The sequence below is a fragment of the Cottoperca gobio genome, chromosome 5 (genome assembly GCF_900634415.1).
Source record: "Cottoperca gobio chromosome 5, fCotGob3.1, whole genome shotgun sequence".
NCBI classification, from domain to species: Eukaryota; Metazoa; Chordata; class Actinopteri; order Perciformes; family Bovichtidae; genus Cottoperca; species Cottoperca gobio.
Window position 1 is genome coordinate 14,125,558 of NC_041359.1, and position 144,179 is coordinate 14,269,736.

A 144,179-nucleotide genomic window follows, 5' to 3' on the forward strand; every position below is an offset into this window, starting at 1 on the left:
ATGATCAGCTCCACATGAAGAGTACAAGACAGGTGTTGTCTTTGGTATCTGGCCCAAACCCCCTGTACTGACAGACAGGCTTCCACAGGAGTAAAGGCAATTGACACAATATACAAGATGCTAAATTGCATTAGCGATTGTCTGGACCAAGTTTAGAGGTGAAATACTGCCTTTTCAAAGTCTTTGGAGAGGTGTTGGAATTACACATTGAACATTTTAATCACGCACCGTTTTGTGGAATAATTATTTACTTTGCTGAAGTATGTTCGCAATATTTTTACATAATAGTACTGGAACAAGATAATGAAATGATTACAAACTGGGCGGTCACACAGATACAGCACAGGCTCCTGATTCACTAACAATTGCTGCCAAGGTATTTCCAAAGAAAAAAAAACGAAACTACTGTGATTTGACCTAACCCTTCAGAATCAGGTGCAGGGATGTTACTTACTACAAACCTACCGTAAGAGTGGACCAGTCCAAAAATAAAACGGTGAGTATATAATGTGCATATGGCATGGTTAATCGCCACCACATCACAAACGTTAGGAGGTGTATGACCTGGAACCAGGAATAACAAAGGACGGTGATTTAATTTAGAATTACTGTAGCTGTGACTCCAGAGAGACACCATACGTTTGTGGGCAGGCGTCTGAGCAGCTAGCCGATCTGTCATCTTCACAGAATTTGGGAATCTAGAGCAACACTGTCGGTAAGAAGGGAGGGGAGGTGGTTTTAGGAGCGGGTTGAGCAACAGGCAGGGGAGGGAACACTAAAGAGTTTAAAGTCCAGAGAACCTCTGTGTAATACTTGAGCGTGAGAGATGAGGCATGTTTTCCAGGAGGTGAGTTTGCACATGACCATTGCGTTCTGTGTGTTGAACAGATTTTTCAGACAAATTGATCAATTTACTTATTGATGTTTCTTTATGTGCCCAGGACTGAAAACTTCTGATCTGAACCAGATATTTTCCGAGAGGATATTATAGTGTTTGGGAAGCTTCTTAAAAACATGAAAAATATTGTGACGGTTTGCCTTAGGGATGAATTAAATCACTCATCTATATCGAAAGAAGACATGAGCTGGACTGGGTTAGTAACACAACAGGTCTCGTCAGAGGGAGACATGATTTAGCACGTATTCCCAAAGATCGGCAGGCATGTCAAACTCTTATGAGCAGAGCCTGATGAGAATGCATGTTCCTGCCGGTGAATATGTCCTCCCCAGAAGGTTCCTCCATTGTGAGAAGGAGCGTCAAGCAGTGGGACGAGAGAGAAGGAGAGACTAATAAATGCAGGACCAGCGGCCTTCAACAGATCCACGAGGTACAGAAGGCGGTCCGGCGTGCTTCCTATCTTCTGAAAAGGTCAGCCAGATAAGCAGCTGGTCCAGGACTATCGCCTTAACCCGATACGTGTGCAAAGGGCCAGGAGAAGGGAGAGGAAGGGCAGTTGGAGATTTGAGGACTTATGTTTAGACCGTACGTCCCTTCTACTCGAATACCACCTCCGAACTGGATCTAGGTGGCCAGAAAAAGCCAACTGGGGGCCAAAGGCAAGCGTTACAGTCCCACACCAGCCCGCCTGCTGAGGAGAACCTCCTGTCAGCACAGATTCATCAGCAACAATTGCCAAAAGGCTGGCCAAGTATGCAAATATATTTTTATGGTTTTACACAAACACTTCCTCATATGGGTTAGAGTGGAGTACATCAGTATCCTTACAGGAACTTGTACTTTACTGAGTATTAATTTTTTTGAGAGTAATACTTATAACAATAATATAATAAAAAACAATTATTAAACACAGAAACTACTTCTACAATATTAATTTTATGGGTTTTACTTGTGACGTATTCATCATTATTCATTGCTTGTATCGAGGTAATGATGCAATAACTTGCATATATAATTGAGGAAAAATAAGGAGGAAAGGAAAATTAAGAGTTAAATTGTGTGTAAACCACTTGCTGAATATCCTTGTCAATTACAGGCTGAAGGAACATTGTGCATACCCAGGTAATTGCCCATTGCGACGACAAATTGACAGACGGTGCTAATAATGCCGATTTGCACAATGCGGCTTCCCGGGGGTCACGGTCTACATATCCGATCAAAGGTCCATTCAAGAGAACGTCATGCGCAACAGGCCTCAGACATACGGTGGAGTCACCTCCTATGCCCCGAAACCAGCACACACCTGCAGCCATTACGCTTGTGTTAAGTTGAAATGCTAATAAATAATAAACCCTAGATAAGGTTTAGCCAAAACCCCAGCACCAACCAGTCTAAGAGGCAAAAACAAAAAAACATTTGTGTCGTGAGTTCTTTCTAAAAACAGGTTACATCTTTAACTGTTTATGAAAACTTGACATACGCCCTTTACGTACTCCTCAGGGTTGTCTTTTACTGGCATGAGTTGTAAAATCTTAGATGTAACACATCCTTTTAGTCCATACATAGTTAAACCGGGTGCAAAGCATTCAGTGTGTCTGTTCTTTCAAATGATGAATGCTTCTTGATGTTAAGAACGAAAAATGATAAACATCTTTTTTTCTGAATGCAGTATATGAAATTGATGAAACAAGACGTATGAATGAAAACATAAATTAAATTGGCTGTATATTATTGGGGGGAAGGACTAAATATATCAATTATAAAATATTTAAATATGTGGTGGCCATGGCTATACTAAATCTGACAGCACAATCTAGCTATGCTAGGGGTGGGGCTTAGGTTGGCAATGTAGGTGGCAATCCATCACTTTGTCGACTGAAATTATTCTCAAATCTACAAGATGGATTGGCACAAACATTTAGTTACAGACATTCCAGTTTCCCGAGGGATGAATCTTAATGACTTTGTTGAGTTCACTAACCTTTCCCCTTATCACCACCATGAGGTTGGACATTTGTGTTTCTCAAGGAAATGTCTTTGGAGTTAATTGCCAATGAATTGGTTTGCAGACATTGCAACCCCTAAGGATGACATGTTGTCACTTTTGGGATACATTAAATTTTCATCTAGCACATCATCAGCCTGAAATACTTTGATTTATGACAAAATATATTGCAAACTAATGACAGATTACATCAGCCCCCATCTTTACTTGGGGTTTAGTGGCTAGATAGCAAATGTTGCATAGCAACACACTAAAATAAGATGGTGTGAACTGGCAAAGATATCTACTGCTAGTATTAAGTATGTTAGCATCATTCATTCTGTGAACATATTAGCATGCTGATTAGCATTAGCTCAAAAGCACCACTGTGGGCCTAAGTACAGCCTCACAGAGCCCCTAGAATGGATGTAGAATTGGTTTAATAGAAACCTTGTGTAAATATTACACGCCGGGTTTATCTCATTCTGTCACGGATATAAACAACGATTTCATTTCGTTCAATCCACGTTTCAATTAAGTTGTTGTTTGGCAGAACATGCAGGTCCGTTGTTTTGGGGGAAAACGTTGTTCAAGGAAGGGAAGAACGGTGTCGGGGAAATGAAGACCAGTTCCTTCTGTTAGATTTAGAGACAGTGATGATTCATGGCAGCTACAGGTGAGCAGGTCGTGTCTTTTAACTTTTCAAGTTCTTTTCTTTTTTTCTTCTTTTCGAACGAAACCTCATTACATGTGGGACTTAAGGACAAAAGACAGAACATAGGCGTCTCATAATTAAAATACGGACCACCATGTTCCAAACCGCACTAGGCTGGATAATGAACAGTAACCCGGACATAGGGTTAACCTATAAGAATAACTATATAAACGACAATATATGAATAATCAACTAAACGAGGCAAATGAAATCAAATTTTTTGCTAAAATCTTAGTATAAATTTCCATTTGGAATTAAACTCCAAGTTATTTGTAATTCAATTTCCTGAAAGTTCAAGAGGGGGCGAACACCTCAAAAACCTTTATGGATTTTGTTGTGAATATTAATACTACCCACTTTGCTTACAGTTACTTGAATGATTGGTTGAGTGACCAATAGTCCTCAGTGGTCTTCCAGAATTATTTGTATAACTGAATTTATCATTCCCGTATAAGTATCTAGCAAAATGTTACAACTGTCTCTGACTCTCTGCAGCCTCACATGGACAGGACTGCCCACCTGCAACGGCAGTGATCCACTGGTCTAACGGCCCAGTTGTCGACTCATTAGACAGGGAGTCAGGATTCCTTTTTGCTGATGCTTAAATCCCCGTCATGACACAGGGAGGGTTGAAGGTACTCATGTACCAGATGTGTCTCATCGGCTGAAAGATCGCTCAGATCTGTTTATCAAAGACATCACCATTTTGAGCCTGAGCATTACCCAATCCCCATCCCACATGCTGCTTCCCTCCTGGACTGGGAAGCATGGGGGGTTCCGCAGAGTTCAAGAGTTTTCAGTCCTCTTGATCAACATGAGGACATCATGGCCAAGAAATGCCACTGCAGAGCAAATGTGTTTGATTAAAAACTCACCCTTTATGGATGGTTTACTAACAATGGAAACCAATTTGGGGATAAGAAAAGGTACATGGATCATCTTGACTTAAGCCAATATAATAAGTTGGCTTTGGACCAAGCATACAGTATCATATTTTAAACATTGGACTTTGCCATTTACACAAACAACTTTGCTGTGTGCCAATACAGGAATGAACTTTAATGAAAAATGTTCTGTTTCTATAATTCGCAGTAGTAATTTCCACTAGCACAGGATAGTTTTATTATCTTGGTCACATGTTTTGCATGCACTTTAGCTCTCTTTTTTTATGTGCAGGGTTTGTGAACAAACCTCTACAGTGATAAACAACGGCCAGATAATAAATCACCCAATTTTAAGAAGTAGTGTTCAGCAGCTTTGACTATTATAATGATTCAAGAGTATTGGCTCTTTTCTTTTCTCTAATCTTTACCTGGGATCTCGATATTTCTATAGAACAAACCTCTCTCGCCAACAGACACGATAACTCAGAAAGACCTGATTTTTTTTTGAAAAGGTAATTACCCAATGATACAAAACGAAAAACATTGAATAAATTTAGTATTGAAATTATCCTTCAAAAAAATGTTTTTTTTTCGCAGCGTGGAAGACATTAATAAATAAAACTATTCAGGCAAATCTCCAAAGAGAAGAGAAACGATTTAGATGGACAGGACAGAAACAAGACTTGATGATAAAGCAACAGAACCAACACCCACAATATGATCAAACTTCCGTCTCCTATGAGAAGAGATTCCTCAAGGACGGGGGCTATTTTGGAAGAAGAGGACTAGCATAAATAAAAACTAGCGCACCAGGAGAACTACCATCTTCTAGAGTAAGTAACTTGCTATTCTGCCAAAACACTTGGAGCTTAACTTGTGTGAAAAAAAAACTTGAAAATCTGAGATGCTTTTCTCCCCCAGAAAAACTCGCATCTGGGGTGCCCGCATTCTGAGCGCTTCAGCTCTCGAGTGACAGTATGAAGAGGATTCAGCGTCCAGCAGAGCCCATCAGGACAGCTTCAAGATATGATAGGTTCGAAGGCCACTGTGTCAGAAAACTGAGCCACTCCATGATGAACCTGAAAAATACCCAACACGAATGAATAGGAGAAGTCCCAGTGAACGGTTCAAGCCCAGTGTAAGTGTGTGGATTTGTCAGATTCTTATGTATATGCTTGTGAAGAAGAAGTGATTGGCGGAAAGAGATACTTCCTACAAAAAGACGTTTACAGCTCGCACAGATTTTTTACTCTTAGGCAAAGGACACGACTGGCACAAACATAGTTGTTTCATGTACTTGTCATTTGAGAATTTGTACTATTGATTTCCATAACTGTATTCTTTGTAGTGGACAGAAAACATCCAAAATTAGACATTAAGTGTTAGTTGTCTACACTTTGTCTATTTGCCAACTGTAGTTTCTTCCAATTTCACCAAAAGTTCGCATGGAGCTCTTTTGTATATTTAAACATACATTTCAGAGACTTGAAATCCCAAAAGAATATTGGCTTAATTAAATAATAATAAACTGGTGAAGTTTCCATGTTGAGTTAGCTACAGTTTTTTTGTACCCGATTCTCTGTCGTTGTCTGGCAAAATGTATTGCATTTTACAGGTAGTACGTATTTGGAAGGCTTGTTTTTGTTGATTTGGTTCATACTCTGAGCCAGACAACAGTTTTCATTCCTATCTGATATTCTGAAAGGTTTTAACAGGGGGGTTGTTCATGTACATTTCACTGTCTAATTTTTACATATTTTATTCCTAAAACCATGGGGAACATGTCTTCAAAGAGATATCAAAATTATCTATAAAACCTTTGACTCAATATGTCACAAAATGAAACAAGAATTTTGAACCAGTGTTCAGATTTCTGTTCTGGAAATGTATGTAAATGAGCACTAAATTGTAATAAAACCAATAATAGTCTTAATGTAAGTATAACTAGGGACAGTTTCATGGTGCTCTATTGAGTTAAATAGTTTTTACTTATTCTGTATCTTAAATCAAGATTAACCTTTTTCCATTTTGATTTGTGCCCATAAATCTCTGTTTTCTCGGCCAGTGCCTTCGACCGGATCATATGGACACTGCTATTTCCCTGATGAGGAAGAGGAACGATGAGTTGAATCATTATTGAAACAGAACTCCAAAAACATTGTGCCCAGAGAGAGGCTCGCAAGCTCAGTTATACATGTCTGGAGGAGGTTCACTGGCAGAGCCGGAGGGAGAACAGGAACATGAGGAGCAAGGGAGAAAATACATGAGAAATACATTGTGGTGTAATAGGAAACTTCGTCAATGAGGACAGGCAGCTGCCAGCAGGGGATAGTACAACCTCTGCAGTGTTCCTTAAAGGGAATGGAAAGGAGGATTTGAAATCTCTTTTTATCGTCACACATTGTACTACAGCACAGACACAGTGCAATTAGATGTCTGCATTTAACCCATCCAAATATAAAGAGAGGGCATTATTAAATATTATTTATATTAAAAATGTAGTAGAAAAACAGCACTTAACACTATATTTATGTTTTAGGACAATTCTTTTATTTAGTTTATACTGTACATAAGTAGGCCAAAATGTAAATTATGCCTTTATTTATTTTAGTGGGTAGTTTTATCTGCATCTAAGGGAACTGAAACAAAAAGGTCTTGCTTAATAATGTGATTCCCCATTTGTTCTTGAGTCACTCATCACGCTTATTCAGAGCTGTTGCCATTTGACTTAAATGCCTTTTCACAATAGCTTTCTTTGGTTTGAATTAGAGCTGTCACGATATTCGATTTTCACTACGCGATTATCGTGGCCAAAATAATCCACCATAAATTATATTATCGCAATATCTTTCGCAAATGTAAAAAGATAATAATAATTATTCATCATTAACATTGTTTATTGTGTGCTTTGTAGTTTCTTCTGTGTAATGACAGATTGTCATCCTTTATACAGTCGGTATTTATTACTGTAGGATTTAAAAAAAAGTATGTCAGACCGTTGGTAGATTAGCTTCAGATTACATGCTTGTTTACAACGGTTACAGGGAGCTGTATTCTTCAGAGACTGGACCGGCTCTGGACACAGAGGGAACCCCCCCTTGTATGTCTGTCATGCTTGTGGCCTGGTAAATGGGCAGAGATTGTCAGTGCAGATGTTGAGACAGAGGGTCCACTGTTTCTGGCCACTGCCTTTAGAAATATGTGGACCATTTTAAATGACATGGACCATAGAGCTGTTTGGTTCTATGTAGAACCACCAATATTAAAGGTCCCATGTTGTAAAGTGTAAAGTGAGATCTCCCTTTTTTAAAATTATAAAGCAGGTCTAGATGCTGTATAAATACTGTGAAAGTATCAAAGCGCTTAATCCACAGGGAAATGCACATAGCCCGTACTCAGAAATGGTGCCTTTAAAAGTAAACTTGTGATGTCACAACTATACATATACTGTATAGGTAGAACGCGCAGTTTCTGTGCCGTTACAGTCATTCCCCGGCTTCCTGCAATAGAGTGGTGCAGGGATGACGTATCTTTGTAACACAACCAGGAAGTTAGGACTCATTCCTGCATCACTCTCTGACGGTGCAGAGATGCCGAGAGTGCGGATGCAGAAGAACCGAAAACGGGCGCTAAAACATAATGTTTCAGACAAAGGGTGAATACAGGTATATTCAGACGAACAGTATGAGAAAAATAATGTGTTGTTTGAACATTAAAGCAAATAAACATGTTCTACAAGCAGGAACCTGAAAATGAGCATCATATGACTCCTTTAACACAAATGTATTTTACAGACGCAATCCTATAATCATAATAACATCACAAGGTTGTTTGTACACAGAATACCAGACTCTCTCATCTCCAAGCAGCCATGGTCTTCCTGCTCATATTCCTGACCCTGCTGCATTTGGTGACCTTAGCCATGCTATTTATCGCCACTCTGGAGAAGGTGAGACACATGTACACTGATGCCTCAACTCATGCTGTCTCTCCTCTTACAGTAGATGTCACTGTTACTCCCTGTATGATGTGAATAAAACAAACACAACAATGCTGCACATCAACTAATACTAACTGTGGTTTAGTGCCATTCTGAGAAACCTGATCCAAAACTGAGTTCTTTCTTTCTTTCTTTCTTTCTTTCTTTCTTTCTTTCTTTCTTTCTTTCTTTCTTTCTTTCTTTCTTTCTGCAGTCCTGGTGGATATGGGATGATTTAGAAATCACAGACCTCTGGTATAACTGCTTCCATGATAATGCCACAAAGACCTGGTTGTGTGCTGCTACCAATGAAAGCGGTAAATCTTTTCAAAGTTTTGATCTGCGTGCTGGCCTGCATATACTGTATGTGCATGCTGGTTTGTTTATTTACTGGTCAAATTCTTCATTGTATTTTACTTGTGAGTAACTGCCATACACTCATTCTCTGACCTGCTCTCCCAGACTGGCTGCAGTCTGTCCAGGCCCTCATGGTCCTCTCTGTGGTCTTCTCCTCCATCTCCTTCCTGATTTTTCTCGGTCAGATGTTCACCATGTCCAAAGGAGGACTCTTCTACTTAACAGGCTTCTGTCAGGCTTTTGCAGGTACAGTCTCATATACATGAGCCACGTAAATATTGTCATAAAAAACAACAACGTGACAGCTATTTATGTTTTTTACACTTTCAAGGACTGTTAAAGCTATTCATCTCCTGTGACAGTGACAACTTTACTGTGGCTTTTGTTTTTTATAGTTGTTAAGAGAGTGGAATAATTCTGTTGAAACTATATATTTGTGGCCCATTTCTAAAGATTTTGATCTCAGTAGGAACCAATGGGCTTGAGGCTGAGTGCCACAGACATTTTAGGGAAGTCAGAAGGAACGGAGAGGTGGACTTACGCATTGTTGGTTTTGATCTTTTTGTGGCATTTGTTGACAAGAAGAACAATGTAGAACAAGGCCAGTCGTATCCCTTTCGAGCAAAACTTTTTAAAAACGTTTTTTATTTAAAATGTACAAAGGCTTCCCCCTTGCTCCCTGTATAGTACCATATATGCATACCATGAAATGTATGACTGTGATGAGACAATTTGAACTAAAACGTTTTAATGTGTTACTCCTGCAGGTTTCACAACCTTTGCTGCTTGCCTCATCTTCACCTTCCACAGAAAGGAGATCTTAAGTGAATCCAGAGATCTGAGCAAAGGGCGCTTTGGCTACTGTTTCATCCTGGCGTGGCTGTGTGTCCCTCTCCTCATGGTCAGTGGAGTGCTATACACCCACCTGCGAAAAAAGGATTGAGCCACAAACAGAAAAGATGGAAAACCTCTTAATTAGAGTGTAACAGAAAGCGCACATGAAGAAATAAGACAACTGAGAAGGAAATACCTCTTTAAATGATTCTATTCTTTTTTCTTTCTGACCCAATATCCACCCTACCGTGCTACAGGGTATGCAGGGCACTGTGTCATTGTGGTGGCTGTCTGTAATGTGTTACATGAGGGATTCTGTCATATACATATTACTTGCTGTGCTTAATGTATGATTGTGATTATGTTTTTTTTTGTATTATGTATATATCTGTGCTTACTTATTAAAAAAGCAATCCACAGATTGTTGACGTGAACTTTACTGAAGAGCATTCCTGTATTTAACCCTTGTGTTGTCTTAGGGTAAGAAATGACCCCTGTTTAGCAGCAGAGAAAAAACTTGAAATTTGATGACCTTTCCTAAAGTGAGCCCAAAATGAGAAAAAGTGATGTTGTTTATAATTTCATGGGAGCTGTACACCACCAGGGTACACAGGTTGTCTTAGGCTCATTATTGACCCGGCAGTTAAAATTACAGTCACAGTCAGTTATACACCGCAAAAAAACACAGATTTAGACAGACAGACAGAAACACACACACACACACACACACACACACACACACACACACACACACGCACACACACACACACACACACACACACACACACACACACACTCACACACACACACACAAAACAAAAGGATTATTCCTGCCACTGATTGATCTCAGAAAAACAACAACTTATTTGGGAAGGTGCATCATTACCCACTCACGACCTAAGGTTTTAAATTCTTGAAAAACGACTACTTTGCGGTTAAATTGTTATTGTACAGTATATAAGAATTTCACTTCTGTTGTTTCTGTTTGCACATTTCTTTTACTTTCTTAGGCTACATAATTACTATCTAGAAAATGAAATGATAATAATATTCCTCTACTTTAGTAAAGAAAACCATTATAACAAGTTACAATACATTACAGGTCATTTAGCAGACGCTCTTATCCAGAGTGACTTGCAGTGAACTAACTACAGGGACAGTCTCCTGGAGCAACTCAGGGTTAAGTACCTCGCTCAGGGGCACAATGGTTTGGAAGGCGTACCACCAGACCACTAGGCCATCCCCACCCTAGTGTGCTGTCCACTAATAAAATGTAGTCTTTTTGCAATGTGAAAAGGGGCAATCTAAGACATTTTTAAAGTGTGTGGTTAATTACAGGTTGTTTCTTCATGCAAAATAGATTTTGGGTTGAAAATTCAATGAAGCTGCTTTATTTAAGAGGTTTAGTGGAGGCGAGTCATTTTTCATTCTTAGGACAAGGGGAGTATACAGAATGTTAAGACTGCACAAGGGTTAAAGGACTAACTCTGTGTAAAGCCTGTTTTGTTTTGTATTAAGTGCTTTCTGTGTAACACAGCGCCAGTGCACACCTCTGACATTACCCTATGGTTGTAAAAGGGTGTGGCAATTTTTGTCATTCAAATTAAATTAAATGAATTCAAACAATTAACTAACATTATAATCAGAATGTGTAGAGGTAACAGTGCTGATGTCATGTCAAAGACGTCTATGTATTGTGTTATTGTGTTGTGAAATTAGCAGTCTAACTGACTACCTGCGCTTCATCCAGTCCACTCGTTCTCCTCTTGAGGCGACTAGTGAACCCTCAGACCAGAGGGAGAAGAAGTAAATGTGATAGCGAAGACAACATTCATACAGCGCTTTTCCAATCTTTGCAACAACTCAAAGTGCTTTACAACAGATTCACAGACCTTCATTCAGAGTCAGAGGCTACCATACAATACTACACATACTTTTCAGTAGTGATAAACATTCACACACACACTTGACCATGCCATCGTGAGCAATTTGAGGTTCAGTATTTTGCCCAAGGACACTTTGACTGGCAGGGGCCGGGGATCGAACCACCAACCTGTTGACCACAGAATATGTGTGTAATCTTCTAGTTCCTGCCACTTTGGATTTAGGCCAACAAACAAGCTAACATAGTGTTACATGGACGACAGCCCCGGTTAACATTAGTGCCCCAGTAAACACAGATGGATCAGCTCCACATGAAGATTACAAGACAGGTGTGTTCTTTGGTATTCTTGCCCACCGACTGACAGACAGGCATTACACAGGAGTAAATGCAATACACAATATAAAGAATGCTAAATATGCATTAGAGATTGTATGGACCAAGTTTAGAGGTGAAATACTGCCTTTCAAATGTCTTTGGAGCAGGTGGCTTGGAATTACACATTGAACCTTTAATCACGCACCGTTTTGTGGCATTCATTATTTACTTTGCTGAAGTATGTTCGCACTATTTTCTACATAATAGTACTGGAACAAGATAATGAACTGATTACAAACTGGGCGGTCACACAGATCACAGATAACAGGATCATGATTCACTAACACATTTGCTGCCAAAGGTATTTCCAAAGAAAAAAAACGAAACTACTGTGATTTGACCTAACCCCTTCAGAAGTCAGGTGCAGTGTATGTTACTCTTACCTACAAACCTACCTGTCAGGATGGACCAGTCCAAAAAGTAAACTGTGAGTAATAATGTGCATATGGCATGGTTAATCGCCACCAACCTCACAAACGTTTAGGAAGTGTATGACCTGGAACCAGAATACCAAAGACTGTGATTTAATTTAAATACTGTAGCTGTGAATACCAGAGAGACACATTACGTTTGTGGGCATGCGTCTGAGCAGCTAGCCGATCTGTCATCTTCACAGAATTTCTGGAATCTGAGAACACTGTCGGTAAGAAGGAGTGGAGGTTTTAGGAGCGGTGAGACAACATGCAGGGGAGGGAACACTACAGAGTTAAAGCTCCAGAGAACCTCTGTGTAATACTTGAGCTTGAGAGATGAGGCATGTTTTCCAGGAGGTGAGTTTTCACATGATCACATTGATTTCTGTGTGTTGAACAGATTTCTTCAGACATAATGATCACTTCTACTTATTGATGTTTTTTTTATGTGCCCAGGACTGAACTTCTGATCCTGAACAGATATTTTCTCAGAGAGGATATTATATGTGTTCTGGGAAGCTCTTCAAAACATGAAAATATTGTGACTGTTTGCCTTAGGGATGAATTAAATCACTTCATCTATATCGAAGAATGACATGAGCTGGACTGGGTTAGTAACACAACAGGTGTCAGAAGTGGGACCATTGATAGCACGTATTCCCAAAGAATACTGCAGTCATGTCAAACTCTTATGAGCAGAGCCTTGATGAGAATGCAGTGTTCCTGCCGGTGAATGAGTCCTCCCCAGAGTTCCTCCATTGTGAGAAGGAGCGTCAAGCAGTGGAGAGACTAATAAATGCAGGACCAGAGGCCTTCAACAGCTCCATCGAGACAGAGCGGTCCGGCTGCTTCCTCTCTTCTGAAGAGGTCAGCCAGATAAGCAGCTGGTCCCAGGACTATCGCCTTAACCCGATACGTGTGCAAAGACAGGAGAATGGAGAGGAAGGCAGTTTGGAGATGGAGGACTTCTGTTCTACCTACTTCCCTTCCTACTCAGACATACCACCTCCGAACCTGGATCTAGGCTGGCCAGAAAAAAGCCACTGGGGGCCAAAGGCAAGCGTTACAGTCCACACCAGCCCTCCTGCTGAGGGAGAACCTCCTGTCAGACAGATCATCAGACAACACTTGCAAAAGGCTGGCCAAGTATGCAAATATGATTTTTATGGTTTTACACAACACATTTCCTCATATGGGTAGAGATGGAGTACATCAGTACTCCTTACAGGAACTTGTACTTTACTTGAGTATTTAATTTTTTTGAGAGTTAATACTTATAACAATAATATAATAATAATACAATTATAACACAGAAACTACTTCTACAATATTACATTTTATGGGTTTTACTTTTGTGAAGTATTTCATCACTTCTTCCATTGCTGTATCGAGGTTAATGATTCAATAACTTGCATTATATAATTTGAGAAAAATAAGGAGGAAATTAAGAGTTCCATTGTGTGTAAACCACTTTCTGAATAATCCTGTCAATTACAGGCTAAGGAACATTTTTGTGCACTACCCAGGTAATTGCCATTGCGACAGACAAATTGACAGACGGTGCTATAATTGCCGATTTGCACAATGCTGCTTCCCGGGGTGTCCCTGTCTACATCATCCTGAATCAAAGGTCCATTCAAGAGAACTTCATGCTCAACAGGCTCAGACATCCGGTGAGTCACCTCCTGCGAACCAGCACACACCTAGCAGCCATCCGCTTGTGTAAGTTTGACATGCTAATAAATAAACCCTAGATAAGGTTTAGCCAAAACCCAGCACCACCAGTCTAAGAGAGCAACACATTGTGTCGTGAGATTCTTTCTAAACAGGTTACATCTTTAACTGTGTTTATTGAAAACTTGACATACTCCATATTACGTACTCTCAGAGGTGTCCTTTTACTTTGGCATGCTTGTTGTAACATCTTAGGAATGTAACACATACTTTTAGCCATACATAGTTAAACCGGTTGCACAGCATTCAGTGTTGTCTGTTTCTTTCAAATGATGAAATGCTCTGCTTGATGTTAAGAACGAAAAATGATAAACAATCTTTTTTTCTGAATGCAGTATATGAAATTGATGAACATAGACTTATGACTGAACATAACTTAAATGCTGTCTATTATTGGGGGGAAGACTAACTATATCAATTATAAAATATTAAATATGCTGGTGTGCCATGGCTATAATAATCTGACGCACAATTCTTAGCTATGCTAGGGGTGTGGCTCTAGGGTTGGCAATGTAGGTTGGTCAATCCATCACTTTGGTCCAGACTGAAATATCTCAACATCTACAAGATGGATTGGCACAAACTTTAGTACAGACATTCATGTTTTCCAGAGGATGAATCTTAATGACTTTGTTGATTCCCTAACCTTTCCCTCTATCACCACCATGAGGTTGACATTTGTGTTTCTCAAGGAAATGTCTTTGGATTAATTGCCAATGAATTTGGTGCAGACATTGCAACCCCTCAGGATGACATGTTGTCACTTTGGTGATCCATTAACTTTTCATCTAGCACCATCATCAGCTGAAATACTTTGATTTATGACAAAATATCTGCAAAACTAATGACAGATTACATCAGCCCCATCTGTACTTTGGGTTTAGTGCTAGCTAGCAAATGTTAGCATGCTAACACACTAAACTAAGATGGTGAACATGGCAAAGATTATCTACCTGCTATTTATAAGTATGTTAGCATCATCATTGTGAGCATATTAGCATGCTGATGTTAGCATTAGCTCAAAGCACCACTGTGCCTAAGTACAGCCTCACAGAGCCCCTAGCATGGATGTAGACTCTTGTTTACATAGAAACCTTGTGTAACATATTACACGCCGGTTTATCTCATTCTGTCACGGATAAACAACGAATTTCATTTCAGTTCAATCTCAAGTTTCAATTTAAGCTTGTTGTTTGGCAGAACATGCAGGTCCGTGTTCTTGGAGGGAAAACCTTCTGTTCAAGGACGGGAAGAACGGTGGTCGGGGAAATGAAAGACAAGTTCCTTCTGTTAGATTTAGAGACAGTGATTCATGGCAGCTACAGGTGAGCAGTCATGTCTTTTAACTCTTTCAATTTCTTTTCTTTTTTTCTTTCTTTTTCGAAATCCTCATTTACAGTGTGTGACTTAAGGACAAAAGACAGAACATATGCGTCATCATAATAAAATAAGGACACCATGTTCCAACCTCACTAGGCTGATATATGAACAGTAACAGGACATAGGGTAACTATAAGAAACTATATAAAAAGACAATAATATGAATAATAACTAAACGTAGGCAATGAAATCAAATTTTTTGAATAAAATCCTGTAGTATAATTTATCATTTGGATAAACTCAAAGTTATTTCTTAATTCAATCCTGAAATGTTCAAACGATGGGCGAAACCTCAAAACCTTTATGGATTTTGTTTTGATATATTAATACTACCACTTTGGCTTACAGTTTAATTGAATGATTGGTTTGAGTGACAACATAGTCCTCAGTGGTCTTCCAGAATCCTAATTTGAACTGACATTACTCATTCCCTTTATAAGTATCTAGCAATGTTACAAACTGTCTCTGCTCTCTGCAGCCTCACATGGACAGACGCCCACCTGCACCGGCAGCTGATCACTGTTCTAAGCGGCCCAGTTGTCGACTCATTCGACAGGGAGTTCAGGATCCTTTTTGCTGCTTCACTCCCCGTCCCTGACACATGGAGGGTTGAAGGTACTCATGTACCAGATGTGTCTCATCGGCTGAAAGATCGCTCAGATCTCGTTTATCAAAGACATCACCATTTTGAGCCTGAGATTACCAATCCTCCATCACCACCTGCTGATTCCCTCCTGGACTGGGAAGCCATGGGGGTCATCCAGAGTAAAGAGTTCAGTCCTCTTGATCAACATGAGGACATCATGGCCAAGGAAATGCCACTGCAGAGCAAAATGCTGTTTGATAAAAACTCACCCTTTATGGATGGTTTTACTAACAATGGAAACCAATTTGTGGATAAGAAAAGGTACATGGATCATCTTGACTTAATCAATATAAGTTGTCTTTGGACCAAGCATACAGTATGCATATTTAAAATTGACTTTGCCATTTACACAAATACAACTTTGCTGTTTGCAATACAGGAATTGAACTTTCACTGAAAAATGTTTTCTGTTTCTTATCATTCGCAGTAATTTCCACTAGCACAGGATAGTTTTATTATCTTGTGTTACATGTTGTTTGCATGACTTTATAGCTCTCTTTTTTTATGTGACAGGGTGTTTGAAAACACCTCTACAGTGATAAACAACGTGCCAGATAAATCATCCAATTTTAAGTAAGTCTTGTTACAGCCAGCTTTGACATTATACTGATCAAGAGTATTGGCTCTTTTCTTTCTCTGCTAATCTTTCCCTGGGATCTCGATTATTTCTATAGGAACAAACCTCTCTCGCCAACAGACCCGATAACTTCAGAAAGAATGAAAAGGTAATTCCCCAATGATACAAAACGAAACACATTGAATAAATTAGTATTGAAATATCATTACAAAAATGTTTTTTTTCCTGCAGAGTGGAAGACATAATAAATAAAACTATTTCCAGGCAACTCTCCAAAGAGAAGAGAAACTATTTAGATGACAGGACAGAAACAAGACTTGATGATAAAGCAACAGAACCAACACACAATATGATCAAACTTCCGTCTCCTATGAGAAGAGATTCCTCAAGGACGGGGGCTATTTTGGAAGAAGAGACTAGCATAAATAAAACTAGCGCACCAGTGGCGAACATACCATCTTCTAGAGTAAGTAACTTGCTATTCTGCCAAAACACTTGAGTTAAACTTGTGAAAAAACTATGAAATCTGAGATGCATTTCTCTACCCACAGAAACCTATCATCCTGAGGGTGCCGCATTCTGAGAGCTTCAGCTCTCTGAGTGACATTATGAAGAGGATTCAGCGTCAGCAGAGCCCATCAGGACAGCTCAAGATAGGTTCGAAGGCCACTGTGTCAGAACTGAGCCACTCCATGATGAACCTGAAACTACCCAACACGAATGACATAGGAGTCCCAGTGCCAAGGTTCAAGGCCAGTGTAAGTGTGTGGATTTGTCATATTTCTTATGTATATGCTTGTGAAGAAGAAGTGATGGCGGAAGAGATACTTCCTACAAAAAGACGTTTACAGCTCGCAAAGATTTTACTCTTTAAGGCAAGACACTACGTGCACAAACATAGTTGTTTTCATGTACTTGTCAATTTTGAGAATTTGTACTATTTTGCTTCCATAACATGTATTCTTTGTAGTGGACAGAAAACATCCAAAATAGACATTTAAGTGTTTATTTGTCTACACTTTGTCTATTTGCAACTGTAGTTTTCTTTTCCAATTTCACCAAAAGTTAGCATTGAGCCTCTTTTGTATATTTAAACATACATTTCAGAGAACTTGAATCCCAAAAGAATATTTGGCTTAATGTAAATAATCAACTGGTGAAGTTTCATGTTGATGTAGCTACAGTTTTTTTTACCCTATTCTCCTGTCGTGTCTTGCAAAATGTATGACATTTTACAGTACGTATTTTGGAAGGCTGTTTTGTTTTCATACTCTGAGCCATGCAACACGTTTCATTCCTATCTGTATTCTGAAGGTTTTTACAGTGGGGGTTGTTCATGTATCATTCACTGTCTCATTTATTACATATTTTATTCCTAAAAACATGGGGAAAATGTCTTCAAAGAGATATCCAAAATTATCTATAAAACCTTTGACTCTAATATGTCAACAAAATGAAACAAGAATTTTGAACCAGTGTTCAGATTTCTGTTCTGGAAATGTATGTAAATGAGCACTAACTTGTAATACAAACAATAATAGTCTTAATGTAAGTAATTAACTAGGGAAGTTTCATGGTGACATCTATTAGTTAAATAGTTTACTCTATTCTGTAATCTTAAATCACTGATTAACCTTTTTCTCAATTTATTTGGTGCCATAAATCTCTTGTTTTCTCGGCAGTGCTTCGACCCGGATCATATGACACCTGCTATTTCCCTGATGAGGAAGAGGAACGATGAGTTGAAATCATTATTGAACAGAACTCCAAAAAACATTGTGCCCAGAGAGAGGCCTCGCAGCTCAAGTTATACATTCTGGAGGAGGTCACTGGCAGAGCCGGAGGGAGAACAGGAATGAGGAGCAAGGGAGAAAATACATGAGAAATACATTGTGTAATAGCAACTTCTGTCACTGAGGACAGGCAGCTGCCAGCAGTGGATAGTTACAACCTCTGCAGTGTTACTTAAAGGGAATGGAAATGGAGGATTTGAAATCTTCTTTTTATCGTCACACATGTACACAGCACAGCACACAGTGAAATTTAGAGTCTGCATTTAACCCATCCAAATATTAAGAGCAGTGGGCAGCTATTAAATATCTATTATATATACAACGCCCAAGGAGCAGTGTGCCGGTGCCTTGCTCAAGGGCAACTCGGCAGTGCCCATGAGGCAAACTGACACCTCTCCAGGTACCAGTCCACAATACGTACTTAGTCCATACGGGGATTTGAACCGGCTACGACTCTGAGAATAAAGCCATTGTTACTGTATGTATATATATATATGTATATCAATTGTATCTGTTAATTTGATTTGATGTCCTTGCTCTGTTAATTATGCTCACCATGAATAGTATCAACTGTTTTAACCACTGGACGACTGTCACAGAAAAAAAAATAAGGACCTTTTGATTGAAATTTAGAATAACTATGATTTTATTAAACCTCCAACAAGTGGCAACACATGTACATTTGTGTTGGATACAGGCTTAATGCAATATTATACAGTATATCATGACAAAGAATATGATAAATATAATAAATGGTTTTAAAGGAAAACGTTGAGCATGTGATGATGTTTTGGGTTCAATGTAGAAAGAAACAACAGGCCTTTAGCTAACAGTGAAGACACAGAGTTCATGTCCTCAGTATTGTATTTCTGGGATTTGTTGGACTTGAAGTACAGTTTACACCTTTTGATTTAAAAGTGAGTTATTATAAAAGCCAATACCAATACGTTTTAGACACATAGTCTCTGAAGTGAAATATTGCACATAGAAACACACAGATGAATAAATACAACAATTGCAGATGTTAATTCCAATCCTAGGAAGAGCGGATAAAAAAATCTTTCAAATCATAATACAGACAAAATCTAGGACAAACAACTAATGTGGAAAAAGTGGAAAATAAAGAAATACAGCAGCTCTTTTAATTGTATCTTTAACATTATTTGCAGGGTTTGAATGTCTGCTTAAACCTCTGACCTCAGTATTCTAAGAAATGTGAGAGACAGACGGGGTAGTAGAAATGACAAGGGACTGGAGTATTGAGGGAGATAGGAAGCAATCAATGGGAGTAAAATAGGAGATTATGATTACATATATATATTTTTATCTTCATTGTTATTAGCGTGTAATTGGTTTGATTTTAACTTAACAAACCTAACTTAACAATCATTTAAAACTCAAACTCTACTAAATAAAAATGATGCTTGACCCTCCAGTACAGTAGGAGGCGGTATGCACATTTCACGCTGTGTAGACCGCCATCTAAAGTAAAGTAGAAGAAGAAATCACGGAAGCACATGGTAACCAGAGTGGAGATGTGTCGATACATCTCAACTGGATATTTATTACAGTTTTCTTTAGTGTTAATCTCCAGATATCAGCACTGACGTTGAAACGTGTTGTTTAGTTATCATTTTAACATCCAGTTTTGTTTGCTAACGTGTAGCAAACAAGTAAAAATTCACCATGGTTCGAGAAAAAAGGTGAGTTTGGCTAAAGTTAGCTAAAATCAGAGTCTGCTCGTTTGCATGTTTTAATGTTACTGTTATGCTGCTAACGTTGAATTTAGCCTCATACACTGTTTTGTGTATGGTCATTAACAGATAGCTGTTACAATACCTACAGGAACTTATTCCGTTTATATATATCGTTTAACATTTTCTGAATCGCGATGAAAACTAATTTGTATAGGTTAGCCATTTTTAAAATAAATAATCTCTGTTTTCCTTTGTTTATTTTGGTTGTGTGCGTTAATTGTTGTCTATGTATCATGCATATGTGTATGTATATGTGTATACATATCATGCATATGTGTATGTATATGTGTATACATACATACATACATACATACATACATACATACATACATACATGTATTTTTTACCTGTGTATTTGATATGTGAGTAAAGCACTTTGTAACTGTTTTTAAAAATGCTTTATAATAAATAAATGTATTATTATTATTTAATCTCTGTCTCTGTTTCTTTTACCACTTAGGAAAATAAAGATGCCAAAGGCAAAGAAGACAGTGCGATATGATGAAGATGACCCTGAAGCCTACAAGAACATGCCTGTCCCTGATAAAGTAAGGGAGCAGGTTTACTACAATATTCTACACCAGAGGAAATGCCCAGGTGTTTATTATTTAATTATGATTAATTTGATAAGGACCGATACAGTAAACATAGACAAACTAAAGACCGCTATAATGCAAGTATCACAGTGGTTATAGCAGATGCTTGTTGACAAAACCTGTCCTATTTTATATATGTCTACAAGAAAGGGAATTTATTTCCCAAAATCCAAGGCTCACTGCTTTGTAAACAGTCAAAAGTCTAAAAAGTTTTTATTATGATGGCTACATGATCTAAAAATACGACAGATTTTTATCGACTACACACTAATCCTTTGTATGGATTTTTGACCTTAGACTTTTATTATTCTGTCTGTGAATCAGAGGCATAACTTTTAGTAATGTTGTTCTTCTTTAATGCCCAGATGTTTTTTCATCAATACTTAAATATCAATAATGTTTTGAGTGTTGGCTCTCATCTACGGTATTAAATCTAAACTAGGTGGCTGGAATGATGTCTAAGAAAGCAATAGTAACGTGGAAATGAAGGCTAAACTGTTAAAAACGGACTAAAAAATTGTTAAAAAATAAAACAACTTTTGTTTAATATTGTTACTTTCTTTTATGTGTCTTATGTGTTTATGCTCTCAACCATCAACAAACTGTCACCACAGCCACTGTTTTTCAACCGTCAGATTTGAATGTCTCCTCTATTCCTTTCAGAAATCGTCACAGTACACGAAGGACAAAATTGATGAGTTTCACGATGATAAGATTGCAGTAAGTTTACCCCTTTAGTAGTTCTGTGCTAAGTGTATGGTGCTGTGTTTATGGTCTCTTAACCTTTATCTTTTGCTGCCGTCTCTTTGCCATAGAAACTTCTCGCCAGCGGTGTTCAAATGGAGAGCGACGAGGAGGAGATGGATGATGAGGTGATGGTTTATGTGTTTGTCTGGATTTACCTTCAGAAAACTAATGTAGTGGAAGAACAAATTCAAGCTCATCTCATTTTCACAGGAGGAAGTAATGGCCCTGGATGATTCGGAGTCAGAGGAGGAGGAGGAGGAGGAGGAGGAGGGGACAGACATGGAGAGTGATCTAGAGGAGAAAAAAGAAGACGGTAAACAAACAAATCATCAGTTTATGTCCAGGATTTGGTTTACTGTCATACGAGCCTCATTTAACTGTAACTTCGTTGTCTTCCTCAGATCTTCCTAATGAAATGGCATGGGGCACCAAGAAGAAGATGTTCTATGACTCCGACTATGTGACGACCAGTAAGCATCTTTTATCTCCAGCAAAATGTAATTCATTACAGTCTTGTCTGTGTGGCTAATGTTCGCTAATGCAACATTTGAATGGTGTTATTACAGAGGGGAAAAAGCAAGACGAGCTGGAAGCTGAGGAACAAGAGGAAGAAGAAGAGGCTATAAATGTCCAAAAACGTTTAGCTGCAAATCTGAGCGAGGAGGATTATGATTTAAACTTCTTTCAGGTATTTTGGTATTGTACGCCTGCAGTTAATTCCACATGTAATGATATAAAGTGTTGCTTTTTGCTTATTTCGGTTGCTTTATGTGTCTAAATGAAGGAATTTGCTGTGGAGGAAAAGGATGAAGGCAAGACTGTGGAAAAAGAAGAGAGGATTGTGAAAGACCTGAAGCAAATGTCCCAAAAGGAAAAAATGAAACTTTTGAAAAAGGAGTCACCAGAGCTGCTTGAACTTATTCAGGACTTCAAGGCAAAGGTAAATCACAGGCATTCAACCAAGAGACGCACGTAAAACAACCTCAGACTTTATAAGCCAAAAGATATATGCTTATTTACTACAGACCAACATTTAATTGATGTGAATTATTTTGTGTGTGTGCAGCTTAATGAACTGAAGGATGAGCTGCAGCCTCTTGTACAGATGGTCAAGGATGGAAAGATCCCACCAGGAAAAGTGAGCACATTTAACTTCCTTTCTAGCTAGAACTGATATTTTTGTACCAAATGAAAATGTGAAAGAGGTCGCTTGTTGTGATGAGCTACAGTCGGACTTCGAGCGTCAGCTACACTGCAGGATTGTGTTGTAAGACAAACCGTGTAGCGCCTTTTAATAAATCAAAGCTAAATTATCATTCCAGTAACCTGCTTAACCAGAGGCAGAGTATTCACAGTGAAATCGTACATGGCTGTGATTAGGGTTCTTAAAAATACTGTAAATGGATTGATATAAATGTAATGGCTATTATATTTAACAAGTAATAATAATAATAATGTGATGTTTGGTGCTGTGTTGTAAGCTCGTAGTGTGGATATGTGTTGGGGAGTACCAAGAAGCATATTAATAATGTTTTGTGGCAATCAAGTGTGAGAATCTAAAAAAAATTATTTCCCAAAGGGTGCCGACTACCTCAAGACAAAACAGCAACTGTATCTCAAGTAAGTTGTAATTAAATTATAAGTACCCGTTGCTAGGTCACGTCACAGTCCTTCAATTAATGGCTGATGATTCTCCCCCGACAGTTACTGCACAAACATCAGTTTCTACTTGGTGCTGAAAGCAAAACGAATCCCCGCTCATAACCATCCTGTGATTGAAAGACTGCTCACCTACAGAAATGTAAGTGTACACATTGACTGTAACACCTGCTGCCAGTGGAACACACAGTATCAGCGATTGTATGGCACCCTGTATGTCGAGAAAACTGTACATTTACTCTTATTTTGGGCGGCAGCATCTCTTCCTTGTGTCATTGTTTGTTGATGCTATTGTTTGATAATGGCAACAATAACTATTTAGGGCGGGACGCCACTTTAGTTACAACCATCTGTCTGACTCTTCAATACCTTCCTGCAGCTCATCAATGAACTAAGTTCAGTAGATGCTCGACTTGCACCTCAGTTTCGCAAGCTGCTAGCTGGGGAGGAGAACGATAAGGCCAGCAGACCAGCAGAGGGCAAGAAGACCAGAGTCTCCAAGAAGAAGGAAACGGTGAGTTTTGTGTTTTTTCAGGATCCCTGCATTCACAAACTTGAAAGGAATTCTCAATTTTAATCAGTTGCTGATGTTTAATATGCAACTTGAATAGTAATGAGTGCACATCGTTTGTTTGCAGGATTCTGCAGAAACGATGCCGGAGGTTGAGGAGGACTCAGACTCTGACCTGGACGAGGAAGCGGCTCTGCGTTTCTATAGAGAGGTGGAGGAGCGGTCAAAATTAAAGAGAAAGGGAAATGACCCAGAAGTTGAAGAGTAAGTATGATTTGTGTCTTCAAAATGGCAGTTGGGATAAAACCAACAGGGGATCTGATAAATTGTGAATTTGTCACAGGTTGGAGCTGAAAGCAGATGTGGAGCAAGATCCAGATGCTAAGAGACGAATCACTTATGAGGTACAGTTTTAATAATCACTCACACACTGAAATATTAGTATCGACGGTCAGAGGCTCTCACCCAGAGGGATTTAATATTCAAGATGAACAGAAAAACATCAGATCTGGTGATCATTAGCCAGCAAGTGAATGGATCCTCCCAGTGATCATTTGGACATAAGTGCTGGGAGTTACATTATAAAAACAGGATTTTATTTTATAGCAGCGTAGCTATTCTGTTTCTGGACTTTCTTAATCCCACATTTTGGAAGACAAATCTCAAAGATGGTGAACTTTTTATATTAAAGTTTGGAAAAGTGAAGGCTCGAGTTAGAGGAAAAGTTATCGATTGCCTATTACTTTAAACATTTCTGAACAGTTCATTCTAATTATGTGTATCTACCAATTCCACAGATGGCCAAGAACAAGGGCCTCACACCAAAGAGGAAGAAGATTGACCGTAATCCCAGAGTCAAGCACAGAGAGAAGTTCAGACGAGCCAAAATCCGCAGAAAGGGCCAGGTTTGTATTCCACACATCGATGAGACCATTTGTAGTACAGTGTTTCAGTTCATCTTAAAGCTTCCGGAGACGCTCTGTAGGCTCATCAGTTTGAATCAAGAGTATATGTTGACACGGTTGTTCATTTTCACCAGGTGCGTGATGTCCGTCGGGAGGAGACTAGATACAGCGGAGAGCTGTCTGGTATTCGTGCTGGTGTCAAGAAGAGCACCAAACTTAAGTAACCGAGAGAGAGTCCAGTACATGCTGTGGAGCCATGGGGTTGAAAAAAAGCCAATGGACTGTACTTGTAAATGTTTATTATAGGTGTGTAGTAAAGCATGTCACTGATTTATTCAACTGTCAGTCTTTGATGTAGAAAAGACATCAACATTATTTTACTGTTCTAGATTATTACGCAATGTGAATAAACATTTAATAAACTTTCTATAGCTTGTACATGGTCCCTGTACAGAGATGCCATTCGAGGCCTGTTTTTAGAGCACATTAAAAGAACAAGGGAAGGCATGATGTGTTTATAGTCATTACTAAGTTTATGCAATCATACAGCATAGTGATTAAACAGTATCTTGTCGGTATAACAGGCAAGCATTAATTTAAACCAAGCTCAGACGCAACAACTAATCGCTGCGTCATTGATTCAACCGTGCAGTGTAGAGGATGGCCGTCAGCCCCCTTGTTGAGTTATGAACTTGTTGTGTGCGGATGTTAGGTTGCTCACTATCCTCTCTTCTATCTCCACCTCATTCTGCACATCCTCCTCTGTGAGGATCAGCTCAGCCTGAGTCTCGGGGGTCACCACCACCACATAGCCCCGTCTAGAGTCCAACACGTTGGCCACCACCACCTGGTGCCTGTAGGTGTCCAGAGCCCGCCGAGCCTTGTCCAACAGGATGGCTCCGTCTGTCTCCAGCTTAAAAGATATGACAAAAGCCTGAGGTGCCCAGTCTTTCACCAGCGGGGACAGTATCTTGGGCACCATGTTCATGCTGAGCTGAATTGGAGAGGGGGGGGGGGAAAAGTCATTAAAAACAACATGCACAATGCCTCCACGGTGAACGGAGAATCAAAAAAAGGAGCCGGGTTTAACAACAGCAAAACTATATCAAAATACAGTTTACAAACTCGCACAACTCGTGCAGTATAATGTAAGTATACTTTATCCAGTCGTATGCTCTACTGCCCAATGCATTCTTTTCCCTCTTCTCTATAAAACACTTCTGCAATAACGGTCTCATCCTTGCGCAGGTGTGCTACATGTCTGAAGTGTATTAAATAGTAAGGTTCAGCGAAAAATGCATGTGTTTGGGAAGTAGTGAGTATATGACTTGTAAACAGATGTTTGAATAGAATTTTACTGTTTTAAAACGTGACGCCCATTTACTTCAATCCATTTGATATATAAATGGTCATTTTGTGGGTGAAGTATTCCTTTAAGAGTCTACAGCTATGCGTGCAGCTCTTTGAGGCTGCCCTCAGGCACAGCGGTGCTTGGAGCTAAATGCACAGACTGACATTGTTGTGCTGCTTGTGAGGCTAAAAAACTATTTTGCATGTACATTTGTTTTTTTACTCACTTGAAGAGGTCCATTGGAAGACTGGATTTTGTGTTCAGGCATCTCCGAGGCTGGGATATAGAAATCAGACACCGCTGCAGCCAAGTAAAACATGGCCTTGGATCCTACGTACAGAATAAGGGGTTATGAACAATATGCTGAATAATAGCCACAACTTCAACCTGTAAATAGTTTGTAATCTGTACCTATTGTGCTGAGTGACTGTGCTGCTGCTTTGAGTAGATGCAGATACTCTGACAGAGAGCTGAACTCAATGGGCAGAAGGAGTTGGCCTTCTTTCATTTCCTGGTATCGCTTCAGCGCTTTGGAAATGTTGGGAAGCACCTGCTGGTTAACCAGCACTTCACCAGAGTCTCCGCCTCTGAACTTCAGGGCATCCAGCATGTTGATGGTTGAGAACATCCGTGTGTAGGGGTAGAGGGAGCGATGCCTGTGTAGGAAGATGACAGCGTAGCCCGAGTCTATGAAATACTCTGCTGAGGAGGCTCCTCGTCTGCCGCTGCTGAAGTTATCGAGGAAGCGCACAGTGCGGGACTCGAGGGGAACTTTGGTGCCTCCCGATGTGATGAGAACCACCCTGTGACCCGCTGCAGCATGACGAATGGCGAAAGCAGTCATCTTCTCTTTGACCTCATCGACATGGGAAGGAACAGCAAATTCTTCTGCTAACTTCCCATCAATGGAGCATATTTTGGGATTAGCCATCACCTGATGAGAGAGGGAATAATCAGGAAAGAGGATTTAGTGTAGCAGAGTAGTGATGGACTTTAACAGTCAGAATGTAAGGTCTGTTTTATGGGGAACTGTTGCAGATCAACATCAGTTCAGCATGCCTCTTAAACCGGTTATATAATGTATGTTGTGGGTCTGGAGGGAGCTTTCTAAGGTTTGAAAAAATAACCTGATGTAATGAGGTATTTAAAGTAGAAATCATACAGCTGCAGCCAAGTAAAACATAGCATTGAATCCTAAGTGCAAAATACAAATTTGAGAACACATGCTCAGCTTGGGCACATTTAACAGATGCACAATATTGGACTTTTGCTAATATACAATATGCCGATATTTCCCAACTCATTTTGCCGATTGCTGATACTAAAATATGTACATATGTTTTCCACCTAATTGCAGAGAACATCAAGTCTCTCCTGTAGTGGACTAAACATATTATGATGATGACACACGGGTAGATGCAGACATAAAATACAATGATGGTCGAAATGTACACATTCTGTCGGGAAAATAAGAAAACTACTTCAACTTAGATCTAAAACATGACATTTATTTTTATGCAACATATCGGCCATTTCATATCGTAGGAAATGTTAATATCTGGCTGATGCCAATATTTAATTTTAAAGCCTTGATCTGCCGAATCTGATGACGTGCCAGTAGAATTTTTTTATTCAATCTAACATGTTTTCAAACTTTATTAAAAGTGCAATCGTAAATCACTAGAATACTACTTTAATAAAGCCAACTGGGCTAATAGTTTATTCATATGATCTTTTTGTACCCAATGTATATTTTGAAGTAATATTGGAAACACCAGTTTGAACAATAGCTGTAATACTAATAAACTACTAATAAGCCTGCCTTTATACAAACCAGTGGTGAAATGTCAAGTACAGTACACATTTGAGGTACTTGTACTTTACTTGAGTATTTCTATTTTATGCTCTTTCTACTTCAACTCAACTACATTTCAGAGAGAGATCAAATACTTTTTACTCCACTACATTTATCTAACTGCTTAAATCCTCAGATTACAATGTTTCCTACCCTGCATCGTCACAAATCTGTAAACGTTTTTTCTCATGAAAGGTTTAGAGATACTTTCAAAAGGACAGCGACGCCACAAACATTTGATGATGTTGTAATGCAATATGATGCATTTCTGTAGATTAAACTACCCGACAGTATATAGAGGAGTTAAAGCACATAAACATCTACTGCAGTAAAATGCAACATACACATCAAATGCAGCAGTACTATTAATCCAAATAACAGCATATGCATTTTACGGCACACGGAGTACTTTTACTACGCTGAGTGCATTTTGCTGATAATAATTACAAACTTTTACTTCCGTAAGGTTTTCACAGTGGTACTTTTACTGAAGTAAAGGTTCTGCCGTCTCTTCTCACAGTGCATTTAGCAGGTGAACCTCGACCTTAACATTTGGCGTAATAAAATACTCTTTGCTAGTGAGTGATTAACTACAGGACACAAGACCTCTTTTGATAATTGTGTCAAACACAAAAGAAGTTGAATATTTTTCTGAATTTATCTGCAAATGTTCAGTAATGACAGGTGGCGAGTCCTCTTACACACGCTACGTCACGTTACGTTACGTGCTATTCGACAATCATTCCGCCACCGTGACAACAGCCTTAATTAAACAAAAGCAACGCTCGTTTTTTCACAATATCCATAAAGATAAAACTGTGAATCGCCTTACTTTAGAAAATTCCGAGGTTGTCCTCAGTCAGCTTCACAACAACTTCTGCACTTCCTGAAACCACTGAGCTTAATTCTTTGGTCTTAATAAATACAGAAGAAACCCGTCAGCGCCCCCAGTGGCCGTAAACTGCACGACTACCACGCAGGTGAAAAGAACGTCGTGCGTCAAATACCTTTCTCACTTTCATATGAGGTGTCACTTTATGAGCATTAGCATCACCAGTGGCGCACTCAAACTCCCAGGAGGGCAGAGGGGGGATTTCTCTAAAAGGGGATCTTTTAGACAGGACTGTCCCACTAACTCAGCAAGCAACAGCATAAAGTGTTTGGTGCTGCTGATCTGGAGTATTTAGTGCTCATCAGATCTTCTATTTAGTCTCCTTCAACTCTTTTCTTTTTGTCAATAGAAAGTCCTCACTTTCTCAAAAATGCTGGTTGGATCTGGGTGCACGATGCACCATTGTACATCTAATTTATGGTGAGTTTTGAAATATAATTTCCAAAGGGAAAATAATTAGTTGATTAAAATCATCATATCGAGATTCGTATCTAAAAGAGCAGTAACAACAAATGCAGTAGGAGTGTGTTTTCTATTTCCCTGAAACCTCATAGGCCTACAAATAAAGAAATAGCTCATTGGGAATATGGTGTATTATTGTAGACTCATACACGTCTTTTATACATAATAATCAAAGGCCTAGAATTAAGATTTGAAATCAAAATGAAAATGCACCAGGTTGCTAAACATTTATTACGAATTTGACATCCTGCTTTACATCTATTTTTCTTTTCTTTTTTCAATTTATTAGACTTATATTATTTTTTCCTTTTGGATATGACTTGAAAACTTATGATATATGATATAACCTAACAAATGCATCATTTGCCCCCTGCAGAGACTGCAAATAAGGACGAAATGTGTGTTATAATTGAATTTGAAAAAGATAATGTTGTAGTCCTCCGGATCAACCCACAGGAGGCGCTGTTGTCCTGCTGAACAGACAATCACACCACTTCAGCTTCAGCATGGCTGCTTTCTTTAATGCTTAATAATGATGCTTAATGTTTGATTGTGTTGATTCACCTGATTCGTTTAAGACACTGATAGCTAAATAGACATTTTAAGAGTTGTTTCAGGTTTACATGTAAATACTTAATAGGCCTGTACATATAGATAACATATTTAGTTTATAATTAATTTGTAAAATGATAAAAACACAGCAAATGCTGTAAAGGGTTTTATATGCAACTTCTTTGTGCAGGTCCATTGTTTTCCACTAGATTACATGTTTCTGATTGTCTTTATCATGGGCCCACACAAACATGAGACATGTGAGCAGACTGAAAGGACCTATAGTTAGAAAAACATGAAGTCATTTTCGAGGCCTCAACAATAACATGTTTTAACACTTTTTCACAAGAACTCATACAACAATTAGTTGGGGTAAGTGATTCATCCCTTTTACTTTACTGTAACTTAATTCTTTTTATATCAAATATCATAGTTACAATAAAACATGATACAATAACTCAAATATACCCCATTCAAACTCATAACTCTATTATAGGAGGTAAGAAAAGAAAATGAAGACAAGGTCAACACGAGCTCACTAGACTACTGAGGACCAGGCCTGGAGATACCATTGAGGACATTGAGGTCACGTCCTTGGTTGAATAAATAAACAAAAAACAAATCTAGGAATCTTGAGGTTTATTAAGTTACATTAAATACAGTTTACTCTGCACAATGGAGAGTTAGACATGCTGAAATTTAGAAAAGGGAAAAAGGGACTATTTTTAGGCCAAGAAAAAAAAGAATGAGGTCAGTATTTCAAAAAGCATTTAGACCATGGCTTAGGGAACTCCAGGACATACTGCAATGATTTTAAGTTTAGAGAAAAACTGTTGTTTTTGGGGAGGGGTTTCTGCAGTGATCTGCAACTAAAATTGTGCAATAACCTTGTATGCAGTAGCCTATGTAGTATGTCTCTAGTGGAGTCAAAAGCTGTAACAATTAACGTTAAAGATGGCTTATACAAAATGTCAAATATGCCTATGTGCTGTCCATATCCAACTTTTTCTACCAACTATTTTATATCTCTAAAACAAATGCTCCTAAAAGATGCTTATTTGAATCATGGACAATAATCTTTGATTTGTTTTCATCAGTTTCTGTGTTCTTTGTTTTCTTATCAGTACCACTTTAAGATAAGGCCTTATATAAAAAGGTTTGTAAGTTATAACTAATGGCTTAAATCCTTAAGTAATGTTTGATCAGTTATCGTGCATTAATAAGAACAACTTTTAGGATTAACAGTTTGTAAAAAAAACTAAAACTTCCTCAGCTGTTTATCTGCCAGTGGAGAATGTAATCTTTTTTCTTTTTAGCTCCGTAATTGATCAGGAAGACCCTCTAATGCAGTGGTTCTCAATCTTTGTATTGAGGACCCCTAATTTAATAAGATTCTGCTTCAGGGACCTCCATCTGAAAATATTGTGGTTGTTAGATTAAGGCCAGAATTATATTTTTGTCAACTGTACAGCTGAGGAGATAACCATGGAGGAAGGGAAACCTATGATCAGAACCGTCACTATGAGTCAGATTGTGCCCACTTCTAAATGAAATAAAGAAAATAAACTATTCCCCATTTTCCTGTGGACCCCATGGAACTCCTTCAAGGACCCCTGGGGGTCCCCGGACTTCTGGTTGAGAACCCCTGCTCTAATGGACGACTTCCACTTCTGGAAAAACCGGCAGCAAATTTGGACCAAAATCCAAATCCAAACTATTAACAACACATTAACATGTATAACGGCAAACTTAAATTGGGCTAATTAGAAAGTGTGAACCCCACAAGTATGTATTAATAGATGTTCATAATGTAATATTATTATTATGCAATATTGCCAAATAGAAATTATACACACCAGTCAAAGACATTTTTCACAATCTGGCCAAAAGTTATTCTGGCTTGTAACTGAAAATGTAAATGATTTATTAACCTGTAATAAAACCATTAATTATAACATATAAACCTTTTATAAGGGGTGACTTATCAGACATCGACCCCAACGTATACTATCTTCTATTTTTTCTGTGTTTATTCTGTGACCTTGTCTTATTGTGTGTTTTCACTTATTTATTTAATGGGCTATGTCCAAAGCTATAAGGCCCATTGGGTTATGTTCACTTACAACGCTCCCTAAATAAAGCTGATTTTTTAATCAATTAATTGATTGATAGGCAGTGGTGGAATGCAACTAAGTACATTTACTCTGTACTTAAGTAGCCTACGATTTTCTGCCACTTTATACATCTACTCCACTACATATCAGAGGCAAATATTGTACTTCTTACTCCACTCCATCTATTTGATAACTTTAGTTACTTTGATTGATTAATAATACAAAATATAAATCAACTTATAATGTATTATGAATTATTACAGATTTAACCACCCATCAGTATATCAAGTAATACAAAGCTCCACCATTATTAGCTGTAACATTAAAGTGATGAAATAATTTTAATCTAATATTGTAATATGTATTATTCTGAAATGGGCTATCCTGCACAATGAGTACTTATACTTTTGGTATACATTTTGGTTCTAGTACTTTTGTAGGCCTACTTTTCTAAAACTATTTTGAATGCAGGACCATAACAGAGTATCTTTTACACTGTGGTATTACTATTTTTTTCTTAAGTAAAATATCTGAGTACTTCTTCAATTACTTTTGATAGGCAAGCTATTGTTTGGGTGCAGCTGCTGCTATTTCTACTGCGGGCTTATGCGTACACCACGCGCTAGTTTCTGTGGCGGCAGGGGTGGTGAGAGAGAGAGAAAATAAACCTTCATGTGCGTCGTCGTATTTGAAAGTAGTTCCGGGCACTTAACCCAAACGGGGGAGAGTCCCGGATGTTGGCTCGGCCGCCGAGAGAAAGGCGAACGGGAGAAGGCGGAGAGAAGCTGAAGAGGGACACCACGGCACCGCGGGCACACCGGTGAAGCTAAGGCTACAGAGCTTCTTTGCACAGGACGATAACGTCAAGAGCACAGGACACTCCTGGGGAGCCCCTGCTAGCTGAAGAAGAGGAGGTGGAAGGAAGGGGAGGGGGCAGTTACTCTGAAACTACCGTCAGGATTTACAGAGAGAGCCACCGTCACAGCAGCTTTCACCCAGAGTAAGTGAGCTACACGGGCATGGAAGTTGAACTAAGGCCCACGAAATGGACGACTTTAACGGGGAAGAGAGCTGCACTGAAGTTCTGGGGATTGAGCCCGGTGAACAGGCCTTGGCACACAGCTTTCCGCTCGCTGTGGCGGGGCGTGCGGTGCGGGGGACACCTTTTTCTCAGAGAGCCAGTCTGTGTTTCCCTGTGGTCAGTGTTAGTACACCCCGGCCGTGTTGCTGTAACTCTCCAAGTTGACAGCTCTTGCGTTAGCCTGCTGCTAACACCGCCGTGCAACCGGTGACAACTGACAGGGCAACTTTGACAGCTAGCTAGCCAGTTTTGGTAGCCTGCTAACTTTAGCTGAGCGTTGTCGGTGCTTTCTCCTGGGCCAGGACTAGGCGTGTGCGTGTGTGTTTTACTCACATTAGGTGGATATAATGACCTATCCGAGCCCTCCAACAGCTATCGTTAGCTAGCTGTTTGGTATGTGAGACGTTGTGTGTCCTGCATGAAGTGTGTGTGCGTGTAGAAACCCAGTGTCATTTGGCTTTCCTGCATGCACTGATGGTATTTGACTCACAGCTGTTGCAGTGTGTTTTCTCGTCTGTCAATCGTCTGTTTCTCAGACGGCTGGTAAATTCCTCTTGAAAATAATGATCCTAGTGTATAAAACTAGTCGATCTTTTGTAAGAAGGCGCAGGTTTGTCGTGTGGCTGGACAATCAACAAGTGCAAAGCGTGTTTCAGGTGAATTTTATGCGACTGAATATAATCTCCAGACTGCCTTTGCCTCTGGTGGTGGTATACCCTTGTGGATTGCCCTGAGATGGCACAGACTGTGTTGCAGTTAAATATTTGGACCTGCAGTGCAAGACATTTCTCAGGGCATGCCTCTCTTTGCTTTGATGTTTCACCAGTTGGTGTGCGATCACTGATTAGTTAATGCCACGACTTTAAACTAAACAGCTGTGGCATTTGCGTGCAGCTGTATACAAAACGGTGCCCTTGCTTTATCCTAACGGCCTTTTATTAGAGGATGGATGACTGAACTCTTAATTTGCCCCGCTGTCAACTTGTGCAAGTTTTATCAATGAAGTCACGTTGTTATTTTAACGATCGAGGCGCACATTATTAGCTGATAATAATATACTCTAACGCTTTCAAGTTCATCTTGTCATAAAGCCAGCATAAACAGGTTGAATTTATAACTAAAACAAAACATTGTAAATTCCTCCACAATATCCCAACACTGCCAGACCTTCTGCTTCAACTAACAAAATGCCCATAGCGTTAGTCAGCACCCACAATCAAAGGTCAGACCTGGTTTGCTTAATCACCCATCCTTTAAATAGCAGGCCTACAGCGAGCTGTCTGGATCAGGCGATCTGTGCATGCAGCTTTAGAAAGACACATGGTGTTTGAGTCTTGATGTTACTCCATCCAGGTAAGCAGAGCCAGAGTAGCTTCATTTATCCTATTGTCTAGAATTTGGCATGCCACTCTGTCTTATTCTGTGAATTGTCCTACTGCTGTACTTTCCGTTCTCTGAGGCTCCATGTGCAGTTTATGTGAAATGGCATCTTATTCCAGAGTCCCTCGCTCGGTCGAACACTGAAAGACATCTTAACTCCTTCACAGGAAATACTTAAATCCTGCATGCCATTCATGAAATTCAGTTTTATTTTTTATTTCTTTATAGAAAGAGTGTTTTTTCAAGCATTAACTTATGCCAATTGAAACAACTATGTGAAACACAGCAGTGGAATAATTGGCATAGACAGTGGAAGTGACATTTTGCTGTTGTATGCAGGCTGGCTGTTAAAGAATAGACCTGGTGTGCAGCCGATGCTTGCTTTATTACAGATTTCGTGCAGAAATGTGAATCACGGCACAGGCATTGTAGAAATTATTCCTTAGAGCTTTACTGTAGCATCCATCCAACTCTGTTAGTTTATTATCAGTGTGGTGATTCAGTTCCGTTAATGACTCGAGATGTTGTGCAGCCCAGACTTAAAGGCTCCTCTTTATGCAAGATTTTGGTTATATATATATATATATATATATATATATATATATATATATATATATATATATATATATATATATATATATATATGCCTTTTTAGTAGTTATTATTTGCTATTTTACATCAAATTGAGCAGAGTGAGTGACCTTTTTTTAAGGATCCCTTTTTTTAAAACAACCTCAATGTTTTTGATAAATGGATTGAACTGTTGTATAGAGAATTACACATCTGTTTATTCTTAAAGTAACCATTTCAAAAGTGTGAATTGGAGGATGTGATACAGCTTCTCTTTAATGGCGGTTTTAGTCTACAGGTGTATGAGAAATTGCCTAATGGTTTGAAAACACTACACCTACTTCTTCAAGGTCTTCCTGTGTTTTGTGTATGGCGGCAGTTAGCACATTCATCTATCACCTCTGAAGAAAAATGACTTATCATCTGTAAGGTGATACTGTAATTTAATAGATTAAATAGAATAGTGACTTAATATGGTGCTAATTTGGATAGATGTCAAGGGTCAGCAAGCCAGTATAGTAGAGAGACTTCAGAAAAGGTTTCTACTTTTAAATACAAGCTCCTCATTTTGAATTCAGTGTGTGGCCCTGTGCCTAGCCCCGTCTCACTGAGAGGCTTTTTAATTTCTCCCCTTGTTGAAGTGATTATTCAAATGGCCATCCGTGAGATGCAGTTATCAGACTCCTGGTGGTAGTTGAGCCTGTGGCAATATGAACGCCCATCACAGCCCCCCTCTCCACCACCCTGTGTTGTTGGACTGCACCCAACAGGTACTCTCTGTAGCAACCCCTATTAGACCGCCACATCTTACCCCTCAGGCTGAAAACCTATTGTGTTATGCGATTGGCAGATGGCAATTTATTCATGAGGACGTCTGATATTTCTTTTTTGGCATGGTGTAGTGGTCATGCTGTTGTTCAAAATCCTCTGTTTAGTATTTTTACGATGACTTATTTTTGGCCATGTTTCAATTCCTCTCTGCTCTGAAATGTGAAGTTGTATCAGGCTTGAGTTTCTTTCTTTCTTTCTTTTCACTTCCCTGCCCATCATATTGCCCTTCAGTGTGTCTTTTACCTTGGATCGGGCAAAAACACCACTGGACCTTCCTTTTCTTCTTTTCAACATCTGTTAACTCTGCATGGAGGCTAGGTCGTCCTCTGATGAGGCTCAGGCCAAATGACTGTACAGTTTTGTTAGAAATGTCTCCCGTACTCTGCTTATCAATCCAGTGTGAAGTTTTGCTCTCATGGAAGCCGTGTTGGGGAGAAGGGACTGGCTCAGTCTTCATTAGCAACGTCGTGCTTCACTAGAATGCAGATGAGCTATGAAGCCATTCATCTGCTGGAAATGCCTCCCTGATTCCAATTTGAATCTTGTTTGCAGTCACATTGTGTGAGCCCACTTCCCCATGTTAAAGAAGTCTCTTTATGTGAGAGATCAGAGGGGGATAATTGCACTTAAGTGAACCTCATTTAGTGCTGGCCAGAGCAATTACTGTAACTGCAGTTCTAGGCGTTTTTTGGGAGCCTGGAGCAGCTGTCATTGAGTCTCTGTAGCTGAGATATCAAATGGTGAATAGAATGACATTGGCATGGCATCATGGGAATGGCAGATCCTTGGATGGATTTTAATTAGTTTATGCAGGTTTTTGCCCAGCTCCTTTTTTTTTTTTTTTTTACATCCGAAGAAAAGCGTAATTAAAAATGACAATTAGAAATGCATTATTTTTTAGTAATGATTAAAAATAAATTATTCTCAAGGTGCTGTAAGGTGAAAGAAGCCAGTACTCTTTCTTCAGGCAAAACCCCCCCGGGCTTGAGATGTTTTATCATTAATGTTATTCAGGAGCCAAATTTTGAGTTTTGCTCAGCTGGGTGCTTTAATCTATTTTTGCTGTAAATTAATGAATTTTTAAAGAGCCCCTCGCTAGATACGGGTGGATGTGGGAATGCAGCACCGGTTCAGTTTTCAAACAAGCCTCTACTCCACCGTCAACCCCACCCCTTCACCACCCCTTCACCACCCCTTCACCACCCACCCTCCTCACGGGATGGAGAGAGCGAATTTACTGAAGCACTACACTTTCATTTTTTATTCATCCAGCAATACACTGCCTAGTTCTCCTCATCCCACCCCCTTCCCAGTCTATTGAGTTGAATCTGTCAGTGAACTAGTCCTATATGCCCCAATTCTCGTCCTTGGTTGGAATTGGATGTGGACATGAATCAGTGAGGGAAGTATGTGATGTTTAATTCAACTGGTTCGCTGCCTAGAATTATCGGCATATTTGCTCAGAACATGTTTTATCTGAAAGTGTTTAGCCATTTATTTTCCCAGTCTGACTAATCAGGGCCCGTCTTTCTACGGGGGAACTACTATCACTACCTACACCAGAGCTTGCTGTGTAAGTTTCAAAAGTATAGGTGAAAATTGTTGGGGTGGGGGATTTGTGGCTTTTGTAGTGCGTGGTGGTTTCTGTGACTTATTCCAGACTTGTCGTCGCAAAAGACAAACATTTTTTACGGCAAGTCTATTATGAATGTTCGCTTTGATCTTATCTCTGCATGAAGTTCAAGCCTATGAACTGGATGAGGTACATTTTCAGAAATGTCTACATAAAAAGAGAATATGTGCTAGGTTGGACGTCAGAGGAAATCGGCCTCCAACAAAGGGGAGTTAACGTGGTGCTTGATGTAAAACAAAAGATTTTAGAGTAAATGCGCTGCTGTGTCATTTGAGATTTTACTTACTCGGTTTCCAATGAATAACCATGTCCTAAACAAGTAGCACCTGCTTGACTTTTCAGTGCCTTCAAGGATTTGATAATTCATCATATCGCATGCTTTGTCCTTGAGTTTTGATAGGCCCTCAGTATCAGTGTATTTCTCTTAAGCTTTTTTGTTCTTTACTCAGTAGAAGCAATTGATATGCTTATATGATTCACACTCTGAGGAGACTTTCGAGCTGTGTGCAGGAAGAGAAGCTCGCTAAGCTGACACAGCTTAAGTAATAAGAACGGGGCTTTCATCATTGTATTTGGTATCTGTTTTAATCATTACAGCGGCTCCTGTGGCAGATACAAAATTCACTTCCAGGTGAAATGGCAGAATACATACAGACAGTTTTAATATAGAAGAGATGGAGCCTTCTGTTAGTTTTGAACGGGGAATATTTTAAACAAGAAAAGGCAGCACCAACAACTGGTGAAACAATGCAGCTTTGTCTGCAGATCAGCAGCCACAGAGCTGTTATTTATGACAGATCATAGAAATGGGGGTAACGGCCCCTGTACTAAAATCCTGTAGAGAAATAACAATTTAATAACATTATATTCCCCAAATGTTACCCTCTCCTCCATTGTGTGGACAAAATGCATTTCAGGGCAATTTTAGATGTGCTACAATGACAAGTGCACAGTCGTCATAAACCAGATTTGATTGATACTAGGATTATCTGTGAGGCGGTGGTTGGTGCATGCATATGAGCATAGATGAACACTGGAATTTGGGAACAGTTCACCAGAATTATAGATATACTTAGTGACTCTTGATTTAAAGAGATAGAAGGGTTGGCTGGTCAGTCACTTGTTTACAGTCAGTTTTGTTAAACAAAAGCCAAAGTGAGTCAAGGTCTCCTTTTTAATTCACCTGCTGAAGATGGTCATCGATGTTTGGTGGGATAATCTCTTCTTTAGTAGGTACTTGCTTGTTTACTGCAGCAGTATTAGTATTCGTGAAGGAAGAGTGCAACGCAAATTGCAATTATGACAGCCTCATAGATTTATTGGCCTTATGCTGTGTAGTGTGCGTGTTCCATGTGCAGCAATGTAGTAACACTGAAGAATTTCTCACATGTTTGGAAGTCAATCTGCAGACTCGGAGAGGAAAGTCAGACAGGGTCATGTTTAATTAAGTCCACAGTCCGAAGCCTGCCTGGTAGGGTTAAATAGCGCAGTCTTGAAGACTTAGTTTACTCCCACATCACTCAAGTTCCTCCTCTGCTGACAGTAAAGTGGTGGGAGACGGATCATTCATCATGAAGTCACAAGACGGGGCACATTTCAACAGCCGTTTGTCTGTTGATCAGACCTGAAGGCTGTGTGTAGCTTCTCCATTTGTTTTCTGATTTTAGACAATGTTAATGTGGGCCAGTCCAGAAATAGCTTCATGTAGAAGTTGGAGACTGTGTGTGATGTGGTGTGTGAGGCTCATGATCTGTAAGTGCGAGTGCCAAGTTTTGCAGATGTGGTATTGGTTGGGAAGGAGCTGTGTTGGATCTGATTGACCCGATGATTAACATTTCTTTCTTCATACGTCTTTATTTTGCCTCATTGTCCTTTGCATGCTCAGCAGAATTGCACATCATAAACCTTTCTGTTGTCATCATTTGTCACTTTTCTTTGCATGAAACCTGATGGATTAGCCTTAGATGTAGTACTTGGAGTCTCCATCCGTGATTCAGAAAATCCCTAACGGAAGCCAAGGATTCTCTCGGTGGAGTTGGAGGAAATGTTGATCTGTGTGTGTGGACCAGGAAACCCACACAAAAGTTGACTCGCTCTTGCCCTATCATTCCCACCCAATTCCCTCTTTCTTCCTATCGCATGTAGTCGGTCTCTTGATTATTGTTTCATTTAGTGTCCTCACTTCTTTTTCTTTATCTCTCTATGCGCCATACTCTCCTGTGCTCTTCACTTAACAAACAACACGTCTGTAGAGAATTCAGAAGAATGCATCTTGTTACTCAGATGAGTCATACTTCCTCTGGCCTGCATGCCTCTCCCGCAGGGTGGATGAATGAGAGGGCGGAGAGGTTAGCCGGAGGAGGGGCTCAGTGGCTGAGGCAACGTGGTTTGCGCCAGTTGCCCAATGTAATTAAGAAAGTATCGGTGCGTTTGCCACAGGGTCTGAGACGTGCACATCAGTGCCGGCTCAGAATGTGCCTGTCCCTGCGTGGCTGTGTGACTGACTGCTTTGACCAGGCTGAGTCACAGCCTTCAAAAAGTAACTGTTTGGAAATCCCATGCCCAACTCTGACACCACATGTCGGCCACTGTGCCAAGGTGCTGTGGCACTGCAGAGAAACGAGACTGCACCTACAATCTGAGAAATCTGCTTTACTGAAGGAAACTTGTATGGTGGGATGTAAAGACTGTGGAAGAGTTTGCATACAGTTACTAGGAGTAAATGTTCCTCAGAAGGTGTGTGTGTGTGTGTGTGTGTACATTTATGATGCAGTTATGTGTGTAACCCTCCAGTTTTCTGGTTTGAATTCTGCATCCAATTCTGCTTGATATTTCATTGTACCACAAAATGCAAAGAGTTGTAAGTAAAGTTGATTATCTTTTTATAATACTAATGAAATGGTATCTGTAAACCATTAGGCCCCTCCCATACCTGCTCTGCTCTGCTTGGTCCCCTGCCAAAATCTATGACTCACAAGAGACTGAATGACCTACTTTTTAAGTCTTCTAGGAGTGCCAGAAGATCTTTTTTATTTGCAAGACAATACAGTGGGTAAATATAAGTCAATTAAAATGCACTTAATGCATCCATTTTTGGATATAAGCACCTAAAGGCTGTGTCAGCATGGCAGCAACCTCAGAGGAATCCCTTCATTATCACAAGGAAAGAAGATATGTAGTAAACAGTCTCGATCTCATTAGAAGCAAACTGAGTTTAAGGCCACACTGGCTCTCATCAAGCTAATTTAAAAATATAACTCATTTAAGTGCTTTCATAATCCTGCAATATCTGTGTGCTTTTATATTGCACATTCCCAGTTTATCCAGGCTGTCAGAGATTATGGTCTCTACATGTAGACAAAGCATTTATTTACATGAATCAGTGAAAGTCGCCTCAAGGCCTAGTCTAGTTTGTTTTGGTAATGACAGAGTTTTGTCTGTACTGGCAAGGTTTAAGTTTGAACAGTTGCTCTTAAATATTATATGGATTAGAACAGGAGATAAAAATGTTTGGGTACAGAAGCGGTCTCCCTAATGCCTGCTTTATATTTTGTCTATACCTCTGAAAAAAGAAAAAAAAGGATGGGATCAAAAGCCATAGGATCACTCGGATGGTTTCCGCTGGCTGTTGATTGGAAAAAGATGCCGCTTTGCAGTAGATGGAATTTCCACTTTAATCGCTAATTGCCGTTTTTTGGTCGTGTTGTCTCTCATTGAAGCAGAAACAAGCTGTGCAGCTGAATGCGGTGTCTTGGCTGCTCTTTTCCCTTATACAAGTCTTGGCTGCTTTGATATGTCAGTTTTGTTTTAGTCTGCCGCCTTCGTCTTGACACGATTGGCCCCGCTCGCTCCGACCTCCTGGAAACCCCCCGGCATGCCCGCCCCAGGGTGTGTGTTCAGTCATTTATTCGGCTTCCTCTAAAAGACTGCCATGCCTTCACTTCCCTCTAGTTTCCCTCCTCTTATTAAGATGCAGAAGGCAGAGCGTTTGGTCTGAAAGGCTTAGTGCTGGGGGGGTTGCTGGTGTGTACAGTGGGGGGTTAGGGAGGGACTGCGAGCATGGGGACTTTAATGACTTAATGTGCAATGTACAGCCCGGCCACACTCCAGCTAAAGTCTACAGGCAGCTCAGTACTCTGATTTCTGCCTTTTTGTGTGAGTCCAGTCAAGGAAAGTAAAAAATTATGCTCTGACAAAAGTGACTATAATTAGAGAGGAACAAATTATCAAGTCTTTGGTCAATGCTGATTGCTGCTTGGGTTTATGCCCGATAATCCATATTTAGTCATCTAAAATGACAGCCTTTCTACAGTCTTTTTTATATATATATATATATTTTTAAATCTTGTCTTTTCTCGAATGAATTTTGACATATTTTTGATACTTTTTAAGAGGTCCCAGTGGTGAACCACTTTGAACACCACTCTGGCATTTTGATTTCCCTTCTTCTCTTATCAAACATTTTGCTTTCAGTGAAATCCTCCTGGTGACTTTATACAGACCAAGCAGGACATTTCTCAGTACAATACAATACATACTCAATACATTACCTTCATTGTCGTCTATATAACTATACTGTATGTACTCCGTCTGTTACAAAAGCATGTCATTGTATTTGCTGGTCGTGTGGTTTGCTAGAATATTTCTTCTGAGATCAACACTGATGATCCTGGTGCCCGTTTACTTTTTCTGTTATTGGCTCCAGCACAAAATCTGGTCACACCCAAAAACTTTGCTACGGCACCACATATTATTCCCCACAGAACCACACGTATGCTTTTCAGTCAAAGTACATGCAAATCCATTTTAAAGCTGGAACGAGCTGCATCGATGAATTGCATTTCAAGTAGAGGTAACACAGTGCAAACACACAAAGAGACATTAAGTGTCCCTTTGCATTTTGCAAACAAAACAAATACTTTATTTTGACTGAATACAACTTGATACTATAACATATGATATAGTTGCAAATGGCAGTGGCTACTTGTATACCTCTTGATTGTTCAGTTTTTCTTGAAACTTTTACAACAAAAACTGTAAAATACACACAAATCCCAAGAAAACACAAACATTGGATCAAGGATTTGGTAATATTTGAACTAAAATCATATAGACATACAGCAGGTTTATCGTGTGACATTAAATTGAAAAAAGGTTTTGGGTAAATATGTATAGGTTGATAAGAGAATTCAAATTTTTTTTATCCAACATTTCAGAAATGAAGAAAAGGTTTAGCAATTACATGTAAAGTTCCGTTTGAGAGATGAATCTGTTTGATAATTAGCTTTGTGTTGTGGTGGCAGTGGGTTTCTTATGACGCCGTCAATCAACCACCACACTCGCCACCTTTTACGTAGGGACAGTGAAACCCCTGGGAAAAAAATCTTTCAGGGTGGAACACCAAAATGTCATTTCTGAATGGCAGTGAAAACATTTTGAGGTCATTTATTTTATGCGCAGCAGATTGTGGTTTCACAGTCATCTCACCCTGCAGTCAATCATTGTTTTCTTTTGTATTTAGATTAATTTGTGATGCAGTGTGTTTCTAAAAGAGACCATACCCATTGTTGTTATTTCTGCAGGACAGTTCTTTGTCAGAAGATTATCCCACTTCCCATCTCACATTATTTTTTCTACATGGACAGGAACCCCCCTGCGTTGTCTTATTTTTGCAATAATCACTTATTCCCAATTTATTGCATCTTATATGTTCAAATATACTTTACTAGCAGTAATGAAGTTGGTTTCTGTATCTATAAATGTATCTATTCTCATCCTAATGCAGCTCTCTGAAAATATGGATCTGAAAGTCTTGATTCAAGTTCTCATTTTGAATTTCTCTTTATTTTGTTTATCTGCTGAGTATGAGTCAGAGTGGACTGAGTAGGATTTTCCTTGTCAAAAATGAAGACTGTGGATAGCAACAGATGTGTTTGTTTTGTTTCTTTGTTCTATTTCAAGAAGATATGGACAGGATATAAATAAGTTAAACTTTTAAAACATTTCCTTTTTTTCTGAATGACCTTTATACTCCATAGTTTGCAGGTCATCAAGGCTTAGTGGTATTTTACTAAAGTGAGGTCTGTGGTCAATACAGGGAACAATACAGGTCAGGTTAGGAGCTTGTACGGTATACTGTAGGTCTCTCTGCTCTTCTCTTTCTCTGTGACTCATTGCACATGATGCACCACTTTCACCAAGGGAGTCATCCTGCAAAATCTCCTCATTTGAAAACAAAACATGCACTTTTTTTTTGAGTATGTGACATTTAGTCATTGCTGTTTTACCTCACGTGCTGGTCAACAACGCTCTACGTTGCTGTAGTTCATAACAGTTAGACATATTGAGAAATGGAAATCTTTTGTACTTTGTGATGATACGCTGTCTTTGCTCTGCTGTTTTAACTAGGGCTCTTCTTAACATCCTGGCCAGCAATGAGGAGCTTTATTGACTTGTTCGTTGCTCATCATCTAGGCTCCTTTAGCTGTGAGATAGTCTGACTCACCGGATGTAAACTGCGGGTATAAGCCTGCCGATGGCTACATATTTTAATCAGCATTCTCCTCTTCTGCTATCTGCATGTTACCATTTTGCAAGGGCAGCGTCGCTGCTTCCTGTCATTGCACCTAAGACTATTGTGATTGGTTTAAAGAAATGCAAACAAGCAAGAAAGTCCGCCCCCCCCCCCAATACCAGAATGATAATATGTGGAGCCAGACCATTCTCCTGCGTTGTGGAGATAGGGTTAGCTATGCGAGACTAGTTGTGTTGTGGTTATGGACAGCATTTGTATTACAGTATTTAATAAATTGGAGCATTATTTCTAAATATGTCACCATGTTTATTAGCCATTCAAAATATGAAGTTAAACAAATGCTTATCCAATTGGGTTAATATATGCATTATTGTTTTACTAGAACATTATCCTTTAGGGTTGCAATTGCAATTTTATGTTTATTTAAATAGATAATTGTTTAATCTATAAAAAAGTCAGATAGTACTGCAACATGCCCATAACGTTTGACCTGTCTTCATCCTGCTTATTTTTTTTAAACCAACTGGCTACAATCTGAAAATATAAAGTTTACAATGATTTAAAACAGCTGGAACCAGCAAAAAGAAAAATCTTGATAAATACCTTTTTAATCGGTAATCAAAATTGTTGGCAATTGACTATTCGGTTGGTTGACTATCTGTTCCAGCACTAACACAATACCCTGCAACAAGAACAGGTTTTCAAGTATTTAGGATCTGATGCTAAATCAGATTGAGTTAAAACTGGAGTTATTTCATTACGAGAACTTTGTCATAATATCATTATAGATGGTTGTTGGTGTTTTTAAAATGATCACCCAGCTGTAGCTGTCTCACTAACGGACTCTAATAAAATCAAAAGGACCGGTTGAGAAACCATAACATGCACTAAGACAAAGATGGTCATTGGTCTTAGGTGGGAATGGGGACTGATGGCACACAGTACCATAACTCGTGGTCTGGTCGTTCTCAGCTGAGCAGACTTGATTGGTAATGCACAGGGAGGGGAGCAACGTGCTGGAAGGTAGGACTTCTGTTTTTCAATTTATTTCCTGAATATAGATATATTTAAACTGAATACAGTGCAGTAAAAATTCTTTCTGGGGGAGTATCTTTGTGTTTGTTTGTGTGTTGTGTGTGTGTGTGTGTATTTGTGTGCGTGTGTGTATGGCCTGTTTAAGAAGCCTGCATTTGTTTGCTGGCTGTGTCTGGGGCCCAAGGTGGAGCTCTTTCTGTCAGATGAGTGAAGCTCTGCAGAGGCAGCCACTGGGAGTTCTGTTTCATCTCTTCTCATACTGCTGTGGAGCAGACATGCAAATCTGCTGTAATGAGCGTAGCCTGTGTGGTGGTGGTGGTGGTAGCGGGGGGGGTGGCGGCAAGGAGAGGGGGATGAACTCAGGAATTTAAAGTGGAGAAAGGGAAGGTGGGATGGGGGGGAGAGGAGGAGGAGGAGGAGGAAAGGTGAGGCGCCGACAGCCGAGCCAGATAGCAGAGCACGAACATTTTAAGGGATTTAGGAGAGGGTTATGTCAGGAGTGTTGGAAGTGACAGGAAGTCTTCCCTCTCAAATCAAACATTCATTAGCCCGCTGCGGCTGCTCTCTTCCCTTCGCTGTTGAAACATCGAGGTAAAGATGCAAATGGTGCCACGTTAATTAGCCTTATCTTTTACGCCAGCAAAAGACGCGGTGTGAAAAAAAACTGTGCAACATCATCATCACTGTTAGCAAATGTAATGAGGCTTTTGTGTGAATTCTTCTGAAAGTTTAATATCCTAAAATGTTTGTTTATGTATTTCCAGGGTTTGTGAATGTTTTACAGCTTACTACAAAGAGGTAACATGTTATCTTATCACAGCAACAAAACATTTTCAGGTAATATCTTGTGATAAGATACAATCCATGATGATTTAAATAAAAATAAAAATAATTCCTCTATCAAGTTGATTCAGTTTTCCCTATGTAAATTCTTTAACCGTCCATAAACTAGTTCTACTAATGATTTATGCAGATAGTTTAATACAGTGCTGTGGGTGCTTTGATTGCAGCAGGAATATTTCACCTGCCATCCAAACTGCAGTCGGTGAAGTGTGTCATAAACCCCATTAGTCTGTGCTGGGCTGTCCAATAACTGTGCCAATGTGATTTTATTCACTCATAAAGAATTAAATCCCCAGTCAATGTTTGGATGCTTTCGCCTCTGTCTCCATCCAATAATGTAAAGCACTCAAGACTTTTGATGAGCTCTGCAGATCGATCGGAGGTTAACAGCCACTTCACATAAGCTGAGACCTACAATATGTCATTATGGGGTCTTTAAATCTTGATAAGTATTCAGGGGGCATACTCGTAATGCTTTGCTTTTGCCCAAAGAGACAAAGAAACTATAAAAACCAGGATCTAAGAGTCAGAAAAATTAGGATCCTTTAGTGCATTTTCCACCACATTTCAAGAACCATGGAGATTAGAAAAATAAGACTGATAATGGATTAAAAAGCTTTGTCTGAGGCCAACAAAGCTTTTTGATGCACGGAGGTGGAAAGAGACATCCACAATGGAAAATATTAGTTTTGAGTAATATTATATATGTTCCTTTGCTTATTTACTTTTTCCTTAATTTACCGTTTCTGGGTTTTACCTTTTTTGGCACACAATTTATCAATAACTTTAACATGTCCATCTTGATTCTGAGGCTGGTGTTGGACTGGTAAATCATATCCACACCTGTTTTTGGACTATTACTGCAACTAACTATTTTTATTATTGCTTAATCTGACGCTTTTTCTTCTTTTAGATTAATCAATTAATTTTGTGGTGTGAAATATCAGAAAATTGTTTAAGATGATTTCTTCAAATGTCTTATTTTGTCAGTCCAACAGCCAAAGATATTCAGACTAATATGATATAAAACAGAAACAGCAGTTTGAGAGGCTAGAAACAGCATTTCTGCCATTTATTACATGAAAAATGACTTAAACTCAAAAAAAAAAATATAGAATATATATATTAAAATAGTTGCCAATTACTTTTCTGTCGATCAACTAACCGATTAGTTGACTAATTGTTGCAGCTCTATTTTAAACCACCAGAAAGTCGTATTTTAGGAGCAGAGACTTGAGGGAAATCTAAATGAAGTTGGACCTAGGATTTGACTGACTTTACCTTAACAATGTCAAAAGCAAGTTCTTTCACAAGTTGGGGGTGAGCTATTGACCCATCATGGCCAATATGATGCTAGAGAGCAGGAACACATGTCAGCAGCCCACACAGCTTTGAAATTGGACTTCCTCATTGGAAAACACCACAGCCAATTGCACAATAGTAGTACAGTCTCTCCCTCCGCGCTTGCCTCCTGTCTGACAGCACTCTCAGATTGTTGCCTGACTGCTTCTTCACACTGAAGGGAGCTCCAGGATAGTCCAGCACGTCAGGTGCACTGGGTGGGGACGCCGCTGGAGTTTCTCAGAGTGTCTGAGGCGGCTGTGGCATTTATGTGTCACTGACTGACTATCGGGTTGACTATTACTCGTCCTAAATTGATCCGTGCCGAGTGGTTAGCTGACATTAAGGTTTAATCTCGTTCTTTAAAAATAAATTGACAAATATCATGTCGTAATATTGAAATATGGACTGAGCTTGGTGTGTGACATTTGTAGTTGCAAATGCTTTATTTAGCACAGTTCAGTGTTAGGGGTGAGCCGGTTATTAGTTTATTATTCACTTCACTATTTGTTGTAAGGATGCTCAAGGACCTCCATAGTGCTTTGCATGTTGTACCCCAGTGCATTTAATCTTATGATGTGATGCATTTATGTGCTGGTGAGAAAGGTGGCTGCAAAACGACAATCTTCTTCTTTATTAACCCAAGAAGCTACTCGCTTCACATGATCTTTTTCATAATGTCCATGTTTTAATGAATGCATGAAGTTAATTTAATATAATTGTCATGCCATATCATAGCACATCCCTGATGGGATTATAATACAGCTTTACAAAACATCAATAATGCACCACTTGTACAATGATGAGTTGTATTTAATAATTGCTGCCCTACTGATTTTTGACAAGTGCAAAATAAGTGTTATTAGAGCTGCAATAATTGTCGATTAATCAGTTGTTGATTGACAGAGAAATTAATCGTCAAAGTCATTTTTTAATTAAAAAACTTGAATGAGAATCCTCTTCCTGGTCTTAGTAAATTGACACCTTTGAGTTTGGACTGTTGGTCAAATAAAACAATTTAGATGACGCTGCCTTTGGGCAGGAAAATATGCTATGTTGTGTTCTTATTTTCCATTAGGCCACTATTCTATAGCAACGTCGTCTCTTATGAACATAAAAAGCACATTTTCTACATACTGATGAATGAAAATCAAAGTTATTTAAAGAAATGTAATCAAACTTCATAAAGGATATTTATTTCAAGGCTATATTATTATAATGGGCATCAGGTTTTTCTTTGTCTTGGTTTTTCCACTGAATCACCATCAACCACATGTGGTGTTAGCTAATTTGGGATTAGTGGCCAAATAATGCCAGTAGCAAATCCATAATTTACCTAAAAGCCTTCAGAGGCTGAGTGCCACTGTGTTTGAGTTGCCATTAAATCTCGTCTTGTCAGTTTAGTAGTGGAAGCCAAAAACCTTTTGACTGTAGGCCTAACTCGTGTGTCTGTTGTTTATTATGGTAAATCCTCTGGTTGTGTGATGCCCTATTGAAGTAACCTCACAGTGATGAATCCATTTTTTTGGGTAGGCGTTTTTTTGACTGCAAAGCTTAAACCAACAATGACTGCTGCGTACCTCCCACCCCCCCCCCCCCCCCACCCCATATCCACACCCAGATAAATAGCAACATTGTCTCCAGGAAACCAAATTAATTTAAATGATCTGGAACGGTGCAGAGTGAAGAGAACAGGTATAGACAACGACAGATGTCCGTTCCACCTGAAAACAAATTCCTGGTCTGTCATACAGCGCTTCAGATGGCCTGAGCAACATGTTTTATCCACTGCTCTCTTCTTAATCAGCAGTAGACAAAAACCAAGCTGCTTCCAAATTACCATGGAAGTCATCTGGAGAATGGTCAAGGAATTTATTAGCGTGTGTAAACACAGACAACTCCTGGTGACGCAAGACAGCGCTAGTTAAATTCAACAGCTGATTGGTGTGCTGTGCTGTATTCTGCCACACTGCTTCGACTCTCTGTAGTAGATGTCCCCTGAACGTCTCTTCAGGTATGTGATGTATTTTGACCAAGCTGATGATTGATCAGATGGGCTGTATTCAACTGTGTGTGTGTGTGTCCGTCCGTTTTCTCATATGAACTCCAGAGAATCAGGCCAGCACATTGATCGGTGTGTCTCCTTCACACACTCTGGTTTAGGCGAGGGGGTGGTGCCTGGGTAGAGTGTGCAGGAGGCCTGACATGATGCTTAAACACAGCAGTCACGTAGTCTGTTTATAATTTGGTCATAAACAGAGTCTCTTGACATTCCTTAAATTTGTCCGACGAATTCGGCGTCGGCCCTCACTGACAAGAATCCTCATTCTCGTCGTCTCTGCAGTTTAACATTTCCGCTGGCACTTTCTTGTAAATGACCCTTCACCTTTTTGGATGTTTGTTTTCTTCCTGTTTTGCGTCAGCCTCATGGAATTGTCATCAATGCGCCCACTCGCTCCCCGTGAGTTCTCCAAACAGTGAGCGGCTCCATTCACACATTGGCTATATTTGATATTAAGCGGACTTAGTACTAGAGAGCTGACAGTATAAAGTCTGTTAAAGTCCGGTACGAATGATTTGGACATTTGCGTTCTCACGTGTGTGTGTGTGTGTGTGTGTGTGTGTGTGTGTGTGTGACCTGTAAACTGTGCTTGATGGTGTGATTGAGTCTGGGACTTCTGTTTGGCTATACGTGGTTACAATGTCGTAGTAAAGCAGAAGAAAATATGAAACTATTGACCTGTGACTTCTAATCCCTCTAATATTCAACATCACGTGTTGTTGTGCAACTTCCGATTCATCCTGCATTATCGCTCGAGGAAAGGGCATGGATTTATGACAGGTGGCCGCCCCTCAGCAATATGCCATGAATCAACCACCTTGATCATAAATTGCTGCCATTTCCTGTGAAGCTTTTGCATTCAGTTGACTTGTTAAAGCCTTCTATTTGTCACGTACACGTTCACTCATGTAGCTCCAAGTGTTTATGTGTGACATGTTAAAAGCCGGTGAGAGTGGGAGAGTATACAAGCTGCATGTTATCAGTGGGCTGTGTTATTATCTGCAGGTACAGTACGACTCCAGGAGCATTTTAAAGAGCCTGTACGGAGGCGCAGTAAACCAGGGAAATGGGACATGAGCAGTCAAAGAGCAGCGCTTCAACAGCTTAATGATGTAGAGGCATCCAGCTCCGTCAGGCAGTAAACTCTTTAATATGCTGTTAATTATTTCTGAGAGATTGAATATTGATTAAAAAGCGAAATGGTTTTAATTATAACTCCAGCGCCATTCTAAATGAAGATGATTTTTTTTTTTAGGCTTTACGTGAGAGGAACATCTAACAAATCTACCAAACCTCAAGCTATTTCAACTCTGTTTGAATTTTGTTTTTACTTTGTACTTTCTGTGTTTGAAAGTGAGTGTTCTGTCTCGGTGTAACCGGTGTTACAACTCCTTCAGCTTCAGAGCTGCCAATGCTGATCCACTGTCGAAATTTGAAATTCATGACCTGATTCTTGCTCCGTGTAGCACTCAAAACATGCATTGCCCACCCAGGTAATTCCTTTAAATAACGCTTGGGTAATTCTAGCATGGTTTCTTTTATAACACATCTATGTTGCACTTGGAAAGGGGGCTCATTCACTTGTTTCTGAGAGGGATGACATGGATACTTTTTCAGTTCAATAAGAGAACAAAAAATCTTCAAAAGTTCTTTCTTATCTCAAAGTGTACTGTTTTATATTTAAGAGTCACATTATATTGTACAATGCACAATTAGATATGAGGTATTCATTAGACCTAACAATCTTTTGTAATACTCATCACATTAGAAATATGTGACCGTGACCCTGCCTGTCACACATGGCACACGTTCGAATGAAATTAATGATCTTTTGTTGATTACCAATTTCTGACTAAATCACAACTCAAGAGGTAAAGTGTGCTCCCAGGTGGACCAATGCCCTCCTGGCTTTCAGTTTTCTGTGGGACAATGGGCAGCTTTCGTATCCCAGGCAAATGGACCCTCACACCTCACCGCTACGCTCAGAGACTGGCTCAATATTTAACATTAACGTTGAAATGGATCTAGCGAATGCAGATGAGGATAGCCCCTCAAGATTGCCACCAAAACGCTTGGCCTGCCAGTGCCTTAAGTGGTCTATTTGTGATTCAGCAGCAGGACCTTGCTGGCTGCCCGGATGGCGTGAAGTCAATCTCCCAGGGGGTGTGTTTTAATGCGGGCCCCGAGGCCGTGGGACCGGGGTAATTGGGTTCGCATGGTCGATGTCAGGGCACCCCTGCCACCTCCAAAACAAAGGCCACCTCCCAGGCAAGCTGTTAGGGACAGAGAGACCAACCCCTCCTGATCACTGCTCTGATTCACTGCAAAGGCTTATTCAATTACTGGAATGTTCGTTCGTTTTTTTTATTGACCTGCAGATTACACAATGAGCTTAGGGCCTTGTGCTTGTGTGTGTTGAAAAGATATCTGTCTCTACCTTTATCTATATATACATCCAGCCCACCAATCCCATATTCACATGGAAAACTGCTGAGAACATCTCTCTAATATCTTTAATACCTAACGCAGCTGCATGTATTCACATTTCTCTCTTGGATTGACCGTGTCTGTAGTCAAGGGTCACAAACCCTGTTGCTCGCTTTGTGGCCTCTCCAGACCGCCTGGAGCAACTCAGTTGATCCACAGCCAGCTCCTAGATCTTCCAGTACTCAGATCCTCTGTCCCTCTGCATGGTCTGCCTGTTGTCTTGCTGTGTTCCTGCAGCAGCTGGATGCTTTTTCTCTTTACCACAGTTAGAAGACCTCTGTTTGTTAGGCACTGACTAATAAGACAAATGTGTCTCTCTTGCCTTTTTATGGTTCATTGGGTATAAACGAACTCAAGGTTTAGCTTTGCTTTGTTGACAACTCTCTCTCCCCAGCATTTAACTGCCCCACAGCCACAGTTGCGCTCCCGATTGATTGGCAGAATAATTATGAACTTGATTTGTTTAACCACAGGCGAAGTGGGATTCAGGGAGTAGGGGAGCAGAAAGAGCATGTATACCATTTTTCTTTTTTAAGAGCACAGCAGAGGGGTCTGCTCGCCTGCATCTTAAAAGCCAACGTTAACACAACATAGCCCACTGTAAAACATAGACACTCTTGCACATTCTGTTAGCAGCAAGGAGGCCCCGGTTGGCGCCCGGCTCTGCTGTAGGCTGCAATAAGCTGAACAATGTGCTCAGTCGCGTGAGCGGTGAAGCGATAATTGACACATCCTAAAAATGCAAGTAAGGACTGGGTTATTAATGCTTTCTTCCAGGGGTTTAAGCTGAACCATTAAGTCTTTAATTGAGAAGGAAGACTGACATTAAGAGCTGTTGCCTTGATATTGCCCTTATCTGCTTTTTGTTTTTTAATGAAGATGAGGCTTAGGGTAGTTCGCTGCATAATTACAGAGCTCACGTGCAATCACAATACTCAGACGCACTGCTATTTTAGTTTGAGAGATCTCAAAAATAACCTTCTAAGTCCCTTGCCTCCAGGGTTGGAAAAAGTGAGGAGTCTGCCTTTGACTGAAGGGCAGGTGAACAGAGTTCCCACACCTCCCTGTTTATCCCCCTTGCGATCGCTAGGAAAACAAGGTCTTCTCCCACGCTGGATATAAAGCCGTTGATATGGAAGGTATGACCCGGGTTTCGGTCGAGAGTAAAGATGCCAAAGGCTTGTTACCAGGTTACATTACTGTTGTTGTTGTGAGTGCATGTGCCAAATCTTCAGGCATAACGGAGGGAGCACACTTCTCGATTCCCCTCCCATTTGCCAAGTTACCATCACACTACAGGAAGATTCTTGTCATAATAAATTCTCACTCTCTCGTCACGCACCAAAGTTTGGCCAGCATTTAACAATCAGTGGTGTAAATATTTATTGTGGTTTGTTTGAATCCTAGTGACATTGTTATTAATGCAGCATTCATCACGTCTACTGTTCTGAGGCGGCGTGTACTGTATGGCAGAACAGCCATCGCAGGTCTCAATGGTTGTGTCTGTGTAGCTGAGCATGCACATGCTGTTGGAGTGTTACCTGTGATGAATGCATGGCTGCTGTAAAGGGGGATTAATTGCGGAAATTGCAGATAAGTGCAGGAGAGTCTGGTACCTATCAACAGTCTTGTGTCTGCAGGTTGTAGTGAGAATGTGAGCTGAATAGCATACTCTTTTCTCAGAGAGGAAATGATGACAGTAATGCACAGGTATTTGAATGCAAGCTGTTCTAAGTAGGCAGCAAGGTGTTCGAGGTAGAGAATAAATAAAATAGGCTAGCTGTGGTGAAGTGGAGTGTTGGATAATCCCAGGCATAATAATAGAAGAAGCATTTTTGTCCATTTGTGTGCAAGTCTGTCATTTAATTGACAACAAATACAATTGCTTTTTAAAATGTTAAATCTTTGAAAAGAATAGAAGTGCATTTTTGGAAACACTCTTGCCGACCAACAACCACACAATTGCTATAGAACGTAACTCCTACAACCTATTACACAACCACAAATTGTCATTTTTACATTTCTGTTCGGCTTAAACAAACAAGTGTGGAGTGGTTAGCAGGCAGATCTTGTTTTAGCTAGGTTTACCCCCCCTACCTCCAGTCTTTATGCTAAGCTAGGCTACAGACTTGACACACAGACATTAGAGTGCTGTCGGGTTTCTTATTAAACTCTCGGAAAGAAAGCAAATAACTGTATTTCCCAAAATATGGACTATTCCTTTAAATTTCTACAGGATTTCCTTTAACATGTTTACCTTGAAGAGAGGTAAACTTCCACGTTTAGTCATGTATAAGCATGCTTCCACTGAAGAAGAGCAGGGAGAATTATGGCTGAGAGTATGAGGGGAAAAGCTGTTGTGCGTTGTCTTCAGTGATTGCTGTAGTGATCACAGGCACAGCAACAAATGTCCATTTTCACAGGTTGAACAGTGTCAGACCTGCGTAAAACACTTGTCATGAGCCGGGTCATGGACTCCTATCAAGCCATGTTGACTGATCCACACCAATGACAAACATAGATTATTTCCCCCAATACCCATTTTCACGGCAAATTAAGCACAACATCTGATTTGGTCTTTCCTGGCCGTTGGTTTCTTTCATCCCTGAATATTTTGGTCCTAAACACACTCGGTTTACAGGTAAACCGATGTGTGTTCAGTTGCTCAAACACAGTACAGATGAATTTAGCAAGGTCTATTCTTCTAACATTATTAAACAGAAATGGCAGATGAAAACATCAACTGTGCGTGCGGTCTGTTTCAGTTAGGTTTATGCTGCTTATCCTTGACTAACTTTTCCTGTGGGGTGTCTTGTTGTGTCTTTAAATGCTGCTACCTACTGGGAATGCACTGCAAACTGATTGTTTTCTCTTGACAGAGACTTGCACTGTAATTTTAAATAGTAAAACCAGTCTCATTCACATTTTTAGTTTTACTTACTTCCCTATAGTGGGTCTCCTCTACTTCTGCTTCAGATAGTAGTTCCCTCTGGTTTTGCAGAATGGCGTGAAACGAGGTGTTGGTTTCATTCATTAGAGTGAAGATTGCATGCGACAAGAGTGCTGTGATCCTATTATAGTACATTGTATGTTTTATGATTCTGAAATCTTGAAAGCAGTGGTTTGAAATGGTTGCGTATGGGTTTCTAACATTCTAGTGATTTGAGGTATGAAGTATTAACGACTGTTTCACATTGATCTTCATGTCCTGGATGTAAGATGAATTACCTACCTTAGCAGGTGTCGGGTCTTTGCAAGGTGATTTTCATACCGTACTGTAAATGCAGTAAAACACATTCAGCAGTTTAGACCAACCCACTGTATTCTTTGGAAAATGCTCAGCAGTATCATAAAGCGTAACCTTACATCATTCTGTCTTGCAAACTAGTTAAGGTCATAAAAGCTGTATATAGTGCAGGCATATTCTGAGTCCACTCGGCGAACGCTTTTGCAGCAGGAAACAAACAATTTCTGTTATATGGTAAACAAAAAAATCAATTTAAACGTAAATCGGCGGATGTCAGTAAAATAAATAAAGTGAAAACATTGCACCCTAAATCTGTTGCAATAAATATTAACCAGGTTTCCTTTACCATAAATCATCAGACTGTAATCATGCAGATGACACGTTAGGTGCTCATCTTTGATTAAATTACCCGTAATTAAACCAGATACTTCAGACGGGTCCTAAAAGGGTGAGAAGGCTTCAGAGCCTCATCACTGCATTTCTCAGTGTGATTGAAAAGTAATTCAGTCGGTACAAATGCCGCATCTGCGTACTATGTTTAACGAGACCGTTTAGTTGCTGCAGGACAATAGATTATTCACAGTAAAATAATAGATGAAATGTAAAGATGTGGAACAGTATAATTACAGTCAGCCAGGTCCGGGTTGTTGTTGTTGTAAGTTGTAAACTGTCCCACCCCCAACTGTAGGGAAAGCAAATGATATGCGGTCCTTGAAGACACCGTAGCATTTACATGGACGTGGACAACAACATCTAGTGTTACTGTTATTGCTAAGAAGAAAGTGAGTCACCTAGCGAAACACAACATCCCATGTGGACGCTTCACTCTGGTGTATTATTTACAATATATACTAATTAGAATTACATGGTAAGAAGTTGAACTTATCCATTTAGTAATAAATGTTTGCAAAATCCTAGAATTTAGAATTACATTCAAGTAATTAAGATGTTACAATGTGATGATTTCAGGTCAAAATCATGAAACATCCAGACTTTCTTCATTATAATAAAAGAAAAAAGTAGATTGTTGTTATTATATGAAATGTTGAAGAAAAGTAAGTAGCAATATCACACTTAAATATTAATTTCACCCTGGGCCATGCATTGTTAGGCGTACTAAAACATTTAAATAGTTGCTTAAGTGCAGACATAAGTTTTGCAATAGTGGAGATGAAGAACAGTACTGATCTTTATGACGCAGTTGCTAACTTGTCATCTCAGTACGTACTTGCCTGACATGATGAGGTTGACGTAATCTGCTGTGTTGTGTGGAGTAATCCCTGGATGTTATTCAGATTCTTGCCTCATTGGAGATTCTTGAATAAAAGCGGGCCTGCCACATGTATAATAACCATGTTGTCAGTTTGATTGAGCCACTTCAGACTTAGTAGCTGAGACACAAAACACAATCACTGATTTGCTGTCAGTGCTCTGTTGGCTGCAGGAACGTTGATAAATCCTGTCAAGATCTTGGTAAATTACGATGTTTCAAAGACGCTTTAATTTCTCATTCAGAACTAAATCTGCCATTAATCCCAGGAGGACAAAGAAACTTTGAGTGTTGAATAGAGAATGAATTTGATCATCTATTTCTCTCAGCCCTCAAACACTCTCAGAGCTCCATCCATTCTAAAAACAAATTAAAGTTGAGAAAGGGAGAAACAAGTTTTTCCTTTTTCTTTATTTGGCGGTGACAGTGACCGAACCCCATTTTTGTGTGTGTGTGAGACCGAGAGAGAGAGAGAGAGAGAGAGACCGAGAGAGAGACCGAGAGAGAGACCGAGAGAGAGAGAGAGAGAGACCGAGAGAGAGACCGAGAGAGACCGAGAGAGAGACCGAGAGACCGCAAGTCTGTTTCCAGTGGGCTCGTAATCATAGCGCCCATACTCTCAGACCCCCTCGATGCAGACTCTGTTGCCACTTTCTGCTCTCTGCCAGGCCTGATGCCAGCATCGCGGTGCCCTTTACACTCTCCCCTACTGCTTCATGTCCCCTGGCTTTTCGTCTCATCTTTCCCGCCTCCTCAGTACTCCTCAGTTTACCCCCAGACTCGTTGGTGAACATACTCCGACAGTCATCCCTGACGTGGCAGCAGGTTGGGGCTTGTCCCTGCTCTGACTGTCCCACTGCCTGGCAGGGTAATGAAGGCAGCAGGGGGGCCGCCTTACTGCCTGCCTGTGATGCACTTCATCATTCTTGCCACAGCCCAAGGTTCTCTAATTAAGACACCGGCTTGGCCCTGCAGATTATGTAGCAGCTGGATCATTAGCAGCGAGGGTCAAATGGCATTATTTCTTCTTCTTCTTCTTCTTCTTCTTCTTCTTCTTCTTCTTCTTCTTCTTCTTCTTCTTCTTCTTCTTCTTCTTCTTCTTCTTCTTCTTCTTCTTCTTCTTCTTCTTCTTCTTCTTCTTCTTCTTCTTCTTCTTCTTCTTCTTCTTCTTCTTCTTCTTCTTCTTCTTCTTCTTCTTCTTCTTCCTTCTTCCTTCTCCTTCTTCCTTCTCCTCCATGGAAATAGTTAACTCTAATGCAATCCTGACACTCTGTCAGTTGAGTGATTTTTAAGCTATTATTTTCAGTATTGATTAATCTGACATTTTTTCCTGAAAGAGTAGATTAATCGTTTAGTCTACTAAATTCTTAAGAAACGGCAATTAGAGTTGCTCAAAGCCTGAGGAGTATCTTCAAATGTCTTATGTGTTCTAACTTGCGGATTGTCCAAAGATATTCAATTTGTTATAATATAAAAAAGAGAAGAAACTGAAAAGCTGCTTTAAAAATGATTGAAACGATTAATTTTCTCTTGATCGATTAATTGTTTCAGCTCTATTGTATCGCGTTGTATTCAAAGTGGTTGGGGTGGACACAATATACACTAATGATGTATGCTGGCCCCTTGAGTGGTGCTGCAGAAATTCAAATCGATAATATATAGATACATGTTTAAAATCAAATTAGTTTTATATTTCAATAGGATAATAATAATAATAATAATGTATAGCACCTTTCATACAAGAATTGCAGCCCAAAGTGCTTCACAGCAAAAACACAACAATTAGTACAAGATTAGACAGAATAAGAGCATTTACAGTACAATAATCACAGTGTTGATGTAAATGAGTCTGAAGTACCATTATTAAAATAGTATAAAATAGCAGAATTAAAATAGTATAAAATAATATTGGAGTATTGTATACAGGATGCCATTCAATGAGGAAAAGTACTGTCATTAGCAGCTTGTGAGTCACCTTTACTTCAGTTACAGGGCGGTTTGTTTGTCTTTTTGGTGATGAGGAACTCTTCTCCACCATTAGGCTGACTCACCTGTCAGTAGTCATTCAGCAAGTCTGCTCATCTATCAGTCTGCTTATGACTGCAGAGGTTGGGAGAGTTACTTCAAAGTCTTTGGTGTTTTCATCCAGGCCTCCAACCTGTGAACACACTACAACTGCAAATGAAGGAGGAATAAAAAAAAAAAAGCATAGTCAATAACAAGCTCTTTTTCAAGTGAACAGATTAAAGTGAAATTCAAAATCTATCTTTGCGTATAGAAAGGATTGAAAGGCGGCCATAAAACATTTGTTGTGTTCTTCTCATTGAATTAAAAACAGTTGTGGGCAACTTGATTTCAGGTCGTTACATTTATAAAATAAAAAAAAATAAAAAAGTTTAAAAGTATTCATGGTGAAAATAAAGAATCAAAAACAGCCATTAAAACTTCTCAAACCTCCCCTGCAGCATCCTCAATTTTGTTGTTGTTTCATGCTCAGCAAGTCCCAACCACTCACCATTTTGCTAAAATATGGTAAAATCGATCGCCTTTCTCAACGCTTTAAAAAATGGAAAGTAGCTCGGCCATAGTTTGGTGAAAGTGGTGGCATCCATCAGCAGTTTTAAACATGGTGATGGATGCTCTCTAGAACAGTTGTTATCAACCTGGGGGTCGCAAGCTAATTTCTGGGGGTCGCCAGATAGTTAGTTAGTTAAATAGTTAACATATTTTAGACTGGGGAATGACTTTTACATTACATCACCTGTAGCAGTGATATGATTTGAGTGTGTGTGTTAGAGTTTCTGACGGTGGAAATCTGACGGGTAAGGTGGAGATAAAAGTCACTTGACGCTTCCAAAACCCAAAGGCCTTTTTGCGCACATTGGGGGGGGGGGGGGGGGGCGAACACCAACCTGGTTATTACGGGGTCGCTTATTCTGACCTTAGTTATTGCTTTTTTCAATAAAAACTTAATGACATGAATTCAAGGGGATCTGCTTTTCTCCATCACAGCCACCTTTAGATTCTCAATGGATACATTTTAGGTGGAGTATCATTCAAAAAAAATTAAGGCAGGATAATAAATAAAAATGTAAATGCGTTTTTCTCAGAAATACTTGGATTAGAAAACTTTACGGTGCCTGATGAAACCCAACACTGATTATAAGGGACGATTTAAGACCAAAGCGTCACTCCATTAATGATCGCTCCCAACGGGATTTGTTTTTTTTACTTCTCAACGTTCTTGTTTGGATGTATAAAAAAACCGCCTTCATCATCTGGCTCACTGATGGCAACTATTGAATTTGCTGCTGAGCACTAGCTAACCCCCGCTGTGAGAGATCAATTGAAAGGAACAACCACAAACTGCTTGTGACCAACTACCACCGAAGCAGTTTGTCCAATTTAAGAATTTCTTACTATTCCTGCAGCATTTCATATCGACAGCAGATGCCCATAAAATGTTTATTTTTGTTTTTGACTGGCTGATGAAGTAAGATGAAACTAATTTGAGATGTAAATACATAAAAAATATACAACGGCAAACCTTTTTTTTTGTTAGAAACCTATGTTATAATCACGAAAAGGACAACACAATTTGGAGCCAATCTCTTTTTGTTGAATTATTTAGCAAAAAGGTTCATCTCAAAGCATTTGAGTCAGAGTTTGAAAAATTGGGTTAAATGGTAATAATTGGGTATGATTCCTTATACTATTTTTGAATGATACGACATTTGACCTATTGAGTGCCGTCAGGACTATTTATTCCCAGCGTTCCTCAGACACACACACACACTTGTGCGAGCATGCTTAGTCAAGAGAAAAATCCCCCAACTTAGTGAGGATTTCTCATTCTCCCGCGTGTTCTCATTTTTTTTTTTCTCCCCCTCAGTCAGATTGCAGTGTCATCCTGCTCAGGTTTTTTTCTCTCTCCCGCAGATCCCCCGTGTTCACCTACGTTTGTAACTCTAGACTTTTCTACTCTGCCCCTCTATTTTAAGACTGGGAGGGCAGTGTGCCGAGAGGGACTGAGAGACATGCTGTTGTTGCCTGCGCTCTGCACGGCCGGCACGCACAGAGTCGACAACGGTTTGCACGACGACACTGACTGGCTTGTTTACGGCAGAGGCTCCGTTTGGAGGAGGAAGGGTAGGAGGCAGGCAGGCAAGCTGGCAAGCAGGGAAGAAAGGAGAGGGGGTTTACTACCCTCAAGAGAGTCGGAATTCCTCCTGAGCCGTTCCCCCATTTGGCTGGCAGTTGTGAAAACAATTGCCTGGCATTTACTCTCTCTCTGTGTGCAGATGGAGTCCCTATGAGTCAGCTTTGAGAGCAGCAAGTGGTGGAGAAAGTGGTGGGCTTGTGATCTGCTGCACAGCGAATATAAGCATATTTTACAGAGACACTTGGTTTTTGATGGTTTGACTCTTCGGAGTTGCTTCCTCGCTTGCATTTTCGTTCTCTGCAGTATTGCTGATGTGCATAATCATTTATTTCCAATGTCCTGTGCTCCTTTTAACAAAGAACAGCCGACTAATAAGCACGTGTCTGTTTCCTTTTCCTGCAGAGTTGACCTACAGAAGACATCATGCTGATGTCTTGAGCTGAGGGAGACTTCATCCTCAACCTGTCACTCGTCTCTGTTTGTGATTCCACACCTCTCCATCAGGCATCAACAGCAACCACCACCAACTCCACGTTTTCCCCACCCCGCTCCGGCCCAGCCTGCCGTCACCATGACGTCGGAGCTGGAGAGCAGCCTGACCTCCATGGATTGGCTCCCTCAGCTTACCATGCAGGCGGCTATCCGCAAGGCGGACGCCCAGAATGCCCACGGGCCAGGCATGGGCAAGAAGAGTGCCCTACTGGATCCTAACACCACGTTGGACCAGGAGGAGGTGCAGCAGCACAAGGACGGCAAGCCACCCTACAGCTACGCCAGTCTCATCACGTTTGCCATCAACAGCTCGCCAAAGAAGAAGATGACACTGAGCGAGATCTACCAGTGGATCTGTGATAACTTTCCCTACTACAGGGAGGCGGGCAGTGGCTGGAAGGTAAGAAAAGGAGACATTTGGCCTTTTTATCAAGACAATATAGCAGACGTAAAAGTGTAGCGCTATGGTGATGATCGAGTTGTATTCTGGTTAAAGTGGAGCTTCTGACTTTAACAGACACTTTATGTCAAACTAAATGTGACACTTTATTTTTAGTGCTTTTGATATTGGATGACCTTTTGTTTTTCACAATGGCAGATGTACAGTAACTCGTATCAGTTTATTCACTCATGGAAATTCTTCTTTGACCTTACATGTTGTGGTAAGCTGTGGACAGCCTTTGTTGAAGAGTTGAGATTGATATTCCTTGACTTAAATAATTGTTTTGTGGTCGCTGGGCATCTTAAACAAAGTGAGATGCCATTGGTAATCACCATTGTCACTTCTGAGAAAGCTTAAAGAGAAACTACGAGTGCGCCAAATCACACTAAGTGCCTTACTCCTCCGAATGAAAAATGGTGCCGCACTGAGAGAACCAAAGAAGTGTAAAACCCTGGATTAATATTCAGAGAAGTGGCCCCTATCTGTGCGAACACAGACTAAATAGCCCATTCATGGGTGGTATTATTCATTGCAGATGCCTTGATAGGAGAAGGCCATTATGCAGAAGAGAGAGCCAGTGCTGTGTCATCATCTCAAGGAGCCCATGATATACCGAGATGAAGCTATGCTGATTGCCTTTTTAAAGGGCCCAGATGGAAATTGATATTAGAATGAGTTTTCCAATCAGTCGACGTTTATTGGAAATAGAATCTTAGGCACTGCTTTATTGCAGTCAGACAAGATGTATGAAGCCCATTTCCTGGGGCGACAAGATCTGGCGTACAGACTGCATGGAGGTGTGTGTGTGTGTGTGTGTGTGTGTCTCTCTGTGTGTCTCTCTCTCTGTGTGTCTCTCTCTCTGTGTGTCTCTCTCTGTGTGTGTGTGTGTGTGTGTGTGTGTGTGTGTGTGTGTGTGTCTCTTTCTCTCTGTGTGTCTCTCTCTCTGTGTGTGTGTGTGATGAGAAAGCATGTGTTATTATAAATGGATTGATTTTAGCTTTTGTGGCAAGGCCTTTTGTAAGGAAATTAATTGTTTCACTTTGGAACCTTTGTTTCCTCTTTTACCTTTATCATCCCTTATTTAGTTGTCAGCAACGTTATATATGTGCTGTCAGTCTGCATGTATTCCTGCATTGTGTTACAGGCATATTTTCACTGAGGTCGCTCTGTATTTTGTATACTGCACACCTTCTTTAGCATCAAATTAAACCATTCATTGCACACTAACGATTTTCTCTAGAGACATTGGCACAAGTTTGCAATGGTATTTTCCGCTATCCTTGTTGCTGCGTTAAGGCTGATAAAAGTCCAGTTGCAGAGCATGTATCACTCATTGGTCAGTCTGTATCTATTAAGATACTTTAAACTCTTTATTTCTTCGTACGGAGAGAGCAGCTATAAGTTAATCATCATTTATGTGGGTTGAAGTGGACGTTATTGCTTGGAAATATGAGGGTGTGACTGACTAGCACAACTAAAATAACTGCAGATAAGACACAACATTTATTTGACACTTGAATGCATACTGTACACTTCTTATACACTTTAGAGTGGGTGTCCTCAGTGGGAATCAAACTGGCTCTGCTGGCACGGTAGCAGATTTGCTCTACCCACAGTAGTTACAGCAGAAAGGAAAACATTATATTAATTCCTCAAAGCTTTGCTAATGTGTGTGGCTGTTCATGTGCCTTTGGTTCCTTTGCAAAGTGTGGCTTAACATGAAATCAGGTGCTGATTTCAGGATTCCTATTGTCAGGAAACACTTAAGGATGTTCTTAAAGCCTTGTTTTGAATGCCTGCAAATATCACTCAAGATTTGGAAATGTCATGAAATCCTAATAACATTAACATTTTAGATGTGGTTTAAATCTCAACCTTTTGGCTTTTTCTCGGTGCAAGTGTCTGTCTCCAACCTATTTGGGAGCTAACCATCGAATGGCTTCAATCCTCTTTGGGATTTACTGACCAGGGCAAATTTCCAATATTGGAAGTAAGCATGTTGTTTCACCAGTGTCAGATCATGGAAGATGTTTTCTTCAAATGCATTTGTTTTCTTAAATGTTACCCTGTAGAGCAAAACGGACGTTAATGCAGGGTTGTACGTTTTTAGTTCACAGGCATTTATATGGTTGCATCATATGTAATATTACAGTGGTACACTTGTGAAAATGTGGTATGAAGTCTTGCAAAAAGGTTTTGAAATTGAGTGTGGTAATTCACAGTTACTGTAAAAGGATTACTTGCATTAAACTAATTGCACTTTATGTCATTATAGGAAAACACACTCTGTATCAATACTGCTTTCCAGTGAGTCCTGTGTATATAATGCATAATAATCAATATGTTCATGTATGAATACTTCTACCAAGACTCGTTTTTTGGATTCCATGAAATTTGGCCCTGAATCATGGAACAATTTATTTACATTTTATGGGATTTGTATTAATACATTATTGTCTCTTTTTTTGGATCCGCAGATGGTAACACTCACAGAAATATAAAATGTTGAAATGGAAAGCATTTCTTTTCAGTGTTGGGTGTAATGTACATTTGTCGTAACTGGAATAATGCCTCGGGTATTAGAGAAAGTTATAGAATTAGTCAGCATGGGTTGAGATTGACGCTCTTTAATACTCTCTAGTTTAGTAAAGGCTTGCATAGATCAACAGATTTTGACCTTAATGTGGGCTGCAACTGTAGAAATACCTCTCACATTTAAAAGTGTAAAAAAACCACATCACTTTAACCAGGATGCTCAGCACAGGAAATACTGAAAAGCGGTTTGAAGATGTGCTCATACACTACGTACTGCCTGCGTCACATTTCTTTCTCAGTTCTAGTTAATGGGGTGTTTTCCATGCAATAGTTTTTTTTTTTCTGAGAATCTAAACAACTGAATTAATGCGTATAGAGTATTTATAAAATCTTTTCATTGCATAAGACATTTGAATGGAATCCAATAGTGCTGTTTCCATGCCTGGGGCATTTGAGCGAGCTCCAGTAGCCTTAGGTTTGTTCCTAATGTTTTTGTGCTTGGAGAATTTTCACAACCCCATTACACAAAATATATTTTCATATAAGCTTGCGCAAGAGCCTGAGAAAGATTTCCCCTTCCCAATCATCAGGAGGTCACTAGGAGCTTGTACAGTTGTGTGAGTTGTTTTTGACTTTAAAACCTTCAGAGATTCGTCTTTGGAAAAGGAGCATGTACACTTAATTGAAATTGTACAATTCTGCAATATGCATACAGTAGTAATGGTTCCCTGCACTGTGACCATTACTATGGTATGATTCCACCTATAGTGTACATGTTTGCGTGTGTAATTAGTTGGAAGCAAGCATGCCTGGGTGGGGTGAATGTAGGTCGGATGTAGTCATCGCTCCTCTGTTCCCCTGGAGATGTCAGTCGCAGGAATTTGGGAATCAACGCACGCATGCGTCTGTTCTGTATGATAATGCAAGCTGTGCCGGAGAGATGAGACCGGGCTAATCCGGGCACCAGCAGCTCATTTAATAATCTCAATAGAACTCCATTAGCCTGCGCTTTTAAGAAATATCAATAAGTGCTGTCAATAAAAACAGATAATTCATCAAGGTCAAAAAATGTGAACGCTGCCTTCGAGAGTGCAGAATATGTGCTCGGCATCTATGAGCAAGCAATTAGATGGTGATTTTCTTAACACCCTCTCCAGCTCTCTGAGGTACTCTTGATTCATATTTTGCAGGCCAATCTAAGCAGTCCTTTGTACGATTCCACTTGTATACTGTAGACTGAATGGCAAGCGTGGCTTATTGAATATCTGCCAGATTCCTTAAGGATATTTTATATACTAGGATTCTTAAACACATGCTTCTATAAGGGTAGAGGGTTTTGCTTGCAGCAAGTGTCCACAGTATATTGCAGTATACTGCTTCTGTGTGTTCCTGTATATAATTCATATCTTGTTGCTCAGTCCCTTCCATTTCAAAGCCATTACAGGAAATGTAAACTGGCCCAGGTGAAAAGGGTAAATGGGAACAGTCCTGTCCCACGTCAAGGTCAGAAGAACGTCATACTTTGATTTTGTGTCAGTTTCATTATTTAAGAATCCAAAAGAGTTGGAATTTGTATTGACTCTTTTTATTTGATAAATTCAAAGAAAAGATTTTAAAATGGGGATTCTTTGTTTGATTAGCAATTTGAATGAAAGGAATAAAAGCTGAGTTTAGTTTCAAATCTGCTGTCACAACTTCTGAAATCCACTCTCGCTCTCTTCACGGAGACTATTGCGTGTCATGAAAAGCGAATCAGCATTCTCTTACTTTCACTACAACTGTTTGTGGGGCAATTGCTGCATAAATGATTTGCAGACGCGTGGCTTCAAGACACTTCAATGTGGCTGCTGCAGGGGAGGGGGTATTCCCCTTGTCAACCTCCACATGCACGCATGATGATGATGATGGGCAGTAAGGTAGAAGACTAGCGGCACTGAACAAACCATAGAGGTTTTTTGAAGTTAGTGTTTCTTTGACGATCAGTATTAGGGATTTTTTTTGTAGATGCTGATGTCTCTGGTGGATCCAAAAATGATGGGGAACCAGTGTCAAGTGATGACCTGCGTCTGTATTATTTGTTAAAAACATTAATTTGGTGAGTTGATCTCACTGTGTGCAGTCTGGTGAGATAATTTCCCCAACTTTTAACTGACCAAGAAAAACGGTTTAAAAATTAAAGTACTTCCTCTTATGAGAGGGATACAGCTGCATTTTTTTTATTTTGCTTTTTACATAATAAAAGAGCATTATGTGATTTGAAAATCTGAAAGTAAATCCAGAAAATGTGTGAAAACCAAATGTGATGTTTTAAATAACTCAAGATATGTCATGCAGTCACTATAAACAGTAGTATTTGTAGCCAATTAGTAGTGTATATACTACAATAAATACATTTATACAGTTTAACTTATCTTTCATACATTTAAATATTGACTCAATTGGTATCGGCAAATAAATCTACTGTATTACAACAGCATTTAAGCTCTCATGTGTTGCTACAAAAGCACCTTTGTACTTAAGCCAACAGGCCTCCCGAATGGCTCTGCCTTATGGATTTGCATGGATGACCTAACTGTAAGCAGTCATTCTCCCAGCTCCACCTCTGATCAGGCCGTCAGAAAATATAAGACTCCGCTCACCTCAGCCATAGAAGGAGTGACTGTGTGCAATTTCTTTTCTGGGATATTTTCTGTTACAAAAAAAAACTGGTCAGGAGCAGTATTGAGTAGAGACTCCACATATACTCTCAAATGTTGACCTCCATGCTCATCTCAAACCTTCTCCCGGATCCTTGTGGGCTCACTTCAGGCAAAGTGTGTAAATTCCCCTCTGCATTTCTTCCAGGTGAAGAATGCCAAAGAAAATCTGGAGCAATTCTCAACCAGTTTAAAAATGCTTGAAGTGTTTGTTCTTGAACTTTAACTGTTGAGGAGATTGTTGCTACTGGCATGATTTTATTTACTTTTTCATCTTCCACACCTGTGTACAGGAAAGAAAATTAGCTGGAAGAGAATGTGGGCTACTGTTGATTGTCTGACAAACATTGAATCTCCCACTGCATTTTCACTGAGGCCCATAGCTCTTACATGATCTTCTTAAAAGGGAAATGTAGCTTTGGTCTGTAAATCGTCCAGTGTGCAGAGATGGGGAGCAGAGCTGCCTTCTGCAGGGGCCCTGGACCTTGCTTTGATCTCATTATAAAATGCAAATACACAGTACCCTAAACAGATCAAAGGTTCAACTTCCCATTGGATCTGAGGCTTAATAATAGCAGCCTGGAGCAGTTATTTATTTTTTAAGAAGTGATTTGGGTAGCTACTGGTCCTCCAGGACATTATTTACTCTGGAGATAATGTTCCTGCTTCTGACTAGTGACTAGCCACAGCTCAGAAAATCCCTGCTCCTGTTGCTTATTTAAATAAGATTGGTCAGGTATGAGAATGTGTGCTTCCTGCCCCTATCTTCCACCTCAAGCTTAGGTTTGCAGGGCTTGAAATCTGAAAGTGTAAAATTGCTTCGCTGCTAGACTCTCTGATACCTTCATCTACTTTCTCAGCCTGTATCATCATTACAGCGTAAAGCAAGCATTTAAATTTTAAGCACTTTGCTGATACTAAATATTTCAGCAGCACTGATACATATTTAGAGCGCTACTCTGTTCCTTTTGTAACACACACATGCACACGCACACACACACCAACCCCAAGTCAAAAATGATCCTGTCATGAAGTTCATAAATTTGAGTCAAAATTGATCTTGTGTCATATAAACCGTGGCTGAGTGAGATGCAGTCCGATGAGTGATGAGGTGATGCGGTATTATTTTTGTCTCATCCTGAATTCCTTGTTAATTGTAGAGACTGCAAAAGTGGCTGCGTACTGGCCCGGCGCTGACTTTGTCAGGTGGTAGGAGGGGTGGTGATTCACTCGGCAGCCAGTTTGATCCTGCTGTGAGGCGGGTTCCCGTGTCAGGAAGCTCCAGCCTGGCCACCCGCCCACCAGCCTCACCTTGCACCCGCCTACCGGCGCCCCACCGCTCACGCTCTGGCCCTTAGAGTGGGCGGGGAGAGCAGGCTGGCAGGCCTTGGCACGGATTTCATTTTGGCAGGAGCTGCTGTCCCCACACTCCGCTGAGTGAAGTGCTGACTGCAGTGCAGAACATAAAAGGCCTGAGGCTTCTATCGCTTCCTCTTGTGGCCTGCAGGCCTGTGTAGAGATGTTGGCTTCAATTTTACTTGAAACTGTAGCTATCTTTTTGACAGTCATAGCAATGGCCTCTCAGTTCAAACCCTATGCATAAATATATATGGCTTCTGTTATCATTTTAAACAGTCATTAACCCTGAACAGTTCCCTCCCATCTGCTCAGTGAGATGAGATACAGCAGTAGGTTGTAAAAACGCTATTGACCATCGTCATCAATTGATTCAGTGAACTTCCTCCTCTGCGATAATGAGATACCTGACTCACACTCTGGGACACACCACTTGTGCTGCCGTGTTTTTTTTCTTTCTTTCTAATAATCATTTATGATGCAGATAACACTGGACAAGGATGGGCTGGTGATCCCTGCACACATTCTTAGACACTGCTTCAGGCCTTTTTGAAGAAGCACTTATGTTAATCAGTTTGTATAGTTGAGGCATGCTCTTCAGCTGGTAGTTATGGAGAATTATGAGAAGTCATGGCAATAGGATCTCTGTCAGGGCAGCTAGCTGTCCTATTGTCTCCTAGTTTAGGCCTGGTTTTTATCTCTGGCTATAAGAGTTTGGATATGAGAACTATAGGGTAGACTGAAGTATTTAGCTGACTGGCATTAATGAGACCCATACGACTCTTTAATAACTGGAGAAAGTGTCAGGATCTGTATTTCTATGTCTTTTCCAGAGCTGTCCGTGTATGTGGTCACTGAGATCATCACCTCCAGTAGGCCGTCTCATTTCTTTGTCACAAATATGTAGCCTGAAGCACAGTTGGGCATGAAAATCAACCCCAGTGTCACAGTTAAAGTTATGAACTGCAAGGAATTTGAAGCACATTTCAAAACAACTCATAACTGGAAAAATCATTAGCTACTTCTTAGATTCTTCAGAGGGAAAGATGAAGGGCTATGGGGAGCTGCTCAGAAACTCTTTAGTCATCGTTCCGTGGCTAGAAAGATTTAGACAAAAATAGCACTTTGCTTTCCCTGTATTTTAACTTAGTTTTCCCAGCGAGTGGCCTTTTGCCCTCTATCAGTTTTCTACTTGGTTTGCTGTCGCCTTTTGCGTAATGCAGCGTATGTACAGTTAGAGCTTAATATTGCTGAGCATGTCTGTGAATACTGCCACCCCCTCAAAAGAAATTGAAAGAAAGTTTTCATCCTTTTTTTTAAATTAAAAATTAAAAAAAGAGGAAAACAATCCTTTTCATGAGTGTTTGTTTGGGTGAAGATTAAAACCCAAACAGTCATTTTCACCAAATTACAATTAAATCACACGTAGAAGCTTGATTTTTTATTTTATTTTTGATGTAATTTCTGTTTTGAATTTTAATGCCTCAATTGATTTATAATTGTAAAATCAAATCTGTTTTTAGAATTGAATATTAAACTGCAATAATCACAGTGTGAAAACCGGCTGCTAAAAGGGTGCATGACACAAGTGTGGTTGAGCAGCCACAGTCCTTATTGCATCTTAATTGCCTCCACTATGTGTCGTAAGATACTGAACACTTTGACATCTGTCTATATTATAACAGTGACAATTCCACTCTGTTGTGCTAGAACAAGAAAGCAACTCTTGTGTTGTGGAAATATTTAACACTACCTATTATTATTTTCCTGTACCTGGACACATCACCATGTAGGATATTTTAGAAGCAAATTGTCATTGCCAAACATTGTATTTCTATTCTCTCTAAATATTCATATTAACTTACGCTAACTGTACGCAGCCTAACCGAGTCAGAGCCTCCAGTCCGGATGCATTAGTTCAGTGATTGGTTAGAGTAAAATCAAATCCTCCCCTCCAGGAAACTGCTAATAAGAAGCCGATGTCAGACTGAATAATGGAGTTGTACCATAATGGCTATTCAGTCTGATATCAGGCTACCTTTGTTGACATTGGGATCACAGATGGTGCCTTTTAACATCAACTCTTATGTGTGCACTGAATTTTGCCCTGACAAGGAGGCAGAGAAAGGAGAGGCTGATGAATTCTGCGTGCTATAAATAGATCACAGTGCTTTGAATTTGCCTTTAACACTGAATCTGCCCTGTTAGATTCATCTGAGCTGGGTTAGACTGGCTACCGCTGCCAGCTTCATCTGTAGCTTTGGAAAAGTAAACCAGGTGTGATTTTAATTTTCACAAACATCTTTTAGTCTGATTGATTGATTTTTATTTTCTCCTGGTCTTTTTAAAAAATATAATTCATAATATTCATAATTAAGGTAGCCTGCTCTCCCTGAGGAACGATTGCCTCCTGTGAAGCATGCAGCTAATTTATCTGCCAGCACTGTAGCGTGCACGCAGCATTTCCTTTTTGGAAATGAAAGGGAAAGAGGCTGCAGGACTAATTAGCAGAGGCCGGAGAAGGATCTTTTTAAAAACGTCTACAGCAACCTGAGACTGCTGTTAGGGTCAAAGGTCTGTGGCTTGACTGAGGTAAGCCCTCCACTGAATATCCACTTCGAGTGACTCAGCCATGCTGCCTTACATTCAGACTGTAGGTCAGACATATTTGATAGGAATTTGATTGCCATAAAATCTGTATGGCAAGTAATTATCTTGGAAATACGTCTGTCTGATTTTGTTCCATTTCATCTTTTGTTTTAATTCACCTTCTCTCTTCTCTGGCAATTATTAAACCCCTGTCACTTCCTGTGTCAGCCTCCCGCAGCTAATGGCTTCACTCTGCTCTTCACAATCCCAGCAGTTTTTTTTTTTATCAAAGGTGAGCAGCCATGTTTCCCTACATGCCTCTGCTACTGCCTGCCATTAAATGCTGCTTATTGATAAAGATGTCACCATGGCAGAGGATATTTAGGGAAGGGGGGTTTTGTCCTCTGCCTTGTCAGTGAAGCAGGATGGCTGTCTCTTATCCCAGAGAGATATTTGATCATCCTGCCGCTGCGTCCTCAGTGGGGTCAGCAGTCTGTGAGAGGGGGACAGTGACACAGCTGTGGCAGCCAAGTGGAACCAGTGATGGATGACATGCCAGAATGGGCCACGCTGCCTTCCCAGGCGCCTGCGTTGACAGGCACGGCTCTCGCATCTCACATTCAGCATCAGTAGGGCTAATCGCGGGTCATGCCGGCCACAGATGTGACACATGAATATCGCTCCTGTAATTGCTCATTTGTCAACTTCACATTCTCGAAGAGCAGATTTCTGCAGCCACATTATTGAATAAAACCGGCTGTAATGGACAAACATTAAAACTAAAAAAAATTACGAGATTAAATCGCAATCCAGAGCAGTGTAAGCATTTCACACTTTGTCGTCTCATGCAGATTTGCAACAAGGAAGGTCCTCGCAGGATAAAAGCACCGCTATGTGTATAAGCGGCTATAATCAATATTTGTATGTAAACAATTCATCACATGACTACTTGTCTGTGAAAGGGGTTTCTCGGAAATGTAACATTATCACCCAACTCATCGTTTTGGTTTTATCTTGCAGCTTTACTGCTTTGGTTGGTTCACTCTCACCGCTCTCATAGCACCGTTTTAGGCCGCAGCAGGCAGCAGATCTCTAAAAACCAACTGTACATTTCCTGCTCAGCACTAAGCGGCTGACAGACACAGTTAGCAACTAACTAGTGAACATAGTGGAGCTTTTAGCCGCTAAAGCGCCAGATCATTTCTCAGGAGTTGGTGGAAACCCAAAATGGAGCTAAAAGAAGAATGAATGTTGGACTTGCATTCATTCAACACAAACTGTTTGCCAACATGTTTGCCATATCAACTTCAAAGGTTGTAATATGTCAGTGTCTTTTGTTTGTAGCTTATTTTCACTCCCTTTATAAAAACAGGCTGAAACAGAAATGTAGCCAAGAGTCACTTACAAACATTATGACTGAGGATAAATAGGATTATTTAGTGTAAATGCCATTTTATTAATTTTACTTTTTGCTTCTGTTATCCAATATTGAAAGCTACATTCTTTATAACTACAAGTGCATTGGCTCCTTTCTTGTAGTATTTAAATTGTTTTGTGTGTGTGTGTGTGTGTGTGTGTGTGTGTGTGTGTGTGTTCATGTGTGTGCTCACAGTGATTATAATCCGAGCCCTGGCTGTAAGCCCTTCAGCCTGTGCTCCAACAGCCACAAGGCCGCAGCCTCTCCCCACCAGTTAATTGCATCTGAATTAGTCCATTAATGTGGCCGTGTAGAGGGATGAAGGGGTGCACGGAGGTGTCTGGCCTCTTTTGACCACTGCAATGTATTATTAATGGGTCAGCAAGTCTGGCAGCTTTGCATTAACTTGGCTAATGGACTGTAGGGTGGGTCTGTGATTTCCTTTCAGAAATCAAATCTAATACATATTACAAGGGGAAAAAAAGCTTCTATTTGGCCTTTTTCAGAGTGTGTTACTGAGAGCTGAGCGGTGTTTTCAAATGTAGCTTCTTGCGGCTTTGTGGATTTGCTCCCTGCTGACAGGTTACTGTGGGGAGTCCAAGGGTACACTGAGTCATCGCCCTGTGTCTGTCATGGACATGTACCGTAATGTACGTTGCTAATAAAAACCTAAGTTTCAGATCAGATTAATACGGATGACGATGGTAAATGGCTTACTTCTTTCTCTGCGTTTGTAGTAGCCGAGTGTATTCAAGAGCCTGGGGATGACTAGCAAATGTAAGTTGCATGACAAGAAAACAACTGAATAAGAAAATAAGCCCTTTCTCTAGCTGATCTTCACTTTTGCTACTGACAGGCCAACCTTTTTGAGGGATACACAGTATATAGGCAAACACAGGATACACATATCCCTGGGGATTTTGGAAAGGGATAATACCAGGCAAAAGGAGATCTTAGTCACCAGAGTGGTATATATTCAAATCTCATATTTCTTTCTGATGCAAGGGTGTCTTTAACTATATCAACGTAACGGAAGTCTTTGTTTTATCCATCTGCGCAGAAATAATAGTGGTATGTAGCTATGGTCGCTATTTGTTTCTCAACAGTCAGCAGTCACAAGAATATGACGATGCAAAGACAGAAGGTTAAGGAATTCATGTGACTGTTATTTATTCACAGTCTGATGGTAATGTGCATATTGAGCAGCAGCATAAGCTCTATAATGTTTGTGTAGACATGCAGGAAAAATAAAAGGTCAAAACGTCTCAGTTTTTCCTCTGCTCAATATAATGTGTTTTCAGTAGGACTTTTGCATTTTAGCTCCCAAACATCACATTTTACAGTCTTGGTATAAAGATGTAAAATGTGCTCCTTGCTATTTAAGTCTAGAAAGAAAAGAATATACATTGGAGTAGCACACACACAAAAAGCTTTCTGTGCCGTTTCTTAATTTGTCTAACTCTTAAGTGGACAGTTGGCACTACCAGTCACCATTAGTAGCTGCAGTCAGTTCTTCATTGTTAGTAGGCACTGTAGTCAGCAGGCGGCTGTGAGCCATTGTCAGAGGATAGCATCAGAGGCTCTTCTTCTGGCTGATAATTAAGTGGCGTACTGACAAACTGCTTTCATCAGATCCCTCATGTGGAACTGAGAGCATGCGAAGGCTTTCAGGGAGGATAAACCAGAGGACGTCACTTTGCCTCCAATCTTTCATGGCCTTGTGCTGCCTCTGCAGTGGAGGAGGAAGGGAGAGAAAGCACCCTGTGCACTGTAGCACAGGAGAGCAGTGCGAGCCTGCGTCGCTCAGAGAACCAGGCTCAATTTACAGCAGTGTGAAAGGCGGCTTTCTTTGCTAATATTGTCAGTCTGTACTGTAGCAGTTTCCCAGTTGGTCTCGAGTGACCAAGCACACAGTATGTGTTGTGTCTTTTTTCCAATTTGAGTATCTGTCAATTATTTTTGTTTCCTCAAGGCGGATGTAACTTGTGATGACCTTAGGTGCCGAGTGCATGAGAATAGATAGACTGACAGAGTTTGAACCAGAGCGTGCTATTGCGACTATAACCCCCCCTAAAAACCTAAACTGTCCCATCACTACAACCTCCCTGCTGTTCCCAATCCCCCATAAAATCAAGGGCAGGATCAGTGCGGAGGCTGTTTACAGGCTCCTCATTTTAGATTTTATAAGCTGCTGTATAAACATGTATTGTGCGAGTTTGACAAACTGTAACAGAATACTGTTGTCTTTTGAAATATGCATTGCAAACTGGTGTCGGCACGCTCGGCCAAAGATCGTTCGTTTGCTAACGTTAGCTCATTAGCAGCTAAAGTGGAGGCTGAGGAGCTCTTAACAGGATCATTCTGATGATATCCAATGACTTACCAGCAATTACCAGAACTACAAAGCAGTTATGATTAAATATAATTGCACATTTTAATGTATTTAATCATAGCAGTGGAAGCAAGGTCATTTTAAGATTTGCAGTAATGTAGCTGTTATCCCTAAATGTGAGCTACAAGAAGTTGTTTTGGTTTTCTAGACACAGATATGTTTTTAAGGGTAATTTCAAGCAAAAATCACAAAGGGGTGTACTTTCATGATGGTCCTATTTTTCAATCGTATGATAAATAAAATCAAATTTGTTAAATTGAAAACAAAATGAGTTATTTGCCTTATATAATATCTATGTCTATCAATTGTCATGTCATTTTAATATTTATTTTTAGCACCAGTGACCCTCTAGAAAAGTACTAATGGGCTCATTTAATCCCCTCCTAGACAATCCTCTCAAACACGGGGCTGATACTTGATATTCTCCAGTGGATGTTGCACACATGTATTTTATTCTCCTCACTTGATTGTAATCCTACCGTGTCTAGACCTTTTTGTTCCAGCCTAATCTACTGTGTGTGTGTGTGTGTATCGTATTGACTGCTTTACTGTTATCTTTCACTCAATCTTGCCAACTTCCATAGAGGTCTGTGCCCATCATCATTTCTCCTCAATTCTTCTTGGCTCATCGCCAATGACAACCCTGTCGAAGGTCAGAGATGTTCTGAAATAATCCACTTAATGGAATAATGCTGCACTTCTGCACGCTGTACCGTGCAATAGTGTAGAAAGTACAGCAACACCAAAGGTTGTACAAAACTGTTTGACTGTGTGCGGTTTGGCTCCGAGTGAGACGGAGACGGAGAGGGAGAGGCTAAATACCGGCAACAGAGAGAGAGAGACAAAGACGGATAGCTCTCTGAAGGACTGATCAAATAGGCCCTATATGAGTGGCTCAGGGTTTTTGTTGTAGTGTGACCTGCTATTCAGTGTTGCATTTAGTTGCATTTCCCACACAGCTTTTCAAATCTGCAGTGACCGCCTCCCAATTTATAAGGGAAATGCTCAAATTTTAAATGTAGCATTCAAGCCAGGGCTGTAACCCCCGAGTGCACCTAGAAAATAATGCAGAAGTTGTTTTTTTCCTTGAATTTCTGCAGGTCCATTCCAAGGTTGGCCTTACAACAACAAAGCAGGTAGGGAAGGGAATGTGGGTGCATGTGCCTGAGTGAGATTGAGTTCAGAACATTTTATATTGGAGCTTTTGGTCTCTAACCCCACGCTTCCGTTGAAAAGGGAACATCCTTGGTGCAGCATTCATAAACTTATTTTATGCCACTAGAGAACTGTGGGGTTTTTGTTTTCGCTCCATCTATTGTCTGAGCTCTATAGGATGCAGTATCTCTGGATTACCGTCTGCTAAATTATTTGGCAGATAAAGTTGGATTGCTTTGTTTTCTTGGTATCAGAATAGGCTGGTACGAGCAACATCTACTTTGACTTCAGACTTTTTGTTTGGTTCATGTGTGTCTGACGGTGGTTAATACGTAGACGGTTTTGTCTAACTACTAGTCTGTAGTTATCAGAGTCTAGTGTTGCCGTAGACGCCTGTTGGCTTGCTTGTATTTATCTAGAATAAAAGTCTGAGGTGGTTTTCTTCCACTGACTTGCACATGTTGTACCTGCAGCCTCTCCTGTCTGTCCTCTTTGCCTTTCCTGCAGTTTGAATGTATGGAGCTGGCCTCTGGAAACAATACACCTGTGGAGGCTGATGCAAACCATTGACCTCAGTTGTCATCTCATTTGGCGCCCCTGTAGCGGCACGCGAACCTTGACAGCTTTTTTTTGTTGGCTTTGTTCCTTGTATTTATTTTCCTTAATTGTAGCTCTTTAAAACACTGTAATAATAAAGTCCAAGCATCTCACTTCTGCAAATGTTCCGAAAGGTTTTTTTTGTTTGTTACTGCCATCACTGTTCTCACTTCTCCTGATAACAATGTCTTTTTAGTCCACACAACATGTAATTGCTTATCAAGCTAATTTCTTTCTTGCATGTATTGCCCTCATTATATGAGCCTGCCAGTGAAAAATGGGTTTAATTTAGCCAAATGCTCACTGTTAGGGGGAGGGAGAAAAATACAATTTCCCCATAGTGTCATCTCCTTCTGCACAAGTGGCTGTTGAGTTTTAATTACTATAATACCTCAATGTGCAACACCAAATGACCTGCGTCTAGATGGCACAAGTTAGCGATCATTTTGATTTCTTTTTATTTGTCTTTGCATTATGGACATAGACATAGAGCTTTCCTCGCACACAAGAACAGGTAATTATATTTATGACAGATTTCACCTTGGCATGTATTTTTCAGCAGCAGGCATGGAAACTGTTTGTTTTATTAAAACTACATACAAGTCAGTAAAGATCAGAGACTACGAGGTTTAAAACCTAGCATGCCAACATCTTACTACTAGATGCCAAGGGAGGCAGATCAAATGCCTTTGAAGATGGTGAACAAAATCAAGTTGAAAATCGTTATAGTTGACTTAATTTGTGTTTGAGTGTGGGCTTTGGGTCTCTCAATAGCTTTGCTAGATGTGAGAGAGCTTTGCGGTGTGTGTGTGTGTGTGTGTTGGCAGACTTCTTGAGTATGGTGTTGGCGGGGGAGGGGGTCACTGTAGTCAATAAGGTTTAGGTAGCGCTAAATAAAATTATAAATGTCTTTTTAATAGGTGCTTAATGTAATTATTGTTGTCATTGAAGCCCAGGAAAACCCACTTTACCTACTGCTTTTTCATGATTTTCATCTACATGTTTGCAGTAAAACAGGAGGTGACAGTGGTTATAAGTGAAGCATACAGCATCCCGGCACTCCTTTGTCATCACGCAGCAGGTTTTCATCCAGTGAGTCAGAAGAGCCTCTTTCTAATGACCTTAGGGTCACCGCTCTTCTCACAGCTAACAGGATTAAATCATCTGGTGATTGCACCTGGATGAACTTACCTTTCTCTACCTGTGTGGATGTGTGTCCAATAAAACATTTTTTTTTTTTTAAAGCAGTGCTTTACTGAGGCATCCCACATGCCTTCCCACACCCACTACAAATAGACAGCGAAGGTGCTACATTCCGTGGCCTCGGTGCAGATCCCCGAGGCTGAGGAGTATGTTCTGTGTTGGTGGGCATGTCACAGGGTCCGTATAAAATAACAAAGGCCTAAAAATACAGTAATCTACGTTTGTTTGTGTGTTGTTGTGGTGTGTGTGTGTGTGTGTGTGTTACTGTATCTTTACAGATTCACTTCCCGTTTCCTTTATCGTGGGCTCGCTTGCTGCGCTCAGTTCTTACCGCTCCTCACTGTCGCACCTTTCTTTCTGTCATCCTGTCAGCCTCTTGGTGGGAGCTTGGCAGAAATGTTACTCTCAATGAAATGATCAATTGGAGAGCTATACAGATATTGTGGTTCTCAGTACTTAAGTTTAAATGAATGCTTAATATTCCCCAAATCTGTTGCTGCAGATAGGAGAATATTCTGTATGTAGTATATATGTTTAGCTTGTACAATTGTGTCCAGGTAAAACACTAAAAGACTATTTGATTAGTCTGAAACCCAAAGGTATTCGTCAAAAGATATTACTATCGTACAAGGCTAGAAAAATGATGAATCAATAATTATAATATTTGAAAATGTGTTTTCTAATTAAATGAACTACCTCTTTCAGCTGATACCCTCTCACTAACCTTGACATACAGTATTTAACGCACTTTAAACCCATGTAGCAATCTTGTAAAAACGGTCTGTGAATTTCATCTTGTATAATATGTATATGTCTGATAAGTCATGTGTCTAATGTGATGTCACTGACACTGCTGAATCGAGCTTATCCGAAAGCAAATTCCACCAACCTTGGTCGTATGGTTATTAATAAATAATAGATTTTTTTATACTGCATTCTTGTAGCATGCAGTGGGAAATGCCTCGTTTAAACGCATTCCTCCCTTGTATGAAATCATTTTGATGATATTTCGTTATTTCCCTGCTGTCTTTTCATTTGTTTGGCTAGTGTTTCTACCATTCATTCTGTCACCCACTCAATGATCGGCACTTTCTCTCCGTCTCACCATTCATCCATGCAACAGATCTTATTTCCTTATTTTTTTTAAACCGATCCGAGGCATCTCTCTGGGCAGTGCTTCAAGTCTTTTCTATCCCTCCGTCATTCTGACTTGCTGATGGGGAAATTAGAGGTTGAGGTCCTATCGTCCAAGCGATGGCACCAGCAGAAATGTTTGCTTTGGTTCTTCTGATTCGTCAGTCTCCTCTGTACGGACACGCAATACAAGATATTAGATGTGGCAACTCGGGCCTGTATGATATTTTTACATGGCTGTTTTTATTCTAAAAGCTCTGTGGTACATTCTGTCTTCTACTTCATTGTAATTGTGAAAAGACTGTGATCGGGTACACCATGTCATCTAAACTAACTTACTCCTCAGTTCTGCTCTTTATTGAAAATGTAAATTGAACTCAGAAATAAATTGTTGGAACATTTGCCTTTTTGTGAGCAGCGCTTGTTAAGGATGTCATTGTAATGTTTAACCGCTGGTTCCTGACACCGTTCACCGCCGCCTATTTTCCCACAAACTTCAATGCTTGGGAGAACACTTTGTTCACAAAGACTGCAAATCCAGCAGCATTTGGAGTTTAATCTTAACACTTTAAGAGCACCTTTAGGTCATCTCAGACTCTCACTCAGTAATGTTTCAAGTAAACTCACAACTGCCTCTTGTTGCTTTTTGTTAGTTGTGGGAAATATAAGAGTGGGCCGTATGTTGGTTGGTTAAAGCCCCCGCACACTTTGTTTGTCCTTTTTTTTTCATTGTCTTGAGGCATAAATGTTGCAGGAAGATGGTGTGAATGTGGGAAGGCCAGGAACCTACCCATTGATTCATTCACATTGGACCACAGTGTGACTCTTCCGCTCCCTCGGTTGCTGGTGTTCGTCCCTATGTCATAACCGGTATGTGTGCATACGTGTGTCTGTCCCAGCATGCCGAGTTCGCTCCCTTGGGTCCCTGACCGTGTGCACAGGGTGCCTCCTCCTCCCCAGCTGTGAGGAGCAGGGCTCTGACATGGCCTGTCCCTTTAGCTCACTCTGAACGTTTGACACGCTGAGCGCAGAGGTCAGCCTGACCTACTTTCCCCTGGCGGTCCTTCTGTTGAGCTGCAGCGCTCCTCAGCAGGGGGGGGTGGGGGGTGGCAGCGAGGGCGGAGCTGCTTACGCCTCCACTGCTGTCCTGGTGTGTTAAATCACCGCCATTTGTTAGGAGACACGTATCAGTGTGTGTGTGCGGCTTTTTTGAGTGTGTAGGAGGCCTCCCACAGACACGCATACAGGCTTGTGCTGAGGTTGGATATGAAGTGCTCTATGGGGGTTGCAGGTAGATGCTGGGCAGCACTTGGGCAGGACCCCTGCAGTGGGCTCTGTCTGACTCACTTTGTGTATCACGGTTCACACCCTCTGACCTCTTCCACCTACTTCATGTCCCTCTGCACTGTAGATCCATTTAAACCCTCATACTCAATTTACTGTCTTCAAGCAAATACTTTGTACTCACACAGACTTAGATTTTTTAAATCTAAGGAGCTGCTGACATATTATTTATATGTGCAGCAGTAATTGGCCTTAATTTTTCATCAGCCTATCGTTGTCTTACTCTCCCCTTTCCCTCCCACTCAGCAAATCCACTGTGATCTATCAAATGCAGTGACTTTCGCTGTCATCATGTTTTACTTTTTCTTCTTCCCATGCTGCCGTTGTAATATTATAAAGTCCCCTTTTGTTCTGGTTCATCTATTCGCCTGCAAATGAACCACAGCCTGTTAGTTTCACACCACAAATGTGTCTAAAGCGGTGGAAAGAGTTTGTCTGACACAATATGGGATGTTGTGAGCACAGGGCCTGTCAGGAGGAGAAGAGAGCAGGCAGGCAGAGTTCATTAAAAAGTAAACTTCTAATGTAGCGGCAGGCCTTGGCCGCTTGGCTGTATCAATGATTTAGGCCCAGCAGAAGGTCCTTAATGGATAGAGCCACCTCTCTGCAAGTTCAGCTGCTTCTGTCCGCCTGGCATCAAGTGGCAAACACACTCGCAGGCTGTGATGGGAAAATGGTTTTAAGTACTTAAGTGTGTGTATAAGAATTGTACAGCTTGCATCACACACCCTCCCGCTCAGACACTCCCCTGTTGTCATGTCTCAGGGTTTTAAAGTAGCATAGTAGCTGGCTAAATTGAGAGTCTCATATATGTTTGTCACTATTCACTATGCATGATCACATTCGTATTGTTTTATTAATCTGAACTAAAATCAAACTGTGACAAGGCAAGGGACAAAGTGTGGCTAAAAGGACAAGGACTGTGTAATGGTGCTGTCAGTGCAGCCTGCGCAAAGTAGTCATGCCGAGCCCGGGACGAGGAAGAGCATCTGAGCCTGAGAGTGGGCAGGACCTCTAGTCATGTTTACATGTACTAAACGTTGGAGTCAATCACTGAGTCCCTTACTCCGAGGGCCACCAGATCACTAATACTTTGCCTGTCTTATAGCGTTTGGATTCATGTGTGAAGTCTGTGTGACTTTTCACATCTGATTCTACAGATTAGCGATTATTTTGCATCATAGCATTGCACATTCTCATTTGGAGGGAAAGTGGCTATGATGTGGCTGGATTACATTCAGACCACATGGAGTTCTGATCGCAGTGCTAGTCTTGAGTGCTTCTGTATAATAGTTTTGATGATCTGATAGCAGAGTGACAAAACTATACCGTGGTTTGTTTGAATCCTCTACATAAAGACATTCTGGTGAGTAACGGAGGCTGTAATGAATAATGTTTTGTGTGCCTGCGGTTATACTTGAAATAAGGTAAACTAGAGCTAAAATAATTGGTCAATTGATAAGAAAAATTAATGAATTAATAGTCGATTAATTATCGCCTTTTTAATCAATATGAAGACTACGTTTCTGTCTTTTACAGCATTTAGGTTCAGATGACGTCACGTTGGGCTCTCAGAACTTGTGATGGACATTTCTCACCCTTTTTTGTCATGACTAAGACTAAACGAATAATCGGCTAATTGAAGAAAATAAATTGACAGGATTATTGATAGTGAAAGTAATTGCTCGTAAGATAGACCATATGTTTTAAATGTGAGAAGCTTCTTTTTTTGTGTCAATTGTATTTGAAACCTGTGTGTAGTAGGCGTACAATGCCTGCTTCTCGCATAACTTATGAGCATCTGTGTCTCGCATTACCTTGTCTATTGTGTGTTGTGCTGTTGTCCCTGTCTGTTTGGTTGACACTTCCTCAGTTCAGGTATTTGGGTGTTTCCACCCAAAATCTTTTGAGTATCAAAAACTCAGCCTGCAGTCTGAAAGACGGCTTTTAAGATGTAGTATTTTGCTCCTTCAGAAACAACAGGAGCTATGGTTATCTTAAATGTGAGCCAGTTATATTGGATAGTGGTAGTGAGGCCTAAAGTGTCAAAATGTCCTTCAGCAGAGAAGTGGCTTATGAGTCAGGTGTGTTAGTGACATTTTTCTTCCTCCTTGAAAACTTGTAATTACATTTATTTTAAATTCAGAGTCACACTTTTGTCCAAAGCAACTTTACAATAAATAATTTCAAACAGTAAATTCAACCTTGATCAGAGCTAGAGTGAGATATTATTTTAAGTGCAGCCCTTTTTAAACACAACTAAAAGCATGTTCAGTGCTACAGTGCAAGTGGTTTGGACAATAAAGTGAGAACTTGTCTGATAAGCGCAAATCTCCTGTTGTGTTCTGCATGTGTGAACATTCATATGAGAAAGCGGCTAAAGTAAACTACACCATTGTGCTCCTTTCTTTGTGAATGGGCGCGACAGAGTTTAGGTTTGCAGGATCAGTTCCCTTCACTGCCATGCAGGTTAGCAGCAGAGTCTAGAACGGCATGCGAGCTGCAACAGAGAGCCAAGGCCATGAACACATTTTGGTGATCCATTATAACATGAATTGTTCAATGTGAAGGATCAAACTGCATACTTTTTACAATCTTCTTTCAAGCCTACAGGGAGGATTGTTTGATACTCAAGAGATAGATTTCGTATTGAGTTTAATTTTCTGCACAAGAACCAGCTTGTTTTGACTAAGGCGGCAGTTTTTCCCTCTACATGTTCTGTTAGACCTACTCTGGATTGCATTGGCATTTCAGAGTGACTTAACTAGAAAGATTGACAGCATTACAACGAGGCTGTCATTATCATCCCTCCTGTGGTATAATTGCCTATACTGTTGAATAAGCAGCTTCCATCTTTTGCTCTTGGGGGTCTCTGTCTCTCTGTCTCTCTGTCTCTCTGTCTCTCTGTCTCTCTGTCTCTCTGTCTCTCTGTCTCTCTGTCTCTCGCTCTCGCTCTCGCTCTCGCTCGCTCTCTCTCTCTCTCTCTCTCTCTCTCTCGCTCTCGCTCTCGCTCTCGCTCTCGCTCTCTGTCTCTGTCTGTCTCTGTCTGTCTCGCTCTCTCTCTGTCTCTGTCTCTCGCTCTCTCTCTGTCTCTGTCTCTCGCTCTCTCTCTCTCTGTCTCTCGCTCTCTCTCTCTCTCTCTCTCTCTCTCTGTCTCTGTCTCTCTCTCTCTCTCTCTCTCTGTCTCTGTCTCTCTGTGTCTGTCTCTCTCTCTCTCTCTCTCTCTCTGTCTGTCTGTCTGTCTGTCTGTCTCTCTCTCTGTCTCTCTCTCTGTGTCTCTCTGTGTCTGTCTCTGTCTCGCTCTACTTATCTTGTGCATCCGTTAAACTCAACAGAGGATTTAGTGTGGCCATCTGTCAATACTACTCCATAAAGTGGAGTAGAGAAATGTGAGCATTGGCTCTTGTAAGCCCTCAGCTGGCCTACCTCCAGCTGGTTCTGAGGACCTTGCTGTAGCTGGTTAACCCAGGCCTGGAGCATCGCTCTCCAGCCCTTGTGGCTACTTCAGCCCACCTCCCCTCCCCAATCAGGCAGCTGGATGAACCTCCCTCTTCACTGCTGTGGAGTAGCTTGTAACACTGTAATGAGTTAACTTTCAGAATGATCTACATAATTTATTTCCTGCCCCCACAGGAGCTCGCTGAAGCATTAATTAATATCAGGCCCTGGTATCAGCAACCATCCCAGTGTGGGATTCCTTCTGGCTCCTAATTTTGGCACCCGAGGAATTTGATATGTTGTGCAACGAGAATGCAGTTTGTTGGACATTGATGAAAGATATTGCTTCCTGTTGGCTTTGTACACAGACTGAGCTCCTGTATGTGTGTTTGGAGTGAAATCTGGACACAGTTGCAGGCCAGATCTCACGCCACTGAAACGAGCCGACCTCGATGACAGGAGCTGTGACTAAACCTAAATGATGCATGCCAACAAATTGTACGCCCTTGTTGCTATTGGCCGTGATGTTCTCCAACACTCAAGTACTGCACACTTGTTTGTGTAATCTGATTTGTTTACATGTGTTCACTAAACTCGCCGCCTTTCTCTCTCTGTCTGTTTCCCCCCCACAGAACTCAATACGGCACAATCTGTCATTGAACAAGTGTTTTCTCAAAGTGCCTCGCTCCAAAGATGACCCAGGAAAGGTGAGACTTTTAAACATGAATTTAGCTATAAACTGAGAATAATGCATGCAATAAAAAAGATGTTTTTAGTTTAGTTTCTCAGCTGGCATTCACTGCTACAACATGTTTTTGTGGTCGAAAAATGTTACCTTTGAATGACTGCCAGGACTCTGGCAGTCTGGAAATGCATGGCATGCTCGTAATCTATTATGAACCTCGCACCCCCACAAAATTGCATTTCAAATGTAAGGAGAGACTAGTTTGTTGGACCAGCACAGACAGCAGATGTGGGTGATAGAGAAAGAAAAATAGATGAGGCCATAACTGGGTAGAAGTCCGGTCATTTCCAGAATCTTGCGTCCCTGAAGTATTTACTCAAGGTGAACCTGAACCTACTCTGGGAAAAAAAACCAGACCTCATTTGCTCTCTACTCGCCTCCTATTTCTCTTCTCTATAAAAGGATGTACAGTCCAACATGTTAATTTGACATTTGAATCTCAGTGGGACCACCTACAGTTTCTTTTTCTGCCCTATTTTCCTTCACAATCTGCAGCGACATCCACCTGATAAGTAGTGTCCCCTGGGCCACTGAGTAGTTCATGAAGGAGCCTATGGGCCTATATTGAGTATGATGGCATGCATAGGTCTAACCATATGTAGCCTAACCCAGATTTTATCCCATCGCTGTCAGAGCATACGCTACATATGCTTAGGGAACCGCACAAATAATTACACACACACAAACACGTACACACCGACACATGCATGAAGAGCTACGCCTAGCTGTGTAGAGGATGGGGACTGAATGCTAATTTCATGTTTTGCTGTAATCCTCTGATATTGACACTCCTGGGAGCTGCTCCACTAAATACAAAATAATCTATTGCTGTATGGATCCCATTCCAAATGCATGGCCAACATGCTCGCATCCTTAATGTTTAATTTGGAATTTTCCTCACTCCCTTTCCCCCCGAAGACAACTTCAAAGAGGCGCTAGCCGCTCTTGATATGTTGCATCAATATTGTAATGTGGCAGGAATATGAGAACTGCTGGTTGGATGAGATAGGAGAGTCATGTCGTTCTCTGTCTGCCTCTCTCTCTCTGAGATGGTGTAAGAGATGACAGTTGGTAATGTACATACACACACCCCTTACTACCTCGGAGGTAGAAATGCAGCCTGTAAAGGCTCCCGTTAATAATCTGTTTTTCTTTTTTTTAATTGGTCTTCTATCTCTGTCTGTAGTTTCTAGGACCGGTGTACTTGTTGTGTTTGTCCTTCCTTTATTTACACACAAAAGGGGAACTAGATGACAACAGTTATGTTGATGTATGAAAATGAGCTGCGTCATTTTAGGGAAAGAGAGCCGATAGAGTACACCTTGTTATCAGCATCTGTTTTTATTTTTTGGGTTTTTTTAAACAATCTTTACAGCAGCCTTTGTTTTATGGCTGCTGATATTGTGGCTTTGCCCCAGACTCAGCGGGCACACTTCGCTTGGCATTGCTACAGTATATTGCAGTATATTTGTGAATAATTTAATGACTCTTTATATGTTTTTTTCTTTTTTTCCTGCCAACTCTCTTGGGGTGGGTGTAGGGAAATGCAGAAACTCCCCTCCCATGAGGGTTAACTTAATATTTTCCTTCCCCCCCTAATTAAAAGAAATGCCACCAAGCCTGGCTTTGTTTCTGTGACTCCTAATTTTGAAACATCTGCATCAGTACCCCTGCATTTAACCCCATCATCTTAACACCGAGATAGATCACATGTAGAGACGCCTTTTTCTCACCCTTTACATACGTTCTTCAGTGAATCTTGGTGTAAAAACACGGGGTGGGTAATGATGTTTCTGCTCATTTTACTGTAGCCCACATCAACATGAGATGCTTCTTCATCTTTGGTTGATTGTGCTGTGAATTATTCTTCCCTCTGAGGAAAATGTTAATTGACCCCAATGCCTCGCACATAATAAAACTTATAATTTTAACCCCCTGACAAATATAGGCCAACCCTGGCTTTTCTTTTTAACAATTACAGCAGTTGTGTATGCAAGCTGTGAAAATAACAGATTTGCCGGTTTTTAATAAAAGCAGGCCATTTTGCAGCGGTTATTGTACAGATACTTGAGGTACAGCTTGTTCTATGGCCTCTCCTGTTGTTCAGAGAATGGAAATAACAATTATTCTCTCTGCTAAGGAAGTAATTTTAAAGGTCCTGAACTCACTTTCTCTGGACAATTGAGATTTTATCGGAGGTCATATGAAATATAAAAAATTGATTCACAACTTGCAGTGCCCTAGGGTAAAATCTGTACTGTGCGCGTCGTTCCTGTTGGCTTCGAGGAAGAAAACCATTGAAAAAATAAATTAAATAGGGCCGAATGCAAAGATAAATAATGCAGCCTGGTTGTGGAATTGCGAGCTGCAGCCCCAGAGCCAGCCCCAACTTTTCTCTCCTTGATTAGCCTTGCTCAGACCTGAGAAGAAAGCAACACGGCAGGGCTAGTGCTGCCTCAATTCCTGGGCTGAGACTGTGGAGCCTTCATCCTTGGCAACAGCACTCTGACTCAGTACCTGAGGCTGAGGAAGTACAGCTTCAGAAAAGGCTTAGCATTTCACCACCACCAGCTGCCCTTACCAGCCTCTCATTGAGAAGCAGCCGCAGAGGAGGAAAAGCCAAGCCTTTCCTACTAACAAAGCCCACCCACACAAACTCACAGCTCAAATAATATATATACATATATAATACTCCAATAAAGGCTTGGGCTGATAGGACTTTAACGGAGCAGATTAGGCTTCTGATTTCTATATAATATTGCACCTCAGAAAAATGTGATGCCTGTGTGCAGTCCAGTGAAAACATCGTAGGGATGTCACGTGAAACAGACATATGTTGTGGTTTTATCAACTCGCATGTCTTTCTTCTGTCTGTAGGGCTCTTACTGGGCCATCGACACCAACCCAAAGGAGGACGCCTTGCCTACACGGCCGAAGAAGCGGCCGCGGTCTGGAGAGCGGGTGAGTCTGACGACAGAAATTATCATTCTTGCATGTTCCCAAGAAAACACATTTCTCAACATATGCTTTTCCTCTGCTAAAGCTTCTGCCTTCATCTCTACTTGGTTCAGTATTCATCTGTGCCTCTGTGTCTCTACTTCTGCCTCAGTTTTCCTTTTGCCCTCCTTTCTCTCCCACTCTTTCTCTACCACATGCAGACACACACATGCATAAACACACACACACACACACACACACACAGACTCGGTAGGAGTTCATATCCAGACTTTATGTAACTGCCTCTCCATGCTGCTTCGCTAGCCTGTCATGAAGTGGGGTCCTTATTAATAAACTATGCCCGAGGCAGCCATTACATACATTACATTCTGCACTCAATTTTTTTTAACAAACATCAATTAATGCAGAGCTGTGCGCACTGGCTATTCTGAGCGGGAGCTTTTGTCTTTAATTATGGATGAGTTTCGTCCAGCATTACGTACAGCTGTACAGGTTTTAGTGAGCTGCTCAGATTGACCTGGCCCTGGGGCATCCCAACACAGCGAGCTCTTGTCTCCTCCTTCCCCACAATGTGGCTAACCAGAGGCTATGAGGAAGGGAGGATACTGTTAGGCTGGGGAGGCAGACTCATGCGCGCACGCGGCTAACACACGCCGTTGTCTCTACCAGACACGCACAGAGACCAAACAAAACTTAACATGCTGTTCTTGTAGTCACCCTGCAGCATCGAAATACTATCACATTCATTTAACAAACTGCGTCTCTTTTACTTGTGTGAGATTTAATATACAATTAATGTAAAGGTGCAGGGAGAAGAGAAGCACGTTGTTCTTAATATGCTGCTCTGCCAACACTTTCAACTAAAGCTCTCCTGATCTTTCTCTCTGTTCATTTGAGCTTGACACAAAAGAACGCAGCAAGTGAAGAGTGTGCTTTTTCTGTAAGGACACATGTGCTGTGTTCACCCTTCCCCCCCCCCCCCCCCCCCCCCCCCCCCCTCTAGACACTGTCTGCCTGCCTACAAGGCATTCCATTAAGAGTCTCAGACATTGAAATTGAGAGTTTGTGAAATCTCATTTATGTTTATCATGAATTAAAAATGGTATTGTTGGCAGCCAATCCTCTTACAGTAAGCAGTTTTGTGAGACAGGCATGGCAGAGTTATCTCTTGCAACAGTGCGCCTATACAGCGAGACGAAGGCGTGTGTGTGTGTACACTGTATGTGTGCTTGGGTGGGAGGTGAGGGTTGGGATGGGGGGGCTGTCTCCATCGTCTCAGAAAGCACAGTTCAAATGTGACCTAAATAAAGGTGTTGCTCTGCCAAATGACAATAGTTGTGGTTTATTTTATGTATCGTGCAGAGGGATATGTATCTGGTCTAGGGCTGCACAATATATTGGATTTTTATCGTCAACTTCTGCAATAAACACATCGGGAAAGACTGCTGTTATTGCACTCAGGGATTGTTTTGAGTTATTAGAAAACTGCGCTTTTAAATGTAACTATTGTTTTTTATTGGTGCCTTTTGTGTTCAGTTTAATGTTTAATTTGTTCAATAAAATAAATAATTTCCATTTGAATTCAACAAGCAATTTGTTGCATTGTAGCAGTATACTGAAAGCAGCGGAAAGAAAGAACTGAATACACTTAAATCTTAAATATCGGTTTATTTATCGCAAGTAATATTATTATTGCGATATTCAAGCACGTTATTGCACATTTTCCTCATATCGTTCAGCCCTAATCTGGTCTGAGCAGAAGATTTGACCTGCGCAGACATAATGCAGGTCTTTCCTTGAAACCTGCAGTGGGATCTCATGTGTTTGATAATTAGTGTGTTGAATTTTTGTTATTTTTTTATTTTTTTGTCTGCCTCCACACCCCGATCCCAACCCCCACAGGCTTCTACGCCGTACAGCCTGGAGTCGGAGTCTTTGGGGATGGAGTGTATGATCTCTGGAAGTGCCTCTCCAACACTGGCAATCAACACTGTGACTAACAAGGTACTACAGCCAGCCATCCAGCCTCCAGCTCCAACACACACCTGGCTACACGGCTGCACCCTGACCCCACCCACTTCTCCAACCACCTACAGCACTATTCCCCACAGAGAGAGCAGCACTCTGGTGGAGGGGAGATACACGCACACACGCTCATATGCCTAAAGCTTCTCTGTAAAGCATCCCACACCAAAATACACAACTATCTGCACTGCAGCACCTTTTTTTCTCTCTACAACAACAGGCAGCAGGCTCTTGTTATCTTCACCACGGAAATATGATGCTCACACTGATACTTAGCACTTTGCAACCTGATAGACCTTACACAGTCCCGTGCAGACGTGCAATAGGATACACCACACGCCGCATGGGGTTTCTACATTCTCACCTGTAGTGGAGGTTGACGCCTACAGTCGTGTTTCTCATTCTGTGACCACATTACGCTGCCGCACTACAGGTGACCACCCCTGCTGCTGGTTCCTTCTGCTCTCTTTTAGTTTTTATGTATATATATATAATATGTGTAAAAGCTTGGAACCACTTGTACATCAAAGAGCAAAGCTACGGGGACTGTTAGCTGTGAGTGTGCCGCTCACTCTGAAATTTAAATAGGCTTTTTAACCTTAAGCTCTCATCCTCTGGGCCCAGTGGGGGCAGCTCTCAGGTGTACTTTTAAAAAGCCTACAAGAGTCGCTTATTCATTTGCTGCAAGCATTACACAAAAACTGTTTAATATGAACAGGGGTGTTCACAGGAAAGAGGAGTTAGAGAGTGTGTCTGTGTGACAGGGGCTTGAAAGTCTGAACATATGTCGGTGTGTGTTCTAACTTGTTTGTACATGTATGTAGAGTATGTTACAGAGTGTTTCAGCTTGTTTTGACGAGTGTGTCAGTGCCGATACGCTCGGAGCTGTTTCTATAGAGAACATGGAGTTTTTCATGTTTCTGTCGCACACAGAAACATGGGCCTAAGTGTGGGGAAGGATGACCGCTTTTCCCTCTGTGATTGCTACAAACAAGCACTTGCTACTATCACCAGTCTCTCCACCAGTAGTGAGTGCATAATAATGCCCTAATGTAGAACGCTGACAGCTTAGAGTTTGGACTCCTGCCATCAAATGCCTCCAGTCAAATAACTCAGAAGAGCAACAAGCAGCAAACATTAAAACGGCACAAGAGGGATTCCAAGAGCTGATGAAAATAAGTTTTGATTTGTCTCTTTTTGTTCTCTTGATTGTGACAAAAACTCTTACGGTGGTGCAGTGAACAGAAGACAAAGTGGAATAGCAACAGATCTGAGGCCCTAACTCCTCGGAGGGAGCTTGTTTCTCACTGTCTTACAGTGTAAACACACGACAGGCCACGCCTCTTTCGGTGCAGTGTGCCAAGCCACAGGAATTCCCTCTCTGGTTTTCTCTCCCTTTCTATTCCAGTCTCTCTCCCTCATTCCCGCCTTCTCAGATAGACCAATGGGAGACGCTGGCAGGAAGACTACTGAACCAGCAAGAATCTCTTTTCTCTTTCTTTCTCGTCTGTCGGACATTCCTCAAAAGATTGCCCCCCCCCCCCCACTACTTTCTCACATAGACTCAGATTTCTCCCCCCTCCCCCCCCCAAACCCCAAAGGTTGTATTCAGGGGCAGCCACTAAACATTGGTGTGAATGTGATGAAACTCTGGCACTAAAGTGTGATGATGAAGGGAAAGAGAGGATTGTTGAAAGTGTGTTTGCTGATGAATAGTCTGGCTTTTCCCCCCTTCCTTCTCTCTTCCTCTGCCTCTCCCTGTCTGTTCAATCCTGCATGCAGGGATTGTGCTGAACACTAGCTGGCATTGTTGGAGACACCTGGGCCAATCTTGCTTTGATTTCATAATCCGTGTCTCATGCTCCAGATTAGGCCCCCATGTAAAAGACACCTCTGGCTTTTTACTTAATTCACTGCTAAGAATAGATCTCTGACTCGCTTGCCTGCTAGCTAACACCGCACTCAGTATTTACTGTGGAGCGGCTACTGCTTGTATGAGCATGCCTGCCTCTGTCTGAGTGTTTTTGTATGCGTGTGCGTTATCCTACCTTAGTGCACATCTGTAGCTGTAGAAATGCGTGTGTCATATGTTTGTACATGCTTCTACGTATGTGGGTGAGATGCGACTGGGTGCTCTTCTGTGTCGCTCCGTGCTTGAGTGGGTGTCTTCACTCGGGGACTCTGAGGGTCTGCGTAAACCACAGAGCAGTGAGGTTTTGAAATCATCACACTTTATGGGTGAGTAGAGTAAAAATAGATTGCGGTGAGAGACTTAAGGCTAAAAGCCTGTTTTATGACTTCATTACACATAACATTTATATTTCTGTGGCGCGCTGTTTTTGATTAGCATTGTAAGACTGATTTTGTAGACGTGCTTAAGCCTTCAGTCTTAGCTGCTCATCGAGTTCCCCTTCACGCTAATGAACACTGGAGCCAAGCCCACACTGAGTGGAGGAAGGCTAGAGTTGCCTAATGAGCTTCTCTTACTTACCCCCCTATTCTCCTCTCCCTCACCCCTCTTCCTCGTACAGTGTTGCCTGGATTCAGCATTTGCGTTCTGCTTTTTTTGTTGTTGTTGCAGTATTTCATCGTATCTCATTCTACCAGCTCTGGAGCCAATGTCTATGTTAAAAGCTTAATATGATCGGACCCTCTCAACCTGCATGTGTACGTCCTGGAGTTGTGACAGCATGCTAGTGAGTGGGCCAGTCAGTCAGAGGAGAGGCAGTCAGTGTTTCCTAGCCTCCTTGTGGCCTCTGTGGTAGCTCGCTGCGCCTCGGCAGAAAGACAAGAGGCTTCAGTCCACTGCTGTCTCATTGTGCTGAGCACAGAGCCCACTCTATTCCACTCACAGTGATGAGCAGAAGCCACCATGCTGCACTCATGTCATGGACGGACACACACATGCACACACACCAGTCTTCGAATGTCAGACCCTCTTCCACGGCGACACCATCATCAGTACATTACTGCCATTCCTTTCTCACGACGCAAAACTCAACACATGGACTATTCTCTATGGGTATCATTATATTCATTATCTGGATCGTTCTTCTTACTATTGTCATAATTGTCTGACGGCGCACTTTATTTGGGAAGGGTGGGAGGGCTAAACCTTGTTAGACGATAATTAAGATTGTCGTCCTGAAGTGCTTCAGCTAGTTTCGCTGCTATATTGAAAGGTCAGTGTTGTCCCAAACGGAATTGTGCTCGGTGAGCAGATGTGGCTGACATCGGCAGTAGCGTGACCTTTAGTGATAGGAATGTCTCAGTTGTCTCCAGACCCCTTCACACAATCAGCTCGAACCCCTTAGTGACTGTGCTGGGTGTTCAGGACTGCAGCACCCTGCGTCTCCCACACACACTCTCAATAAAGTAAAAAGCAAGTACTCTGACTACTATCATGACATGTTGTTGCATGCAGCACCCACACATGCTCAGGCTTTACATTTCCATAATAAATTACATAGTTTAACTATAGACCAACATTATCTCTGAGGAATGCGGACATGCTGTACCGTCAGCAGGATGAAGATGACATTAGTAACATTAGTGTGTGAGTGTGTAGGGATGGGATATGATATTGGATATTTTGCAGGTTGTGATAATAAAAACACTCACAATAAGTTGATTGTAGTGAATTTCCATTGTCGGGATGATCATGAATACCCTCACATGAGTGATTTGAAAAAGCTGTTTAGCATGCTATCATAGTAGAGTGAGAGAAAAATAGAGCCTGATTTAAAACGAAACAAAAAACAGGAATTATCATGTAGGAGAGAATAGATGCACACATGTTGTTTTTCTAGATGTATGCTTTATTTATGCAGGGCCCAGGGGGACTTTATGATGAACTATTAGTTATTACTAAAAAGGATGTGTGTCCTTCCTGTGATGCAGCGTAAAGGTATTCCAGTATGTTTTAGTGCCATTTTAAGAGTTTTAAGCACATTTTGATGATTGATATTTGGATAATGCAATTATTTATAGCCAGGATAATCGTGACATGAAATGTTCACATCGTGCCATCATGTATGTGTGTGTGTGTATAAACTGATGTGCATGTATGTGTTTCAGGTGGCGTTGTACAACACAGACCAGGAAGGGAGCGATAGTCCAAGAAGCAGCCTTAACAACAGCCTGTCTGATCAGAGTCTGGCCTCCGTCAATCTCAACAGTGTGGGCAGTGTGCACAGCTATACACCGGTAAGACCAACGACTGCTCTTCACTATTCATCTACATTTTTCTGGTACAAAAACGGATAACATCTTGGTTGTCTTTTCCGCGGATATACATTTCTTTAGCACTAAGCGGCGCTCAGGCCAAATGATACATTCTCATGTTATCCACATTCTGCACATCAGCTGTGGGGGGAGCCACTGTCACTAAATGAATGAAAATGAAACACCACCAGACTTAGACAGTGTACTGTATCCCATGTTTTATCTGTTGAGGAAGCCCCAGGAGGTTTTCTTCAGAGGAGCCAGTCGTAGCCAGCAATAGACCGAGGTTCAAGGTGGACATGCGCTAGAGTACAACATCAGGAAGGGGGTTAAGGGAAACAGAGAAAATGTGCACGCTCCTGGAAGCCAGACAAAGAAAAGCGCTTCCTCTGATGTCCTCCCACCAGAGATACCCCCTCTTTGGTGTGGTCCTCCTGCATCCTAGAGTGCTCCCTGCTCCAGGCGCTGGGCATCGATCGGCTCAGCCTGATGGATGTGCTCTCTCTCTCTCTCTCTCTCTCTCTCTCTCTCTCTCTCACTCTCTCTCTCACAGCCAAAGCAGCAGCTCACAGTAAACACTCTGGCTTTATTATCACCTCTTCACTCTTAGCCAAGCCAGACTGTGAGCCGTGCACTTCAGCAGACTGCCTACATCTTGGAAGAGGAAGATGTTGTATGATCAAATATTGGATGTGACCTCTCTTGTAATGCCAGCCCCACAGTTGACACGGTTCAGGTCCTGCTTTTTGAAATAGTGATGGTTTTGCATCAATGCCTTCGCTCTGATGAATCTCGTAGACAAACTCGTTGCTGGAGGGAACGCTGCTTGCTGTCTCACACCTCGGGGCAGTGCATAACATTGACTGCCCACACAAATACATGGATAAAATGGTTGCTTATTTGTACGAGGTATTGCTATTGATTTTGTTTTAAATACATTTTGCTTGGCCACCAGAGTATTGGGTTTGTGTCCATTCGAGTTGGTCTCTTAATGGTATGTGAGCCAAGACGGTTACGCACTGACCTAGATTATTGTGGTCTGTGTGATTGTTCTTTACATGCTGTGTGACTGACACCTCTTCAGACTGAAACAACAACATGAATACACGGCCAATCCTCATATTTGACTTGTGTGTCCGCTGCGTACGTTCCCATAAACCACAAATTGTGCTTTAAATATTCTAGAGGTTTTCTGTTTTCTGTTCTTGCGGCTCCATGACCAGATGAGCATGGCGGGTATCTTTTGAAAAGTATGTATATTGTGGAGTGTATGTTCGAACATTATAGTGCGCTCCTCCTAGCATCAGTAGTCCCTGTAGTCTGTGGTGCAGATGTAGCAGAACTGTATCAATCACAAATTAAACATTAAACATCATTTTATTTTGCACTCAATGTTCCTGTTTTGCTTTTGTAAATCGTCAGCTTTCTTTATTTCCTCATCTCTCCAGGTGACCACTCACCCAGAGCCCGTGTCCCAGTCCATGAGCCTCCAGCAGACCCCCCAGTCCCAGTACAACATGCCAGACAGGGACAAGCAGCTCCTGTTCTCTGAATTTGAAGATCTCAGTGCCTCCTTCCGCAGCCTTTACAAGTCTGTTTTTGAGCAGTCCTTTAGCCAACAAGGTGAGTGGCCCTCACGGGAACATCGAGTGGAAATCTAATAAAGAGCCTAAGCTTTATTTATAAAGGAACAGGATGATTCTCACAACGACTTTCCTAATGTTGGTTTGTTCTTAAGAGCTGGGGCTACAGAGAGTCTTTTGGCACTAATTAGGTTTACAGAGAAGAGAGCAGGTATTCAACAGGCTGAGTAGCCTATAGTGCAAATCTATACGGAGTGTTTTCATGGTCTTTTGCCAGAGTAATGTGGAAAAGTCCTCATTTCATATTCAGAAGCAGAGTCTGAGAGTTCATGTCTTAAATATTTCATTAGAGGATGTAAACAGATGTTACTGCATTCTTTTAATGGTTAAATCAGAATCCATACACCATCCTTCTTGCTTTTATATTTTTCAAATTACATGTTTTTCTGCGTCTTGTTGTCATGTTTGAAATGTCTCCTCATGTAGGCGGCGTCTCATCACAGGAGTGGAGGAGGTTGCGGGAAGCCCAAGTCCTCAGTAAATCTGTTGGATTTGAGGTTCATTTGTCATAATGATGGGGAATTTGTTATGATATTATACATAGTAGTGGATCGAGCACAACTTTCCAAAAGCCTGAGAGTCCCTGCTGAACAAAATGCATTTTTGCTTGTAATCTGATTGACTGATAAACAAAGAGCACTTGACAAGCGGGTTATGAGCAAAGTAGACTGAGCTTTCTGTGTATAACCTACTTTCACAAATCAAATGCATTTCATGCTAATGTTTTCAAAGAGTTCCTCTCCTTTAATCTATCATCTATGTTTCATTAGTTCAAAGTTGTTACCTTTTTTTATGCGCATAAAAGTGAAATCTCTTAGTCAGACAAGCTCGAGCAATTAAAAAGCGTAAATAATCGAGCTAGAGGATTTCACACTCTGCCGCTGTAGACAGTGAGCTAATTCACTGGCTTTGATAATAGGTAATGAGCTCGCATTATTATTCTGGTGCCGCGTTAATTGCTTTCTGTATTTCCCTGGTTGGACAATGGGCTTTCTGTGCCGATAAGAGATGCACCTTTGTCACCCCTGCAGTGAGTGTTACGTGCCGATTGTGGAGGTTCAGGGCTAGAGTCAGCTCTAAAAGCACTCCAGTGAAATAGGTTTACTGTGCCAAAGCTGTGAAGGACAGGGCCTCTTAAGACCACTCCCTGCCACTCAGATGATTGCAGTTGTGTGTGCAGATGTTCATGCTCCAGTCATGTTTGTGGAAGAGCCGTGCAGCAGCACAATGGATTTGTCAAAGACAATCCAGAGCTGTGTAGCTGGAGAGGAGAGGCGACAGCAGCTCGGGCTGGTGAACCTCAGAGACGCAACTGATGCTGAGTCATTCCCTGATACAACAAAATGGCAGCTGGTCTGTCTCATGTGTATAACTATTTAAACACGGGAGGCTCAAATCCCATTATTGTAAGATGTTGAGATATATGTGAGTAGCTGTTTTTACATGTGACGAAAGGGCATTATGGTTCTACACCTCAGTCTGAAACCATGTCACTGACATCTGTGTTGCAACTCGTGCTCTCATTTCATCCAGCTCAAACCAAAGATATTTTTTTATCATCAATTGATTGGTGATTCCAGGAGCCCAAGGTGACGTCTGCAAATTGCTTTTTCTGCAGTGACACAGTCCGAAACTCAAAATATATTCCATTCACAATGAGGAGAATCGGAGAAAAACAGCAAATCCTCACTATTGAGAAGCTGGAACAAATAATCAATTAGTTGATCTGCAGATGATTCATCGGCAACAACTTTATGATAAATTAATTGTTTGAGCCATTTTATAAAATAGCTTGTCCCAGCTTCTTCAGTGTTTCTGTTTTGTAAATTGAATATTTTGGTGGTCGATTAGAGTACACAAGATGTTTAAAGACGTCACCGTGGGCTCTGGGAAAATGCGATGGCCATTTTTCATTATTTTCAGATATTTTATAGACGAAGAAATAATTTCCAAATGAACTAATAATGAAACGTTTGTTAAATAAAACTGTTACCTTTCATAAACATTTATAAACCAATACAGTGGTTAGTATTACCGTTTCAAATATTAATTCTCATTAAAACAGTGTTTGACTGTCCAGCATCAAACAAAGTTAGCAACAGTCTCCCAAACGCAGGGGCAGCATGCAACGTGGGTTTATTTTAGTCAATGAAAACATGGCAGAAGGAAGTGACAGCGCTTCAGACATTTTTCAGCCTTCCAAGAGGAAGTCTGAAGTGTGGTCATGTGCATATGTTTACATATCTGCTAGTGTGTGTGTGTGTGTGTGTGTGTGTGTGTGTGTGTGTATATCAGTATACTTTTCAAACATTTTCAGCACATTTGAACAACACAGCAATAATAATGATGGCCATGATAATTTTGGTCTCTTGATGTCAAATTTTCATACCGCTTCACCGCCAATTTAGTTGCGGAACTACCAATTATGAAGAGTGTTGATAATATACATGATTTCCTGTTTGCGACAGCATTATTACAAGCTGTGTGTTGGTGTGCTTTGTTTCCCAGGTCTGATGGGCATACAGTCAGATTCCTCCCAGCAGACCCACACCTCCTGCTCCTATCAGCACTCCCCCAGTGGCAACATTAGCACTCAGAACAGCCTCTCAAACAACCAGCCCAACAACCACCCCAACAGCCACTCTGCCAACAGTGGCCAGGTGCCCCTATCCCATCCTGCCCAAGCCCACCCTGGCCACGGCTCGCCCCACGCACAGCACCTCCCGCAGCACGGCGGCCCCCACAACCAACACAGCCAACACACCCAGCACAGCCAACACAGTCAGCTCCCACAGCACCCCCAGCACGCTGCGCACTCCCAGCACGGGCAGCACCCATCGCAGCACCCGTCCCACGGCCAGCACCCACAGCAACACACGCCACACCCCTCCCAACACACGCAGCACAGCCAGCACCCTTCTCAACACGGACAGCAGCATCAGAGCCTCGCTCACCAGCCCCATCCTACCCAGCAACAGATGGCCTGCAACCCAGGTAAGACCCTCTGTCCGTCATCGTCTCCGCCGTGTCGTTTTCTCCTCATCATGTTCATCACACAGAAGACATGTTTACAGCTGGATATGGTTTCGTATCAGTCGTCATCTTTTAGTCATAAAGCATTTGGAAATGGTTGTAGGTGCTAGACAGTAAATCATCATCTGATTTGTTATCTGTGCTGTTGTGAGAACAAAGCAATGCTGCATCCAGTGACTTGGGCAGCTCTTTCAGAGTCGACTGGCTCCTCCTAGTGGCCGCGACGCAGAGCTGAACTGTTTAAAAGCCTGATAAACTGTTTTATTTGGTTCTACCGTCTCATTCATTTGGTGCTAGGACTGCCTGCACAGCTATAAAAATGTGACTACAATGAAAATGCATCATCTGGCCTTATTACTTAACCCACAGTATATACCAATTACAGCAGCAATTATTGTGCAGTTGTCCATAAATGATGTAATTAGGACTAAATCTGTATTTGTCCCAGGAGTGAACTTGGTGTTGGAGCCTAAATTACCTGTATCCTTCACGTCTCTTATCTTGTAATGTTACAGATAGTATGCTGTGTGTGTGTTGCAGGTTTACTGTCTGACTGGTACCCAAATCTGGATGCACTGAAAGAAAGCTGTCGTATTGCTAGCAGCTATAACTGGGCTGATGTCGACCTTTCACCTTTCCAAGGTGCGGTTTGGACGCTACAAATAGACCTTATTGTATTACAAATATTCAACAAACGATAGTTATGTAATGTATTTGATTTATTTGTCCGAGATCAAGATTTTTCTAGATTACAGAAGGAACAAAACATTTAAAGCCGGGAGCTGATAGTACAGTACTGCCCCAGCTTTTGATTGAGTGCTGAAGTGTTGACACTGTGGAGTTGATTACGAGTTTAATTAAACTGAGCTCTTCAATTAAATAACACTGCCTTCAAGTTTAATTACCAAAACACCGAGCTCAGCAGGTCAGTTTATCCAATTACAGTCTAGGATTGCAAGGTAGGATGTTTTTTTAAATATCACCCACTGAAGGTTACTGACATAATGAATATATATTGCAACCAAAGTTTTTTGCTTTGTGTTTGTAAATTAGTTTCTCATTTACTAAATTTATATCCTTTGGACAGTCGGCTGGTGCAGTTTCATACATTTCATTGTCACAAAGGCATGTTAGTGCAGACAGATACTGCCTGTAGCTCTGATAGTAACTCTGGTTGTAATGTCTATAAATGTGTCTTTTATGTTCCTAAGGGTTGAGAGACAGTATGAGACAAGCGGAGTTGAACAATTGGTCCCTGGAACCCACCCAGATCGCCGACCTCTGCTCGTCCATCAACCAGTTTTTTGCCCGCACCGGTGTAATCCAGCCACAAGGGGCAGTGCAGCCTCCTGTTTGTCACAGCTCCATGCACCCCAACAAACCCAGCCAGCACCTCAACACAGGTTAAACACTCACTCCTTTACCCTACCACCTTATTTAGATTAAGTGTAGTTGAGGTGAGTAGTTTTTGTTTTGACATGAGATAGTTTCTCAACTAAATAAGAAAGTGATAGGTATATAATCATATAGAGCTAGCAGCTTTTTCTTTTGTCTTCTGATTTGTATTTATTCATAGTAAACTCTTAGTACAAAAAGTCTTTATAAGTTAACACACAACACATTGCCTGATGAATTGATCTAGTATTATAGAACATGATGTTTCACCTGTGGATATTTGCTCAAATCTGAAATAATTCAGAGATTCCCTGTAAAATGACACTGCTAACTAAAACTAAAACTTTTATTCAGATGCATGACTTGAAGAGGTGCATTGCCGGGGTTAATTGAGGCTTATAGTAAAAGTTCTGATACTGTCTTCAGGAAATCTCTACATGGACACCAGACAGAGCATGTCCATGATGGGTCCTCCAGGATATCCCCACATGCCCCCCATGAGCAGCACAGGACCCGCAATGACAGGTGACATGAAGCCACAGAGAGAAACATGATTCAAATACTCACTAACAGTCGTTATTAAACCTTAGATTTACAGTTTTTATTAATAAACCCACTATTTTCAGCTTTTGTTCCACACCTGCCTAAGCAAAGCTAACAGCTGTGTGGATCTGACTCTCTCCCCCCCCCCCTGTTCTCTCTCCAGGACACCATGCACCGATGAACCAGCAGCACATGATACCTACCAGAAACTTCCAGATGCATCGCATGCCAGCTGATGACATCCAGGATGACTTTGATTGGGACTCCATTGTCTAGCCCCTAGACCTCCTTTTTGCAAAACAAAAGGGAGCGAGGAGAGGAGTTGGAGGCCAGAGGAAGCCAGGCTGAGCTGAAAGGCCGCAGGAGGAGGAGGAGGCCACTGTGGGTGGGATGCAGAAGAACATTTGACAAGCTTTGGAGAAAGACAGACTTCAGAGTCCAGACATTTTTTCAAAAGCAAAACATAACTAGAAAATGTTACTTTGAAGACAATCATATTTAGTCGGACATGTTAAAGTGATTGCTTATGTACTTGTCTAGAGACGAGTAGAACACATTCACGTCTAAACCACACGCTCCTCAGCTCCTCAGCCAGCCCTCTCCCCGTCCCTAGCCAGCAGCCTTCCAAAGTCCAAACCCCTCTCCCCCCCGACCCCCTGCTCCGTAACTGTTATGTGATTTGAGCGACGTGTTCAGCTTGTAATTCTTCTCGTGTTGACATTGGCCTCAGCTGCCTCTTGGATGAGTTTATCTCTCTTTTTTAAAAAACGATTTTGTTTTATTGTTCTTTTTTGTTTTTTTAAGAAACACAGGCCGTCTCTGTGAGTAATGTGATGGTGCTCGTTGGTCGCTTTTGGGAGAAAGTGGGCCCCACTGTGGCTGAATTGGTGGTAAAGTTAGGTTTACAGTAACTTTGAACAGGGTGTGAAATGTTTAAGCAGGCTTGATATTAAACAAACCGAGAGAGAAAGTGAGAGAGAGATCACAGAACGTATGGTGATCTGGTTTCATAGCCAACCAATGTGATCAGGCTCACTGCAACAGACTTGTTTTTCCTAGTTCTCTGTCTCAAGCACTTCAAGACGAGTGAGTATGATGAGTGTGAGAAGAAGGTGAAGCAGGGAAGTCAAATATTTCTTGTCTTTTTTTATTTCATTCAACCCAAAGTAACATGAGGTTCTCTGTGTGCATCGTGTAGGTTAATAATTGCTTTACCAATCAGAAGCTGTTATAACATGACATACTAAACAAATTCACATTTTAATAATAAAGTTCATCACTTTTAGGTGAGTAGCCTATTGATCATTAAACAAGCCACCATCATTCAGAGATGAAATAACGTTTGATAGAGTCCGATATATTGGTGGGGGTCAGCATTATCGGCTTCTCACCAATATATCTGTATTGGCAGATACGTCGGCTGATAATTAACAAATTATTTTCCAAATAGTTTGTACCGCTCAGCCCCTATCATGGTCAACTTTGTTTAGAGAAACTTTATTGTTAAAAAACTAAAACCGGCCGATATATCATCATCTGATTTTTAAACGCTCAGATGTGTTGGTATTGGACGGGCCCTAGTTTGCAAGCAAGTGTTTTGTTTAATTGTACTGTTCAAGTCAGCGGGGTTTGGTTTTATTAAAGGTAAAGTCCGACATTTTGGGGAGTTGGATGAGATGATTGTATGGTAAATATGAAGCGACACTGCACAGGGGGAAATGACCAGCCTGGCTCTGCCGATGAGCTCCTCTGAAGCTCGTTAATGAAATCGTTACCTCCTTTGTTCAATCCGTACAAAAACAGAGGCGTAAAAATGTCAATTTAACTTTTTACAGGGTCTATATGCCGGACTATTTCTTACCTTGTTGCGTTGACGTCCCGGCGATATAAAGTGTTAATTAGCTTTACAGGCACTGGTCGGCTGACTATGTTACCGTACCACAGAGCCGTTGCTAGCTGCTTTCCGTTTCCAGTCTTTCCAGACGTGAGAGTGGTATCGATCTTCTCTTCTAACTCTATGCAAGATACAAACGTATTATAAACATAGTTCCTATCATGCCAAACTATTCTTTTAAACAATTTCACTTGAAATTGTATGCACAACATGTTAATAATTTGTACTAGTGACAGAACCAAGTAAAACGTAAGAGCCTGTATGCAATTTTGAGAGTTATGGTTTCAAGCCTCACTGACTTGAAACATCGCTAGTAAAATAATAAATTGTATTACAATAAAGAACTAATAGGGGTGTTGAAGCTTCTGAATGTCCTAATACTTTGTTTGATTAATGATCAATAGGATATGCATCACATTTCCATTTGAAAGGCAAAAAAAAAGCATGAGTTTCACAGAACATTTCTTTGATTTGTAAAATAAGTTAAATCCAAATTCATGCCTTTTTCCGCCTATTGTACATCAAAGTGACTTTTCGATGCTACACATGTTTATTGTCACTTCTGACATTTAAATTACGGAGATATGATTCTTTTAACTGCCCAATGTTTTGTTGTGATAGTTCGATAGCGTCAGATTTTGCTATTATACAATCATAACGGAATGAGAAATGTGACTCATACAGTGTGTGTGTGTGTGTGCGCGTGTGTGTGTGTGTGTGTTGGTTGAACATATGGTGTGTGCGTGCGTGTGGGTATTTTGGTTTTATTGTCATTTTAGGGCTATGATTGATTGCTGCAAACATCTCTACGCTATCTACGAGCACAAAAGCAGATGCACACAGCGATTAAAGAATGCTTTTTTTTTTTGTGGGAAGGGTATCCGAAGCACAGAACGGGGAGATCAGCGGTTCTGGAAACCTGTCCTCTGTGTCCTGTAACAAGTGGCTCCTCAATCAGACAGGTGCTGAACTTTAGAGGCACTATGTTGAAAAAAAAGAAGAAGCCCTTTGCACACTTCTGTTGATCTTTACCGTTTTAAAGATGCAAAGCACCTCCTCGATCTCTAAGGCAATTCGCTTTAATGCTCTCAATTCGCTCACATTAAAACTGACCCCGAGAGGCACTTATTGTCCGCAGTTGACAATGAACAGGATTATTTCGCCTCACTTCAATACTGCTAGACTATGTATGGTGCTTTGCATCTATAATGCTGTGTGTCCTTGTTTAAGGGAGTAATTCAACATTTTGGGATATTTAGTTTTTTAAAAGCGGCATCCAGCAGCCTGTCTGTATTAAGACTGGAAATGTTGGGAAACAGCTAGCATGACTCTGTCCAAAGGTAACACAATCTGCCTGCTAGCACCTCTAACGTGCACTAGTTAACATGTTATATCTCATGTATTTATCTGTGGAAAAAGACAAAACAAACAAAAAAACAATGTATAATTTTTACTGAGGGGTCATGTGTCAGACTATTTCCTGTCTGTGTGCAATCTGCAATCTCTCCCCGGAGTTATAACGTGTTTGTTACTGAGCTTTAGAGGTGCTGGGAGGCGGATTTTGATGGCGTCGCACAGGCTGGTGGTTTCCCCTTCTATCCAGTCTTTATGCTAAGCTAAGCTAACCAGCTGCTGGCTGTAGCTTCATATGTACCGTCCAGACATGAGTGTGGTATCAATCTTCTCATCTAACTCTCAACATTTTAGTTGACACAGTGTATTTCCCAAAATGTCAACCGATTCCTTTTAAGATAATTTCACAACAAGGGACTCCAGTGATCACCGTTTTAGTTTTGTTTTCATATTTGAATGACAATCATGGATTCTTTTTTATGATATTACATAATGTCTTTGTTATTTGTGAGAAAAGGCACGTTCAAGTCTCACATGGTGGTTTTATTGGATGTTCTAGAACCAGATGTTTCTACATTTGAACAGTTTATTTGAAACTAGAACCAGCTCAGTTTTATACTGAAGATCTTCTGTTAAACTGTCCACAGCTGCACTGTGCAGATGAAGTCAAGTTCTCTTCTTTTAACTGATGATACTGCCATTCATTTTTATATTTTCCTGCCAATCATACCTGTCCTCTCCTGCTACTTTCTGCTCTGTTTTTGTCTGTCTTTGTATATCAAATGTCCGTCTGTGGATCTCAACTGAGTTTTTAAAGTTTTGTTCAACTGCCAGAATTTCTTAATTAATGCTCAGACAGAATACTAAATCAGTTAAAGGACCCAAATCACTCTTTTAGGCGAGTGTGGGCCAAGGGACTGCAGCTGAAGACGGCAGTGAAAAAGAGCCTCAATGTGTTTTCATTAGGACTCTATGGACCCACGATAGAGAACATCCTGTGAGTCCTCGGTTGGTGTGAAGGTGAAGTGTGTTTCAGTTCTTCCAGGTGAAGATTGCGAACACACAAAGCTACTGTTTGAGCACAGCAGCCCATTGGGACAACACATGATTTGAACAAACGGATGTGGCTAAAAGGGAAAAAGGTGAAGACAATGACTGGATCACAATCACAATTTTACATTATGTCTGTATGTGTGTGTGTGTGTGTGTGTGTGTGTGTGTGTGTGTGTGTGCGTGTGTTTGCTTGTGTGAGTTTTTGTTGTTTTTCAAAAGACGATTTAAGTTTTCAAATACCGCTTGACATGTACCTGCCAGAGAGATTACTATTATTGGGAAAAAAAGATGAAAAGATGAAAAAAAAAAAAAAGCCTTGTTACAATATGGGAGAGAACTGCCAACAAGTACTGCTGATTGGGGCCTATTTTATTCAGTGCTGGTGTGTTGTTGTGCTTGTACATAAATGTCTTTTCAATCATCCCTTTTTTCCTCTTGGGGTGGGGTATCAAGGCTGGGGGTGGGTCTTATTCACAATAGACAGGAGCAAAAAGAATAGAGTATTTTGTTATTGTCCAATCAGAGGGTGACAGTATGTATATATCTATATTGTATATATGTGATGAAAATGCGTTGGCTTTTTGTGTGACACTACCTTTTACCTGTACTATGGTTCTACATTCAGTGTTTCAGTGTTGATAATATATATTTGGTTTGTGTTTTATTTTTCTGTTTTGTTTTGATTTCGTCTTTGTCATTTCTTGTATTTTTTTTCCCTCCTCTTTGTCCTTTTTTTGTTTATTGCACGGTTTATTACTTTTGTTGTCCAATGAGGTGACACAGCTACTCTCTGTATTTGTTTAGTGCTGTAAAATAACTCAAGTGTTATTAGAATTGTCGATACCACCGCCCACCCCACCCCCTTCCCCAATATGCATGAATGGCACTTAAAGAAATAAAATATGGTAACTTCACTGTGGAATAATGTGCTGTTTGAGCTTTGTTCCTGAAGACTGCTGGCAAGAATAAATGGCAGGATGAAAGATCACTCGGTAGGTTACAATATAAGAGCTATACTACACAGCACAAATGATATGCTTATACAGCGTCATAAACGTGCCCGAACTTATAAATATGTATATACATGCATATATGTTCAGGCATTTCTTAAAAGTGGTACTACAGTATATGATTAAAATCAGATTCTCTGCCACTTCATCAAAATGTCTCGCTGCTTTTTGTTCTGGAAAAACAATATCCAACTATAAAAGTAACCAATGTTTTTGACATGACATATATAAGCTCTTCTAACAAACTTCATTAAATATATATATAAGATATGCTACCTAGTATTAAAAGGTAGCATATCCTTCCTTTTAACTTTCTACTGGTGCAGTTTGAGATTTGCTTAATACTTCATGTGCTATGAGTAGGTCATTCTGTCACGGTATTCACAGAGCGAAGACCTAGAGATAGAGAAACAAACATTAATATTGTAATGTAAATCAAAACTATTTTTAAAATCTTGCAAAAGTAATCAGAGAGTGTAAACACTTATTTAAGCAGCTAGAATATGTATATGTAGTGTTTAACAACGGTCAGAAAACAGAAACCTTTTTGATCAGGGGTGAGGAACAGCTGGTGTAGAAAAAGTCCATGTGATCATATCTCACAGTTGGTTTCTCTTTTTACCCACCCAGCCTTCAAAGCACCCTCCCAAAATGTCCATATGGTGTGTCACTTCACAACATGTGTCCACGCTGACACTTTACACGTATGGTTCACCCCTGTAGGATATTCCTTCACAGAGGGGGCACCGGTCTCACTGCTGTGTTGGAGTTATTGGAAGTTGTTTGACTCTAATGAAGGAACTCTGACAAGACGGACATGATGTTCAAAGTTTCTTCTCTGCTACTGCTGACCCTGGTCCTAAATGTCCAGCTATGCTCATCAGCACCGATATGTAAGCCAATCATTTCCTCTAAACTCTTTGACATGACCATATTTAATAGAAATTAAATGGCGATATGAAAATGTATTGCACACCTACCTCTGGAAAAATAATAAAATACTATAGGCTGTTGTGTTTTTTATTGTATATACAAAATTAGATCTTATCAGGCAATATAGAATATTCTGAAATATCTCTATTAAATATTATTGCAGGCACAGTAAATGTAACTATTGTATTCTTAATTATAACATTTCTGAGTTGTAATTATTACAACTAATTCAACAGATTGCTTGAGTTATGAATAAATAATATGTTTTGATTAAAACACTGCATATACTAACTTAATTCTGAAGTATATTACAGAAGTATGTATACTTTTGTTGTTTAATAAGGTAAACCTGTGTTTGGTGTTATATAATAAGCAGACAATGAGTCAACATAATCTAAGACAGGGAAAGGCAAAGATTGCTTCATGTACTTTCTAGCTATTAGTAATAAAAAGTATGCATTTAGTCAGGAACATGACCTCAGCCCCCCCCCCCCCCCCGTAAATCAAGAATAAAACTCCTGTGCCAGAGTGCATGGATGTGATTAACAACCAAACTTCTCAAAATAGTTTCATTGCCTGTTCAATGATACAGCTGCTACTGTTAGCATGCTACCATGAGAGACATTTGAACTAAACTCAGATCACTACACACCCTCCATGTTTGTATCAGGTCCCTGAAGATCTTCTTCGTTCTTCTTCAGAGCTACAGTGCACTGTAGGATTTACTTGTCATGCTTGTGCGGGCATCCCAATGCACGAAGGCTGAGTCCTTAGCAGCGGCCTGGGTTTGAGTCTGACCCGCGGACCTCTACTGCATGTTTCCTCTCTCTCTCCCCCCCTTTTCCTTTCTATCTTCGGCTATACTATAATAAAGGCCAAAAGCCCAAAAATAATCTTAATAAAATACACTAAGTAAAATCCCCAATTTTATTGTTCTGATATTTCTTTAAATATATTTTAGGTAAATGAGGATCCTTTTCTTGTCTAATTAGAGAACATGGCTATACTGTTGATGCACCGGAGAACCAGCTCCTGAGTCTTTAACTTCTATTGCAGCTGCCAAAGTTGTTAAGTCTTCTGGACCAAGACCAGAGAAACGTGCACCAGTAACTCAAGACCACAGTCACTTTGTAGAGGTGGAAAAAACAGTTCAGAAGAAACTCATTCCAGTTCCTGCAGGTGAAGCAGCTCCATCTCCCGAGGAATCACCTGCTGAAGAAGACATTCCAGTTATTCCACAAGAACCAATTTTCATCGAGGATCAGGTCTCTGATAACGCTGATGAATCTCAGGAATCAGCTCTTCAGGAGCTTTTGGTTACAGCTCCGCAAGAAACTTCAGAAGAGGAAACTGTCCCAGAAGAAGCTGCCTTTGCAGAAGCCTCTCCAGAAGAAATTGCCCCGGATGTTGCTGTAGAGAGTGAACAGCATTATGTTGAGGATCCAGCTCCAGAAGCACCAATCCCAGTTATTCCTTTAGAAGCTTCAGAAGATAAAGCTCCAGAAGAAAATGCAGAAGAAGAAGAAACTGCTGTAGCTGTAGAAGATGCAGGCCCAGAACCGCATGAGCAGGAGGATCCATTTCCAGCAGCACCGATCCCCATTGTTCCTGAAGGGGCTTCAGAAGCTGAAGCTTCAGAGGAAAATGCAGCAGAAGAAGCTGCTCCAGAAATACCTTCACTTGTAGTCCCTGATGACAATACTAAAGTAAAACCTGCTTTTCTTCCCATGACACCAGAAGAAGAGAAATATGTTGTCCTCATCCCCGCAGAACTTGAGACAGAGGAGGCAGGTCAAGAGGAACCTGCTGCAGAGAAATCAGCCCCAGAGGAATCTGCTATTATTGTTCCTGTGGAGTCCGCTGAACAGGAGCCAGAACAAGTGGAAACAGTCTCTATCATGTATTCAGAAACAAAAGAAGAGGAAGCTCCAGAGGAACCTATAAAAGAAGAAGAAGAAGCAGCTGCCCCGGTAGTCCTGGAAGAACATTTTGAAGTGGACCCAGCAATGAATGAAGAACCTCTTCCTGGTACGTTAGAAGAAGAAGAATCTGTTGCCCTCTTTCCTGTAGACCTTGAGGCTGAAGAGGAAGGTCAAGAGGAACCTGCTGCAGAGGAAACAACACCACAAGAGTCAGCTCCAGAGGAACCTGCTGTTATTGTTCCTGTGGAATCCTGCTGAAGAGGAGCCAGAACAAGAGGAAACAGTCTCTATCATTTCTTCAGAAACAAAAGAAGGGGAAGCTCCAGAGGAACCTGCTGTTATTGTTCCTGTGGAACCCCTTGAACAAGAGGAGCAAGAGGAGCAAGAGGAACAAGAGGAGCAAGAGGAGCAAGAGGAACAAGAGGAACAAGAGGAAACAGTCTCTATCATTTCTTCAGAAACAAAAGAAGAGGAAGCTCCAGAGGAACATACAAACGAAGAAGAACGAATTTCCCCAGTAGTCCTGGAAGAAAATTCTGAAGTGGACCCTGCTACAAATGAAGAACCTCTTCCCGGTATGTTAGAAGAAGAGGAATCTCTTGCCTCGATAGTCCTGGAAGAAAATGCTCAAATGGACCCTGCTACAAACGAAGAAACTCTACCCGATACATTAGAGGAAGAGGAATCTGTTGCCCTCTTTCCTGCAGAGCTTGAGACCCAAGAAGAAAGTCACGTGGAACCTGCTACAGAACAAACAGCACCACAAGAGTCAGCCCCAGAGGAACCTGCTGTTATTGTTCCTGTGGATCCTGCTGAAGAGGAGCTGGAGCTGGAAGAACAAGTAATAGAAGAATCAATCCCCATAGTTTCCCCAGAAGTACCAGTAGAAGAAGAAGAAGAAGCTCCAGAGAAATATACAGAAGTAGAGGATGCAGAGGTGCCTGTCCCAATAGTCCCAGAAGAAATTGTAGAAGAGGACCCTGCTACTAATGAAAAATCTCTTCCTGGTGCTCCAGACGAAGAGGAATCTGTTGTACTTGACAACGAAGAGGAAGGTCAAGAAGAACTCGCTGCAGAGGAAACAGCAACAGAAGACCCTGCTGTTGTTGTTCTTGTGGAAGCCACCAGCGAGGAACCAGCTCCAGAAGACCCAATCCTCATCACCCCCAACGAAGATCTAGAAGAGGAAGCTCCAGAGGACAACACAGAAGAAGTTGTCCAATCAGATCCTTTCCCAACAGAAACACACCTAAAGGAGGACACAACAGGTGACATCGATGCAGAGATACTTGTCACTGAGACCCCTTCCGAGAATGAAACCACAGAGACAGCACTGGATCCAGGTGAGGAAGTCCCAGTAGCTGCAACAGATATCTTAACTGAAGCCCCAATTGAACCTGTCCCAGCTCCTCTTGCCCCAGCTGTCGCTGAGCCTCTGGAAGGTGGTAAAAGCACCAGCATGAAGATATACAGGAAAGATTTTAAAGCCGCAGCTGTATTGATAGAAGAAGAACCTATAGGTAAGAATCCAACACTGAGCTACTTGCAAAACTGCTGTTTTAATCAATCAAAATGTGTCTTTGTTAAAAGAATCACTAATTATTAACAATTAAAGTGAAATAAAACATTCATTAAAAAAAGGATACGTTCACGTCTGAAGTGCGAAATGTTAAATATCACTGCATGCCATGTAGTTTTTATGAGTGTTGATTTCACTAATGGCAGTTTTGGTCTCACAGTTCTTGTAAAAAGAGGAGCCGTGCTCGGTGCAGCGTTCTTCACACTGATGTCAATTATCATTACCGGGTTTCTTGGGTTGACTGTATACAAGAAACTGCGCTGAATGGAGGCAAGTACAACAATGTCACCAAATTGAATAAGTTTGCATCCATAATTGAAGATTAAATAGCTTAGTATTCACCTCTCATAGCATGGTCATCAACACTACCTTTAAACTTGCACTTACAAGTATTTCTCTTGTTTTAGGACACTCAAATAAAGATTGAATCGACGAATGAAAAAGCTGTTTGATGATATGTGGAGCAACTGAAGCGCTGAGCTGAACAAGTTTCTCTGCATTGGATATTTTGCATGGGAAGGTCTCCAGTTCCTCCAAGGTTTTGGACAGCCAGAAAGCCACTCGAATAATGGAAACCAGTGGTGGAGGATACCTCTATATAAAAATACTCTACTAGAAAAGGTATTAGGAAGTATTATCGGCAAAATGTACTTAAAAGTAACAGCATTCATTCGACAGCAGAATTACCCCATGCACATTAATGTGTAAGCAGTATTTTCCTGTTGGTTGTAAGAAACTACACTTCACGTGTCAAAGAAATGCAGTGAAATAAATAAATAAAGCAACATTGTGCCACAGTATTGTAGCATTATGGAAATACTCAAGCAAAATCACCTTCTACATAATTTCCAACTGTGTCTTGACCTAATGTAAACTGAATGGCGTTTATAAGTAGATCATTAGCTAACTGAGATGTGATAACATGTAGTGTGTAAGCGATCTGAGAGAATATGTTGTTATTTTGACATTTTTATGGATGATGAAAACTTTAATGCACTTGTAACTTTACTTGTTTAGCTTTTTAGATTGTCGATCATTAAAGAAATGGTCAGTGTGGGTTTAGTCAATATTTTCTTTCTTGTGGTTGTTCCATCAAGCATTGTACAGCGTAAATGTTCTTTACGTACAATATGTACATTTCCACTAGCCCCATGGCTATACGGTACAGTCCCCGCATGCATTAAAAAGCACACGGCTGCTTCATGCTGTTAAAGAGCCAAGAAGGCATATCACTTTTCCTGTTCTGTCATGCAGCATGATATCAATCACACGTTGGCATGCTGCAGTACCAGCTATATGTCTCGTCCTGCACACGGTAAATATTTTTAGGATGGTGGGGACATGGTGTTCCAAATGAAAGTTTTAAACTGTGTTCTGTATTAAAACTGCACCCAAGCACAGTGCACAGTGTCCCATTGTAATTTGTGTCTGCTTTTAATTGCACTTGTAAAGCGCCTGAATTGACTTAATAAAAGTATTTACAAAACCTGGGAGTAAAGTCTTGAACAGTGAGAACAAATTGCATAAATACATCATCACAACAAGACAAGTCAGTCCCACAAAGCAGCCATCATACACATTATGACACATATCATTTAAAATATCAGCAGGTTAAACTTCACATAAGAAGTACATTTTACTTTCAACATCTAGTATAAAAAATGTTGGCTCTTCTTTGTATAAGAAGGAATAACCCTAAATTGTTTTTATTATTATTTTAAAGATGAGCATCTTTTCTAGATTTTTGCCTTCATGCATCATTCATCATTGTGTGTAGATTATCTCTTTGGTTCTACTTTATGTATTTGATGTACCTGTGATACTCATGCTCTCTTTTTAGATCATCTTGCCATAAAGCGATAAATATACAAGAAGTCACGTGTATCCGCATTCATTCAGTCTTTGTAATGATTATATCTCCTAGTAGTGATCAACAGACGAGGACTGTTTCTTTTGGTGGAGCCTAAATATTTCTGTTGTTAATGTTTGTATGTATTTAAAGAATACCCTACCCTCTACAACCCTCTACCCTCTACTGCAGCCCAGAGAGGAAGCACAAAGAGGGATGTGCTTTTGATGTAAGTAATGGGGGACCAAATCTGCAGCCATTATTTCGTGCAAAACTATATTCCAAAATGTATCTGAAGCTAAAATGATGCTTCTGCAGTCTGAGTTAGACAAATCAAACAGGCATCTTCCAAAGTTACAGTCTTTTTAGTACAACACTCTCTTTGTTTCTTTGCTGGATAATAACAACATGAGGGAATCTTGTAGCCTACTAAAATGAAGATATCCACGGGATTTGATGCATTATATTAGTTTCAAATACACTTTAGAATATAGTTTTGCACAAAACAAGGGCTGCCGATTTTGTCAATGAAGGATCTTTTGATTACCCGTGTGAAGAGGAGCAGTGGTTATCATATGGGCACCTGACTATTGTTTAAAGACATACTTGGAAAAACCTGTCATGATTTGTTCAAGAACACTAATAGTTGATGGACCTTCTCAAACGGGAGACGAGGAGTTACGGCAATCATAAAAAGCAGGCGGACCTGTGGCAGCTGTCAGCCTGATGGACATGGGAAGGTCATCAGGGTGTAGCAGGGCTGCAGGAATTTGGCGTTGCTTGAGCAGTGGAGGTCAAAAAGCTTGTGAAAAGGGAGTAATGAATCAGCACATCTGGTTGAGAGATGCTTGAACGTGTGAGGTTATAGACCGTAAAGAAGCAGATGAGGTACATGAGAAGTCCACATTGTGAGAACATTACTGCGATATTTTGGAATCAATATAAATGGGAAACTTCCCTTCGGTGTACAGAATGTCAGACTTGCAGAGTAAAAACTATGTGTCCTAATGTGGCACGAGGTCACGCCTTAAGAAATTGTAACACAGATTATTTCGTAATGATGAACAGGAGGAATTGTGTAACATTTTGCTGTGCGAGGTTAATGTGAGAAAGTTCCACAATAATAGATGCAGAGATACGTTGTTGCATTATTGCTGCTGGTTTTGAACAATCAAACATATGTCGTTATAACTCAGCCATTAGTTTCTTGTCAGTTGTAGTGCTGCTCTGACAGATATTTGTTTATCAGTCCTGTTCCAGGCACAGACTTCAATCTGAAGAGGACACAACCTGTTCATGGTAGCACAGCAGCCTCTAGTGGCCACACACGTTGCCTGCACTGACAACAGTCATGATTACCTAGCATGCCCTTTGAGAAACAATGTGACCACTGAAGTAACAACATATCCAAACAGGAACTGAATTCTGCTGAAGATTATTCAGGTCTCAACAGAGGCCACGTACATAGACTTTTGTTTAGTTTGAGCTGCTGATATGTCCATGTAATGAGAGCAGTTGGAATCATTTCTAGTTTGTATCTACTGAGCAGATTTTGAATTTGAAACTTTAATTTGTCAGATATGTATTTAATTAACCAAAACAAGCATTCCTCTCTTTTTTAAGCTAGCTGGTCTTTAATTGTTTTTTTTTAATAGAAAATGTGTATTGCAAGACATGTATTGATTGATTGATTGATTGAAGTGATGTGATATATTCATACACTGTGATAGAGGATAGTAAACACACCAGAGATTTGAATAGTTGACAGGTTATTGAAATACCAAATAAATGGTCTCCATAAGAAACCATCAGTGGTTACCCTAATAATGTTCACACAATAGCTGAAACAAAGAAATTAACTTTTATTCATTAACGTTTTTGACAACTCTCATATCCATTTGAAGAGTGGACTGAGTACACCTAGCTAAATGCATGTTAGACTGTTGTTTCTATTACATTTATATCAATGAAAGTAGGTTAAATAACAGGAACACCTTTCTGTATAACACAATATAGTTAAACAGGACTACAAACTACATCCTCCTAAATGACCCTACAGTTTAATCAACACCTCTCTCAAACTATTTAATCAAAAACTGAACATTATAACTTTCACAAAGGTTGGCTCTATTGCAGGACTTTTGTTTAAGACTACATTAGTTTTAGCTAGATGTACCTAATAAACTGGCAACTGAATAAATATAGTATTTGAAAAAACTAATCCTGAAACTTTGGTATCATTGATACAGTCCGTGCATGTTTTGTGTTAGCTGTTAAAATTGAGTGTTGTCACTTTGTGTCACTTCAACAGACTGTACCAACTGTTTGAAGTGTTGACATTGTCTTATTGTTCTGTTTTTAATACATGTACCCAGGATTCCCTAGAAAGCAGTACTCAGTCAGGTACTTAATGAAAATAAGAAGTGCAATCAATTGAGTTAGATCATACCAAAACGGTGTTTATGCAGCATTTCTTTTCTCCAGACAATCCACTCATTGTTCACCACATTTAGTTAGCAGGTGATTAAAGAATATCAGGGGAAATAATTCACCAATAAATAAAAACCCAGCAACAACTGTCTACGTGTAAATAATTTAATTTAAATTAAAAAAATAAATAAAGTTGAGGACTAAAAAACACCTTCCAGTCTGCATTTGTCTGATTTATTGACTTCTTCTTAGCTATTCGCGGATGCACAGATGGCAGCAGCCTAGAGGCCCATTATGCTCACAGATGAATCTAAGCAAGGTACTTAATTGGCATGGTTTCATATTCAGGATGCATTGTGGACAGGGCTGGAGCCACTGCCTGCAGGAGAGGACACCGGGGAGCCTTGTCGTCTACAAAAACCCTCCTCTGCTGAACATTATTGCCCCATCGCTGTGAGAGTGTGCACGGGTCTGACAGGCTGCCTCTCCCCCAACTACACCACGAGCCGAGTTACAGAAGATGCTTTCGATTCATACCTCCATCCGCCATTTTCAGCAGACTGACAGCAGGTAGAGCACAAAAATCACAAATCCCCGGTCACATAAAGCAGGTAAGTGCGTGTGTTAGTAGCCTAAACCCCCCCCCCAAAACACCCAACGACAGGCAACATTGAGGGAGAAAGAAAGAACCTTACTATGGCCAGTATCGGGAAGAATAAGTAGAGAGAAGCCTACAAGGGGGGCAATAAACTGCATCCTTCAGGCGCTGTACGGTTAACATACACGTTCATTGTTTTTTGTCTTCGTCAACTTTTTTGATTCACGGAGGAAAAACGCTTTAAAATCCGTTTTACGCGCACACACATGCACACACCCACGTCGACATCGCTCCATTTGTTGCTTGAATTTAATCTTGGAGGGATATACAAATGTCGGATCACAACTCCAGCACCAGTGGATTATATTATAGTGAGAGAGAAAACAAATCAAATGAATTTAAATGAACTGGCCAATAAAAAATGTCCATTAATTTTATCCTTTTGTTTAAAGAGGATGTTGGATGCATGAGCTCGAGCACCACGACTCTAAGACGATACGTTTTAGCTTTGTCAGCCTTATTTGCCTTTTTTGAGGTCACGAAACGTCATCGGGAGTAATTAAAGTAAGAGTCGTTAAGGTCAAAGGACGCTATTTAAGTGTGTGGAATATTGTTTTTATTCATGAATTCAGTGTGAGCCCAGCCCCACAACACATGGGTCAGCTTATTGTGCACCTGAATAATTGGCTTTCCTGCTAGAAGCAAGTTACTAAAGCATAGCAAGTGCCTGTGATGGAAACATCAGTATGTTCATTAATGCAAGAAAGTTGATTAATCAAGAGTTTCAAAATGTATTTTATGATATCGATTAGTCGTTTGAGACATTTTCTTAGCAACATTCAGATGTTCCAGCTTCTCATGTCAAGATTTTCTCTTTTATGAATATCTTTTTCTATCACATACTTTAAAAAAAACGTTATTAAAAAAACCATAGAGATTATTTGTCCTTCTAAAGGAACACTAAATAAATTACACAGCATGAATCTAAAAGCGCTGCATGTCTGTCAGTCTTATTGAAGACGTTAGGACTTTTAGCCCTTTCTTCCTGATGCTGTGTTCATCTAGTCTCTGGTTTTATGGAAATATCCATATTTGAGAAACTGAAAACAGCATTTTCTTCCATTCTTTCATGAATAATTACTTTACGGATTAATCCATTGTAAAAATAGTTGCCGATTTTTTCTTTTTCCTTCAATTGACTTATCGATCAGTCCACTAATCGTGGCAGTCACAACTTTAGTGAAGTCTCCAGGCGCAGCACTCTCTTTGCTAGGTCAGGATCTATAAAATATGAAATTAGAATATTATCTATGTTGCTCAACATGTCATACATATATTATTTTTCACATGCTTTATGTCAACAAAACACTTGTTGTTATGTTTTGTAGATCATGGCTTTTAATGGAGGGACAGTGGAACGTCTGGATGAAATTCCAGCTCATATGTGGAAGGGTTTGCCTGACTGTTTGCGTCTCGGACCTTCTGCTATAGATCAAAGCCGCGTCGGTGAGTACAAAAGTCTGTCAATTCTGTTTAGATAACTTCCACTTTAACAACATCTTTTAAGACCATTTACATGTTGATTTGCATGCATGAGACACACTAATGCCTTTAAAGGAGGATATTACGATTACGTACTCCGAAGCGTAGTAAACACACATGCTTTCAGGGGCGCCCAAACTTTTTCCCTTGGAGGGCTAAAACTCAAACTTAATGGCAGTTTGGCTTCTTTTATTGTTAAATATTTGTAGTCATCTTCCACTTCCACACTCCACATCGATGGTCCTTTGTTGGTGGGTGTTGTTACAATCTTTTAAGATGATTTGTTACGTTTTGTCTGTGTTCAAATGAAGAACACTGGACCTACGGCATCAAAAAAACAGATGTACCCTCACACAGTAGCGAGTGTCAATGCCAAAATTAGACTTCCACACCTAACGGTCGACAGACTTGTTCCATACACAGGGCTAAGCGATTTCATTACAAAACCTAGTTATCATAAACCGCATCATGCCAAACCTGAAGATCCACTTGCTTGAGTGATGAACACTCTTTAAATGTATCTAAAATTGTACATAAACTCATACAAATTTCCTCATATTTGGTACCTAGAAAATCTCAGATGTAAGCTATAAAATGTTTTTACTTATTCTCATTTCCAGGTGTCTGGGCCACTCAGGTGATCCCTAAGGGCAAGAGGTTCGGCCCATTTGTTGGAGAGAAGAAAAAAAGGTCCCAGGTGACCAGTAATGTATACATGTGGGAGGTATGTTACAGGCAGCTCTGTTGACTTTGTTCCAAAAATACTCTTCTCCACCTTTTGTGTGTAGTCACTGCATAGCTGAACCGAGCCCAACAACATTCTGTATGAAGCGTCGCCACGACAGATCAAAATATGTTTTACTTTCATAATGTTTTGCTACCTGTAAAAGTTGTATGATTTAATTAACACAAACACCTCAAGTGTTCAAGGCACACCTTCTGTTTTGGAGGAACTTGAAAAACCTTTGTTCTTACATTGCTATGACAAGGCTCCTCTGCAGGTATTCTGGAGCTATATAACGTCGTCTTCGTACCTGTGTCCTGTAGGTTTATTTCCCGTCGCGGGGCTGGATGTGTGTTGACGCAACAGACCCCTTAAAGGGGAACTGGCTGCGATATGTGAACTGGGCACGCTCCAGTGAAGAGCAGAATCTTTTCCCCCTGGAGATCAACAGAGCCATTTACTACAAAGTTTTACAGGTAAGTCAAACATGCATTCATACAACCTGTAGGTCCTACAACCAGGGCCACATGGGGATGAAGTGAATACGTGGATGAATGAAAAGTATTCCGAGTTTGGATTATTTTGGGATTAAGGCACTGAGGAACATTGTTATGCATGAGAAATTAAATTGGGAGTCTATATGCTAATGTAAGTATTGTGTGTATATATATATATATATATGCAAATTGTATTTCACCATACATCTCCTAAATCAGTTACTGTATTTCCAGCTGGAGTGTTGCAGGACACTAGCCTTACGTCAGAGTTACATTGAGGAGTAACGGCATTTAAAAAAACCTACATAATACACGTAGAACACATGTAGTGTAATTCAGTGTAGTACATTGGTGTTGAGCTGGACTAAATTTGTTTTTGAAATGTATTGAAAATGTTCTGGTACAGAATATATATCCTCCACACCAGACTCACCAGCTCCAACTAACAAACAATACAACAAAATAATACCACATTAATATAACAATCATTGCTCTAAAAATCACAGGTCAGCTTGATAATTATACAAAATATATGTTTGTAGAATTCATCCAATCTATTTTTAAAATAGTTAACTGAAAGAACCGGCACTAGATCCGCGGGAAGCTCGTTCCATGCTTTTACAGCATGAAGAATACATTGTATGTGTTTCAAATGTTTATCCTCTCCCACCATGATTTGTAAATCATATTTTACAACTCTGAATATAATGTAGCCCAGAACAACACATCTGCAACGTACGTCTCCAACGATAGACATTAATCAAATGAATACCTCTCGAACAGGGTCAGACTGAACGTACTTATCTGTAGTAAAGTTAGAATCTATGGCTTGCCCTGACATTACCTACATTTTGTGGTGTTGCCTACACCTTATTTTTAATGCAGGACTTTTCCTTGTAACAACAATGTATTTTTATATTGTTGTTGGTACTTTTACTTAAGTAAAGGATCTAAATACTTCCTCCACCACTGTCTAAAACTGTCTAAAACTGTCTAAAATGGAGCACACATGCATCTTTTTGAAATCACCGTAACACTTTATAATAACCATCATAAACGCATGGTAAATTGATAGTAAATTCAACTTTAGTTAATAATTTTTATTGTATAACAAAACATTAAATGAGGATTAATAATATTTACGAATTTGGTTATTATTAATACTATAATTCATGTCAACAGTTTATTGTTGCACACATTATACCCTTTTATATCCTTTTATTTTTTTCATAATTACGAAATGATTTGTAAACCTTTTTTTAAGAAATCCTTTGCAAAACATCTATAAACATTACATAGATGCTTAGTTAATACTTGTCAGTGGTTATTAATTGGTTTGTAAACAAATACTACTTTGTTAAATGGTTAATATAGTTGTAAAGCATCTATACACATTATTTATATAGTTAATACTTCATCTGTGTAATGTTTATAGATGTATTTATTTATTTAATTTAGGATTTATTAAAAGGTGTACAAATTATTTAGTAATTATTCACAAATACTTAATATAGTCTATCAAATGTTAATATGTGTGCAACAATAAACTGTAATAAATAGTTTACAAATATAATCAGAATGTGTCTGCTCTATATCAGCTATGATACTCTATAACTTATAAACAAATGATTTAATATTACACAAATTAATGATAACATGCAGTTATGGTAACCATTCAAAAATGTGCACCATTGGAAAACATACTGCAGACTATGGTGAAAACACTGTCAAATCCCCATACCCCCCTAGACAGATAAGATGCACAGTGGCCCAAATATCCCCCTTTGCCTCTCAGCAAGCCGGGCTGTGATTGGTGGCCGACCTCATCTCTCATTGTTGCAGCCTATCGGGCCGGGAGAGGAGCTGCTGGTGTGGTACACTGTGGAAGACAACCCCGAGATAACAGCTGCACTGGAGGAAGAAAGAGCCAGCAGTCTGAGCAGGAAAAATTCACCCAGGTCGAAGCGAGGTGAGGCCTTACTTACTCTAACCGAGATGCCATTTGTGCTCGGCTTTAATCTGCGATGTGTGTGCTGCTCACATGCCACAGTAACTCCGCCACGAATTGTTTTCTTTGCAGCTCAGTCGAAGTTGTAACAGGCGAGCTAGCTTAGCTACAAATGAAGGAAGGCTAGTGGTAGCTAACGTTAACGGCTGCGATGTGTGGGGCTTTTCTACTTTCATACCCGACCTAAAACTCGTCGCTGGGAGGAGATTTAGCTCCGAATAACGACCGATCAGCCAACTCGTTCCTGTAAAATACCCTGTTTAGCTGTTAAACGGGCATCTGGGCAACTTTTTGGCAGCTTTTCCTCCTCCTCTGGGTCCTGACGTTGTCGAGGATGTGACCTTCCTTGAGTTCCTAAAGCATGAAAGCCATCCATCGGCGAGCCTCTACTTGATGATGGCCTAGCAGGTTAGCTAACTAGCCTGCTGCCTTATCCAACTGCAGGCTAATTACAGCGCAGGTATTGGATAACAACCTACAATAATGCTGTTAAATGTTGTGGAGAGTGTTTAAAATGATCTTTCACGTCGTTTTGTGTCCAGAATAACCAGTTCAACGAGTTGTCAGACTTGGTGTTGAATGCTAGCATGAGGCTAAACGGCTAATGTCTGAACACACGGATATCACGGTACAGGAACAGATGGCAAACTGTGTGGAGACAAATATTATTAATAAAAACGGATCGTATTATCGATATGGTGGAAAGACGGTCAACATAGTGGCACACGTAGTCGGCTGGTTTAATGCTATAGCCATGTTTGATAGCGTTAACACTTCAACATCAAAACAACACCTGAAAACAACGCCACAGAAATGTGGTTTCGTCAACCTTTTCTTAGGACGGTTTGTTTTCAATAGATTCGTGAAAGCTGAAAAACGTACACTATATTATCAACTAATTGTTAGACAAAATCAACATGGAAGCTTTATGTCACAATTAAAAAAAGTATATCGGTATGAACTTTGGACAGTGTTTTGGATCATGTGGGTGATTCAATGCGGGACCATGAACAAGAGAGCAAATTGATAATAAATAAATAAATAAATAATAATAATATATATATATATATATATATATATATATATATATATATATATATATATATATATATATACTTAGTATCTGCTGTACTTTGATACTTTGGTTCACCTATCTCTCTTAAATCTTTGACATGGGGGATAAAGGGTGTTGAGTAGTTTGTTGCAATGTATGGTAAATACATTTTGCATACATATTTATAGTGTAATACCACAAAGATACGGTATAGACAATACGCCAATTAGATGCTTGCAAATGTAATTTAGAGACTGACTTTTTATTTACGTTAATTACATTTAAAACCTAAATATAAGCAACAAATAGGAAGTCAAATCCATCCCCGTAACCTCTAAAATGTAGAAAACCAAACATAAGGGCTGAGTCCTGAGTTATTATTTTAATTGAATAGTCTTGTTCAATGTGTTTTTGTGTAATTTCTTATCCAACCCTGCCAGCAAATCATCTCTTCATATCTTGATGAACTAAGCCTTCCTATCCTACTAGCTCCATCTTCCTATCAAACACGGCACATGTTACATAACTGATTGAGTTGGTGTGCTTGAACAATGACTGCTCGATTAAAAAACAAAAGGCTAATGCCCTTAAATGCTAGCACGGTTAACTTATTACAATGTTTGTGTAGTTGTCTTGCTGCTGTAGATTTAGCAGAAAGCCTTTTGACCATGTTGGTCAGATGACTTTGCTTTGAGGTGTGTACCACAAAGCGAGATTAGTGGGTTAGCGAGGTATGTTGAGCCTCAAGCCAGAGTTTTCGTTGTTACGAAGGTGACTCTCTTTTAACCATGTCTAGATTGCCATGGTAACTTAAACTAGTCCTGACCAGGTTAGGTCAGCACATGTTCAGGGTTTCGTATTGAAATCGGTTAAAAAGAGCCTTTCACTAATCAACTCCTGTGGAAATGGCGTCATTCTATAGTCTATGGTCAATCTGTGAGCAATTCAAATTCTCGGCTGAGGGAATACGTTGTGTATATGCAAACTTGTTGAGCGGTAACATCATGTTGGTATTGAAACCAAACAATGTCGTGCAATTACAGTAGCACAAACTATGCATCGCGTTTGTTTATTTTAAGAATACCATTTTATTTGCAAGGTTCTTACTTTCACTGAACCTCTGAATATGTCGTAGTGTTCTCTGGACATTTCTCAACGCTGGCTCTAAAAGAAGCCTTCTATAAAATCACATTAGTAGTTCAGTATATTAATAATTAGTATGACGTTTACTTGTATATGAAATGCGGTATAATTCCTTCTAACCATAACTCTACCATAAGATTATGCTTGGTCATGATTTGCGGAAATCCATTTTACAATGCTGGTGTTTCTGCTCGTGCCGCATGATTACTCCTGTTAAACCCGGATTAACAAAGACGGCTGATAACCACAGATGTGGAGTTTTAGGTTTTGTCAAACTGGCCAAGGCAAAGAAAGCCTGGCTCTTCCGAACTTTCCCCGTGGTGCACGCCCCTCAGGTCACGTGACCTTGTTGACACACTGATGATGATGATGAGGAGGTGCCAGTCAAGCTTCTTGAGTCAGACTGGTCAGACAATTAAATGACTGATGCATTGAAACCCATAATTATGAATGCAAGGCTGCTTTAGTCTTTTATGATTTGGTGTAGTAATTTTAGCACATGAGGTGAAAAAGTAAAATTGACTTTAATGTCTTGACATAGATTTTATGGGATTTTATAATCATATCTTATGATATTAACTGTTGATCTATTTAAATCACAGTCTTGGCATCCCTCGTGAAGGCAATTTGGTTGCTAAAATGTCTGTGCAATAAATAACCAAAGCTCTTAAGCCAGAAATCGATGTGATTATCTAAAAATAATAATGTACTTCTAGACATTTACCATATTCATACCATGTTACAATAACCATTTTTACTGTTGCATTGTCAACGAAGATTTTTCTCATGAAATATTTCTGGGGAAAACAGAGCAATGGTAAAAATGTCAGTATGTTTTCTATACTTTCGATTTTTAAATGTGTGTTTTCTTTTGATCAAGCCTGATGCAAAGCAATGTGTGTGTTTGCTTGCAGCCAGAAGAAAGCTGCTGGAGAGAGCCAGACAGGCTGGTCTGGGTGGATACAAGAAAACAAGCGCAACCAAACCTACTGTCAAGGAGATGTGGAATGAGGAAGAAGGTAAATTGACTTATTGTTCTGAACAATTAGCATATTTACATTTGTTCACCCACTCTTTCATTGAACATCCTTTAGATGGTTTCTTATTTTTATTTTTTTTAAAGGAGGAAATTCCTTAAAGGTTGGATGAAATAAATAACTTGACTCTCCTGATAAATTGTTTACAGATCTGAAGGAGGAGGATGAGAGGCCATCAACCTTAGAGCCTTCACAGGAACTCCAGGAAATCCATCCTATGGGAAGCACTGACCATAGGGATGTGGTGGACATGTCAGCAGTGATGACGGACAGGGGAAATGCGGAGGAGGAAGAAGAAGGAGACGAAGAAGAAGACGAGGAGGAGGATGCCGCTGCTGTTGATGATGATTTGGAGGAATTGAGTGAAGTACAGCAGCAAACGGCTCAGCATTCACGTGCTGCTGATTCCATGCAGAATAAGCCACCTGGCTCATTGCTTACCTGTGTTGAAGAAAGCCATAATGATTTGCAGGGAAAGTTGGACTCTTCTTCGCTTGCAGGGCAAGAACCAGAGGCGGATCCTGATCTTGACCTTGACCCCGACCCTGATGGCGACCTTGGGGGTGAATCGTATCCCTGTCAGCACTGTGAGCGCCACTTCTCCACCAGACAGGGTCTGGAACGTCACATACACATTCATGCTATCACTAACCAGCAAACACAACTGTTCAAGTGCAGGTACTGCAGTAAGTCCTTTGGCTCACAGGTGGGGCGGCGGCGGCATGAGAGAAGGCATGAGAGTGGGCTGAAGAAACGGCCTGGCTCTCTGGCAGGAACTGCCAGTCTACTCAGTCCTGTGATGCAGACCGATGGATCAAGTCCCGACTGCACCAGCCCAACGAGTCACTATATAGCCATAGGGTCCCAGTTTACTGGAGGACCTCTGCACAACTCTGAAATGCAGAGAAAGGAGTCGGGGCCTTATGCTGACCGTCCCTTTGTACTAGATGAAAATGGGGAGTCAAAGGAACTCCATCCCTGCAAGTATTGTAATAAAGCATTTGGCACACACACCAACATGCGTCGACACCAACGCAGAATACATGAACGGCACTTGTTACCGAAGGGAGTTCGCAGGAAAGGCATGCTGATGCAAGAGGCATCGGTGCAGAAACAGCAGCAGCCTGATGAGTCCCCCAGCACCAGCCCTCCGACTGTCTACGTGCCCAGTGCTGACACAGAAGATGAGGTAGACAGGGACGATTACGCAGTTGACATATCCAAAAACATCTCTGAGAATTTGAGCTTCTACATTGACGGCAAGATTGTGTCCACCAGTTCAGTGAGCAGCTGTGAGGTTATAGAGGTGGACTCCAGATCTGCAGCTTTGTTTGGTCTGGACACCGTCATCATCAGCCCAGATCAAATCAGTCAGGCGCTAAAGGCGGAGGGTAGAACAAGTGCTCCAACAAAACTCTCCAACATTGGCCAGCCAGCAGTAAAAAGAAGAACATCTACACCCCCATTTGTTCCCAGCCTTAAAGTGGAGACCGAATCAGCGACTTTCACAGCCTCTTCATCGTCCTCATCATCCTCTACATCGTCCTCATCTAACTTGTTAGTGGGTGGCCTTTTCCAACAAGCTGCCGATTCATCAGCATTTCAACGAGAGAAAACGGTGTATCTCTCACCTAAGCTTAAACAGCTCCTTCAGACACAAGACATTCATAAATCAACCATTGCCCTGATAACAGAAAGCCATCGGCTGGCCTCCCCGCTGTCGGTCACGCCGCTGCCAGGGGTTTCCGGCAGGTTTAAAAGAAGAACATCCTCTCCCCCGTCATCTCCACAACTCAGTCCTGCATGTAAAACGGAGAGTAAAGCCGAGGTGGTGAGCTCATTCGCCCTCAAGGTGCCAAAGCTGGAAAGCCGCAGTGCATCACCTCCTGGGAGCCTGCTGGATAAGGAAGATGGAGACAGCCTGAGCCTCTCTGAAAATAATATGCACGGCCAGACCTCATCTAGTAGCGGTGGAAATTCCTGTAATCAGCAGCCCTTGGATCTGTCAAATTTTGTCAATAGGAGGAGGGACAGCTTGAACAAGGTGCTTGGGGATTCAGCTCTTGATTTAAGCTTCCATCGGAAGAGTAATGCAGAGCCCGAATTAAAGGGAGGTCCAGCTCCACAACCACTGATAAAAAAGAGAAAGCCTAACACCAGCATGCTTGAAAAGGTGCTGATGAATGAGTATTTAGGTCTGCCTTTGCCAGCAGAGGAGGGCCCTTCTGCCATAGCAAACTTAAGTTGTTTCCATTCTCTCTCTCCAAACGTTGCGACAGAGTCTGCCCACCCCTCTCCACCCTCTTTGACCCCTGTCACCATGAACCCCTCTTCCCCGGGTAACTCCAGTATGACCTCTCCAACACCGCCCCCCCCTCTACTACCTACCATACCTTCTCCGCCGGCTATGCCTAGCTCGCCTCTTTCTCAGCTGTCAGATTCCTCTGCACTGAGACCTCTTCCTGTCCTCTCGCCAAACATGTCTCCAAGATCAGTTGAACACAATTCCCTGTCTGACTCGGAGGAGGATTTGTTTGCTGAAGAAAACGAAGTTGAGGAAGAGAACCATATCACTGAGCCACTGGACTCCCCGAACACTCCGCTTAAAGATCCCCTTAATAGTTCATCCACATCAAGCCCTCCTGAGACGACTTCGGAAGATCTGCCCACTACAGAAGATCTGCCCACTACGAAAGAGCTGCCCGCTACGGAAGAAGATGTTTCTCTGACTGCAACTTGCGACAGTCTACTAAATAACAAAATGAACCAAAACCTAGACTCTGTAACAGAAAAATCTCTTGCTGCTCTCTCACCCTTGCCAGAGTCGTCATCTCCCTCATCATGTCCTCCTCCTGCAATACATTATCCAACCCCATCACAGTCCTTCCCTCAGATTAAGATAAAAGAAGAGCCTCAGCACTGCATAGATGAGCTGCCAGTTATGAATCATGCACCTCAGGAAGGCGTGAACTCTTCACCTCAGCCTGCTGCTCCTGATAAAGTGTCTGATAAAACCTCTGAGGAAGTCGACTCGACATACTGCAAGACTTTTGTGTGTAATGTCTGCGAGGAGCCGTTCAACTCCATCAAAGAGCTCAGTGGACATATCACCGAGCACGCTGCAGATTGGCCCTTCAAGTGTGAATTCTGTGTGCAGCTGTTTGGTGAAGCCCCAGCCCTGCTCGCTCACCGTTCAACACTACACGGAGTGGGCAGGATCTTTGTGTGCTCCGTTTGTTCCAAGGAGTTTGCATTTCTCTGTAACCTCCAGCAGCACCAAAAGGATCTGCATCCAAGCGAGACATGTTCACACACCTCTGTAGAGAGTGGCAAGCTTAGGCCACAAAACTACACCGATCCATCCAGAGCCAAAGAGGAAAGCAGTCCCTCTACACCAGCACCAGAGACGACTGATGAAGCTGCTCCACACAGTGACACTGACTTGACAAAAGAAGAGCCTGATGTTAATGGTAATCATGCAGAGGACGGGGCCGAGGACCCCAATGAGGAGCTGTACACTACAATAAAGATCATGGCCTCAGAAGGAGGGAAGCCTAAAGGCCCGGATGTTCGACTTGGCATTAACCAACACTACCCCAGTTATAAACCACCCCCATTTCCTTATCATAGCCGTTCCCATGCAGGCTCTGTGGCCTCGGCGACAAACTTCACCACCCACAACATACCACAAACTTTCAGCACTGCCATACGCTGCACCAAGTGTGGCAACAGCTTTGACAACATGCCCGAACTGCACAAGCACATTTTGGCCTGTGCCACTGCTAGTGATAAGAAGCGTTACACTCCCAAGAAAAACCCCATCCCCCTCAAGCAAATAGTGAAGAGTCCGAACGGAGTCGTGTCGCCCTCAGCAGCCATCGCAGGCCTGAGTCCTTTTCGTAGAATGGGTCAGCCAAAGAGACTTAACTTTAATCAAGATACTGCTAAAACAAAAATGAGTGCCCTCAGTAAGAAGAAAAACCAGCTGGTCCAGAAGGCAATTTCACATAAAAATAAAGCTGCCACTACGGCAAAGAAGGCTATTGTTAAAGTTGAAGAAGAGCAGGCCTCTAACGTTTGCCCTCACTGCAGTCGGGAGTTTACTTATCCTGCAAGCCTCAGCAAACATATGGCAGTCAGCTGTCCCATGAAGCCTGTTGTTAAAAGGGGCAGAAAAAGTCTAGCAGAGGTGAAGAAAGAGCCAATGTCTGTGCTAGATAAAAACATGAATCTTAGAAAGAAAGCTTCGGACTGTGAAATACCGCAGACGGAGCCGGAGCCTAAACCCTTGGGAAAGACCAGAGCTCGTAGCTCTGTTGCAGCAGACCCTGAACCCTCCCAGGCAAGCAAAGGAAAACCTGCTGCTGCGCTGGGCAAACTAAAGAGGCCTGCCTCATTCCCAGTACCAGTTTCTGCTAGGAAGAAATCAAAAAAGAGTCGAGCTCAGTCTCTACCTCCCACCCCGTCTGCCCCGGACACTCCCAGCGACACTGCACAACGGCCAGCCATGAGAATGCAACGTATGGGTAAAGAGGCAGCACCCAAGAGATTAGCAGAGGCCAAATCACCACCACCACCACCACCACCACCACCACCACAACAACAGCTGAAGAAGGAGGAGCGCTTCTCCCTTCGAACGAGGGAGAGAGTAGGTGGTCCAGTCACCAGGAGCTTACAAATGGTCAACGCAGCTCCTTCTGCTGAGGTGAAAGCAGAAGAAACACCAATTCAAGAGCCAAAAGAGACTCAGGTGAGAAGTCGCTGTTTGTTGCGTTGACACTTTTGTTTTGTCTTTACTGGGGCTTGATGGAGTCCAAAATCATTTTATTACAGATATGTCACTGTATATGTCAGCTGATGGGGTGACAATCATTTTGAAGCAATGAACTGCCATGTTTGAGGCAATTTATTCATTATTTTTACTTATTGAAGTGGCTCCGATACATAGTTTGTATACTGACAGTGTTGACAACTTTACATTTTTAACTTTAACTGCAAAATGTCCTGCTCGGTTTATATCTTGGTCACAATTCTTTGATAACTATAGGGACCTTATGAAAATGTTGTTTATCATTGCTGTTTTCAGATTCAATATTTCTTTATGGGCTGAGAACCTTTCTTTTACTTTTTAATATAAATAAAACATTTTAAAAAAACAAAAACTGGAATATCTAACAATAAATAGCCACAGAGCTAAAAGCTAAAAATAATTTTTTTATCTTTTACAAAATTCGTAAATAAATAACAATGTTTTAAATTTGTGTTTTTTCTTTTTGCAACTTTTGATCTACCTGTCCCTCTCCTACACACTCATGAAATGTGCAAAGTGTTTAGTTTCTGCTCTCTAGCTGTGATCTCAACATCTTGTTTCATAAAAGTTCTGTTCACCTGAATTTAAAATTTAAAGAACAAATTATTACTCGTGCCATGTGTTTATAAGATGTTTTTGCTGTGATGGTCTCCAACCGTTTCAGCTTTACACAGCTCTGTGTTGATCCACTGTGTCTTGTGTTACAGGAGGTGCTGATGAAGTGAGTCCTGCGGACACTGTTGAGCTCTTCCTGGGTGCACGGTGCTCACCTCTCAGGCAACACTCTGGACTAATCAAGGCACTGACAGCACTGAGGTCGACCTCAGTGTTGGGCTTATTCACTCAAAGCAAGTGAAGTCTGCTTCTCTCAACTGCCTTTGCTGGATTTAAGGAGGGAACTCTCTTTATCTTCCATCTATCTTATAAACTGAACTGAGCCTCGATTTTAGCCAGCCTTGCAAAAAAAAAGGAAAAAGAAACTGTAAATGACAATGAGTTAATATATACAATACGAGTCATTACTTGACCCAAAACAGTAAAATTAGGGCTCCGTTATGTTGGAAAGCTGATATATTGCAAATGGCAATCATGTATCAGTTAGGGTGTGGGGAACTTGTTTATTCTTTCGTTCTGTATTTTCCCCATTTGGTTGTTTTAGATTTTTGGATGTTTCCAGAGTCTCCTAATGCATGTGCAGAATAGAGTATAAACTAGATTAAGCCAATTTCCATGTCTCTCCCAACAGGCACCTACGTCAGTTTATACATGATTTGCAAAGTATGTTTGATTTAAATTTCTGTAGTCATTATATGTAGAATATATCTTATTGGCATATTTTTGTTTGGGAAACAAATGAAAATGGCAGTTGTTTACTGCAACAATTGGTCCTCAGGAACACTGTATATGTGTGGTAAGTATGTGTATGGTTATAGTTGGATGTGCGGCCTGACAGCTATTCCTTTGGATAAATCTCAAGTATGTCTCATGTTTTTACTTGCCTTCTCATACTCTTTATCTGACGTTGGCAGTTAATTCCAGTTGTGAAATGATGGGAATTGTGTTGTAGTCTCCTTAAAATGTCAGTCTTGAAATTCATTTTTAATATCACTCATTCAGCCCAGTGTTTCTCACAGCACTTTAAAACAAACTGCCAAAATTTCTAGCTGGATCAGTAAGATTGGCTTAATTAACCGTGAATAATGGAATGTATACAGGTCTGTTGCACTTTGCAGACGCTGGTAATTTGCACACAATTGGTGCAAATCATTAATCTAATCTCAAAATCAAAAAATTTCTGCCAACAAATCTCAAAATTTGATGCTCCCGTTAATCAATTTGACAGATAAAAATGACACATGAACCAACTTTTGTATGCCAAATGCATGCTAATGACTCAAATCCTCAAAGAAGATGAATGCAGCCGTGTTCTTTTGTCCGTTATAAGTGGACGTGTGAAAAGTTCATTCATGTGTCGTTTTTTTCTTTCAAGAGCCATGTCACAGTAACGTAACTGAACTTTCCTTTTCCTTTTTAAGGACAAAGTTTTCTTTATTTCTTTGAGTTGATTTATTTGGTAAGTCTGTACCAATGGAAAGCTTCTTATTTTTGAGTTTATATTCTCCAGTGCTCACCCCAATTTCTCACTCTTGACCATATTCAGTTGTACCACAGAGATAGCAGACACACAGGCAGTGCTGAAACGCTTGTAGCATGTTATGGAAAAGTAAATTGAACAATATGATTTGAAGCTAATTTATATTTCCACGAGAAATCTTCAAGTTTGCCTTTCAGCATCAAGATTATGTATTTAAGGATGAACAAAGACAAAAATCCCGAATGACCTCAAGTAAAACATTGCTGTAATTGACATAATAAAAAAAAGTTTTTCAATTTTGTGTAACGCTTTTATTGTTTTTGCTTACGGTGATCGCCAGCTCTGCGGGTATAAACATACAAGTTGAATGGGTGGAAACGGTCGTCTGACATTAAACGAGGTCTAGTTCCACGCATTAAATTTCTGGCCTGTAGAAAAGGAGTTTTGAAGTTGATGATTTAATGTGTTATGCATTTCTACATTATTATACTGTAGTTTACTGGTGGTGTTAAAAGAACATGATTAACTGCACACATGAGTGGCTCTGACTCCTACAGGCTATTTTAGTCACTGAGACCTTTTTTATTTTAATATAATAGATGTCGCTGCCATCGCGGCTGTAATAGAGTTTTCCAGATTACATTTGCTGATTGCCTTCTCCACTTAGTCTGTCAGGGTCCTGCCGGATTATGAGAAAAATAATTTTAGTTTCTTTTTTATGTGAATCCGATAGGTACTACTTCACATAAATCAGATGTTAAGTCGATGCCTTTACTCCGCAGGTCGGCATGCTGCTACTGGGGGGCCATGGCCGTCGTCCGCTTGCTAGTTGCTGCGAGATGTGCATCTATTTTGGGAGCAGTGCACTTGTCAGGGAGGTTGATATGTGAGTCATACAGTACGTTAAAGTCTCACATCTGCTGTGTAGCTTCACTTTATGTAAAGGCAAAAGGCAGCAAATTGTGCAGTAGAAGTTTGTTACTTGCAGATATATTTTCAGAGATACTGTACATAAGGATATAACAATTTTGCACAACTTAATCATGTAAAGGTTTCTGTAAATATGAGCCTGTCTCCCATTTGATTACTTAATCACAGTATTGTAGCTTAAATGTCTTAATTGCTTTATCTTTAAGCCATAAATCGCAGCCGGACTAATGTGCTGTGTTGTGCACACAATTATTATTATACTATTATACCAGTGTGCCCCACTTTCTTTATTTTTATTTTGGATAATAGCAGCAGCACATTTAATGTTTTCAATTACGAGAAAAAGCACAGCAAAACGGCAACCGCATAAAATACATAATAAAAATATTCAAATTACAATAAAATCAAACCTATAAAGCCGCATAACTCATTAAGGTCTAACAACGTAAGAAATAAACTGGACTATAAAAAATACTCAACCCTAATTCTAATCTACTAAGTAATGACATGATGTGGAAAACAAGAAAATTAAGTATTACAAGCAAATAAATAATGAACTCCAGACTTCTTACCAACTCTCAGCTCAAGCTAACTTCTTGCAACTCTCAAGATATATATTTTTTAAATATAGTTTATGCTTGAAATATATCCAAATAAAGTAAAATATGAGAAACCTTGTGAGTTGATTAATATTCATGAGATGCACCCTTGCAGCTTTAAAAATAAACATTTTCCCTTACAAAATAATAAATTATTAATAGAACTGTTTGTTTCTGGAACATCACCCTGTAGTGTTTTATTTACCTGGATGGACTGAAGCGTCTCAAAACCACTGATGGCTCATCCGTTGCCATGAATACCTTTCAAAATCTCATCTGGCATATGTGCATCTGCTGAGATTATTTTTATCTAGACCACATCCATCACACACGCGTACATTAATGAACTATCAGGCCCACCGGACAGACGGTGTGTAACTGAAACGGGCCTCTGGCATTGGGAACAAATTCCGAGATCTGGGACGTCTTGTGGATCTTCACACGAGGTTATCATGTTGATGGATGGGGTTATGAATTAAATCTGTGTGTTGGATGTGATCCACAGGCTGGATCTTTCTTTATTCAGTGGGATGTTGAGACGTGTTTATTTGCCTCAGTGCCATGATGCTATAGTTTATGGCTGGATGTAGTTTATGGGTGTTCAGCTATGTGTGTGGAGGGGTGGGTATTTGCAAGAGTGCTGCACCATAGGGCTGTCGGGGTGAAATATCACCGCACTCTCTCTTGATTGCTGTGTACGGTGCTTCAGCCCTATTCATAAAAATGCAATTCCATGCAGCTCTGTGCCTGGCTTTACGAAATAAACTACGACACACCAGAGAGGCAGATTTAAGATGTAGAAAGCTCAATTACCACACGCAGAAGGTTCAGGACAAGCATCTATTTTTTTTAAATAGACTCAAGCTTTGGGAATGACTGTCATGTCATACAATAATTATGAATCTCAAAATGTTCAGATAAACTGGATGTTATAACTGTAAACTACTAGTTCAGGAAGGAGCCTACTTCTATTACTACACCAGGTTTGAAGAGCAGTGTTTTGTTGTCCTGTTGGTGTTTAGACTTGGTTGCACCTGTAACAACACCCTCCCCACAGTGAGGTCACCAGGACTTGAAGTACACTTGTACTTCACTGCAGCAAGTTGAAAAGCCACGATTGTCAGGGGGGAGTTAAGTTACTCTTTAAGCTAAATCAAACATTAAAAACACAACGGTCTACTGTCATGCTAGCTGCTCTGTACTTAGACGCGGCCGTGTTTTGAGCTAAATGCTAACATCAGTTGCTAACATGCTGATATGCTGGTATAATGTTTACTGTATTCATTTCTCTGTAATTTGATGACGTTGAGACTGTTGTCCCACAGGATGTTTAGCTGTGGTACAATATACTCATTTATTAAGGATTATTTTCATTATCTCTTAATCTGCTGTTGATTCCTAGAGTAATCAATCAATCGTTGTGACATCATATGTCCATCACTTCCTGATGTCTTCAATTTGCTTGTTTTGTGCGACCAACACTCAACTAATATAAAACCGAGCTACTCCTTACGTTAGAGAAGCTGGATCCATGATGAAATGATTTATAAAAATTGCTGCCATTAAATCATCTGTCTCTCAAGTAATGGATTAATCGACTGCTCGTTTTACCTCCAGTGCAAACGCCATTACTCTAGCTGTAAAATATAAACTAGTGTTTTCCTTCTCTTACAACAAAAGAGGTTGAATATAACAGATCTGGATCAAACTGGATCGCTGGTTTGAACTGTACGGTTATGTGTCTTCTAGAGAAAGATAGCCCCCAGTGACGGGAGACGGAGTGGGAGAGAATGACAGTTGCTCATACATAACAATATACAGCCTCCAATAAAAAGCCTCATTCTGCCTCTACTTCCTGTTCAAAGAGAATGTCATTAAAACTGATGAAGACGCAGAGGAGATTTATTCTGTTGGGCATTAGTCTCTCAGACTTGAAAGTGAAGTTGAGAGTCTCCTCGTTGTTTGTGAAATGCCTTCAGTTTGACCTCAGGATTCTGCATTTGTATTCGTGTTTGTATTCAACCACATGCGGTTTGTTTCTGCTTCTGACTTTGTGATTTTGATTGAATTGACTTAACCTGCTCTTAAGCAAACACATTAATGCCACAGTTATATTTGCTTTCATCTTGTCAATGCATGGTTTTTCTTATCTCTTGCCATTATCTTTTCACCTGCAGATCCACCTGCCTATGTCAGCTCACTACTCGAGCCTTCCTCCCAGACCTCACTGTGGCCCATTCAGCGTCCTGCCATTTCCTTTCAAAACAGGAGGATGTGATGCGAGGACGTGAGTGCTGCGGTCAGGTCCCCGATGTGCTCGCCTTGCACAGCAGTGGTGTGAGAGATGGCTTCATGACAATAGGCTTCCTGACAAAGTATTTTCTTTTTGTTTTGTTGTTGCTCTGTAGGAAATCGTCTGTTTAACGTAGGTTTACACGTTGCGGAGAGGTTACACGGTGCAGGGATGGCTTTAATGTGATAATAATATGCCGGAACGTCAGAGTCTTGTCTGTGGAAGAGGTCTCCATGCCAACCGCTGCACAATGGGTACAATATAACTAACTGCACCTCCATGGCCTGGGAGGGTATTTTAAGATCTCGTAACATGTGCTTATTTGATCTCATGTCACTGTTAATCCTTTATTACAACACCTTCATGTGCCTTTTAGCTGAAGTGTGTGGAGGGTATTTTCACACATGCCAGTAAATCTCATTCTTCACTGCTCCACTGTGACTGTTTCACTACATAGCAAAGCAAGCACGAGTTTACAAGAGTTATTTTTCAGTTGAGTATGAGCTAATTTTTGTTTTATACTCAGCAGTTTTCTACAATTCCTTTTCAAGATGAAGCCTCTGGAAACCACCAGCTGTACTAGCCCTACTTTTCCCTTTTTATTCAACCCCTCCACTTTCTCATCCTTCTTTTTTTCTCCTCAGCACTGGGGGAAGATGAAGCGCTCGAGTTTGCTAGAATCTGTTTCCCAGCAGCGGCTTGAGCTTTAAGATAGATCGAGGGGATTTGCATGGGTTGGGGTGGAGAGAGTAAGAGATGTGAGAGAGAGAGAGAGAGAAAGAGAGAGAGATGTTATGCTATGCTGAGGCACAGCAAATGAGGGCTGTAGAGAGGGGAGGTGGGAGAGGGAGGAGAGAAAAGGGGGCATAGTCTCACAGATCAGAAAAAAAACAGTCCCGTCCTGTGCCCAGAGGACAAACGCTGCTGTCTCCTCACACTGAGAGTAAGGGGGGAGGAGAGAGGATTGACTTCTACCTGCCGTAGACGCCACGCTCACCCTTCGCCTCCCCTATTCTTTGCTCTTCCCCTTCAACCCAGCCTGTCTGGAGCCGCAGAGGACTGTCAGCCTGTACAGACGAAGCACAAGATCAGAGTGCTGGCAGAGCAACTGTGCCTACAGCTCTGCTGCCTGCTCTACCACCCTGTATTACTCTCCCTCACACACGCACACCAAAATGCTCTCACAGGCACACAGTCAGAGAACTTTCTCAAACGCGCACACACTTACATGCTGACAAGCAGGCAGGCACACCCCCTCCCATTATCTGTGCGGCGAGCAATTCTGCTCATATTGGTGTGAGCAGCGAGGGGCTGTATTTCACTCCTCAGCAGCAGCAGTAGCAGCAGCAGCAGCAGCAGCAGCAGGACGGACGGGTCCAGAGGAGAGCAGTCGTCACCAGAGATCGCACACCAGCTTCTACAACTGAAGGCAAGCCCCACCCCTCCCCTCTTCTCCCTCTTCTTTTTTCTTTCTTATCCTCTCTCCTCTTTTTCCTTCTTGATGTGACGCAGTGTTGCTGACCTTCCTTCATCCCCCTCCTCTCTCCTCAGCGTGTGCCAGTGGGACAGCCATGGAGGACACCCTCACCTGCAGCTATGCCACCTTCTCCCAGGTGTTTGGACGCCAGGGACAGCTCATGCATGCCAGTGAGTAGACGCAATTACACCTTCTACCTCCTGACAAATCATTAGCCAGCCGCATGTCCCGCATGTCAGCGTAACTGATCTCCACTCTCAGCATTTCTTCCCGATCCCATCCTCAATCTTATTGCCATTTTAATTTAGCTAATGCTGGGAAGGTGCAACATACCTTTCTTTAAGGTACAGATGACAGTATCATATCTTAAATCTCTCTGGGCTGCTGCTGCGACAAAGCATAGAGTTTCTTTGGGGGGAAAAAGAAAAACTGAGTTATTTTTGGGAAGAATGTCAGAGATGTGCGTGCTTATGTAAAGGGCAAGAAGAAATAATCATTTATTTCGGTTGTGGTTGTGGTTGATGTTTCTGTTAGCTCGGCAAGTTGCTGAGAAAAAGGTTGGATACATGAACTTGTGTACTATTTTATATAAAGGAGGCAGCTACAAAGGCATATCTTTGTCAGACATTTTTTGGGTTGAACTTGGGGCTGTGGCTCAGCTTAGCTGGGGGTCGCATTTTGACAAAAGGGGGGCAATTTATGGGGACTTGAATACAGAAGGACAAATGAGAAATAGATGTTATGGATAAGCTGTTGTTTTGTTAACAGGATAGTTTTAAAGGTTTGTGAACAAAGAACATTTCTGCATGTTTCTTTTAGTCTTTTATAAAGTAGCAGTTCTAGATCTATTTTACTGTCAGGTGTAGAACCAGTATGACAGAAATGTATTCGTAATGCAGGTGCACAGTTTTAGTGAGGTTGAGTCTGACAGGCTGAGACACCATCAGAGCTGCTCTCAGAGCTCAGACTGATAGCTGAATTATTGAAAACGGAATCCATCAAGATTTTCAGGGGCGCAGGAACATTGAACACAACCTTGGAGCGCTGCAAATGAAGCATGTTTCAAGCGATATCTTATTATGTAATGCACATGGTCAGAATACATATTTCCCACGGGAGGAAAAAAGAGCGGTGATTGACTTGCTTCCAGAATGAAAGTGTCCACTGCTTCCTCCCTCATCTGGACTGATATCTCTCCTCATAGAGTCGTGCTTTGAGAACTTAGCCAATGCCTTTGATGCCTTTGCTCGGCCATAAATGCAAAGTGATTCTCCACAGTGTTATGATGGATAATGAGGAGAGCCCAGGGCAGACATCAAAATGAAACTGCCTTTAGAGTTGCATCCTATACATTGACTTTGCCACATCAGTTTTCAATTCCAATGTTTCCCTTCATTACCACCTGGAGAGAGCAGTGTCTGTGTGGAGTTTGAAAGCGAATGCCATTCACAACAACCCAAGCCAAGACAGCACTTTGTGTAGCTAATAAGGGAAACACGTCAGTCATTTTCCTGAGATGGAAAATGTATGCTCCTTTACTCGTGTTTGTTAATAAGTGGCTGTTGCAGGATTTCATCTGTTGGGATCTATTTTGCCTGTTTGAGAGGATAAACATGAGATTCCTGCGCAGTGGATTGTTTTCGCCTCCTCTTTGCATTAGAGCAGCCTTTTCATCAATAATGCTGTTTGTTTGTATCTGCGAGCTTAATACTGCGTTGATAAGGACATATTACTGTTGAAGGGTTGCAAGGCCCTAATGGATATTCTGCTTCATACAGGCAGAACGGTGGCAACATCTTTGCTAACTGAGTGGTTTTGAGTGCTGCTGAACTGCTGTGTGTCTCTCTGTTTTGATGTTTTTATTTGCGAGCAGAGAAGGCGACCCTCGCAGGAGTTATGTGCGAATAGTTTGTACACAAACACTGGAAAAGTCAAACGAATGCAGAACCTGCTGACAGTAAGGACTGAGTTCTATGAAGGCTTTTTTACATCAACTGGCCTTGTATTAACCTGCGTGCCTGCCTTCTTCACAGTGCTGCATGTGTGACTCGGTCAGTTTATCTGCAGGGCATCTCCGTATGAAAGGGAGGTAAAACAAGAGGAGGGTGTGGCAGTGTTGAAGATGCGTATCACATCGCATCATGTCTGACAGCTGGGCCAGTCTAAGCCTTCATAACAGAAAGTGTGAAAGAAGTCTACTACGAACAGCCTAAAGAGAAACTACAACTATAAAATACAATATACACTTAGTAGCCACTTTATTAGGTAAACCTAACTAAAACTAATAAGAGTCTTAAACAACAGACATGTAATAAATCCTCCCTTCATGAAGGTTTATAATGTTTAGTTCATTTTGAAGGCTGTTTTGCATTTTACAGTAAAGTCTTTCTATAATTTATTTGTAGGATAAATAACAGAAATACCCGTCACTATTCACTTTTTAAAAAGTATTAATGTTTTCACAGCATAAACTGTGCTTATTAATCCTCCCGCTACCCCCTCAGATTTATCCCCCAGGTTGGGTGGTAACCACTGTTGTATGTTATTTACTAAGGAAGTATAAAAATAAAATAAATGATATTAAGTTTCAATAAAGTGCTGCCAGCCTTCCAGAATCAGTTTCCTCTTATCACATTTCTAAAAACTCTGTATCTGTTGACATTCAGCCCACTGTGTCCATTTGTTTTATCATGAAAGGACACATAAAAGTGTGCTGTGATGTGTATACAATATTCGGCTCATGCAAATTCTGTTTGATTGGGCCACAATGAACGAGTTAGCTGTCAGAATGGATGCACAAGCAAGAGGAGCAAATCTAACAGATATGCAAATCCCAATTCCAGTTTGGCTGCTGTTGTGTTTTGATGTATTGAGCTGGAATTTGGTTGTATTCTAAAGTAACTGACATTGTTTTGCACAAAAAAGCAATCTTTGTGAGAAAGTGTTATGAGTTATGATGAAAAGAACAAGAGCTGTGTGTACACAAACGCAGCAGCATCTCAAAATTATCGATGTGTTCCATAATTTGCAGCCGTTCAAAGATAAAATGTCCTCTTCCCTCTGTGCAGAGAGATCTAAGTGCTTAGGCTTATGCTTACATTAAGCAAAACTATAGCAAGAGTGTCCTCCTGTCCAAACAGCATTTTCTTTTTCATTTGTGGATCTGTGCCACAACTATTATTTTGCCTCGGGCGAAAGGCAAGTGAAACCGCTGTTTCTGGGAACGGCATGTATTATTCACTACATCTTTACTTTCTTTGTGTTGCCTCCTCACTGCTGGTGGAATTCCCTCCTCTTTATCTTTGCTTTTAGTTTTATCAACATTTTGTCTTACCTCTCGCCCTTGTACCGATTGTGGCGACAAAATGTTCAGAATGTTTAACAGCTACATGAAAAAAAAGCCTCATTTGTACTATTACTGCGTTTGCACAAATTCCTGCATGCGTAGGCTCGGCTCCTTCTTGTCCAAAGGACCAACGCCCTGACAGCGCAGCGCTTTCGGTCACCTTTCTGCTCCACTGGACCACAGTGATGTGACGATCGGGTACAGTGTAAGGTTGTCCGCCGTGTAGTCCTGGAGGTCCACCGAGGCCTATAACTCTGAATATCTTCATTCTCACTCTTGTGTCTCTGCTCAGGGAGGTCAAGGTGCTGGCTTTTGGCCAATGTTCTTGTCCCTATTAGTCTTCTGAGCTGCCAAGCCATAGGACCTAATAGTAATATAATTCAGAGAGAGGAAGGCTCTTTAAAGTGCTCCTTTAATTGAGTATTTTTTATAGAGCAGGTGTGTACTGAATCTAATCCCATTAGAGCTAACAACATTTTACCAGATATAATAAACTTCCCTTGTCCAATCAAATATCTCAAATATTCAAATAATATCCGTGACCACTGCTGAATTGGCCTCGTACATGTACATGCCTCACATTGGTTTATAAATGCTTACTAACATTATTGATCCTGGTCCCTGGGTGTCTCCAGCAGCACTGGAAATCACTCCATCAGAGTAGATCCAGGCCTAATTTAGATCTGCCTCTGTCTTCTAATCCCCATATTGGATTAAAGAACCCCAGTAGAGCTGAGAATGGCGGACTTCACCTGACTGTCAGTCAGTACAATCCGACTCACAGCGACGGCCTCGGGCCAGTCAGTCACATTCCTTCATTCTACATAAGATGCTGTAAATATCTGCTTACAGTTAAAGGTATATTACATGCTGGTGAAATAAATATACAAGCTGTGTTTATTGTGTAGCAGCGTGTTACATTTGATTGAGTTATAATTACATGCATTTAGTTGCATACACTCCTCTAGTTCTTCATGGCAGGGGATCAGATGTATCTTAATTAGCACACTTTCCCGATAAAATGTTGTGAGTTCACCGACTGCATTAGTTTGGTGTTTGCTCTTCGACAGGAGAACAACGTCTTCTCCTTGACTGACACAAGTCTCCTCCCTGACTGTAGATACTGTATTGAGCATATGTTGAGCTTCATGAACTCCTGTGCAGTTCCTCACAGCATGACAAGAAGACAGGTAGAGGAGTGTGATGCAACATGTGCCGCACGATGGAGCTCCTAACAGACTCTGACTGTCGGTTTTATGGCATGGGAAATCCAACACAGTGAGGAAGGAAGCAACCCTCAAGAATGGACTGCTACCACATCCTTTCTTTCTGACGCATGTTTTATATTCTTGCATCTTATAATTAGTGTTTCAATTTTCTAAAATAAACAGCACACACGGAGTGAGTCTTAAAACATTAGGTCATGGGGACTCACCTATTATTCTTATTATTATTCTTATTATTCTTATTATTCTTATTATTCTTATTATTCTTATTCTTATTATTCTTATTATTCTTATTATTCTTATTATTCTTCTTCTTCTTATTATTATTATTATTATTCTTATTATTCTTATTATTATTTTGCACTCATACACACTGTATAACAAACCAATAGTGTGGTGTGGAGCCCTTGTGCTACAGCCATGCTAGCTTCTCTGTGAGGCTCTACTCACACAGTGGTGCTTTGAGTTAAATGCTAACATCAGCGTGCTAAAAGACAAAGGCATCCAATGACAACCACAACATGCAGATGTTTAGGGGGTACAGTGGTGGAAGAAGCATTTAGATATTTTACTTAAGTAAAAGTAGTAATACCACAGTGTAAAAATACTCTGTTACAAGTACAAGTCCTGTATCACTTAAATAAAAGCATCAAAATATTCTTAAAGTACTAAAAGTAAAAGTACTCATTATGCAGAATGGCCCATTTCAGAACAATATATATTATATTTTTGGATTATAATTATTGCATTACGCACTAATGTGTCACTTTAATGGAGCAGCTGGTAAAAGAGGAGCTTATTTATTTGACCATTTAACTACTGTATGTACTGGCGAGTAGACTGTGAACTTCACTAATTGATAAATAAAGTAAAAAGTAGAATATTTCTCTATATCTGTATAAGTATGAAGTAGCATATCTTAAGTAAATTACAAGAACTTGAAATTGTGCTTTATTACACTACTTTACTAAATGTACTTAACTCATGTGAGTGGGTATAATGTTTACCTAGTTTCCCTATTTTAGTTGAATGTGTTGTCATGCTAACATTTGCTGATTAGCACTAAACCCTGAGAGCTGAGGCTGAGGGGAATGATATTAGTTTAGCATATGGACCGAATGTCATGACAATCCATCCAGCAGTTGTTGAGATATTTCAGTCTGGACCAAAGTGGTGGACCGACCGACTTACTTGACATCTGACAAAGATTCTTTGATTATACAAATATATAGTATATAAATGATAGTGTGCTCTGTACCGTGACAGGGAGAAGTGGCTGTTCCTGGCTTCACAAAGCAGAAGGTGAAGATGGTCAACCTGGCTGCTGTTAAGAGAGGGAATGTGAAGTTACAAAAAGGTGATGGGATAGAAAGTGAAGAAAATATTATTTGACAAACCAATCTCTCAACAAGGTCCATTAAGCTTTATGACATTATTTATTTGGTCAACTACTGCCTCCAAGACGAAGAATGAACTTTCAATTTCACCATACTGTGTTTATTTATGTTATATTTATATATTTCTGAACAACATAATGCTTCATTTCGACCTGACGGTTCCTGCACCCCTCCCTGCTCCAAAAAAGGCAATTTGTTGCTGCAGCACACCACCAAGCTCAAAGTGTTTTATTGTGTCTCCTGGATTTATTGAAGACGAAGTGCTTTACTATTTCTCAGGCATTTCATACGTTGCTGCATTGTTTCAAAGGATCGTAGTAATTTCTCACACTTTGAACTGTTGTGCCTCCTGTTTCTCTTAATCTCCCTCTCTTTCTTTCTCCAGCTCTCTCTCACACACACAAACTCTTTGAAAATAAGGTTATTTTTAAGTGGATGCGCATAAGCTGAATACTGTGCCCTCTGCGAACACATCTCCCGGATTCAATAGTCACTCATCTTCACCACTTTAAACTACAACTAAATTTGTCACTGCTCGATCTGCTGTGTACACTGAGCTGCCGGCAGAGTTTTAAAGGTACAAACAACAGCAGCTTTTCCAGTGGGGCTAATCCTGCTCATCTTGGCATCTGTTTGCTTACGAGTGTGTATCTGTGGGGTTTGTGTAACTGTGTGAATGTGTGGTGTAAAAAAAACACTTTCTTATCTTAAATTAGGGGCAGAACAGAAAAACCAAACAGTCTCTGACCCGATGAAAGATGTTTTTAATGAATTCAAACACCTTGAGAGCAGCTTCCAGTGTGCCGTTCACGTCCCTGCCGTGTTTCCTGCGTCATTGAACTCTCTGCCTGAGTGTTTGCTGACTCCGCAAAGCTGCCTCACCGAGCCCAGTACTGCTGGCCTCTTTTTCCCTCTCTGCCTGCTACAAACCCCTTAGTTACACTGCTCAGCCCTCTGCAGACACACGCTGAGCTGTTTCCCAAAACACCAGTGTTCATCTTCTACAATACGCCACAGCGCAGACAGAGAGAGCAGGAGGAGGAGGAGGAGGAGAGGGAGGCTGGGACAAGATAACGGTCGGCTCACAAATTGAAAACTTACAAAGAACTTACATCCATAGAAAATACATTTTAAAGTCTTATCTGCAAAACTGTCACCTTACTGCAGCTAGCATAAGGTTCCTGAGCTGAAAAATGTTAAAGCTTTCTGAAACAGCTCAGCATGATTGTAAATAATATACTTTTCCATCAGACATCCCTCTTCTCAACCCTCACCGCACTACAGCACTGTGATGCAGAAAGCAATCCTAAGGACAATCTGCTGTGCTCTGAGTCTGTATAAATTTGCATCAGTAGTTAGTGCGGGCGCTCCTGTGGTGATGAAATATAGGCTATTCTCCCGGGTGCTTCTCCTTAACATGCAGGGCACGGCGTGCACGGATGCGAGTGACAGTGCACACTGTGTGCGCGTCAGAGTTACAATGAGGGAACGAGACTTCAGTTGGATTGACTGCCTGCGTGTGACCAGAAAATACTAACAACTATGGAAGCCTTTATTTTTAGTTCAAGTGGGAACCATACATTAAATTAAATAGAAATTAAAATAGAAATGTAGAAAAAGATTAGTTGTATAAATTACAGCTTAGAAAGAGCATCACATGTGTTGCTACATAAAGTTCAGTGAGGTTTCGACAGTGTAAAAACTAATGAGCAGAGCTACGTTAGAAGCTACGCACTATAAATCAGATGCTTGCAAGTTAAGAAGCTTGACTGCATGTGCTGCCAATTTATACCGCAAAGGGAGGCATACACATAATACCAAGAGTTTCTTAAGATGTGTACAGAGTGTGCATGTCAGAGAGGAGCTGAATTTCATTCCTGCTGCTAGATCACAAGGGCATTGAATCAAGCTGAGCGTGTGATAAACGACTCTTCCTAAGAAAAGGCTCATTGTGAATCACACTGAGGAGACTCCATCACTCTGTAGGAATGAGTGTACAAGTTGTGCAATGAGTGTGTGTACGTCTGTCTTGATGTCCATGCGTGTGAACCAAACAGCCAATAACCACAGCGTTATCAGGCTCAATGCCTGCTTTGTACTTATGCCCCTTGGTAATACGTCTTAATGCGGGTGTAGAGTCACTAGTTTGTCATATTACATTACATTAGCTGCTAGTTTTGTTGGAGGATTTGTTACTGACACCAAACTCACCAGAGCCAATACCTCCCTGAGATCCAATGTCAAACACTTAATGCTCTTATAAATGTCTCGGGTGAATTCTACATAAGTCTGCAGCGCTGTGAGGATGACTCTTTAAGCTTGTTGAATCCCTCTCGCTTCCATCTTAGACTGATGCAAAGCATTCAGAATCACTGGTGTGAATGACAGACCATTTTCATTATAACCTCTTAATGCTTAGCAGCACCTGTTGGGCACAGCATCACTGCTCCACAGTCTTTACCTTTGCCCTTTAAGCCACCAGAATACAACTGCAGGATGAACACATCCTCCTCTTACCAATTTAAACACACGCTCAAGTGAAAGAAACAGATGCCTCCCTCATTAACTGACTAATTTGACTTTTCTTTAATATTATGCTAACAAAGCCACTATACACATGCCTTACTGAAAAAAAAGCAAGATATTGTCAGTGGAGTAAGGTTTTACATGTTGGGGTAGAAAAAATAATGTAAACATTGCATGGAAATCTTCAAGTAATTAGGCATGGCAGTTGGCATCATGCAAGTGAGTTTTTAGAAGCTACATAACTAACCAAGCTTCATCGGTTTCCAAATGACCTGTGCATCAGTAATAATACAAGTTCATGCTTATTCCTACTGTTCATTTTTCTTTTACCTTTCCCACTTTCAACTCTTTCATCTGACTGAAGTCGTTCACACTTTTCAAAACCTCTGGGAGCCAATCAGCTCGTTGCCATCAGACTTTAAAATCTGTCATTTCAGTTTACAATTAACGTGAAACATCTCCATTCCTCAGACTGACAACATGACAACATAACAAGAAAGAGAAAACATAATATTGTAACTTTAGGTGAATTTAGCTGAAGTCAACAGAGAAACTATATCAAATAAAATGATTAGAGACGCAACTAATGATCCTTTTTTATTGTATTAATCTGCTATTTATTTCCTCAATTAATTGTGCTGTAAATCAGGTCCATAAAATGCCAGAAAATTGTGAAAAATGGGAATCATTATTGTCTTCAAATATCTTTTCTTTGTCGACCAACTGTCCAAAACCCGAAGATACAGAAAAATGAATGAAACGTAAAATAACTGCCCTTTATAGCAAAGCATGCTCAATGGATTGAGTTAGTGCAATGTTGCAGTCTTTGCTCATTAATGTTTGATGGTATTTTGTCTACCCTCTCATGTGTGAGTAGTACTGAACATGTGGACAGAGCTGAGATCAGAGACCTTGAACACAGACTATACATCAGAGAGGCCAGTTCACAACCGCATCCAACCGGCAATTATGTGAAGTGGTTTTTGCATCACAACTCTGATGTCATCTTGGTCTGTCCTCCACAGACGTGTACTCGGAGAGACACGCTCGCCATCATTAAACAGAGCTTTCTCTCCTCTCTCTCTCCTCTGGAAAGATCTCACGAAATATGGCGGCAACAGTTTATTCCACACAGTAATGTCTAACTTGCTAATATGTGGACTTGA

General features: G+C 40.8%; 7 protein-coding genes across 12 annotated transcripts in view; 6 read left to right on the forward strand and 1 right to left on the reverse strand.

The window, feature by feature from the left end:
• The first annotated feature begins 7,603 nt into the window (after positions 1–7,603).
• LOC115008517 (epithelial membrane protein 3-like) lies at positions 7,604–10,014 on the forward strand. The gene is made up of 4 exons (XM_029432177.1): positions 7,604–8,430; positions 8,675–8,777; positions 8,923–9,063; positions 9,585–10,014. The coding sequence occupies exons 1-4, from the start codon at positions 8,353–8,355 to the stop codon at positions 9,758–9,760; spliced, it is 498 nt and encodes a 165-aa protein (XP_029288037.1). The 5' UTR covers positions 7,604–8,352; the 3' UTR covers positions 9,761–10,014.
• A 2,988-nt stretch (positions 10,015–13,002) lies between these two features.
• On the forward strand, positions 13,003–16,524 carry LOC115008941 (protein FAM83E-like). Its single transcript, XM_029432855.1, has 5 exons — positions 13,003–13,470; positions 13,851–13,997; positions 15,259–15,383; positions 15,917–16,345; positions 16,512–16,524. Exons 1-5 carry the CDS (start codon positions 13,003–13,005, stop codon positions 16,522–16,524), a joined length of 1,182 nt encoding a protein of 393 aa, XP_029288715.1.
• A 3,374-nt stretch (positions 16,525–19,898) lies between these two features.
• utp3 (UTP3 small subunit processome component) lies at positions 19,899–25,065 on the forward strand. Its single transcript, XM_029432526.1, has 16 exons — positions 19,899–20,157; positions 20,672–20,759; positions 21,471–21,527; positions 21,623–21,679; positions 21,765–21,867; positions 21,956–22,024; positions 22,121–22,242; positions 22,339–22,494; positions 22,621–22,692; positions 23,134–23,174; positions 23,259–23,355; positions 23,593–23,727; positions 23,852–23,988; positions 24,068–24,128; positions 24,522–24,629; positions 24,764–25,065. Exons 1-16 carry the CDS (start codon positions 20,141–20,143, stop codon positions 24,851–24,853), a joined length of 1,410 nt encoding a protein of 469 aa, XP_029288386.1. The 5' UTR covers positions 19,899–20,140; the 3' UTR covers positions 24,854–25,065.
• ppcs (phosphopantothenoylcysteine synthetase) lies at positions 24,184–28,803 on the reverse strand. The gene is made up of 4 exons (XM_029432527.1): positions 28,668–28,803; positions 26,392–26,914; positions 26,207–26,310; positions 24,184–25,623 (listed from the first exon to the last, which is right to left on the reverse strand). The coding sequence occupies exons 2-4, from the start codon at positions 26,909–26,911 to the stop codon at positions 25,297–25,299; spliced, it is 951 nt and encodes a 316-aa protein (XP_029288387.1). The 5' UTR covers positions 26,912–26,914; positions 28,668–28,803; the 3' UTR covers positions 24,184–25,296.
• Positions 28,804–32,569: 3,766 nt separating this feature from the next.
• Positions 32,570–104,335, forward strand: foxj3 (forkhead box J3). Of its 3 annotated transcripts, XM_029431400.1 has the most exons (12): positions 32,573–32,855; positions 60,735–61,224; positions 83,755–83,829; positions 86,745–86,828; positions 88,728–88,829; positions 92,928–93,056; positions 94,523–94,697; positions 97,226–97,711; positions 98,291–98,392; positions 98,962–99,153; positions 99,572–99,670; positions 99,852–104,335. In XM_029431400.1, exons 2-12 carry the CDS (start codon positions 60,904–60,906, stop codon positions 99,962–99,964), a joined length of 1,878 nt encoding a protein of 625 aa, XP_029287260.1. In that variant the 5' UTR covers positions 32,573–32,855; positions 60,735–60,903; the 3' UTR covers positions 99,965–104,335. The 3 variants fall into 3 exon arrangements, with proteins under 3 accessions (XP_029287262.1, XP_029287261.1, XP_029287260.1); XM_029431402.1 differs by lacking the exon at positions 98,291–98,392 and having other exon boundaries at positions 32,570–32,855; XM_029431401.1 differs by lacking the exon at positions 88,728–88,829 and having other exon boundaries at positions 32,571–32,855.
• A 9,704-nt stretch (positions 104,336–114,039) lies between these two features.
• prdm2b (PR domain containing 2, with ZNF domain b) lies at positions 114,040–129,520 on the forward strand. 4 transcript variants are annotated; one of them, XM_029431558.1, is made up of 8 exons: positions 114,040–114,322; positions 115,698–115,815; positions 116,472–116,575; positions 116,899–117,051; positions 118,822–119,041; positions 122,192–122,296; positions 122,464–127,064; positions 127,832–129,520. In XM_029431558.1, exons 2-8 carry the CDS (start codon positions 115,701–115,703, stop codon positions 127,847–127,849), a joined length of 5,316 nt encoding a protein of 1,771 aa, XP_029287418.1. In that variant the 5' UTR covers positions 114,040–114,322; positions 115,698–115,700; the 3' UTR covers positions 127,850–129,520. The 4 variants fall into 4 exon arrangements, with proteins under 4 accessions (XP_029287418.1, XP_029287419.1, XP_029287420.1 ...); XM_029431559.1 differs by having other exon boundaries at positions 114,040–114,281; XM_029431560.1 differs by having other exon boundaries at positions 114,041–114,322; positions 118,915–119,041.
• Positions 129,521–134,659: 5,139 nt separating this feature from the next.
• kaznb (kazrin, periplakin interacting protein b) overlaps positions 134,660–144,179 on the forward strand; it is a 103,827-nt gene continuing 94,307 nt past the window's right edge. The window contains exon 1 of the mRNA XM_029432243.1: positions 134,660–134,688. Coding sequence (XP_029288103.1) covers positions 134,679–134,688 — 10 coding nt within the window. The 5' untranslated portion in view covers positions 134,660–134,678. The remainder of the gene's footprint in view (positions 134,689–144,179) is intronic.

What these genes read in the sequence shown, in the direction of transcription:
- ppcs (XM_029432527.1), bottom strand. Translation starts at nt 26,911, where the DNA reads ATGGCTAATCCCAAAATATGCTCCATTGATGGGAAGTTAGCAGAAGAA. An exon ending in ACAGTCACTCAGCACAATAG is followed by an intron (nt 26,311 to 26,391) that starts GTACAGATTACA and finishes TTCTGTACGTAG; the next exon opens with GATCCAAGGCCATGTTTTAC. An exon ending in CTTCCAATGGACCTCTTCAA is followed by an intron (nt 25,624 to 26,206) that starts GTGAGTAAAAAA and finishes TCTCCAATTCAG; the next exon opens with CTCAGCATGAACATGGTGCC.
- LOC115008517 (XM_029432177.1), top strand. Translation starts at nt 8,353, where the DNA reads ATGGTCTTCCTGCTCATATTCCTGACCCTGCTGCATTTGGTGACCTTA. An exon ending in TTATCGCCACTCTGGAGAAG is followed by an intron (nt 8,431 to 8,674) that starts GTGAGACACATG and finishes TTCTTTCTGCAG; the next exon opens with TCCTGGTGGATATGGGATGA. An exon ending in CTTCTGTCAGGCTTTTGCAG is followed by an intron (nt 9,064 to 9,584) that starts GTACAGTCTCAT and finishes TTACTCCTGCAG; the next exon opens with GTTTCACAACCTTTGCTGCT.
- LOC115008941 (XM_029432855.1), top strand. Translation starts at nt 13,003, where the DNA reads ATGTCAAACTCTTATGAGCAGAGCCTTGATGAGAATGCAGTGTTCCTG. An exon ending in ACTTGCAAAAGGCTGGCCAA is followed by an intron (nt 13,471 to 13,850) that starts GTATGCAAATAT and finishes TGCACTACCCAG; the next exon opens with GTAATTGCCATTGCGACAGA. An exon ending in GTGATTCATGGCAGCTACAG is followed by an intron (nt 15,384 to 15,916) that starts GTGAGCAGTCAT and finishes TGCTCTCTGCAG; the next exon opens with CCTCACATGGACAGACGCCC.
- utp3 (XM_029432526.1), top strand. An exon ending in TTCAGGACTTCAAGGCAAAG is followed by an intron (nt 22,495 to 22,620) that starts GTAAATCACAGG and finishes GTGTGTGTGCAG; the next exon opens with CTTAATGAACTGAAGGATGA. An exon ending in AAATCCGCAGAAAGGGCCAG is followed by an intron (nt 24,630 to 24,763) that starts GTTTGTATTCCA and finishes CATTTTCACCAG; the next exon opens with GTGCGTGATGTCCGTCGGGA.
- prdm2b (XM_029431558.1), top strand. Translation starts at nt 115,701, where the DNA reads ATGGCTTTTAATGGAGGGACAGTGGAACGTCTGGATGAAATTCCAGCT. An exon ending in TTTACTACAAAGTTTTACAG is followed by an intron (nt 117,052 to 118,821) that starts GTAAGTCAAACA and finishes ATACCCCCCTAG; the next exon opens with ACAGATAAGATGCACAGTGG. An exon ending in GATGTGGAATGAGGAAGAAG is followed by an intron (nt 122,297 to 122,463) that starts GTAAATTGACTT and finishes AATTGTTTACAG; the next exon opens with ATCTGAAGGAGGAGGATGAG.
- foxj3 (XM_029431400.1), top strand. Translation starts at nt 60,904, where the DNA reads ATGACGTCGGAGCTGGAGAGCAGCCTGACCTCCATGGATTGGCTCCCT. An exon ending in TCAACACTGTGACTAACAAG is followed by an intron (nt 88,830 to 92,927) that starts GTACTACAGCCA and finishes TATGTGTTTCAG; the next exon opens with GTGGCGTTGTACAACACAGA. An exon ending in CACAGGACCCGCAATGACAG is followed by an intron (nt 99,671 to 99,851) that starts GTGACATGAAGC and finishes TTCTCTCTCCAG; the next exon opens with GACACCATGCACCGATGAAC.